General features: G+C 40.8%; 5 protein-coding genes, 2 long non-coding RNA genes and 1 pseudogene across 12 annotated transcripts in view; 6 read left to right on the top strand and 2 right to left on the bottom strand.

Moving 5' to 3' along the window:
* Window positions 1-4,266, top strand: part of LOC122647308 — a 24,179-nt gene extending 19,913 nt beyond the window's left edge. Inside the window, exon 6 of the mRNA XM_043840732.1 lies at window positions 4,220-4,266. The gene's annotated coding sequence lies outside the window, so the exon portion shown is untranslated. The remainder of the gene's footprint in view (window positions 1-4,219) is intronic.
* A 143-nt stretch (window positions 4,267-4,409) lies between these two features.
* On the top strand, window positions 4,410-4,779 carry LOC122647309. Its single transcript, XR_006330847.1, has 2 exons — window positions 4,410-4,605; window positions 4,670-4,779. It is a non-coding gene; the product is annotated as an uncharacterized LOC122647309 (long non-coding RNA).
* Window positions 4,780-9,955: 5,176 nt separating this feature from the next.
* LOC122647307 (autophagy-related protein 13a) lies at window positions 9,956-47,831 on the top strand. Of its 2 annotated transcripts, none has more exons than XM_043840729.1 (3): window positions 9,956-11,989; window positions 12,082-12,263; window positions 47,251-47,831. In XM_043840729.1, exons 1-3 carry the CDS (start codon window positions 10,622-10,624, stop codon window positions 47,585-47,587), a joined length of 1,887 nt encoding a protein of 628 aa, XP_043696664.1. In that variant the 5' UTR covers window positions 9,956-10,621; the 3' UTR covers window positions 47,588-47,831. The 2 variants fall into 2 exon arrangements, with proteins under 2 accessions (XP_043696664.1, XP_043696665.1); XM_043840730.1 differs by having other exon boundaries at window positions 9,958-11,989; window positions 47,260-47,831.
* Window positions 47,832-51,148: 3,317 nt separating this feature from the next.
* On the top strand, window positions 51,149-52,781 carry LOC122647316 (annotated as a pseudogene).
* A 14,499-nt stretch (window positions 52,782-67,280) lies between these two features.
* On the top strand, window positions 67,281-71,659 carry LOC122647312 (trihelix transcription factor GTL1). 2 transcript variants are annotated; one of them, XM_043840738.1, is made up of 3 exons: window positions 67,281-67,895; window positions 69,082-70,933; window positions 71,079-71,659. In XM_043840738.1, the coding sequence occupies exons 1-3, from the start codon at window positions 67,483-67,485 to the stop codon at window positions 71,337-71,339; spliced, it is 2,526 nt and encodes an 841-aa protein (XP_043696673.1). In that variant the 5' UTR covers window positions 67,281-67,482; the 3' UTR covers window positions 71,340-71,659. The 2 variants fall into 2 exon arrangements, with proteins under 2 accessions (XP_043696673.1, XP_043696674.1); XM_043840739.1 differs by having other exon boundaries at window positions 71,083-71,237.
* A 1,633-nt stretch (window positions 71,660-73,292) lies between these two features.
* On the bottom strand, window positions 73,293-73,859 carry LOC122647315. Its single transcript, XM_043840740.1, has one exon. The coding sequence runs from the start codon at window positions 73,857-73,859 to the stop codon at window positions 73,293-73,295; it is 567 nt and encodes a 188-aa protein (XP_043696675.1).
* Window positions 73,860-80,122: 6,263 nt separating this feature from the next.
* LOC122647310 (sphingoid long-chain bases kinase 1-like) lies at window positions 80,123-141,845 on the bottom strand. Of its 4 annotated transcripts, none has more exons than XM_043840736.1 (11): window positions 141,665-141,845; window positions 140,263-140,350; window positions 139,338-139,890; window positions 138,871-139,239; window positions 130,987-131,080; window positions 130,857-130,894; window positions 129,426-129,572; window positions 105,086-105,185; window positions 81,413-82,353; window positions 80,685-81,057; window positions 80,123-80,516 (listed from the first exon to the last, which is right to left on the bottom strand). In XM_043840736.1, the coding sequence occupies exons 3-10, from the start codon at window positions 139,761-139,763 to the stop codon at window positions 80,908-80,910; spliced, it is 2,265 nt and encodes a 754-aa protein (XP_043696671.1). In that variant the 5' UTR covers window positions 139,764-139,890; window positions 140,263-140,350; window positions 141,665-141,845; the 3' UTR covers window positions 80,123-80,516; window positions 80,685-80,907. The 4 variants fall into 4 exon arrangements, with proteins under 4 accessions (XP_043696671.1, XP_043696670.1, XP_043696669.1 ...); XM_043840735.1 differs by having other exon boundaries at window positions 140,263-140,316; XM_043840734.1 differs by lacking the exon at window positions 140,263-140,350.
* LOC122647311 lies at window positions 100,125-119,581 on the top strand. Its single transcript, XR_006330848.1, has 3 exons — window positions 100,125-100,142; window positions 106,974-106,976; window positions 119,445-119,581. It is a non-coding gene; the product is annotated as an uncharacterized LOC122647311 (long non-coding RNA).
* Window positions 141,846-144,179: the final 2,334 nt, after the last annotated feature.

The raw sequence follows: 144,179 nt of genomic DNA, 5'->3' as shown, positions 1-144,179 counted from the left end.
ACTATCCCAAATTGCCTTGGCAGTTTCTTTTCTCATAAATCTTCTCCCAATCTCAGGCTTCATGGAGAAGATTAGCCATGTCATGACTGTAGAATTTTCAGTCTCCCATTTCTCATAGGTAGAAGAGCCAACCTCTGGGGCTTTAATAGCACCTGTAATATACCCAAGCTTCCCTTTACTCTTAAGGGATAGCTTCACTAAATGTGACCAATCCAAGTAATTAGTATTGTCAAGCTTAACAGTGGAAATCTGTGGATGTGAGTTCTCATATACAAGCTGAGAAGCTGTTGGAGTGGGTTGTGAATCAGCTGAACCAAGCCCAGAAGTTGAAGACTCACCCATCTTGTAGGGGAAGAGACACTTGACCATAAACTAGGATACCAATCCAAATGGGGAGTACATACTCAACCCAAATAAGGACTCCAACACAAGCAGAATATTCCAGTAAGGTAGAGGTGAATTAAAAAACTGAACAGAACTTGACTCCAGCATTTTCAGAAATAAAGAACAATTCAAATCAGTGCCAAAACCTCAAATAGAGGTGTCCATAATCACTCCACAACAGTAAAAAAAGCCCATGATGCTCAAAAAGAAAGAGCAAGAAGATTCCAGTAATATCGGGTTTACCTGGGCAGAGAAGAACCTTCACGAAACTGAGTTATACTCATATGCAAGCAACATCCAACAAGGGAGAGCATAGGAGGCACAAAGAGGACCAAAAAACGATGCTAGTGAGCTGCTTCAAGAGCCAAATACATGCCCAGATGTAGACAAACCAGGGACTGCAACAGAGAGCTGGCGAAAACCCTAGCAAAATCGTGGTTGCCTTCAAAACTTCATGGAATCTTCAATGTAGCTCAAAGAGCCCTTTTAATCACTTAAATAGGTTGAATAGAACCTATCTCATACCATTTCAACAAGGTATTCACATAGGGACCTCTTCCTTAGAACCCCTTGAGTTCTAGGATTCCAAAGGAAGGGAAAAAAAATAGAAACAAGAAGGCTAACCCTTAGCTCTGATACCAAGTTAAGTTTTAATGTTAGGGAAGCAAGTAGGAAAGGAAGAAGAGATTGGAGGAGGAAGAAGAAGATGGAGACAGAGAGAAAAAGAGAGGAGTGTATTTCAGTGGGAACTCTTGTGTGTTGAGAGACTTCTCAACACACCTAAATAACTTCATTATTAGATAAAAGATAATTACATTCAACTCCATAGGGAGGTAAAAGATAATAAAGGATAAAAAACAGAAATTACACAAGGAAGAAACTAGACATTAAGCTAGTTCCAAAACTACCCTTCTTCTAACAACTCTAACAGAAATTGGAGGTGAAGACGCAAGAGCGGATCAATGGACGAAGACAAAGGGGAAGGACATCTGAGTAAAAACATCACAAAGGAAGTCCCAACGACGAGAGTCGAAGGCTTTATGGATGTCTGTTTTCATAAAGGCTGCCGAGGAATGGGATTTGCGGTAAAAAACATAGACAATTGCTGAGCAAAGGAGGATATTATCAAATATAATTTTGCCCGAAATGAAGGTCGATTGGTTAGGACTGACTAGGGAGGGGACCACCAATTGGAGCCGATTGGCCAGATTTTGGTAATAAATTTGTAGAGGAGGTTGCAAAGAGAGATGGGTTTGAAGTCAGACATGGAGGAAGCACCATCCTTTTGGGGGATGAGACAAAGAAAAGTATGGTTGACTCTAAGGATTTGACTGTGATTGAAGAAGAAGCTACGGATAGCTTTGATGAGGTCATCTTTAATGATATCCCAGCTAGCAGTGGAGAAACCCATACTTAATCCATCAGGGTCGGAAGCTCGATTGGGTTTATCGGGAGGACCGCTTTAAGAACTTCTAATTGTAGAGAAGCAAGAACGTAGGGGAGACAAATTTGTTAAAGAGATCAAAAGGGAGGGGAGAGGATGTGGAGGGAGGGCAGAAAAGGGAGGAGAAGAAGGAGACGACTTCCGTCTTAATGTCATGGACGGAGAGGAGGGGGTGCCATCTCGAGCAAGAAGCATGGGAATAGAATTGGAGTTGGTACGGGCTTTGAGGGAACGGTGAAAGTAAGCCATATTGGAATATCCAAGCTCAAAGCCATTTGTTGCGAGATTGTTGGCGGAGAAACCCCTATTCTTGGGAGGCTAGAGAAGAGAGTTCCGTGGAGAGCCTTTTCTCTTCCTCAGCCAAAAGGGGGTTGAGCATATCAGATTGGAGGTGAGTTTGGACGAGAGAGAGGCTAGAACGACACAAGGAAACCTTGGAGGTGATGTTTACCAAAAGTGAAAGATTTCTATATTTTGAGAGCTCTTTAACGTTTTGAAGCTTTTTTGCAAAAGCAAGGAGGGGGAGGGAGTGGCAGTGGACAGGTTTATCCCAAGCCTCTCGGATAATGGAGAGGAATTGGGAGTGGGCCACCCACATATCAAAGAATCTAAAAGGCTTTGGCCCAAAGGAGTGTGGCTGAATGAAGAGAAGGCAAGGGTTGTGATCGGAGACACCGAGGAGAAGGAAATTAGCATGAGAGTAAGGGAAAGAAGAGAGTCAGGCTTCATTGAAGAGAGTACAATCGAGTGTGCAGTTAATACAATCGATGCCAACTCTTCTATTATGCCAAGTGGGAGGAGAACCCAACCACCTTAAGTCGTTGATGCCTAGGTCATCAAGGCAATTAAAGGCATTAATCAACATGAGGTCAGGGGGACTACCACTTAATTTCTCATGGCTAAAATGGACTACATTGAAGTCACCACCCACACAACAAGGGCAAGAGTCAATGCTAGATCTAAAGAGGGTGATGTCTGGCCACAAAGGGATCCTATCAGCAACTCGGTTAAGAGCACAAACAACAGTGATGAAGAAGCAAGAGGGGGAATTGGGGAGGGAGAGTTGAAGGTAGAGGAATTGGGAGGAAGAGGAGGAAATAGAGATTTGGATTTTAGAGGTGTCCCAAAGGATCCAAATGCGACCATTAGGGGAATGGTCATAATTGGAAAGGACCAAGAAAGGGCTATCAAGGAGGCAATGCGGGAAGCATTTTCCTAGAACCCAGGTTTCGAGAAGGCTCAGAAGCCACAATGGGAAGATTTGATGAGAGCTCGAATATCGACGTGCTTTGCCAGGGAGTTTAGACACCGGACATTCCATATAGAGCCGGTGGACATGGGAAACACAAAGAATTAGAGCACAAACCAAGGGAGGAGGCTTTTATGCCTACGGTAATAGGCAAAAAGCGAAGGCAAGGGGAGGGGATCCTATCGAGGGGCTACCAAGGGGGGAACACTGGGGTGGCTCGGCCGAGGGATCACCAGGGGAGGACATTGTAGGGGGGCTCGGCCAAGAGACCACAAGGGGAAGGGGATCGCCCAAGGGGAACCACTGGGGAGGTGACACCAAGGGGATCGAACCCAAAGAGGAAGAACTAAGGGCAGGGCCTCAACAGACATGGGAACAAGCGAAAGGGAAGGTGAAGTGAGAGGGTCAGATTGAGTGGGAAGGATCGAGTTAGAGGGGGTTAGACTCTGGGTGCAATTGAAAAGAGAGGTGTTGGGACGGGGGGTTAGGTTGCGGTTTAAAGGGGAACCGATTCCAAGATGGACCGAAAGGGTTAGTATGAGGAGGTTTGGGCTGGGAGTTAGGGTTTCGGGCAGTCGGGGAGACCAGGGTTAACAAGGGATGGGGGAGAGGTTTGACTAAAAGGGGGATTAGGGAGGAGGGGAGGAAGGCGAGAGGACATCGATGGTAGGGGTGTCAATGGGTCGGGTTGGGCCGGGCCTACCCTAAACCCTAACCCAACCCTAGAGGCCTTAACCTAAACCCTGACCCGACCCGACCCGACCCTGCCAGGGCTAAGAAACCCTCAACCCAGTCCCGACCCTGCCAGGGTTTTTCCTGACCCAACTCGGCCTTGATTGACCCTGATAGGGTCGGGCAGGGTCGGGTTGGCCCTGATTGACCCTGACCCTGACCCTGATTTTGTCTGTAATCCCATGTGCCTTTAGGGTTTTTTTTGTCTTTTGTTTTTTAATTTTTTTATTAGGCTATATACCAGCTGCGCTACTGGCTCCTCCATTCCCCTCTCATTTTCAGTCACGTAGTAAGAGAATCCCTATTTGGTTGCCATGCTATAAAGAAATGGGGAGGCAGAGCTAAACCAAAACCCCTTGCCCAAAAAAATAAGAAATTCGTTATGCATCACTATTTATTTGTTCATGCAGGTAGCACAGTTACTCACGTACATACATGAGGATTGCAGCCTACATGCTGTTACCAAAGCTACCAAATTGACAGTGATGGTGATCGCTTAATCTGCCGTATCCCTTGGAAATTGGAAGTTGGGAAAAGCCAAAAGTACCATCAGGATCTCAATATGGGTAACAATTGGCCATGGGTCCGTCATCAAGAATTCTGAAGGCAATTTTGTCGCTGGGAAATCTGTTGTGAGTCGAGTCTTTGCTTTGGTGGTTTGGGCAATAGGCTGAAAAAATGGGCCATTATTAGCGTGTAGCATGGGCTTTAGTTCGATTGTTGTGAATCTGATTCAATGCTTCTAATCTGATCTTTAAATGTTGCAATGCAAGTTGCTGAAGAAATTTAATTTGTGGTAGAGGATGTCCTGGGCATTGCCTCGGGTCTCTCTTTTTTTTGTTTTTTTCTTTGATGGGAAGTCTCTGGTCTCTCTATTGCTGTTTCTAGCGTATACTAAGGAATGCCAGTGAGGCTGCCCACAAGCTGGCCTGGGGTGCTGCATTGTTTTACATTTCTTCTGTTTGAATTTTCACTCTTTGTTCGTGTACTCGTTCTCTGCTCCGTGCCTCGTAATTCTGTTCTTAATTGATAAACAAAGCGGTATCATTTATGGAGGAAAACAATTCAATGTTTTTTAGGAAAAAGAACTCTATCCGACCCAGCACTCCCATGAGTCTATCTCTCTCCTTTCCATATGAAAATATAAAATTTTAAGGAGCAGAGATATAGACATGGGAGTGTGACACTCCTGGACAGAAAATTGCTTTCAAAACTGAGAAGAAAAAAAAAAAAATTTTTTTTTTTGATAAGGAAACTGAGAATGTTCAATTGAAAAAAATGTATTTACATCATGATGAAAAGAGCAATAATTTATTGAGCATCGCACGCCCAGCCGCCTTTGGTGGGAACAGAGATTAACTTATCATCTTTCAATACGTCATACTAGTTGTTTGATTAAGAGAATATCAAAAAGTTGAAATGACCAGCCTCTTTGGTTCCCCTGCATTAACCATGTGCATACCTGAGCAGTATCTATCGAAACATCTATCTGTTGAAGCCCTAGTTTCATGGCGTGGTAGATTCTGCATAATGCATTTGGCTTTGATGCCAATCACACGTTCCCAGAGACAAAATTAACGGGGACCCCTTACCGTTAGAATTGCCTTAGCCTCCTCACTTGTCTTGAGGACCCTTTTCTAGGATGAAGAGCGGCGCAATTCAGATTCTGAAACCATTTCACACCAGAATTTTCAATGGAAATGAGAAGTCAGTTGGAACTTCACCTGTGAGGTGAGGTCAATGGAGAATCTGCGAAAAAGCTTCATCCCATCAGTGTCAGATAATCTGCTCACAAATTCACACTTTCTTTTGCAAGATTCTTCTACATCAACCGACGAGCCTGCTGCATGACCATGCTGTCCTTGTTGAGAGTGTGTATTCAATCATGGTTTGAGGTATCAGTATCCATACTTTATGGTTTGTATCGGGTGATATGTAATGGTTTTGCAAGTCATTGATTTCCATACCATGTCGTGCCGACATGGTATATATAACGAATAAAACAGTTAAAAATTCTGTTTATAAAGAAAATCGAGGACAAATTTATCTATTACGACTGATCCATTCCGATATCATATCAATATCATATCGGTTTTGCAGTTGATTGATACCCGATTTAATACCGTGCACTAAAACTATGTATTCAATGGTGACATGAACATAGGATCATTAGCAAACGAAATTGGAACCTCACAAGGCAACCTAGTCTGATTCTGGTTGGCTGATGGAAAATCATACACTTGTGTGCCAAGAGATTCAAACATATTAGGGTTATGAAACGTTAAGGTTTAAAGACCAGGAAGATAATAATTATACACGAGCATTAATGTGACATACATGCCCACCATAAAAATCCAACCCAAGACCCTAGCTCCGAAACCAAGATAATAAGCCATTTCATTTTGAAATTCCTTATCCAACCTTTGATGGTATCTCTTCTTTTCTTATACATAGAGAGGTTAAGTGTGGGAAGCAATCCCCAACTACTAGTTTCTTTTGGTTTTCTGTTCATTGTTGTGTTATATATCCAATTGAGCACACAACACTTCAGTCATATGATTATCCTATAAAATTTACTTTTAAGTTTTAAAGAAATACATCGATCACAAAACACTCTAGATGCATCTATTCTGTTATCGGAATCGTGGTCGGTAGATTCTATTTGATTTTAAAAACCATGCTTCGTAATTAATTAAAGGGTAAATTACACGTCACCCCTTGATTTTCAAAGGAAACTCAGATCATCCCTTGGTTTTGAAAAAACTCAAATCATCCCTTCTATAGTAACGGTATTAGTCTACTATTAGTTATTGGTGTGAAATGACTATTTTACCCTTGTACTAAAACATTAGAATTAAATTTACAATACACTACTAAAAGATAGTTTAGGAATTTAAATTTATTTAATTGGGTAACATCATCACTTAACGGCATAAAACTAACATTAAAGACTAATTTATCATATTGAGGTCTAAACCAGGGGTAATTTGAGTTTTTTCAAAAATTAGGAGTGATCTAAGTTTCATTTGAAAATTACAAGTGACGTGTAATTTAACCTTAATTAAATTAAAATAAAACTAATTTGTAACTTGAAAGTGATGAGCTTACAAGGCGTTCACGTCTCATTTTCGTACACGGAGATGTCTCATCTCATTGACTGTAGAGTCGCCTAACATTTAACACGTCCGGGGGGAGGGGGGTTGAGTTTGGACATTATAACATATTACACATAATTGGTAGTCGGGGGATCAATAAAGAAATGGGAGAGGGTTATAGGTATCGCCCGGAGCACTACGTCATCAATGGGGGTAGGAACTGGGGAGGAAGAAAAGAGAGAGATAGAGGAGATGAACTGCTGGCCTAACCCACACCGGCAACTCAAGTCCCTTCGGCTCTATTTGTATTGGTACAAAAAAATTTTATTCCAAATTTTACATGGAAAATTTTGACTGTTAGAAATGATAAATTTCTAATTTTAGGTCTTTTTCAAATTGATTCAACCATAAAATAAAATACTATGACGCATGTGTCTAGGGAATGGTCGCCTAAAAGCATGGTTTTAGTGCACAATATCAGAATGGGTATCGGCAACATGAAAAATCGATACAATATTGACACAATATCGGCCTAGATCGGCTGTATCAGACAAAATTACCTCTGAATTTTCTTAAAAAATAAGTTTTCTGACCATTTTACCCATGTTCGTATCGTGCTACCAATATAATATCGGCACAGTATTGGTATCGATGACTAGCAAAACTAATACGTATCGCCTGAAAGTGATTTCTCCCTAGATACGTCTATTCCATTTTATTCTAAATCTATTCCGAACATACAAGATTTGCTAAAGATTCACAAAACTTTCTTCTTTTCTTTCTTTATAAAGCCTCCCATTGGTTGTGAACCAACTGCATGGTACTGGCATTTTGTAGACTAGTTCAATTATTCACTTGGAGTTGCTTGTTTATATAAAGATAAGGGTGGTCTACAATCAACACTTGTTGCCTCTGTTTGTTTGAAGACTTTCTTGCATGATCAATGAAAGATCTTTCCATAACTTGGAGACAACGTGATGGAGCAGATAAGCGGGAAAGAACTTTCATTTCTAATCTTCTATTCTTTATTAGTTAATATTAATATTGTATTGAATTTAGGGACAGAGACAGAAAAAAAAAGGAAAATTTTCTTTTTCTGACAAAGTAAATAGAGAAATATTCAAAATGTATCTTTTGTTTTGCTTCAATCTGTTATTTCTAATGTTTGTTTCAAAGAGATACGCTCGCTAACGTTGTGCCTAGTCTTTTCCTCTATTTTTTAAAAGGGTAAGAGATCATTGCTTGGTCATGTAGCCCCTGTGTGTGAGGGGCAAATGAGAGTGCACATAGAGGCATCAACCCATATGATATTTTTCATTTCAAGAGGGACAATGCGGTAATTTTAGGTGCTCCTATGTTCAGGCGTAGGAGCCACACGATCAAGCAGCATTTTTTTTTTGGTGGGGGGGTAATCTTTTTTTCCTTTTTTAAAAACTATTATACATCATAATCAAGAGCATTCAAGACGAGGTCCCATGGTGTAAGCTTTTTGCTGATGATATTGTTTTGATGGATGAGACAAAAACAGGGATTGGCGCTAAGCAAGAGCTATGAAGATTAACCTTGAAAACCAGAGACTTTAAGATTAGTAGAACAAATGCGAAGTATATGATGTACAATTTTAGTTATACTATTATAGACATTGACATGATGCGAATTGAGGAAAGGGAGATACTGTAGAGTGACTATGTTAGATATCTAGGGTCAATCATAAATAAAGAAGGCGATTTAGAGGACGATATTTCACAGAGAATTAAAGTGGGATGGATAAAGTGGAGAGGTGCATCCAGAGTGCTGTGTGATCGACTTATTACTTTTAAAAAAAAAGACCGACGTATTCCTTTAAAATTTAAAGGAAATTTCTATAAGACTATTGTACGACCATCTGTGATGTATGAGGCCGAATGTTGGATAGTTAAGAAGTATTATATTGAGAAGTTATGTGTGGCATAGATAAGGATGTTAAGATGGTTGTACGAAAAAACTAGGAAGAATAAAGTAAGGAATGAATGTATTAGAGCTAACTTGGGGGTTACTTCAATCAATGACAAGCTCTGAGAGAATCGTTTGAGGTGGCATGGTCATATTCAACGGAGGCCTAGGTATGCCCCAATAAAGAGGAGTGATATGATCCCGATTGAAGGAGCTAAAAGAGCTAGGGACAGACCTAAAATGACCATATGAGAAGTTGTTAGGAAGAACATGCATAGTCTAGGTCTTGTACCAAGTATGACATCGGATAGAGCCCATATTGGGCAAGGATCCATGTAACGAATTTAGCTCGTCTCCAGGGAGGCGTGTGCCTAGGGTGCTGCCAGGGGGCATCCAGCGGTTGAGTTGTGCCGCACACATCTTGACATACACCTAGGGATGTGTGTGCGACACAACCCAATGGCTGGCAGCGCCCTGGGAGTTCCCTACTCATTAGAGACGATCCTGATCCCCATGTAGCAGACCCCATCTAGATGAGATTATCTTGATTTGCTGGGCTGTGCCTCTTTCCTCTTACTTTTATCTTTTATTTTTCATTGTTTCTTTTTATACCATCTTGTTTACCATCCCTCATTTCCCATTTTTTGGCTAACCCTTAGTCTTGGATCTATGTAGCCGATCCCATTAAGTTGGGATAATTAGGATAAGACTGAGTTTGTTGCTGTTGTTTTGTACGCCCCATAATATGAGTTTAATCTCCTTTAATACGGATATTTATTTCGTATCTTTGAAAATTCATTAAAAGCATCTTTTAGATGATATGCGCGTATTTACCAATAATGGTTCAGAGTATTCTCTTTTACTCAAAAAAAACATAGGATAAAAAAAATTAGAGTATTCCTTGGCACGTTTCCGGTGGCTTCTCATCAAATTTCCAGATAGGTGAAGTTCGTTTCGGTGCTTTCTTCTTTTTTTCTCTTATGTTTTTCCTCTCATCTCCTCCTCCTTTTTCGTCTCCTTGTGGTTATATACGTATATATTTTGACTGATCTTGTCGGGTTGTCTCTGTCAGAATCGATTTCATGCTCGTCTTGTAGCCTTCCTACTGTTCTATCACTTCTGTTGTGTATTTTGATGTCTGAAGCATATGAGTCTAATTCTTTATTATCTTTTATTTTCTTCATTCTTTAAGAGTTCGTCGTTCATCGCGCGCGCGCTCTCTCTCTCTCCTTCCATCGGTGTATCCATGGTAAGGTTTTTCACTATAGTTTCGAGGTTCGACTCTGTGATTCTTCGACCAGAAATTGACGTTGAATGAGTTGATTCTATTTTGCTTTACTTCTTCTCAACCCCCCCCTCTAGGATTCTTGAACTCAATAACAGTGTTTGATTCAGTTTATCGGTCTCTCCATAAAATTTTCCCCCTTATTTTCTTTTGCCGATCTGAGACCTTCTCTTCCTTTTACCTGTTATCTGTGTAATCTGCAAGCCACGATTGGATCTGCTGTTCCTGTAAGCTTCTCTATGAAACCGACGGAATTCATGTTGGTGTTCCCGCTGATGCGTCTGAATTCCTTCGACGATGGGTGGTTTAGGTCTTCCAATGGGAGTTTGGGGATCACTGACAGCCGTCAAACGTGATAAAAGCACATTGAAACAAATATGGATCGGACCTTTTTGTATTAATAAAATTTTCTCCTTCTCCACCGTCTATCAGCTTCATTTATTTAATTCTTTTCCTCCCTTTTCTCCTGGGAGGGGGAATCAGTTCAATATAGTTAAGTCATGGCTCTGCAGAATAATCCACAGTCCGAATCTGGACGATCCGAACAGATAATATCACAGTTCCTCTTGAAGAGCTTACACATTGTTTTGGATTCAAGGATTCCTTCTCTACGTCCGCATGATCATAGTGGCGACCTGACGCCTGTGTCTCGTGTGAGGAAAAGCGACAGATGGTTTAACTTAGCCCTTGGAGAGCGCCCCGCAGCTCTGGAGAATTTGAATTTCTGGCATAGGAACGTTATGGACCCTATGATAATCGATGTGATACTGGTCCATGATGAGTCAACGTCTTCCGCTGTGGATGAATTCTACTCTACTTCGGGAATGGATGCTTCAGCAGAGACGGTTATAGAGAGATGGATTGTTCAATACGAGTCCAGGACCACGGTTCCTCAATTGCTCGAGAGTCCTGCTTCCTATAAGAAGATGTATAAGAAATCCATCATACTCCTACGTTCCCTTCATTCGACATTGAGGCTTCTGCCAGCTTATCGGATATTTCGGCAGCTATGTTCGTCAAACCAGACATATAATTTTGATATCATTTATAAGGTTTCATCTTTCAGTGAACCGTTTTCGAGGGCAGAGGAGGATGCCATGAAACATTACAGTTTTGTACCCATAGAGGCTCCTCCTGGTCGCCTTTGTATATCCGTTACATATCGCCCCACACTATCAGATTTCAACCTTGAGCCGTCTGCATTGTTGCCACCACAGATAATTACTGATTATGTTGGAAGCCCTGCAACTGACCCTCTGAAGATTTTCTCTAGTACGGAGAAAGGTGTTCAGCCGACCTCATTTCCATTGCGAGGGACTCGCTCGCCCTCATCTGCTCCATTTCAGCGCCCACATAGCTGGACTAGTGGCATACATAGAGCAGCTCCTTTCAGTCAGAATCATCACCTCGGTGGGTCTCCCACTGCTTACCGTAGCTCTCATTTGCCTTCTGATTATCCTATTTCTCCCCCTGACTTCTATGGCCACAAGATTCAAGGTTATAGGCCTCCAACTCATAAAAAGGGTATTAGTTTTGATGAATATCCGCTTTCTCCTCCATTCTCATCTTCTCCAACACCGTCTCCCCCAACATATTCTTCTGGTGGTAACCTCTTGCAAAATCGTCTACGTTCAGGAAGTGCTCCTGTTAGTATTCCGCTGCCAATGATGGGTAGAAATCATAGGTATCTTACTCCTAACTTCTCTGACCCAAATAGACACTCTCTTCCACCCATGTCCCCCAGAAGCACAAAGCCTGATCTTTCTTCCCAGGAATCTCCATCAGGAAGTAGGTCTTTTAGGAAGGCGGATATTTTAAAAGCAGGAGAGCTCTATTCTGGGCTTACAAATCTTTACTTGGGACAGAAGGTAGTTCTATTCCATCAAATGCTTGTTGTATCTTCCATTTGGATAGCTTTGCAACTTATGCTTAGGACTTGTCTCCTGTTTTTCTTTGGTAGGTCTTCAAAGATAGTAAAGACGATTCAGGGCGATTCACGGGATTGGTTTCTTCAAGTGGTTCTCCGAAGATTGGATTTTCAAGGAGTTCTAGCCGATTGTCTTTCCAGGATGATTTAGATGATTGCGACTTTTCTTGTCCTTTTGCTGTAGATGATGTTGATTCATCAGATACTCAAAACAGGTATCTGTATAGTTTTAGTTAACCTACATTTAGTTTAAGTAGTTCACTATACAACTACAACTCAACTAAGCATTTTCCCAGCTGAATACAGAAAACTGGTTCACTACCTTGAATCCTATTCTCTTGGATTTTGAGGGGCAATTGAACAAGTTTTCATGTCCAGCTAGAGATGTTCCTTATAATCCTTAGGTACTCCGTGCATTTTATCACTTGGATTTCAGGTACATGGTTGTCTTGTTTAGGTTAATTTTCACTTGTTATTTTGCTGATATATTGATGTTATTCTCATATTCTATGATATGGCATCCTTGAAATCACAGTTCATATTGTGATTTAAGTCAATCATTATCTATAGGAAAAAGATTCAAGCCTAGAGGTTTGCATCAGAACCTTAGATAGAGACCTTTAAGGTGTCTTCACTTGTCGACCATTTGGGGAAAAAATCACTCCAATGGCTTTTCTATGGCCTTCATATGCCACTGACTTTGGACTCCAGATTCAGCAACTATTGCATCTAACTGGGAGGTTCCTGGAGCTCTAGGACTACCCAAAGCATCTAAGGATATAGATTTTTTATAGCCATGACATGCCAGACTGATGTTGGACACCAAATGGACCACTTGTGGTATGAGCTTTAGGACTACCCAAAGGATACTCATTTTTTATAAATAATGTATGTGTCTCTAATGTGAGTGTCTTGGTGGGGGTTCTGGTCACAAAAGGTTATTAGAAGGGTCATGTGACAAGAATTTGATCACTGGGGTGGTTATGTAGCATTAGTTTATTTTAAAATAGTCCTTCTTTTTGGGGGGGGGGGGGGATGCGCGGAGTTTAAGTTTCTAGTAGGGTTATTTTGGGTTTATATGATGACTCATTAAAGGGGGCTGTAAAGAACCAATTTTACAAATTTGAAGTAAGTAGTAGCTCTTAGCAGCAATCCTTCGGGTACTGCAGCCAAGATCTAAGGATGTTAAAAACTTTGATTATGCCCTTTTTTTCTTATTATCTTGCTTGGTTGATTCTTTTGCTATTTTTCTTATTGTGTTTCTGTGTGATTTGGTGGAAACAACCCCCCAAATTGATTAACCATTTTATTGCCATCATCTTTGAACTAAATTATGATGCTATGATAATTTTTGCACTGCAAGTGTTTTTGCCATACTCTCCCATATCAACATTTGAAAAGTTGCGAATCAATACGTATTGGTAAGCTGATTTTCAGAGATGTATCATGGATACACATGGATATGCTGGGAAATTTAAGATATACATAGATACCGTGCATACAATGTCAGTGTTTTTAAGCGTAATAGACTAGAAATACAGAATAAATATTCAACTTGACCATTACCATTAAACCAAGTTAACCAACTGAGATGAATTATTATTATTTTTATATTTTGGATATTTTTAAATAACTTAGCAAAAAATACAAAACAAAACCTTCATAGACTATTCAAGAAGCAATATAAGAAGAACCTATTTTGATCATCATTCATCGTTTACATATAAAAAAGCGCCTTTTTAATTTTTTTTTAAAAATCCCAAAAGTAGCAAGAAATTAGAAAAAAGACTCTAGAAGGTCTTAGGTCCTCCCTTTTTCCTTAGCCACATATTAATTTCTGAGACAAGAATCATACATTTCTACCAAGAAAATCAAGATTTCCCAAAAGTTTCTCTATTTTCAATTATGGGGAAGTATTGGGAAATAATGCATTTATCTATTAAGTCTTAGTTCAAAGATGCATGTATCATGGTTTTTTTGACAATAGATGTGATCCTTGGCAAAAGAATTATTAAAAAAAAAAAAACCAAGATTAAAGCAGAAAAAAAGACAAATTTAGTTTTTTGCACATAGCTAAATAATGTAAAGCTAGATACGACTATCCTAACCCCAGAGTCCCAGACAGGATCACAATGCAACTCTAACAAAGCACTGTTAAAGTGGCTTCTGGCCTTGTTGCCCATAATACTAGCTCTTATGATAATGTAGATTTCGATGTCGATAGTTTGGCTTGGAAGAGGTTCTTCACTTCAAGACGTGCTCCTTTGAATCCTAGACCTCCCATTATATGCATAACATTATGTATGCTGTTGCTTTGTGACCAGTTGCTGACTTAGAATCGGACTTTATTGACCAGAGAGTTTCCAGCGACGATAGGGTAAGAGCCGCTTCTTTCTTGATTGATAGGGGGGACTTATGTAATCCTAGATAGGTAGGAGACCTACTAGGAGCCAAGCAAGCAGTACCCACACAAAGGTGCTGGCCGATTGGACAGAATTGGGAATTCTAGGTCAAAATTAGGGTTAGGTTTTGACTAATGAAGTGGGGGTTTATTGGGTGTGGCTAGGCAGGTCACTAGGAGTATAATGAGATAGGATTTGTAGGATTTGAGTGAAGATTTGAATTTTGGGAATCAGGGTTTCGGGTTTCTGAGTTCTCGGGAAGGAAGGGGGTGATGAGATCTAGGGTTTAGGAATGGATTTTGGGGCTGAGGCTGAGGCTTTGGTCGAGTGTTAGGAATGATGGGAAGGGAAATTCAGTTGAAGTTTGAGGTGATTTGGATCGTTAAATAATGCTGGACAAGTTTTAGGGTTTTTAGGGTTTCACAGAGACAATGTCAGTTAGGGTTTAGGGTGCTAGGATGGGGCAGCAGACTAGGTCGAGTGGAAGAGGAGATGAGAGGGGACTGTGGTTGAAATTTGAATGGATTTGAGTGGAGGGATAAGGCTGGACAGAATTTAGAACACTAGGGTTTATGGAGGTCAATGGGTTTTTAATGGAGGAGACAATATGGATCGATTAGGGCAGGTGGGGCTTGGGTTGGAGGATTAAGAAGAAGGGAATACTGAAACAGTAAATAACTTACTGGTTTATGGAGATCTTCAATGGCAGCAACCTAGAAGATAACTTTGAAGATGAACCTCCCGATCTACAAGCTGCAGGGAGTCACTGGAGATCCATCAGCCCTTCAACCTTGATATGACTCACAAGGGGGTTCTTGGTATGACTCACAAGACAGTCTCAAGAGAGAGAAACAGCAGCAGCAGTAGCAGCAGCAAAGAGATCGATTTTTTAAACTTTTAATATCCTGTGGGGGAACCTCCCATGCTTTCTATTAATAATATGGCCTTGGGCCCAAAATCCTATTACAATTTAAATTCCTCCTTCCTAACTTAGTAAGTTCGCGTACAATACACGTATCTGAACGTTTAATTCAAAAAAACATATTTTAACGTATATTTCCGTATATATGGTAAAATACTCGTTTTTTAAGTGCACCCGTATTATATTCGTATTAAACACGAATTAAACACGTTTAATACTTTTTAATTTAAGTTTAGTTTTGTTAAAAAAAAAAAACGCAAAACAAAACCTTCGCATAATACGATTTTGGTCTTCTTCTCTTCGAACCCTAGCTGTTGACTGCCCCCATTCCATGCATCTTCTTCATCTCCGTTCTCATTTCAGTTCAGGTGGCCGGTTAATTGCAGTTGGGTAAATTGGTGATTGCAGAGGCAAATGAACTTCCATTGGTCGTTGATGTGAGCTCATGTTAGAGATGAGTTCTAGAACACATTGTCTTATTTTTTTTTCTTATGTCGGATGTGATACTTTTATTAATATTTTGATTTGTTAAATGATAATCTTATGAGATGTAATAGGGGATACTATATTGTGTTTATTTTAGTTGTGAGGTTTCTTTTTGATAAAATCATTGTCTATATACTATTATTTTGTTTATTAGGTGGTGCATGTCTATTACTTAGTGAATATATGCCCGCATTTTTGCTTATAGAGCGGCCGTAGTAAACACGTATTAAACACGTATCGTATTATTACCGTATGCGTTTTATTACACCGGATTTTTTAATAGTATTATTGCCGTCTAGTCCGTTTAATTGCCGAACGTATCCATTCCCATTCAATTGCCGTTCCCGAACTTACTAAGCTTCCTAAATCGTGGAAGAGAATGACTTTAATTTAAAGCTAATAACTTGAAACAGTAAAAGACCTAATTACCCCTAGTAACTTAAAAATAAAAGACACTTAAAACTCTTAAATTAAGAAGATTCTTCATCAACCAATAGGATATAAGATCCTAATAGCCAATCGGAACGCTTCACTTAAATTAGACCAACTTAAATTGAACCAATTGGATGCAACCAATTTGAACCAGTTCAATTAAAGACATAAAAATAAAACTAAGTATAGAACTGAAATAAACTAAGAATAAACTAGTCTAAGGCTCCCACTAAAACCCTATGATCAGGGGGGCTTCTTCAGCTCATGGAGGCTTGGATTTGCATCAGGGACACATAACAGTATTTAAATGTGACAAAGCAGCAAGTAAATGCAGGATATTTAACCCTTAGGACCCCTTACAATCCTCAACACAAGTGACAAATATTCCGAGCCCAGTAAAGTGCAAAACAACAACCAAAATCAGCCTATCGCACAATACTCATAATAGTTCTAAATTAGGAAAGTAGTCTGAATTCAATAGCAGCAGTTCAAGTGACAAATATTCCCAGCCCAATAGAGTGCAAAACAGCAACCAAAATCAGCCTATCACACAGTACCCATAATAGTTCTAAATTAGGAAAGTAGTCTGAATTCAATAGCAGCCATGGAAAAAGAACTTGGTCGAAACCGACTGAAACCACCTAGATATCTCGGTTTCGCAAGAAACTGAGATGAAACTTAGTGGGAATTTAAAAAGTTCCAGGTTTCAGTTGGCATCGACTGGTTTCGACATGTTTCGACCATATTTCGGTAGTTTCAACGTGAATACCTATATAAGTGTCACTTATCCCCATCGAAACTTGAAGAAACCTGGCTGGAAACTAGGACAAACACTTATACATGCCAGAAACCAGACCAGACACTTATTTATGCCTAATATCATTCAAGTAAATGATTTTACTTAAGATATTATTCATAAATAAGCAAATACCCCATATTTGAATCCAATAAAAATAGTTAAAAAATCAAATTCCAAAAGGATAAAAAGTTAACCCCCCCAGTTCAAGAACAAAAACTGGATTTTCGGCGGTAGGTGAAAATTTCAACTTTCAAATGTTGGGGTTTTCCTCAAATCTAAAAACTTCATAAATTTTAATATGATAAAACGTTGTTAAAAACCAAAAGTGCTGTAAAATATTCATTTGTTTTGATGTCTAAAAAAATATTTTCATTCAGAACGATTTTAAATAGTATTCGCGCACACCTAATTAAGTTTGATCAGAACATAAGACCTTTATTACAACAAAGCTTTCAAACAAATCCAAGATTGCTTAAATCTGATTTATATTGAAGGAGTTATGTTACGGTCAAACCTTATTCGATACCATGTCCAAGAACAATATACAGTATCAAACTTGGATCAAAACCACAAGTATTATTTTTAGTGTTCTCTATGTGATACTAATGCATGGATTGGGTTTAAAATGTCAAAAATAGGCAGTACAACAAGAATCAGGGCAAAAAAACAAAATCTGGGCCTCGAAACCAAGGTTCGAGTTAGCTTGGAGAAAGTCCCAGGTTTCGACCGAGATATGGTCGAAACCGAGATGAACTCGGTTTCTGGCTGGTCGCAACCTAGTTGAAACATAGTCGAAACCTGAGTTTTAGAACCTTGATAGCAGTAGTAGGAGAGGTGAGAATAGGGAGATATTACCATCGAATATAGGTGTATTTGGTTGGAATCAGACCTCAAAGTCTCATGCAAATCTGATGGTCCGATTAGGAGATACACCAGATCTTGGTCTAGGGCGCAAAATTGGATATTTTTATATCTCACAAATCAAGGGTCAGATGGACTCCAAACTCCAGTCGAATGGAGGTCCTGGGGTGCTGTAATGATCCTTCCAAATATCACCCAAAGTGGATGGGTGGTTGTCGAGATCCGAGGATGCAAAATTGCAGCACATTTCAGGGAGAAAACCAGAACTGCAAGTGCTTTTGGGTGTTCTCTGGTCAGCAACTATAGCAGCAGCAACTGGGGGCTTCTAGGGGAACTTGAGTAGATGAAAACAGCAACTCTAATGAAGACAAGATGGTCTCAGATGTACCCAGAAAATAATACACAGAACGGGGAGTAACAGTGGATCAATTGAAGAAGGGATATGGCTATCTCAGCCTTGGTTGTCACACACAAGGCCTCTCACTTTACAGCCTCTCATAGGTTGTTCTTGCACAAAGAAACATTTTAAAAATAAAAAATACAGCAAAGGGAAAAACAAGTAACTTGTTTCCCAAGCAATTACATAGATTAAACTAAGCAACAAAGGACTAACATACAAGACAAAAATGACTGAAATAAAAAGAAAATAAACTAAGCAAAGAATTAACTTGCTGTCCAAGTCATCTAATCCCCACAAATTGGCTTTGAGTGAGCCACAACACCCAGCCTGTGGCTAGTTGGCCCTATGGCTTATGGGCTGGCCCATATTTTTGAATGATGGACCATCCCTAATTTGATCCCTGTGGTTATACTTTAGGCTATGGAATCGAGCTGCATCACTAAATGACTAACCTTGCAGGTTTTGAGTTTGATCTCCTCTTTGATCATAATTGTCAGGGCGTTATCTACACCTCGGCGTCCAGGTGCCTTGTTGTTGTCGCCTTGAGTCGCCTAAACACCGTGACTGTCTCGCCTCCAGACCCGTTAAGGTCGAAAGGGGTGCAAGCGGGACCCCCGAAGGGATGAGGTCGGTTTTGAGTTCGATCTCCTCTTTGATCATAATTGTCAAGGCGTTGTCTACACCTCGGCGTCCAGGCGCCTTGTTGTTGTCGCCTTGAGTCACCTAGACACCGTGACTGTCACGCCTCTCGACCCGTTAAGGTCGAAAGGGGCACGAGCAGGACCCGCGAAGGGGTGAGGTCAGTGTGAGCCTATTCTTCTACTTCATTGCAGTGGAAAATTCATCCCATTCTTTTGTTTAGGGATAATGGGAGTCCTATTTGGAAATTTGCATCATAGAGTTTAAAACTCTACTTGTGGTGGCATCTATATATACAAAAATAATATTTAAGTCTAAAATATTTACATCCAACATTTCCTACCAAAAACATACCAAGTCAAAAGGAAACTAAAGTGTATCTCTAGTCCTTTGGAGAGATGGGGGGTACTCTCGACCGAGGAATTCCTGACCTCTATCACCAAATTTGCACTCGGCGCAGCGACAATTCTCATGCATGGACTTTGAAGAAAAAGGGTATACAAGAGGGGTGAGCATAACTTGCTCAATGAGGCAAATATGGCAACTATACATACACACATGCATATCAACATCATAAAACATGACATTATTATAACATGAGTTGATAGAAACATTGAATCATATAATCATGAACAATTTAGTCCATAGGTTAAGTCATCATGGTGATCTGCCAAAATGCGCATCATAAGAGTGAGGACACACACCGTGACTGCCTCATGTGCCTCATTGCATGGCAAGTGCGGAATACATAATCATAACATCAGTCTGTCTAAATTGGTTGGCAAGCAACCCTGCTCTCTTCTCCTCTAAATCTTTCTGGGACCTCATTCGGCATAAGGGTCCTCTTGCCCCCTGGAGAAAGCTGCTTTGGTTCAAGCATCACATCCCTAGGCACTGCTTCACAGCCTGGAGGATCTTCAACAACTGTCTCCCTACTCAGGCCTTCCTGCAGCATCGCCACATCCCTGTCTCCTCTTCTTGCTGCCTTTGCTGGAACAATGTGGAAGACACTGACCACCTATTCTTCGAGTGCCCAACTGTGGCAGCAATCTGGAAAGGCATCTTACAAAAATGTTGGCCTGCCCCTAGAAGAATTCTTCCTTTCTCTCGGGAATGGATTTGGATTGATATGACTTTTGGGGGCCGGTCGCTGTGTGATATTGCTAGAAAGCTGGCTTTTTGTGCTACCTTGAACCACATTTGGATGGAGCGCAATATCAGGAAATGGACCTCCAACTCTAGATCTTACCAACAGATTTGGGATTCCATCTCCTTTGATATACGAGCGAAGCTTTCGGCTGCTCCTCCCTCTTTTTGTACTTACACCCCAAGGAACAGACTTATTGTTGTCTCCTGGGGTCTCTCCTCTGTTTCCTTTTCTTCCCCTAGCTAGCAAAGTTGATGCTGGGGTTTCTTATTTTTTGTTTGGTTGCTCCCCTTTGAGGGCCCTGTAATTTTCCTTTCTTCTTGGTAATGAATTCTTATTCACCCAAAAAAAAAAAATAATCTGTCCCGGTTACCAAAGCACCGGGCCCTCCAGCCGGCATCGCTGGGCATTCCTGTTGGCAAGCGGGGAAAACAGCCCCAGTCGTGCCGGAACGAATCACCATCGCACGGTGGGGTCATCCCGATCACCAAATCACCAGGGCATCCGGTGGCGAACTGGGCATTCTCGCTGGCCAAGCGAGGAATCTTCAAGTGAGCCTCATCCGGTACCTATCCCCCAACTGGAAAGGGGTGGCAGACACAGGATCTTGTTTACATCTCTTTTATTTCTTACTTTCTGTTCCATTCTTTCCTTTCATTCTTTTCTTTATTTTTCATCTCATTACATGACATTATCATGCATATTAACATCATTGTCTTTTCCCTTGCCACATTTCATAATCTCATATTTAATTTGCATAATTTCATCATAGCATTCTTTCTACATCAAAAACCACAAGACATGCATTATTTTCATCATATTAACTTTCTCATTATGCAATTAAATAAGCATGCTATAACATTATAAAATGGGGGTAACCAAATTTCCACTCACCTCAAAGTCCTTGGGATAAGATATTCGGGAAGAATTTCCCGTTAGTGACTCTCGCTTCCTGTTTCGTCACCTACATTGGCATCTCTTTTATTTCAGGGTTTCATTACAGTTTTGGGATTCAATCTACTAATAAACTTGGTCTAAAATCCACTTTAAATTTTTAATACCCAGAATCATTCATACTTATTTAATTCTACTTTCTCTTTTTTTTTTTTTTTTTTCTTTTCCTAAATTCTCTCTCTCTCGGTTTCCCCTCTTACACACACCATTTCTCTCCTCTCCCTCTCCCTCTCCTATTTTCTCTCCACCTCTTTCCTCTCTCTCAAGGTTTGTTTCCCTCTCCATCCTTTTTCTCTTTTCTATTTTATAATTCTTACCCAAAATCCCAAATCCGAAATGGAGATTTGGGAACCTACCTTTTTGAAGAAACAACTCCTTGAGCTACTCCTTGCACCTTCCTCCTTGATACCTTTTTGATTGCAGCAAATAATCTTCAAAAGCTCCAACTTCCTCTCTGAAATTCCCTCTTGTTCCTCTTTTCTTTCTCCCTATCTTTTTTGTTTTTCAAACTTGGTAGTAGAATTGAGGAAAGCTCATACATATAAGCCTTTACTCCCTTCTTGCCTAAGGTAAGTTTCCCATACTACCCTTCCTAGCCCACACCTCAAGCCATAACTCTAATTCGCAGTGGCCAATAGTGTTCAAGGGAGCCTTACCCATATTTTGGAGTTTCCCATGCAACCCTCCATCTAAGTCACATTTACCATGCAACCAAGAACCCATTTGAACCAAATTAACCCATCTATTTTATATCTGCTATATTTTTTTTTATTCTTCTTCTTCCATCAAAGTTCCAGATCATTGCTCTTCTTGTTGTCCTATGGCTGCAAGCAACAACCTGTCCTAGTTTCTATTTTCTCCACCGTCTTCTTACTTTGTTTCCTTGGTTACTAATTTCATTTCCGACTTTCTATTTTGATTTCACTTGCTATTTCTCACACTAGTTACTGTTTTTGCTGTAGATACTAAATCTGAGTTTCTATTTGTTGAAGTATATCGAGCTATGAGAATCTCGATTAGAATATTCTTATTGTAATCGAGATTCCTATCTTTGATGTCCTTGTAATTAGATTAGACTCCTAAGTCTGAGTCCTAGTTCTAATCCTAGTTACATTATGTTTCTATTTTCTATCTCTTATGATTCCTAATTGTAATGGGAATTATTGGTTGTGAGTTTGACGTATAAATAAAGCTATGGGACAGGGGACTGATCAATTTCGATCATCAGCTTCTAATCTGTCCCTCTTCTCCATTCTCCTTCCCCATCTCTTCTCTTCACTCTCTCAGTTCTGGTGTTCTAGGGCTCTGCCCTGTTACATGGTATCAGAGCACAACCATTAGGTTGTTTCTGATCTGCGATTCTGGTTTGAGAGTCTTCTACAGCTTATTTTTTCTTTAAAGGGTGCCATACCCAATGCTGCATATGGTTGAGGATTAAACCATAGATGAAGCTTTCAATTGAAAACTAGGGTTTTACTACTACTGCTTACCTGAAGTGAAGAATCGATTGGAGGTTTTCAAGTTGAAGCTGCTGTTCAACCTCTATTTCTGATCTAATCAGTGGATCATTGTTATTTTGAAGATAGAAAACTCAATCTACATTGCTCTTCGAAGCAGTTTTCCTTTACTTCCTGCGTTACACCGATACCCTAGAGAGGGATCATTATCAAGCTACTTTCTCCAATCGATCCAATAAATTACTTCGGTTTTTTTTAGCACTGGTTTCTTTCTTCAGGTACAGCACTTGACTCATACTTTCTACTATTTTTTTTTGCGATTTGGGTTTTTCAACCCTAATTCTGCCGATAAGGTTCCTGCCGCTACTTTTGGGTTTTCAGACCCTCCTACTGTAACGCCCCAAATCCGGGATAAGGATAAGGTGCTGGCCCTCACGTACTGCCGTTGAATAGCGGTTGAAATACTGTAACCAACTATGTGCGGAACTATAAACATTCATCAATATTCACATGTATCAGAGATATCAAAAGTCTGCAACGGAAATTGAAATTACTATATATCACATCTACTCAGTATCACCATACTATACTATCTCTACCATATACAACAGTACTGTATCATCAACTCTGTTACAAATACTACAGCTACCATATCAATACATCCAAGATCATCCTGAAATGTTCATCCCATAATGTATTTCCAAAATGATAAAAGTGTATCATATACTTCAAAAGTCTGTCTCTGTCTCTGGTTCTGACTCTCTACTTGGAAGGGGCTACACCCTTTCCCTTTGCTCTCCTGACATAGTCAGTGCGTGGGCACTCGACGCGTGCGTGCTCTACTGTAAAAACAATCGTATTGGTAGAGTGAGCTACACTAGCCCAATGAAAAAGAATACATTCATATCATGCTAATGAATGTAAACAATATTACTATGATATGCCAATCATCAAATGATATGCTGCTATAACATCTATGAATCTATAATGCTATGTCTGATCATACTATAGCTATGATGCATGACTATTCACAATGAAAACATTGTCTATGTCTTATTCTCTGTCTTTACTTTATTCTGTCTGTTATTCTTTGTCTTTACCTTGCTTTGTCTGTGGTTCACTCTATGTTTTGGGTGATCTGCCACTTAGCTTGTATGGAGAGAATACACAGAACTCTACTATGGGGATCTAGGAAGATCCAACTATGGGGATCAGAGAGGATCCAAACTCTGTGTATATGTAGAGTCAGCACCACAGCTGAACTCAAGACATACACCTATGGGAATCACTGAAGATTCGGCTATGTGAATCATTGAAGATTCGGCTATGTGAATCATTTAAGATTCGGTTGTGTCTGTGTATCTCTACCTATACCTAGACCCTTTGGCGCAAGGGTGGGTAGTCACAGGTTCTTTATTATGCTTTTCTGTGTTGAGCTTTTGATACTCCTTTACTTTATCTCCACATCTAGTCTTCACTATCTACCTCAGCTCCAGGATGAGTAGGACAGTAATGGAATCCCCAGAAAGATCGAGGACCCCAGTACCCTTCTCAATCCTATTGTTGAACTAGACACTGACTAAACCTTCAGCTTTTCAACTCTATTCCGTCTTGTACTGTTCTTTATTGTACTATACTATTCTTAGCTGTACTTTGCTTTATTTTACCGTATTAATAGTTCTGGACTTTAATTCTGTCTTCTCATGCCTCGTAATTTCTGTTAAACAATCATAAATAACGTCTCTTTTCTATTTTAAAAACATATAAATCATGGGGGCAATGATACTATGTATTATAATGGGAAAAGATGCCGAATATGATAGGGTTCTCCTCACCTGTCTCTGTAACTGTGTAATACAATCTATATCTGGTTCTCAACAGTGTTTCTAACAACCCTCTGTCGTTCTTTGGATCCAAATAAACCCCTACACGACATGTGATAAGCATTAGACTCCTCTTTTATACTATGGGGATAGTGAAAACAATCTCCCACCATCAAATCTCTATTTTTCTTATCTCTATAGCCTTACATAGGCATCTGGGCAACACTTGACAACTCAAAAGTTGAACCAATGGCCAAAACTTGGAAACCTAACCCTAAAATTAGGGTTTTTACTGCTCTTTTCCACATAACTTTATGGAAACTTATCCTCTTTATACGAAATTCATTCCTACAGCATAACAGCTGTACTATGCTACTTTCTAACGGATCAAAACATCCAAAAACTAAAAATAAACCGAAAAAGAATTTGGGGTTTACCTTTTCTGGGCTTGAAACCCTAACTTTATCTTGAATCTTCGATCTTCTCAACACAAACGATGATCCTATGTTGTTTGCAACTTGATTCAACGCTGAATCGATGCTGAAATCACTTCTCCTTCAGTTTCCTTCTTTTTCTCTTTTCTCTCTGGTTTTCTGGCTCTTGGGAATGAACCACATGAGCCTTAAAACACACTAAATAGGGCTGGTTCAAGTTCTGCCTGCTACTGCCTGTGCAGTTTTTTCGCATTTTCTGGCCGGTATTTGGCCATAACTTTCTTGTCCGATATCCTTAAGACGCGAATCTTATATGGTAAAGTAGATAATTTAATTACTTACGTTTCTCATGTTTTAGGCTTTCCCAAAAAATGACCCTAAGGTCCTCAAAAGTTCCCTTTCTCGTCCGATATCCGTTTGATGCGAATCTTATATGGTAAAGTAGATAATTTAATTACCTACGTTTCTCATGTTTTAGGCTTTCCCAAAAAATGACCCTAATGTCCTCAAAAGTTCCCGCAAAGTCAACTTTTGACTCAAAGTGCTGAAATTTCTATGTTTTGGTCTTTGCTATGGGACACCCGTAGGGTCTGTACTTACTGTAGGGTCTTTCTAACTTTACTAAATAATTGTAAATAATGAAAATAATCACATTTACCTTTGCTTTCAAAATATCTCACTTGGGCTAACTCGCACCGGATTCCGTGAAAACGACCCGCTTGCACCTGATAAACAATGAAGATTCAATATTATATACTTTCCTGGGAACGGGGTATTACACCTACTGCCAATTGTTCTGGTACTGCTATTTTTGGGTTTTCAAACCCTAACTCTGCTGGTTGGTTTACTGCGGGATATTTAGCTTTTTATCTACCCTAATCTGGTTCTATTCAAGAGCCAGTTCCATCATTATTGCTGCTACTGTTGCTGCCGATTGGGTTATTGCTACTGCTACTGTCTCTTTTGGGGTTCTTAACCCTAATCAGGTTCTATTCAAGAGCCAATTACTTTGCTGCTGCTGCTACTACTTGGACTTGCTAAGTTATCCTTATGACTGATCCTAAACCACCAACTGACAATGTCCAAGTTCAGATTACTACCATCAAATTATCTGGAGTTTCAAACTATCTTTTATGGGCCCAGGCTGTGCAAGCATATATTCATGCCAAAGGAAAAATAAAGTACATTACAGATGATCCACCTATTGCTGATCCAAAGGATCCTACTACAGTCACAGCTCATGATGACTGGATGCGTGAGAACTCAGTCATAAAAATATGGTTATGGAACCGTGTTGAACCTGCTCACACCCTTGCCAAGGATGTCTGCAATGGTCTGCGTGAAAGTTTTTCTCAAGGAAAAAATCTCCCGTATGTATGATCTCTATGAGAAACTTTTCACTTTCCAACAGGGAGATAAATCTTTGAATGAATACTTTGCCAGTTATAAGGGAATGATTGAAGAACTCCAGATACTTCAGCTACTCACTAACAATTTGTATTAGTTAAAACAACGGGCAGAATTTCATGTTGCGAAATTTTTGGCTGGATTGCATCCTGACCATCAGTCTGTAAAAAGACAACTACTCACGGGGGAGAAGGTTCCTTCTCTCAATGAAGTTTTCTCTTGCATCAATCATTGGGCTAATCTATCTAAGTCTGATCCTCCCAAGATAATTCAGCCTTTTTTGCTAGTTGTGGACTTGTGGTCTCGGACGTGGTTGTGGCCAAACCAGGGGCCGTGGCTGGGGTACTGGTGGATGAGGCACCAATTATCAGTTATCAATCTTTTGACAAGTCTTCCCGCCAATGTTCTTATTGTGGGAAACCAAATCATACTGTGGATATCTATTGGGCCAAACATGGAAAACCTGAATGGGCAAATGAATTTGCCAATGCCACCATGATTGACACTTCTACTGAGAAACCTACCAGTGATATGACTCAGAGTTCTACATTGGGTACCTCCTCCATTGTGTCACTTGATGATTACAACCAGCTAGTTCAACGCTTCCAACAACTTGAAGCCAATTCTACCTCCACCTCAACCGCCACCGTAGCATATAATGGTAACTTAGTCTTTTACCCTTCTTCTGCCTCCTGGCTTATTGATTCTAGTGCCTCCTGTCATATGACTGGTAAGTCACACCTGTTTTCTTCAATGAATCAAACCTCTTCTAATGTTATTCTTGTTGATGGGTCATCAACTCAGGTAACTAGTCATGGAGATGTTTTTCCTACATCCTCCATGACCCTCTCTCATGTTCTTCATGTTCCTAAATTACCTCTAAGCCTTATGTCTATCAGTCAGCTTACTAAATCCCTTAATTGTTCTGTAACATTCTATCCTTCTTATTGTGTTTTACACATGGAAGAAAAACTCAACCGAAACCTGCCGATACCACCGAGTTAACTCGGTTTCGTAGGTTTCCAAGACGAATTGAAGGGGGATTTTATAAAATCCTTGGATTCTACCGGGTTTCGATGGTTTCGACTAGTTTCGACCATATTTCGGTGGTTTCGACACATATGCCCATCGAAACTAGGGGAAACTTGGCTCGAAACTAGGACAATAGTCAGTAATCAGGACAGAAACCAGGACAAACATTTTTGTATTTGTATTTCATTTACTTAAGATATTATTCTTAAATAGGCAAATACCCCCTATTTGAATCCAATAAAAATAGTTAAAAAATCAAATTCCAAAAGGAAAAAAGTCAACCCTCCAGTTCAAGAACAAAAACTGGATTTTCAACGGTAGGTGCAATTATCAACTTTCTAATGTTGGGGTTTTTCTCAAATCTAAAAATTTCATAAAATCTTAATATGGTAAAACATTGCTAAAAACCAAAAGTGCAGTAAAATATTCATTTGTTTTGATGTTCAGAAAAATATTTTCATTCAGAGCGATTTTGACAGCATTCGCGCACACCAAATTAAGTTTGACCGGTACATAACTCCTTCAATATAAATCAGATTTAAACAATCTTGGACTTGTTGGAAAGCTATCAAAACAAAGCTTTCTAACAAATCCAAGATTGCTTAAATCTCATTTATATTGAAGGAGTTATGTTCCGGTTAAACCTTATTCGATACCATGTCCAAGAACAATATACAATATCAAACCTGGATCAAAACCACAAGTAATATTTTTAGTGTTCTTTATGTGAAATTAATGCATGGATTGAGTTTAAAATATCAAAAGTAGGCAACACAATAAGAATCAGGGCAAAAAAGAAACAACTTTTGGGCCTTGAAACCAAGGTTCGAGTTAGCCTGGAGAAAGTCCCAGGTTTCAACCGAGATATGGTCGAAACCGAGATGAACTTGTTTTCTGGCTGGTAATATAGAACCTTGGTTTTACAGGACCTTCAGATAAGACGATTGGTGGCTGGCTTGAGTGCGATGATCTATATTACCTGGATGGCACAAGACCTTCTACAGCAGCTACATCTACTACCATACCCTCTTCCATGCAATAACATTTACGTCTGGGTCACTATTCTCTACCTAAACTTCAGTTAATGGTTCCTAGTTGCAAGTCTACATCCCATCTTGAATGTAAAGCTTGTGAGCTGGGTAAACATCACCGCGCTTCCTTTTCCTGTCCGTACTACACCTAGAAGTTCTTCTTTGTTTTCTTTAGTGCATTCTGACATTTGGGGTCCGTGTCGTGTTCATAAAAGATTAAGATTTTCTTATTTTGTTAGTATTGTGGATGGTTAATCTCATTCCACTTAGGTTTACCTGTTGAAAGACTAGACTCAATTTATTATTATATTCAAAAAATTTTATCAGGAAATAAAAACTCAGTTGATACTTCCATTAAAATTTTTTCGTTCTAATAATGCTCTTGAATATTGAATACACGTAATTTGACATTTCTGATTTCTATCTTATTCATGGTATTATCCACCAAACTAGTTGCTTGTACACCCCACAACAAAATGGAGTGGCCGAATGCAAAAATAGGCGCCTACTCGAAGTGGCGTGGTCCATTATGGTCCACATGAATGTTCCCAAACGGTTTTGGTGTGATGTTGCCCTCACTGCTTGTTACCTTATTAATCGTATGTCATTGTCTGTTTTAAAGAATAAAATTCCTGTGTCTATTCTTTATCCTGATAGTTCTTTGTTTCCTTCCCCGCCACGTGTGTTTGGTAGTGTGTGTTTTGTTCACATTCTTCACCTTGTGGTTGATAAATTATCTCCTCGCTCTATCAAATGTATTTTCTTGGTTACTCTAGAACCCAGAAAGGATACCCGGTTTCTAATAAACAGTATATTAGTGCTGACATCACATTCTTTGAAAATACTCCTTATTTTTCTCCTCATGCAATCTACTGTGACCATAGTTGTCACATCGTCACGGTGATCCAAGTCGGTGGAGGCGTGTCATATCGATATATCGACATGTCGCCCACCATGGCAACGTGATCATATCAACCATGTTTTATATTTTATTTTCTCTATTTTTAATGTCATTTAGTATGCTATAATATATACCCTATAACATCAAAAATTAACATAAAAGTGTACTACTAATCTACTATGGTTTAATTCATGAAAGTGTAATATCCATTAGTGTATATGAAATCATGGATTATCAAATAATTGATAGCAATAGTCTTGCTAATAATAAAGTTGAAAAATAAGGAGAGTTGAGATATGATTCATATGAAAGTGACTACAAAAGTAACAAAACAAAAACACAATTACAAGAACGTAATTTATATTGAGTGAATAAAGGTAATAAACAACCCATCTAAATAAAAAAAAAATTGCTGATGTGAATATGTGATTGGGTATTAGTCAATAGTGTATTTGTGTTTGATGTTTTTTTTAATTTTTTTTTATGTTAAGGAAAAAGCATTAAAATAAAAAATGGTTTAAAAAAATTATTGTTAAAAAATGAAGTTTTATAATTTGAAACAACCATGTCGCCCGATATGGCCATATGTCGTGGTATGGCGTCCATGGCGACGACATGGAGGCCATATCGGTCGATATTCTTACATCATCCATATCGGTGGTCGATATGCCCACTTCTCTAGCGATATGACGCCATGGCAGCGATATGGCGACGCCATGACAACTATGACTGTGACCTCTGATGACTTTTTAGGTCCATCTTTACCTGTGACCATACCCATCCCATCATCTCCGCTTGCTCATGTCTATCATCGTCGCCACCATAGACCACCTATCTTACCATCCCTTACAATTGCTGAGCCGGTCCCCACTGTACGTGATCCATCACCTTCTGATTCTCGTGTTCCAGAGCTTCCATCCACTACTGCAGACGCCATTCCTTCAGCCCCTCCATTTGATTTCGATGCTAAGGTCTTGATCGACTTTCCAATTGCTGTTCGTAAAGGCACTCGCTCGTGTACTCAGAAATCTCGCTAGTCTTTAATTGTTTATCCTATTGAAAACTATGTCTCAATTTCTCATCTTCTATCCCACTATAATCCTCTTGCTTCTGCTTTATCTACTAACTTTGTTCCTTAGACCCACCGTGAGGCGTTACCTCACCCTGGCTAGAAGGCAGCAATGGACACAGAAATGGATGTGTTGTTATCTCAACAGACTTGGACTCTAGTTTCTTTACCTCTTGGAAAGGATCTTGTCTAGTGTCGATGGGTTTATACTATGAAATATAATTCTGATGGTTCTGTTGAACGGCTTAAGACCCGATTAGTTGCTAAGGGCTATACTCAGACCTATGGTGTTGATTACTTTGAGATTTTCTCGCCTGTTGCCCGTTTGAATTCAGTTCGTATTCTTATTTCTCTGGCTGTTAATTTTGACTGGCCCTTATATCAGATGCATATAAAAAATGCCTCTCTGGTAATGTTCAAGTGGAGGTTTATATGGAGCAACCTCCAGGGTATGTTGCTCAGGGGGAGAATTCTACCAAATTTTGCAAGCTTAGTAAGTCAATTTATGGGTTGAAACAATCCCCACGGCCATGGTTTGATAAGTTCAGGCTCCATTGTCACTAAGGTTGGGTTCTCACAGTGTTATTCTGAGCATTCTGTTTTTGTTCATCATCAAGGCTAAAAAATGATGGTGATGGTGGTCTATGTGGATGATATTATTATATCTGGTAATGATACTTCTAGTATTACTCAAGTTAAGTCATGTCTTCATTAGCATTTTCAGATGAAAGACTTGGATGTTCTCAATTATTTCCTTGGTATTAAAGTGTTGCGAAACAAGAAAGGTATTAGCTTATCTCAAAGGAATATGTTCTTGACCTACTGACTGATACCAGAATGCTTGCTTCCAAACCTTCAGATACTCCCGTGGATCCCCATCAAAGCTTGGGTCCATTGAGAGTGAGGATTTTACAGATGTTCATCGGTATAGAAGACTAGTTAGGAAACTCATTTATCTTACTGTCATCCACACAAATATATCCTTTTCCGTTGGAGTTATTAGTCAGTTTATGCAATATCCAAAGAAAATTCACTAGGATGTTGCTTGTCGTGTGTTGCGATATCTAAAAAGTGCTCTTGGTAAGGGTCTTATTTATCGGCCTAATCGGAATGCTAATTTGGTTGGGTTTTTTTATGCTGATAGCCTGATTGGGCTGGTGCTAATGATGATAGGCGGTCTACTACTGGTTATTGTACCTTTGTGGGTAGTAATTTAGTCACCTGGAAAAGCAAGAAACAAACTACTATTGCCAGATCTAGTGTTTAAGTTGAATATAGGGCGATGGCACATACTACAACTGAGTTAATGTGGATTAAGTCATTGCTCAGGAGTTGGGGTTTCCTATCACTCAACCTATGAAGATGTTTTGCACTTTTGTGATAATTAGGCTGCTATTTACATTGCTAGCAATCCAATATTTCATGAGGGGACTAAGTAGTAAGCACATAGAAGTTGATTGTCATTTTGTTCGTGATGCTGTTATGAAGAAGCTAGTTTCTACCTCGTTCATTTATACTGCTAATCAATTTGGTGATATGTTTACCAAGCTGCTGTTTGGACCTACCTTCCGAAGAAATTGTTCCAAGCTGGGTCTTGGTGATTTGTACGCTCCAGCTTGAGGGAGAGTGTTGAAGTATATCGAGCTATGAGAATCTCGATTAGAATATTCTTATTCTAATCAAGATTCCAATCTTTGGTGTCCTTGTAATTATATTAGATTCTTAAGTCTGAGTCCTAGTTCTAATCCTAGTTACATAATGTTTCATTTTTCTGTCCCTTATGATTCCTAGTTGTGATGGGAATTATTGGTTGTAAGTTTGACATATAAATAAAGCTATGGGACAGGGGACTGATCAATTTCGATCATCAGTTTCTAATCTGCCCCTCTTCTCCATTCTCCTTCTCCATCTCTTCTCTTCACTCTCTTGGTTCTGGTGTTCTAGGGCTCTGCCCTATTACACTATTTTCGGCAACTTACTATTTTGGTAACCCTTTGATTTCTTCAAACCTGGTTCCTACTTGCTATTTCAGTTACTCTCTGATTCTGTCCTCCTTAATAGACTGTTTCTATTTTGGTTTCCTGTTTTTTTTAGCATGGTTCGAGAACTCAGTTTCGGACCCCAATTCAGTCAACCAAAAAACCAAGTTAGGCCGAGATCTCGGAGAGTTAGTGCACTGTTTTTTTTTGTTTTTGAACTTGTTTGATGGTTTCGGTGGGTTTTTGACCTAGTTTGGTCATGAAACTTGGCATACAACCTATTATGGGCCATTTAAACACAATGATGCTATCAGATTTTCCAAAATCAAAGTCCAAATAGGAGTTTGACTTTGGTAGGCTACGACATACTAATAGGCCCTTTTTCACACATAATTTATCAAAGCATACAATTAATGTAAAACAACTTAAATAAGCATTAGAAATGTAAAAATGTAAAATACATCAATCTTAACATAGACCTCTATCAAGTCATAGATCGGCCAAAGTGTAACATATATTAAATTGACACCCAACCACCAAGATTTGAACATATTCTTTGGAAAAAAAGAGATATAGGGAAAAGTGTTACCTTGGAATGTTCAAATCTTCTTCAAAGTTCTTTGGATTTGTTGTAGATCTTGCAAGTTCGATGTTTGTTGAAGTATCTCCGCACAATCCAACGATTTTTTCGTTGAAAAATGGGATCAAAACCAAGTTTTTGGTTTTTTCTGGAGCTTCTGTGCCGAAACCAGCAAGACTACCGAGAGCGGTCTTGGTCGAGTTTAAGTCATTTTTATACATGGGTTTGGTTCAGTCTCGATCGAACGTTCGAGATCTCGATCTCGGCCGAGATAATATAGTTTTTCTATTTTGGCTCTAATCTCGTTTTGGTTTTTGAAAAAAAACGAGATATTACCAAGATTTCAGTGAGTTCTTGTTCTATGTTTTTGAGAGTACCCCATATCTTCCAATCTAGCTGCTAATTTCGGCAACTTGCTATTTTATGAGTTTCTAAATCAAAGGTGCTATTTGGGAAGTTGCTAAATTCTGGTTTCAATTTTGAATCCCTAATCCCTACAATCCTGGATTAAATGAGGTTTTCTGACCCTAATCCCTTAAGTGATTAGAATACCTTATTATTCATGTTGGAGGTTTCTAATATCAAAACCCTGATTTTTTCATATAATTAAATAAACCAAAATTTCAACTTCTAGAAGAGGCTTCCAACCTGCAATAAGAAGTAATAGTTTCAAGCACCACTAGGAATATAAGTGAAACTGTTGCTATGTGAAACCACTTAAAATTGAGTATTCTCAATACATGGGGAGTGTTTACATTTTTTTCCACCTTAGGAGCAAATGGTCGATGGAGGTTTTCTCTTTGTTGGGATTTCTGCAGACTTTAATTGAGGTTTGTATCATTTGAGGTTTGTATAATGAAAAGATCTCTTTCAAAGTATGTACATATTGAACATCGGTCTCAGAACTTCTTTCCTTCTAGCCTTGTTTGGATGACGCGCCTTTTAACGAAATTACGGAAGAATTTGATTTGTCAGGCAAAGAAGGTGCTTGTTAACTTTGGTGGTAACAGGTCTCCACGTCCCAATTGCTTGTAAATGGATTATTTAAAGTATTTTTGAGGGACTATTAAAATACAGTGGATATATGTTGCCCACAAATTTGTGATGAAGGATGCTTGGATTGGGGAAGTAGTACCAATTCTATTAGTCAATTTCTTGTCTGGCGAGGGGGGGGGGAGTGGGGAGCTAAACAACTGATGGATTATCAGTGTATTAATTAATTTTGCAAGTAGTGCTGTATGAATGTGGGAAGGAATGAGGTAACAGACAGTGTTCTAAAACAAAACAAAAACAACAACAAACACAGCCTTATCCCAACTTAATGGGGTCGGCTATATGGATCCAAACAAAACAAAATAGGTAAAACTGAGGTCTAAACAACAAAGAAGGGGGAATGAAGATATGGGAAAAAAGGGGTGGGAAATGAGATGAGAAATGAAAAACGGAAACTGACAACTGAAAGAGATGTAAAATAAAAGAAAAATGAAAGTAAGAGGAAAGAGGCACAGCCCAGCAAGTCAAGAACATCTCAACTAGATATCCTTGCCCTCCAATAGGTTCTATCCAAGGTCATATATGGTACAAGGCCTATACTATGCATGTCCTTCCTCGCAACTTCTCCTCCTATGGTCATTTTAGGCCTGCCCCTAGCTCTTTTAGCTCCTTCAATCGGGATCATATCACTCCTCCTTACTGGGGCGTCCTTAGGCTTCCTTTGAACATGACCATACCACCTCAAACGACTCTCTCGGAGCTCGTTATTGATAGGGGCAACGCCCAAGTCAGCTCTAATATGCTCATTTCTTACTTTATCCTTCCTAGGTTTTTTGCACATCCATCTTAACATCCTCATATCTGCTACACAAAGCTTCTCAATATGCCACTTCTTAACTGCCCAGCATTCTGCCCCATACATCATAACCGGTCGTACAACAGTCCTATAAAACTTTCCTTTAAGCTTTAAAGGAATACGTCGGTCACACAACACTCCGGACACACTTCTCCACTACAACCATCACATTTTAACTCTGTGAAACATCATCCTCTATTTCATCTTCTTTATTTATGATTGATCCCAGATATCTAAAATAGTTGCTTTGCAGCATCTCTCTTTCCTCAATTCGCACCATGTCAATATCCATCATAGAAGGACTCGTTCTACCAATCTTAAAACCTCTTGTTTCCAAGATAGATCTCCAAAGCTCTAACTTAGCTTTGATCCTTGCTTTAGGCTCATCCGTCGAAGAGCATACAACGCTGGACCTCGTCTTGGATGCTCTTGGTTAGGTCGTCCATGATAAGAGCAAATAGGTAAGGGCTTAAGGCTGATCCCTAATGTAGCCCAATCGTAATTGGGAATTCCTTACCCTGGCCTCCCATAGATCTCACACTAGTCACCACTCCATCGTACATATCTTTAATTACATCCACATAAATACTCGACACCCCTCTCTTCACTAGGATATTCCAGATTAATTCTCTAGGAACTCGATCATAAGCTTTTGCTAGGTCAATAAAGACCATATGTAGATCCTTCTTGCTATCTCTATATCTTTCGATGAGCCGCCTCAATAAGTAGTAAGCTTTTGTCGTGGAACTGCTTGGCATAAAGCCAAATTGGTTCACCGAGATACGAGTCTCTCTTCTCAAACGGGCTTCAATAACCTTCTCCCAAAGTTTCATAGTGTGACTCATTAACTTTATGCTTCTATAGTTATTGCAACTTTATTACCTTTGTTTTTCTAGACTGGGACTACAATGCTTCTCCTCCATTCATCTGGCATGACTAATAAACCCCACAATCTCCTAGGGTCTTCCAAAAATACTATTGGCATCTCATTTGGGCCTGGTGTCTTACTTACTTTCATCTTTCTTAAGGCTTCTTTAACTTCCGCCACATTAAATTTTCGTACATATCTATATCTTGTGGTGTCTTATTGAATAATATAGTTGTTCGGCTTGTTTCTATTCGACCTATCTCCATTTAATAGTTCACAAATATACTCATTCCGTCTCTTCACAAATGTCCTCATCCCTGACCAACACTCTTCCCTCATTACTCTTGATACACCTCACCTGATCGAAATCTCTACTCTTCCTTTCTCTCATCTTAGCTATCTAAAACATTGAATAGATTACGATCTTGTTGTAGTAAACATGTATTTTAGGTCGTCTTATTTTAAAGCATGGCAATAGACTAGAGGAAAAAGTAAGGTGTACGACCTATAATATGAGTACTAGTGATATTGAGAAAGGTTTTGTAAACAACTGATGGATTACCACTGTATTAATTACTTTTGCAAGTAGTGCTGTATGGATGTGGGAAGGAATGAGGTAATAGACATAGTTCTAAAACATTGAATAGATTAAGATCTTGTTGTAGTAAACATGTATTTCAGGAGGTCTTATTTTAAAGCATGGCAATAGACTAGAGGAAAAAGTAATGCGTACGACCTATATTATAAGTACCAGAGATAGGTCATACGCCTATCTCCGCTGCCAAGGTAATTCTGCAACAACAGTGAGTTTGACTCATCCCAACCCTAACCATTCTTCTTCTAATCCTCTCACAGCCCAAACTCTAGAATTCCCCCATTGTTTGTTGTTTTTCCCAACACCCTAAAATCACCACAGACCATTCCAGATCCATCCTAAACCCTAGAAATCCATCTTCTCCTCTTTTTAACGTAACCTTCACTGGAAGATTCCCTAACATCAGCTTGACCTAACCCTACCATCACACCCTAACTCTAATTTGACCACAATATCCTTTTTTGACCTACCCTATTTATTGTTCAATCAGATCCTGGTTATTAAGCTCATTGTTTGACTATCAAATCTAGGACTACGTTAAGTGGTATCAGAGCCCTTCCAAACTTCTTTGAGGTTGCTCTCTGGAATGTGAAGAATAACAAGCTTCCCCAAATGAAAATAATTTGGTATAAATTGGAAGGGGAATCCTGTCCAACTAAACCAAAGTAAGTTTCCAAAACAAAAATTCCCCTCTTGAAAAGAATGTTCCCAGTCTGAATCAATGGAAAATGTTGCACTATGTATTCCTAGAAGACATTGAACATCAAGTAATCTTAGCAATCTACCAATGGAAGAGGACAGATATCAATTACAATCTCAAGTTCATCGACCTAATTGAAGGCACAGGGAAAGGAATAGAGAAAGCAGGGAAACAAATAGAAAAGACAGAAAATACAGGGATCGTCAGAGAACTCTAGAGGCTCGACTTAGCTTTGAAGACCATGTGAGATCCTATTTTAATGCCGATACTAGTACTCCTTATTGACGCTTTGATGATACATAAAAGGTCAAGCTCGATCTAAAGGAATATGATGGCAAACACAATCCACATGTATTTTATGATTGGTTATTTGTTTTAGATGATTATTTTGATTGGTATGATGTGCTCTGAGTATATAAAGATGAGACTAGCACGTACTAAGCTAATGGGATTCGCCCGTGAACGGTGGAGAACTACTGAAAGGGATCTTAAGTATGAAGGCAACACCCTATTTATTGGGCAGAGATGAAAGAAGAACTGTGTAAGAAATATTTACCACGGACATTCAAAGCTTGACGGCAAGGTCAGTCAAATTCTCTTCGACAACATTACCACCAAAAGGTCTTCAAAACCAAAGACAACTTAAAGCCTCCTTCAATGAGATTCAGTTTGCAAATTGAGGATTATTGGAAGTCAAGTACCAATAATGTTAGATCACAGACTGAGCTCAACTTTCCACCATCAAAGGAAGCATTTAAAGAAAAGAAGTCTGAAGTTGCAGTTAAAGCTAAAGTGATCATAGTGAACTGTGATGATAAAGAAGAGGCAGTGCTTGAAGCTTCAAAGATAGAAGTTCAACATGTAGAAGATTCTACTGAAGAGGTCTACATTGAAGTGATCATAGTAGACAAAGCTGAAATCATGGAAGATGAAGTGGTGGTCAATAACACTCCACAAGAAATCATCAACATTCAAGATGTTGTTCTTGAAGAGGTAGAGCTTGTGCCTCAAGTCTTAGATGAGAAGGTTACCAACGTTGAAGACTCTATGAATACGACATTCATAGTTGATATTGATTCAGAGGTCGAGCACATAGAGTTCGTTATACCACCATGGCTTTTTGAAGAGAAAGCTCCACGCCTTGAAGACTACATTCCTAAAGTCTACAAGCAACCAGAATTCTGTTTGGGAGCAGTCAAATCTGCAACTCATGTGTTGTTTCCCCCTCATCACTACAAAATTCGTCCTACCTGGGGAGAGTTGATGCAGATTAATCACCGAACTGGGCTTCTTTGGTTAGTGATAAGTCTAGGGTTGGGTTATATACTTGTTGGGCCTTTGATCCCATGGGTTTTCTATGTAATAGGCCACTTTTATGGGCCTAAAATATGGGTAATTAGGTTGCATACGGGATTAGCTGTTTTAGTTCCAATCTTAGTTTATTTTGGTGTTTTTGTTCTTAAATTGAACTGGTTAACTAGTGGTTCAATTTAAGTGACTTTAGTAGGTCTTCTTTTAAGTGTTTAGTTGGGCTGGATTAGGACTCTGTTTTGAGTCTATTTCAGTTTCCTAGTCAGTTTAGGTTACCTAATAGGTTAAGGATTGGGTTAGGCCTTTTCCTTTTTAGTATAGGAGTATTTTTTAGTCTTTTATATAAGGTTGTAATGGAGGCAAGCATTGAACACGATTTTTTTTATTAATGAAAATCTTTTTGCTGCTCTTCTTCTCTATTGAAGATTTTTGTCTTGTGTTTGATCAAGGCTGGTGGATTGGTGTTTGATCCAATCGACGCCTTGCGGTGTGAAGCCCAGGTGGTTCGTTCAAGCTCTTTTTGTTCTCCATTGCTGCTACATTCAAGTTCTAGTTCAAGTTCTGGTTTTTTTATTCAAGTTCTACAATCAAACAAGCTGCTGCCAAGGAAATTCTGCAACAACAGTGAGTTTGACTCATCCCAACCCTAACCATTCTTCTTCTAATCCTCTCATAGTCCAAACCCTAGAATTCCCCCATTGTTTCTTGTTTTTTCCAACACCCTAAAATCACCACAGACCATTCCAACCATTAAAACACCCCCAAATTTGGATCGAATATTCCCCTCCCTCGATAGGAAACTCGATCCAAGCTGCTCCCTAATCTGACCATCCTAAACCCTAGAAATCCCTCTTCTCCTCTTTTAAAAACCCAAACCTTGCTGCCGATTAATTCCAGCATACTTCTATCCATCAAAACTTGACATAGCCTTCACTGGAAGGCTCCCCAACATCAACTTGACCTAACCCTACCATCAAACCCTAGACCCTACTAAACCCTAACCCTAATTTGACCAAAATCACCTATTTTGACCTACCCGATTTACTGTTCAGATCAGATCCTGGTTATTTGGCTCCTAGTTTGACTATTCAAATCTAGGACTACATTATATATACTCTTGTCCCATTATCACTGCGCAAGACTCAAACCTGGGTATTAAACCGAGTCTGAACTATGGAAGGATTGAAAACAAGAAAAGGCTTCGGATTTTGTCCGAAAGAGATTTACCTAGGTTAAACGAGTGCAGTTATGAATAAAGGTAATAAACCAACGATATCCACCCCGAGTAACTGCACGAGAAGGTCCCCACAAGTCAGATGCTACTTTTAGTGTCACTAGGTGGATAAGAAACACGAGTGTGCTTAGCCAGTTCACACACATCACAAGAAAAACTTCCCTGTGGACAGTGTTTTATTATGGAAGGAAACAAACGATGCAAGATAGGAAAAGAAGGGTGCCCCAAACGGCGGTGTCACTAACGTAACTGCTGAAGATGACTTTGTGCCCGAAGAGTGTGTGCAGAGACTGGAGGAGATGCTGCAGGAAGTACTAGATTCAAGTAGTAAAGGCCATCTCGCACCTTACCATATCCAATCGTTGCCCACGTCACCAGATCCTGAAAGACACAATGAGTAGAAAAAAAGTGAACACTGTAGTTTAAGTCACAACAATAAGATGGTTAATGGAAAGTAAATTAGCACATAGGTTAGGGACGTGAAGGACAGACTAAGAGATATGGCAGGAGATCAGGGAACAGTGCCTTTACCAGAAATGGTAGAGAGTGATCCATCAACAACTCGAAACTTGTCTTTACCTGAACAGGGAGTATATGTATTAAACATGTCCAAAGTACTGGTCATGTGGTCCGAAGCTCTAGAATCCAAGAGCCAGGAGGGACTAGGTTGGGACGAAGAGAGGAATATACCTAATTGGGCAAGGTGTGAAGCTGAGGTGCAAGATGCCGTAGAAGGAGCAGCAGTACCCATTTGAGCCATCATTCGTTGGAGAGCTACTAATTGTTTGGATGAGAAGGGTGAAGAAGTAGGAACCACAAAAGAACCGTCACTAGCATCAGCCACATGAGCCTGAGAGCATGTGGTGCCTTGCTTTATGCCATGTCCCCCTCTCTTGGGACGTCCATGAAGCTTCTAACAAGTTTCCTTAGTGTGACGAGGGTGGCCACAGTAATCACTCTTAATCGGATCTTTACCAAAACCAGCCAGTTTAGTCACATCAGCTGAGGAGTAAAGGTGAGAGCTGAATGGGAAGGAGTGATAGCTGGCATCATAAGGGACCGATGGAGTTCCTCATGCTGAACCAGATTGTATGCCTCAAGTAAGATAGGAAACTTGTCCAGGCTAAGAACTTGAACACGGATTTTATCGTACTCCGGGTTTAACCCAGTAAGGGAGTCATAGACACGTTCCATCTCGCTCTCAGTCTAGAATGTGCGGGCATCTGTGGGGTCAACCATGGAACTGTATGGTAGAAGTCTAGCTGCTGCCATAAGTTATTAAGGGCATAGTAATATGCAGGGAGTGACAACTCCTGCGTAGTTTCCCGAACCTGTTGACGTAGCTCATAGATCTGTGCATAGTTGTTCGACTGTGCATAGGTGTTCCTGATAGCATCCCACAATTCCTTTACCAAGTTCAATAGAACAAAACTGGGACTAATTGTGGGTTCCATGGAATTCAATAAAAAAGACATTACAAGGGCATCACGGGCCATCCATGTATTAGCAGCTTCAGTATCTTATGGTTTGGGACTATCACCACTCAAGTATCCCAAGAGGTCATTGCTACGAATAGTGAGCATACAAGCTCGGGACCAAGTGAGGTAGTTAGATCCATTTAACTTTGTTGGTCCAATGGGGAGAGTAAAGTTATGGCCATGGGTGCCCAGATGGCCCACCACACTACCTTCTACTCCCTCTGTAGAGGTTGTTGTACTTTTCATAGTAAAGAAGAGATGGGGCACTCACTGAATGTAAAGGGATGATCTCAGCAGCAAAATGGAAAGCCAATAATTACCAAGGCAGCAAGTGAAGAACTCAGCAACAAGAAAAATATTGCTGAGCAGCACTTAACACAGCATCTAGGCAATCGACAGGGGCGTAGTAGTGACTAGGAGGGCTGGTAGGTTGCCTAGAGAAGGTTGGGAGCACCGAGAGAGGTCCAGCAATGCACCAACAGGGCTGGGAGGGCTGAGAGACTCCAGCAGGAGCAAACGAAGGGCCTGGCAGGGAAGGCAGAGGCCCTAGGAGGTCTGGAAAGGCATGGTGCAGGCAGGCGGGGCCTTGGAAGGCGCTGGAAATTTCGATGCAGGATGGCGGAGCCCCTGTAGGGCCTTGCAGTCACCGGTGAGAAAAGGGGAGACTCCTGGCAGGTCTGGTAAAGGCAAATAGAGCCTTGGGAGGGCTAGCAGGCAGCATTGATAGCAGGGGTGACTGGCAGTACCAGAAAAAGGGGCCCAGGGCAGCAGGTGTTGGCCGACAAGGGCAACGCGAAAAAGGGCCCTAGATGAGGGCGACAGTAAACACCATGACGGAAGTGGCGGCAGGCAGTGGTTGATGGTCAGTGGTCAGCAATGGTTAGCATGGTGCAACATGCGTGATCACATTTTCAGTCAACCATGCTGAACCAAGGGGCCGAAGCCTTGGTGGCGGCGGTGGCAAGTACAATTTTGTAAGAGAAAAAGAAAAAGGAGTATTCACTCTGATACCAAGTTGAGAAGAGAGGATGGGAGAGAATAGATGGGCTTGTCAAGGTAACAAAGGCCACAACTTTATTTATCATATGAAATTATTACAAATATGGAATGATTGATAGAAACCTAATCGAGCACAGTTAACATGTGCAAAATGAACCTGGACAGACACTATAATCTATCTAGTCACACTAGGAGCAAGGTTCAAAAACTGGTCTCGAGGAGGTGTCTCGGCAAGATAGTGCATTTTTTTTTGTTTCGGTTTGATGTTTTGGTGGGCAAATGACCATAGTTGGCTCCGAAACTTTTAGAGAAGCTTGTTTTAGGTTTAATAAACATATTTAACTATTCGAATAGTAAAAAAAAAAGCACCTAATTTTTTGCTTTGGATTTGCACACTTAGTTGGCAGTAAACGTCGAATCCTTATATAATATTTGCCTATAGTCCTATACACATTGTTTGAGTGCTATGAGACATAATGGGCAAATAAAACAAGTAAATTATGCAATAATGGATGAAGACACATAAGATTGAATAATTATTTAAGAAATAGTCAAGGACCTAAAGTGAACAATGCATATTAAATAGACACACAAGTACAGTGAACAATACATATGTCATAGACACCATAGTCTTCCATGTCCCAACAATACAATATTGTGAGTCTGTGACTGTCTATTAATATGAACTTTGACGTGTTGGATCAAGTCCACTCATGGTCTGATGGAATCGACGTGCATTGTCTTCTGTCTGCATGACATATGAATGCCATATCATAGTGTTCGAGAAGAAACAAGAGTAGTTTCTTCTCAAGCAGGTCTAGATATCCATGATTTTCAAGATTTCGACCGAAATTTTTGAAACACTGCAGGTTTTAAGTTTCGTATGTAATCTCGTCTCGAGGAGCTCGAGATTCTCGAGATATTTGAGATCTCGCCAAGATCTCAACAAGATTTAGAACTATGACTAGGAGAACTGAACCGTGGCTGCACTTTAACAATAATTAAAAAGGCAACAGTAAGAAGGGCATCAGACAGTCTTGGGAGAATGGATTTAGCTGATCACCTCTTTTTCGCCTACCCCTTCTCCGCAGTTTGGATGACAATCCTGGGAAAATGTTGGCCAAGAAACAGGAGATCCTCTCCCTTTAGAGATAACGGATTTTGGTAGATATGACTTATGCTGGTTTCACTATCTGTGATGTTGGCAAGCTTGCATTTGGCGCTACTATCAATCATATTTGCATGGAGCATAATCTTCGTAGATGGACCTCCAACTCCCACTCATTCGACAAGATTTGGAAGGCCATTTCCTTCGATGTTAGCTCCAAGGTTTCCCCTCTCCCCCCCCCCCCCCCAAAAAAAAAAATAAATGTAACAGACACCCTAAGGAATAGACTTATTGTTGTCTCCTAGGGCCTCCCTTGTCTTTACTTCAGTCCTCCGTCCGTCCCCTCTAGTTGGATTACTTGGATAGGCTGTTTTGTTTGCTTTTCTCCCCTTCCCTTTGGGGTCCCCCCCCTTCCCTTTGGTAATGAATTATTTATTCATCCAAAAAAAAGGGGGCATCAAACTAATAGGTCTTAGGGACATGCATGCCAAATGGCAGACTCCTAGTGACTTCCAATACATGATGATTTTTCCTCTCAACTACCCCATTCTGTTGGGGTGTGTCAACATAAGCAAGTTGATGGATAATACCATTATCGGTAAAAAAGTGTTGGAGTCTACCATACATGTACTCTCCCCCCCCTTAATTCTAGTATTAAATTGAGTATAGGTCATTTGACAAAAGTTTTGAAAGCATCATAGACCTCATTTTTATGTTTCATCAAAAAGGTCCATATAATTCGGGAACAATCATCAACAAATGATACAAAATAACGGTACTAAATAAAGAGATAGTTGGGGCAGGTCCCTTACCACAAATAGAGGGAAGGGAACCATACAAATAGTTGGTGTTGTCCAACTTCGCAAAGACAACTTCACTGAATGAGCCCAATCCAAATAGTTAGTGTTGTCCAACTTCACAATGGATATCTAGGTGTTGGGGTTCTCAAATGCAATCAGTCTGGGGTTGATACCATTCAAACCACCAGTCGAAGCTTTCATTGGTCCACTGGCCTCCGACATAATACATGAACACACATAAAAAATCGGTTTGATATCCAAACCAAATGGGGAGTACACTCTACCCAAATTCTTCTTCCTAGTACTTAGAAAAAAATTCCAGCAAGGAAGCAAACCATAGAAACTTGAAGAAAATCAAATCACATACACCCTTTACTGTGTATCTTCATCCCATAACAACAAACAAGTCTCGAATGATGTAACTCACCAACCAATAGCAACCAAACATCACAACAATTAGTATTTCAGACAAAACAAAGATTTAACAAAAAAAACCCAAACTGGTTGTACCTAGGAATGTAAACGGATCGAATTCGGTCGGATAGTGGCATTATCATATTCGTATCCGATTATATTCGGACTGATTCGGATAATATCCTATCGGTTTTCGGACGAATTCGGATTATTTTCGGACAGTGATTTTTTGAATACAAGTTCTCCTAAATGGATATGAATACGGATCGAATATGATTTTTCGACTATCCGTTGATATATTTATCGTTTTTATGATGAGGGTTAGGGTTGAGACTTGAGAGTTCAAATTTCTTCTACTCTTCTTAGTCTTTTATTCTCTTACGTTTTTTACTTTTGATTTTTTAATAGATATGTAATTCCATGTATCACATTGCATAAAATAATATATATAAACCAATAGCAAATCTAGAAAAAGAATCACATTATCTTAACTTATAAATTTATAAAAATAAGATAACAAAATCCAATAAGGTAACTTAAAAGGATAGACAAACATAGAGTTATATTTCAGATATTTTATTAATGTCAGACTGCTAAACGAATCGGATAATAATCGGTCGGATAGGGGGATTATCATATTCGTATCCGATTAGTTTTGGATGGATTCGGATACTCCTAAACAAATACGAATGCGGATCGAATACGGATTTACGAATATCCATTTACATCCCTAGTTGTACCTGGCAGATAAGGATTGAGTTGTGCTCCAACAACCCATAACTTCAGAAACCAAGACTATGGAGAGTTGAAAGCTACCCCCTGGGCAATTCTAGCAAGCCCAGCCCCACTCCCAAATGTTGCTTGATGAGTGAGAAACAAGAACTCCAATGAGAAGCTTGCAGTAACAGTGTACAGGCTTCCTTGTTCATCAAATGGCCTTCACACTCAGCAATCTTCTTCCATTAGGTCTTCTAGTTGATAGGAGAACTCCATTAGATCAACTGTGTTTTTCTTACATGGTATAACACCTCTATTGGAACCCTCTACTCTTCTAGGGTTCCAATGAGAGGTACAAAGGATGTGCAAGCTTGGTTGACTCTCAAACCAAGTTTTGATACCAAGTTGGAAATATTGCAAGGATCGATTCAATAGAGAAGATAGAAGTGGAGTAGATTAGAGGGAGAAAGAAGTGTGCAACCGAATATGGGAGAGAATAGATTTCTCTCCCCTATATTGGTTTACTAACATGAGCTATTAGGAATTACATACACCTCCCTAAGGAGGTAAAAGATAAAAGTAAAAGTACAATACAAGACAACAAGATAATAAACCTATGCCCAAAGTACCCTTGTTACATAAACTCTAACAGGGGGTTAGTCCATGTTCAAAATCATGGATAAACCAAACTGAATCAATATGGAAAAAGATTTTATTAAAAGTAGGAAATGGAGTGGTTGAAATTAATGACCAAAAGATACCCAGCAATGAATATTTCTGTATCTCAGTTCATTCATTAAAAAGAAATGGGGAGAGATTGAAGAGGAGCTTCAGCTACACCGGTGCCATTGGGAATCTAATTAACAGAGAAGCTCAAGCTTTCCAGGAAGTTAGGGTGAATAGGTTGAAGGAGTATTGTATTATGGTATTTAACTAGTTAAGTAGGATTTGACTGTTTTCTTAAACACTTCTTAAGTTTTAATAGTGTTGAATGTAGGAGTTAGGGGGGGAGGGGCATTAAGGGCACATATTAGTAATTTTGAAGGAAGAAAAGGTTGAAGGTTTACACCCCCCAAGAAAAAAAGGGACAAGGGTCAGTTCTTGAAGAGGAACCGTAGAATCAGAGTAGGCTTTTGTTAAATATGGTAAAATTAGGAATGGAGCTGTATTGTACTAGAAATCAAGAATGGCCGTTGCTGAATGTCTTTAACAAATATCAATGTTTTATCTTTTGAGTTGGGTAAAAATGGTTGTCAGAGATCCTCAAAAGGTTTCTCGCTGCTGTACGCTTTTAACTGCTACCTTTATTTTCTTGCTGCAGTGTAATGTTGGTTTTTTGCTTGGTGTTCTACATTTCTTTGAATATTTTGCACCATTTTGCATGTTCAGGCTGCTGTTTAGTGTTATATTTTGGAGAGCAGTATTTATTCAGTTCTTGAACTTTTTCTATTATTAGGCTTTGCGGCTGTTAAAATCCGAGAAATAAAGAATGATTGCAAGGTCCCTACTCTTTATACCAAGATTATAAGAGAGAATACCCTAGTCTAGCTGCACGTTTAAGACCTTATGGATCTAGCTCTATAAACCCTTTTTTTGGTTTCCTTAAAATCTTTAGCCTTATGCTTAGGATTTCAAAACCTTATAGAACCAACCCACCTACACCACCACCCAAAACTCACACACATATATATATATATATATATATATATATATATATATATGAAAGATCACATCGTTGGCCTATCTCTTGATTCCTATCAATAGTGTTCCTGATGAATATTGAGAAGTTCAAGTGGCATTTGTCAAATGAACCCTCCCTACCCCTTTTTCATTTTTAGTCACAAAGACCTTGAGCAACATTATATGAACACAAGAACCGGGGTCAGTTTCTAGGTCTATTCCATTTGTAGCATCAATTTTGTTTGTTTTTTGGGGGGGCAATCGCTGTGAGCCAGTGACTACTTCCATTGAGATGTTATTTAGACCCGATTTAGTAATTATCATTGATCAGTAATTGGTATTTTGCTATCTGCCCGCTCCCTCTTTGGCATTCCCATGATTACTTTTATTTGAGATGTTACATTAACATAAGGGGAAAATTTTCATACATGTCTGTGTAACCCGTGCATGTGAGAGGCTCTCTCACAAAGAGTTGGAAAAGTCATAAATCTCTACCCATTAATTAATGCCTTGAAACTCCTACCCTCTCACATATATGGTTTACACGACCGTGTATGAAAACTTTCCCCTTAACATAATTTAGTAGTTTTCTATTGGTCATTGATGGAATTAGGCTGAGTTGAGTAGTTTTCCATCGATGGTATATTGCTATTGGTTTTGATCTGCCATGACATCAGCAATACCTACTTTTTAGGTCTGGCAGGAGCCTTGAAGGGAAAGAAACTACTGAGTCTACTTCACAAGTGTTCTCATCGAGCAGAAAATCTCAAGATGCTGCTGTTGGCGTTCTTGTTCACATGCTAAGGACTGCACCACCTTTACGCCAAGACCATAGTTGTTACTCATCTAATTCTCCAAGTGAACTTGAGGGAGAAGCTAGTGCCGCTTCTGGTTTCTTTGTGCCCCGGAGGACAGCTGATGCACTGGCTGAACTCAGAAGTTACAGAGAAATGAAGGACCTACTCCTCTCTCAGAGTGGAACGTCGCTGGTTAACAAAGAAGAATCAAAACCAGCTGATTTTGTTGGATAATATTAATACTTCGTTAAGTATGTTGTCTTTCAGTGGTTTTACTGCTAATTTGTTTCCGGTATGTCGCTACATGTTTGTTTAACATAGTCAACAAGGAACTCATTCACTGGAAAGAGGGGAGAGAAAAAGAGTGAGGCAATGCATGTACATACATACTATGACTGGAAGCTGAGATGATATACAGAAAAAGAATTCTAATTCTGGGTCTGTTATAGGGTGCCAGTTTGAGTCTCAGAACGAATTAATTAAACGAAGTTTGAAGGGTGTGCGCTCTGCCTTCACTATACAAATTGGTCTCCCTCCTTTATCCTCATTGGCTTGGCATGTAAGCTTGCCAATATATTGAAAAAAAAAAAAAAAAAAAAACTTGCCAATATATCTTCGAATCGAAATCCTCTACTTGTCATTTGCGCCCTACATACAAGGCAGGGGTAAGACGGTAATTTCTGCCTGCCTTGTGTGTGGGGCGCATATATCTTCAGAATTTATATATCCCTCTCCCACTTCTTCTAAAAGAAAAGTAAGGCTGCGTTCGGTTGCACTCTGTGGGAGTGATTCGGGTGATTTTATATTCTGTGAGAGCAACATGAGAATAGAATTCTGTTTGATAAATCCTGTCTGATCTTCTGTTGTGGCGGAACAAACCGGGTAAAAATACCATGAGAACAAAGATTGGCAGATCAAAAAGAAAAGTTGATCTGCCCGTTCCGGAACAACTTAGAGTGATAAAGTTGAAGTTGGAAATTGCACTCATTACCGAAATTTTCTCTTCTCCTCGAACGAGAAGGAAAGTCCTCACGTATTTCTTTTTTCCGCCTCTCTCTGGTTCTTTCCTGTTGTGTTCCCAAGCTCTGTATAAATACCTTTCTCAGTTTCTCTCCTTGGAATAGAATCGGAGAAACCCTAATTCGAAACCCTTGATTCAGAGAGGAAATTCTAGTCAGGCTTGATGAATATCTGAACGGAAGCTTAACCTTCGCCTTTTGCAGCAACAGCAGAGAAGGCTATGTCGTTCATCTCGAAAGGTTGGAGGGAGATGAGAGACTTAAACTAATGCAGATTTGCAGTTGATGAGAAATAGGGCCAACACTTCTCAAGAACATCGGCCACTTACTTCGACATCGCAGGAACTTCATCAATTCGGCTTCTTCCTTCTCTGTTAACGCCATCCGATCTACTCGGACGGCTGAAATCGATTTCGTCAAGAGATTACACTCGAAGCTATCTGAATTCCGCCGAGCTTACTCGTCTCCGGATTTCAGCCGCAAGGTTAGATCTAGGATTCGGATTGGGGTAGGGATGTAAACGGATCGAATTCGGTCGCATGGGACATTATCACATTCGAATCCAATTATATTTCTGACGATTCGAATTCTCCTAAACGAATAAGAACGGGGATCGAATACGGATTTTCAAATTTTCGTTTACATCCCTAGCGACTTGGAGTGCAATTGTTTCTTAAGTTGAGGTAGAGGTGTCAACTGGTCGGTCCGATTGGGCTTAAGCAACTTCAAACCCTGCATCATGACCGTCTGTTTAGCTAATCAGGCCGGGTCTGGATGGGTTCGATCAATCTCGTGCTATAATAATGTTCATTTTGCAATTCACAACACTCGTGGGTTTAGGAATTAGGATTATAAAATTTGGATCAAGGCCAAATGATTTCAACTGACAAGGGTGCAAATCTTCTGCTTTGGTACAAAATGAAGGGCCGAATTTAATTTATTGAGATTTGATCAGATTATTTTTAACCATAGATTTGAAATACCAGTCCCCTACCCTGTTATTTCTGATATTTTAGCATGATTGGCATAGTTGTTCATGTTGATAATTAGGGTTACATGAATAATTCTGCACGGGTATGGCAAACCTATTTATCATTTCAGAATTTACATGGTTAACTTTCCTGGTGATCATATTAACTCTATCTTAAAGGTTCATAATCGGTCGAGCCTTAACCGGGCAGGCTAGGTCGAGTTGTAATCGATCGGTCCGGTCAGGTGCTCGGCGGGCTTGAACCCCATACCATGAACGATCAATTACAAACGTGTCGGGCTTAAGCCTGACACGTTTAATAATCGGGCCGGTCTGCGACAAAGTTTAATCGGGCAGGCTCAGTCGGGCTTGGAATTGGCACCCCTAGTTGAGGAGGATAAGGATGGGATTACTGATTTTTTATGATAGGGACATGGTTCATAATCTCGGATCGGATCGACCGATATTTGCCAGATCGGATCGGTACCGGTTGAGGCTGATCCCGAGATTAGACCGATCGTGCAAGATTTGTTTGGATCGTACCCTGGATCGGTCGATTCGATTCGATACTTGTTTTTGTGGATTTTAAAACCCATATTTTTTCTTCATCCCGAGCCTTTTAAGTTGTGATTCATAGATTTCGTGTGTCAAATCCGCAAGAAAAGGGGGGTTCTTACCCTTTTTTTACCAAAGAATCGATTAAGGAAATTTTTCATTCCATGTAACCATTGATCTACATAAGGTGATTAGGGTTTTCAAACTTAAATTTTCACGTCCTTCTCCCGAGTCTCTCACACCGTTATTTAGAGATTTAGCCTCAAATCCACGAGTGAAAAGGAGGGAATCTTACCGTTTTGGACTAAGAATCTATTATGGGAAGATTCATTCCATGAAAACATTGATTCGACCATATCGATATCGCATCGATTTTACAGGTGATCGATACCCAATCTGATTCAAGTGACCAATACCCGATCCTGCATTAGTAACCACTCCGATAATATAATTTCCTCACCATCCTTTTGCAAGACCAAATCGGTGGTTGTTCATTAGAACCAATGTGAGTTTCAAGATTGTTTCACATAAAGAGAGAGAGAGACAGAGATTTAGATATGAGATAAGATTTTGGAGAGAGAGAGAGAGAGAGAGAGAGAGAGAGAAAGAGAGATTTGAGATTAGATTTTGGATTTAATTACTTATTTCCTGTTCAATCACGTTTTATGGATTTCTTAAAAAGAGGGAGAGAGGAAAAAGAAAAATAGACAAAAAACAAAAAAGAATGAGGAAACAGAGCTAACCCTCCTGCATGGCTATGATTCCTATGAAACGTGGCCTTAGGAGAGCATTATTGGGGAGAAATCCTCTTCAATGAGGCTGGAGAGGATCCGAGCTCAACAATATTCTCACAGATTGGATTCCATCTGAACGATAGCATACGTACGTAAAGGTTCCCCGCTCACTTAAAAGGGGAAGGGTAAAAGTAGCGGGTTTTCCGGTGGAAGACGGACAAGAATAACCAAAAGCTCTTGCTTTGACGGGTGGAAATGGAGTGGCCGTGAGATGGACATGCGACAGTTGCGATCATCATCTCAGCCCCCTCTGAATCGTAAGAAAGAGCGGCAAAGATGAAGGAGAGAGAGAGAGAGAAGATGTCGTCATCTTTATAATCACTCACAAAGGATGAATGAGGGGAGAGTTTAGAGAGAGTGTGGGGAGAGAGAGAGGGATGAGAAGGGTTCTGGTTCTGGTTCTGTTGTCTGTCTTAATTGAGGTTGCAGAAGCTAGAAGGAAGGGGGCGATGTTGCCATGGCTGCGTTGCAGAGCTGTAAGTCTGTGTGTTTAATGTTTCCAACGCAGAAAAGGAATTAAAACAACGATCAACGCTTCCCATAAAATGGGATCTATTTTCGGAAAAGCTGCAGAGCCCAACAACCAGAACACCCAGAGAAAGAGAAAGTAGAGAGAAATGGTGACCACGAAATCAAGGTAAAAGGAAGGGGAAAAAAAAGCCCAGAAATAAAAAATATAAAAGAACGAAACTCAGTGCTGCTACAGTACTCTAATACAATTCAAACCCACATACACAAGCATACCGTACTATATACGGTGGAGGGTAAGTGGTGGAGGAGGAAGAGGAGGTACTAGTAGTAGTAGTAGTAGTAGTAGTAGTAGTATCTCATCTTTGGTGGCCATCTTGATCTCAAGTAATAAAGGAGCAATTACTTAAAAGCCGCGTTTCAGTGGTTCCAATTGAAGTTTACCACAGCTTTAGGGTGGAAGAAATGGCTGGTTGATTTTCACTAGGTGGGGGAGGTGGTCGTGGAAGTGGAACCCACCATCAACATCAGCCACCCAGTGATATTCCTCCGAGGAGCAGCAGCAGCAGCCTATTCCTATTCAGGAACGGAGATCAGATTTCATTCAATAGCAACAAGGGTTCAAGCTATGGCAACATCATCATCATCAACAACGGCTGCAAGAAGACATCTGCTGCTCGGCATCATCGTCCGATGAGTTGAGTTGCAGAGAGAGAGCAGAAGCAGCTTCAACTGTGAGTAGTGTGAAGACGACGATGAGGCAAGGAGCTGGAGGAGGAACGAGCTCCCAAGACTGTGGGAACCAGGATAAGAAAGATTGCATCAATTGCTGGTGTTCACGTCTTGCAATGTTAAGAGCACTTGGGTCCCTGCTTCTACACGTGAACACCAGCAACATTGTTGCTTGCCGCTATTCAGCAACACCAACAACAACAACAGCAGCTCCTCCGACGTGAGAATCCCAAAAGCCAGAGAGAGAATACCAATGTTCCCTCCCTCGCCTCTACTCGTTCCCCCCCCCCCCCCCCCCATCAGGTACAATTGCCCTTCATAATATATATATTATAAGAAAAAAAGAAGGATTTGAGACAGATATCGAGATAGAGAGAAAGCCCATTCGGTGCTATCCACGAACAACTATATCGTTAGGTGACTTGGTTGATAAAGAGATTTCAGTTTTTCAAGAGTCGCATTATATATATTAATAAATCTTAGTGTTCGATCTCTTCTCGGGTTTGATGTTGTGTTTAATGGAAACTTAATTTTCTTAGTATGTTGTTTGGAGTTGGTCAGGGTTGGAAGTGGCGAATTTTCCGGCAGAAGTGAATTCTCCGGTGGTGTTTCGTTGCGTGAGAGTGAGCTCTATCAATGAAGAAGACTAGTATGCATATCAGACTGCTGTGAACATCGGAGGGCATGTCTTCAAGGGTATACTCTATGATCAAAGCCCTGAAGTTTACCATTACGGTCCTGGAGAAAGCTCCTCCGCAGGTGGTGGAGGAGGAGGTTCCCATAATCTCATTACGGCAGCTGTCACTACTACTACAGTTTCTATGACAACAAGTACAAGCGCAGCAGCAGCAACAATGCTTGATCCTTCTTATGAGTTCTTTCTGATTTGACTAACCTTTCATCACTCTTTTTTTTAGATTATTATATTCTACAATCTACATTGTTATTGTTGTTCCGAGTACTTTCAACACCCACACATCCACTGATCACAGATGATCAGAGAGAGAGAGAGAGAGAGAGAGAGAGAGAGAGAGATGATAGAAGTAGCAAAGAGGATGTTTGTTTGTTCAAATTGCAATTCAGATTTTATCGGTTTTGTGATCTGCTCTTCTTCAAGTTCTCCTTTCTTGCCTTTATACCTTCTCTATTGTATAACCATGTTAATTAAGAGTTGATGTTCATGTGTAATGGGTGAAGAAAGACTTAGGTGAGGGCATAATGTCAACTGCGTACTGAATGCGTTCATAGTCTTTTCTTCTCTATTTGATTTGTTTCTTGTAGTCCTTTCTTCCTTTCTTTATTATATAATTTTGTCTTTAAAATGGGTTGGATTTGATCTGGCTTTCTGGTTGGTTTTGAACTTTGAAGCCACTTTTTTCCAGTTTACACCTTTGTTTGCCGGTTTGACATTAGACGATATGGGTTCCCTGTTTGGCTGGGAAAATGCTGTTATCACTACTTCCTTATTTTCCTTTTTCTGTTTTTCCCCAAACCTTAGAGTTTTGATCCCTCCATGGATCTCACCGTCCATTGGGTGTGGTCCATTCATATGGAAATCCTCATATTCTAGACTCAACCTTGCTACGTCAAAAAAAGAAAAAATAGGAGACTTGTTCTTATTGGTTACTACTTATTGGGGCTGTGCCCATCCATGCATGGCAAACTCAAGAATACAAAAAATAATAATGCAAAAGTTGAACTAAAAACTGGATAAATGGTTCACCCTTTCCTTCTTCACAAATTTATTTTTATTTATTTTGTCTATTTAACATGGAAGTGCTTTCTCCAAGTATGTATTAATTAATGTACACAAGCAGTTGATGGTATTGTAGGTCCGATCAATTTTAATTTCTTAAAACAGACATTCTTCCATGGAAACTCTTCTTAGAGTGATATAATGGGAAATGATGTTCTCTAGCTGCCTTGTTTAATGCACCTGCAACTCTACGTGAAAGGGAGAAGGGACTTTAGATGTATATGTGGAGATATTTGCGTTCACCATTAAGCATATATTGAAATAGGGGAAGGCTCTCATTCATTTCAGATTTAGTTCATTTGTAATAAACAGAAAGACAGAGAACTAGGCGGCTGCCGCCTTATTGTAGGGAGCCTTGCATTAGTTTATTGGTATCAAACTAGGTTGTGGCACCTATTGTGTCAAATATCATTTAAGTAAATGAAATAATTCTTAATAATTCTTATTTCATTTACTTACCATTATTCATAAATAAGCAAATACCCCCTATTTGAATCCAATAAATAAAAATAGCTAAAAAAAATCAAATTTCAAAAGGATAAAAAGTCAACCTCCAGTTCAAGAAAAAAAACTGAAATTTTGGCAATAGGTAAAATTTTTAATTTTTTAATGCTGGGGTTTTTCTCAAATCTAAAAATTCCATAAATCTTAATATGGTAAAACATTACTAAAAACCAAAAGTGCGGTAAAATATTAATTTGTTTTGATAACTAAAAAAATATTTTAATTCAGACCATTTTGACAGTATTCGCGTACACCAATAACGCTTGAGCAGAACATAACTTCATTAATATAAATCAGATTTAAGCAATCTTGGATTTTTTGGAAAGCTGGTTTTGTGCTCTACCTAATACAAAAAGTCCCATGTAAAAATAAAATCATTTGATCAATCAAATTTATTAGAGAACAAGATCATTTCTTAAAATCAAGAGCAGGTTAATTACTTATTGATAAGATCATATTTTCTAATAACAGTATAAACGAAATGTGAGACTAGTCATACTTGAAAATGACCAATTCCAAGAACATATAAACCAAATGTATGTTTTGATTGTTTCAAACTTCCAATAGCTTGCTTCTTTAGTTCTGTTGGCTTCTATTTCTATGTTGATTTTTGATGACTTGATGTGGCTTAATATTAATTTTTGATGACTTTATGTGGTTTAATGTTGATTTTTGATGATATAAGGTACATATTGTAGCATACTAAATAATGTTAGAAAAGAGAGGAAATAAAAAATAACACTTGGGCACCTTGTCACCTAAGCACTTAGACACCCCTCCACTGCCTCGCCTTGCTGCCTTGACAACTATGACTTGTAATATTTAAGACATGGTTTTGTTTGGTTCAACTGGTTTTGACTAGTTTGACCGAAACTTGTCAAAAACCAGTCGATCCGAACCGAAATCTGAAACTTTTTGAACTCCTACTCTGTTTCATCTATGCGAAACTGAGATATCTCGATTGTTTCAGTCAGTTTCAACCGAATTCTTTTTCCATGTGTTGTACTTAACTACTTATTGTTGCATTTTTTATTTATAGGGTTCCTTCTGTTGCCCTTGATTTTCAGACACCAGTCAGTCAGCTCCCTGACCCCACTATTGCCTCTCATCTTCCTCCTCATATTTTTGGGTGTGTCTGCTTTGCTCACAACTCTTCCCCTTCTTGGTCCAAACTTGACCCAAGGGCCTTTAAGTGTATCTTTCTTGGGTATTTTTTCTCAGAAAGGTTATCAGTGTTATCATCCTCCTTCCAAAAAAATTGTTTGTTACAATGGACATTGCTTTTCACGAGGATAAACCTTATTACCAGTCTTCTCTTTGGGGGAGACTCTAGAAGAAGAGAATCCTTCATCTTCTTTGTCATTGATATTGTTCGTCTTTAAGAGGAGCAAGCGGATGAGACTGATGTTGCAGCTAAACAAAAGGATCTCATCGCTTATTTTAGGCAAAAGGAAAAGACTATCCCAAACATACCATGTTCATCTACGCCTCCCGCAACTGGTAATGAATCTCCTCCTGATCCTGATGATCGCCCAAACACCTTATTTCTAACTTTATCTCTTATGAGTCATTGCCTGCTTCCTACCGTGCCTTTGTTTCTTTTGTGTCTGTTCCACATGGCTGGAAGGAAGCCATTACAGACCCAAAATGGAAGAATGCCATAGTAGAGGAAATGTAGGCCTTGAAGAAAAGTGACACTTGGGAGCTTGTGCCTTGTCCTAATGGAAAGAAGGCAGTTGGATGCAAGTGAATGTTCACAATAAAGCAGAATGTAGATGGAACTATTGCTCGCTATAAGTCTAGACTGGTTGCCAAAGGATTTGCTCAGACCTGACATTGATTACAAGGAAACATTTGCCCTACTGGTAAAAATGAATTCTGTTCGAGCCTTGTTGTCTTAAGTTGCAAACATGGGATGGGATCTTCAGCAGTTGGATGTGAAGAATGCGTTCCTCAATGTTGATTTATAAGAAGTGTACAAGGACATTCCTCCTGGCTTTGAATCATCTGCTACAACTAATAAAATGGGTAGACTTCCGAAATCACTCTATGGGTTGAAACAGTCTCCTTGTGCTTGGCTTGGCAGATTTCCAAAGGCTATGCTAAGATTTGGCTTCAAACAAAGTAATGTAAATCATACCCTATTTATCAAGCACTTAATTTTCAAAGTCACTACTCTCATTGCTTATGTGGATGACATGGTGATCATTGGAGATGATGAGGAAGAAATCTCCCTTCTAAAAACTCGACTGACAACAAAGTTTGAAAGTAAAGACTAAGGGCACTTCAAGTGCTTCTTGGGAATTGAAGTAGCCAGATCCAACAAAGGAATCTTCATTTCTCAAAGAAAGTATGTTTTAGACCTCCTTGAAGAGATTGGGATGCTCAGTTGCAAGTCTGTTGATTCTCCAATTGAAGTTAATCACCAACTCAGCAGCACCGGTGTTAACTCTGTAGAAAAGGAGAGATATCAACGTCTTGTCAGCAAACTTATACATTTATCTCATACAAGGCCAAACACTGCTTATGTTGTAGGAGTTGTCGGTCGTTTCCTACATGATTCAAAGACTGTACACCTTAAGGCAGTTTACAAAATTCTTTGATAATTAAAATCAGCTCCTGGAAAAGGTATTCTATTTTCAAATGATGGAAACCTATAGTTATAATCCTTTACTGATACTGATTGGGCTGGTTCTATTGATGACTAAAGATCCACTTCAGGATATTACAAATTCCTTGGAGGGAATTTGGTAACTTGGAGGAGCAAGAAACAATCCGTTGTTTCCAAGTCCACTATTAAGGCATAATACAGAGCAATGACAATAGGACTTTGCGAACTCATTTGGTTGAAAAAACTTCTCCAGGATTTGAGAATAGCACCAGAAGGGCCTATGAGACTCTATTGTGATAATAAAGCTACAATCAGTATAGCTCATAACCCTCTTCAATATGACAGGACAAAACATCTTGAGATTGACCGACACTTCATCAAGGAGAAGATTGAAGATGGTCAGATTTGTACTCTATTTGTTACAATTGAGAATTAACTAGCTGATGTGTAATGTGTTCACTAAAGGCTTAATGGTAAAATTCTTCCATCCAATTGTTTCCATGTTGGGCATGCGAGATATCTATGAACCAACTTGAGGGGGAGTGTTGAAGAATGACCCGTGACCCGGACCCAGATACACTAGAGTGTCTAGGTTCATTATGCACATGTTGCATATGTGATTATGCTAGGATTTTACTTCCATATTTGTAATGTTCTCTAATTATAAATAAAGTGGCGGCCTGTCTTCTTGACAAGCCAAATCATTCTTTCTTCTCTCTTTCTCTCAACTTATTTCAATACACTTTCAAGTTAACATAGACCACATAATCTACTTTAACTATGTAGGTAAATTCTAGGCTTGGTCCCAGGGCTTCTTTGATTTAAGACCGGAAGGTTCATGACACCACAATATTAAGTCATAAAAGCACCAAAGATGCTCAAAGAGCAATGCTTCTAGCTCCATAATAATCACATTTTGTGCCCCCTTGTAAGGCTTGTTTCTAAAATAATATCAAAGCCTAGAAGATCAACAATGAAGAGGAGAAGAGAAGAACCACCAAAAGGTAGAGGAGAGAAAAATGAGAGAGAGGGAGAGAGAACTATCAAACCGAGAATGTATGTGCAATTACAATAGAGGACATGACTTAAACACACTAAGTACAACTTTACCCATAACTCACTACATACTAACAAATATACCATTAGAATAGTGGTAACACCTATTAACACTTAACATAACCCTTAATACTCCCTCTCAAGCTGGAGCATAAAGATCTCCCATGCCCAGCTTGGAACAACCACTAAGGAAGTTAAGCCTAAACAATACCTTAGTAAACATATCGTAGAGTTGATTGTTGGAAGTAATAAATGGAGTAGAATCTATTTTTGCATGATAGCATTCCGCACAAAGTGACAATCGACTTCAATATGCTTCGTCCGTTCATGAGCACTGGATTACTAGCAATATAAACAATAGTTTGATTGTCACAATACATCTCCATGGGTTGACTGAAAAACCCAATTCTTGAATAAGAGTTTTCTTGAATACTTAAGCATCCCTAAGTCATTCATCTAAAAGTGCTGATGTAGATATGCCTTGACATCTTCAATGCCAGAAGAATCATTACCATAAATGATAATATCATCAACGTACACAACAAGAATGACGACCTTTGCCTCATGATAGTGAACAAATATAGTGATCAACATACACAACAAGAATGACGACCTTCACCTCATGACTATGAACAAATACAGAGTGATCAGAAAAGCACTGAGTGAACCCATACCCACAATAACTTTACTGAACTTATCAAACTAGGCACGAGGAGATTGTAAGCCCATAAATAGCATTGTGAAGATGACATACTTTGGTCACATTCTCCCCTAAGCAGCATACCTAGGAGGTTGCTCCATATACACCTCCTCCTTAAGATTAACAGTCAAGGAGATAGAAACTGGAATAGAATTAAGACAAACCACTAGAGAGAATGCCTCAAAATAGTTGACGCCATACATCTAAGTATTGTATCCTTTGGTAACCAAGTGAGCTTTCAATTGCTCAACTGAACCATCCAGTAGGTACTTAACAATGAACACCCAACGACACCACACAAGCTCCTTTCTTGGGGGTAAGTCGGTAAGAGACCATGCGTGACGATCCAATAAGACATCCATTTTTACATTCATAACATTTTTCCAACTAGGATGCCACATAGACACAATAGCTAAAGACAAAGCAAAGTTGCAAAGTAAATGTGAAAGACGAGACACAGTAACAAATTTAGAAACAGGATAAACAATATTAGACTTTTGAGTAGCAGTTCGAGTACCTTTACAAAAGGGCAACTAGAAAGTCAGGAGGGGAAGAATCCCCAGGCAAAGGTTCTGATGAAGTAGAGGGCGATAACGAATGATCAGCTAGGGTCGTTGTAATTGACTTGGGACTACGCTTGTCACACCCCAAACCACCCCCTAGGCGGGTCGGGCGGGCGACCCGGATGTCGAACCACATCCGCCGAAACTCCAGGATCCGGAAGCAAACACCACTCAACAGACATACACCACATTTACAATATAAAATTGGAAACAGAGTGCAACGGAAGCTAAAGCGTAGTATTTACATAAAAGAGCTACCAAAATACATTGTCCGATAGTCGCCCATAACCCACAGTACTACCTTAACTACATTGTTTAACAGAGGGTCACCGCATAGGAACTCATAACAATTATATATATGGCCTTTTCATAGCCCAGCATCATAAATCAAAATACATGAAAGCTGCATCTGTAAGCTATACAAAAGAAAAGTTTCATACGGCTATCCATAAAAAGAATGTTCTATGAACATCAAAAAGAAAGGACAGCCGCCATCAGATAAGCTCCTCCAACCTAATCCGGTGCACCCACATCAGAGGGATCACCTCCGTAGGGGTCCACACCAAAATGTTCATGATCACCATCACCATATTGTCCGTAAGGATCCTCCCACTCAAGGTAATGTCCACCTACAAAATCATCTAAAAGAAACAATCCACGAGGGATGAGCTCCACCGAGCCCAGCAAATGAATATAAGATCATGTAAGCAGGTACAACCAACACAATCATCAATCTACATGCTGAATTCAATTTTATTACTCTACTCCACCTAACATCACAACTAAGTCACTAGGTGTATGCTACTTGCAATGACTCGGGAGACAACCTCCGTCGCTTCTCCTCCGTCTTCGGTTGCCACCTCAATCATTGTGGGTGGAACCCACACTGGGTAGTGAGCACCAACTCCTCCCTTGGCGGACCCCTAGTTAACCATAACAAACTGACCCGGCTTCTGCTATCCTCGGCATTCAGGATGCCATGATCACCCAACACCTACACCCCTGTTGGGAAGGGCTGTAGCATAAGGGTATGTTCACCTAGCCCAATGATCTACATGATAAGTATGAGTTAAGTGGTGTCAGCCGTATCCCATTCTACGGGCTACCATAAACCTCATTTCTAGTATGAAATGCACGGTGCTCCCGCAGCTTATACTACGGCTCACCATGCCTTTCATTTCCAAGCCATCTATTACGGCATCTAAACTAACAGTTCACATAGCATGCATTTGATTCATCAATTATTTACTCAACAGCTTCACAACCACATTCCATAGCTACATCAGTAAATTCCAATATTCAAAAGCAATTTAAATAATAATATAGCACAGATAATAGTAATAAAGGTAACTTTGTTATCTTTGATATATTCACAAGGTCACACCTACATGAATGATCCGATATCCACTCACCTTGACTGTAATCTGTCGGATCTGAAGACTGCCAGTCAGCAAGAGCACACGAATAAACGTCGCCGGGCGGACACTCAAAGCCTAAATAAATAAATTAAAGATGATTCATTAATATTCATTTAAGTACCCTAGGAGGCTAGGGAAACCTTGGTCTAGCTCCCAGACCAAGCAAGACTCAAAACTTCCATGACAACAGCAGTGGTCGATTGGCACTGGTCTATCCAATGGACCAGTGGCAATGGACCAATAGGCTGCTGTGGCCAAAACCACAAGGGGTTCGAGGAAACAGTTTCCAAAGGGTTCCTAGGTACTATTTTAGGTAATTGCAGGGGTTAGGGTCATGTTATTCATCAATGGTTTACACCGGTGGATTGGACTGGTCTATCCAATGGACCAGTGGCAATCAACTCGTAGCTCTAAGTGTAGGAATAGGGCTGAAATGGAATGGTCTGCACCAGGGGTATACCCAGATGATCTAAGGAAAGTGTTTCAAGCTTAGGGGTAGGCCAAAGTCAATACTATCCTAGGTTTCCATCAGTGGTTCGGGTGTTGGTCTCATGCCGGATATCAGTTTGGCCGCACAAAACCCATCCCAGGAAGGCAGACTAGCTCCAAACAGGGGTACAGAGCATGGATTTCAGCTGGGATGTCTTGCAAAGCCTCATGTAGGGCATCGCAGACGAAGGGGTAAATCAGGGTAAACACAGGTTCAATTTCTTGCAGTGGTTGATCCAATCGACCACTACAATCAACCAATGCACAAGCAGCTCAAGATTTTCAAAAGCAAATGCTATTTTGGCTTGGATCTTTGGATCAATGGTCTACATGGATGATCAAGAATCATATTCAGGTTCCATGCATGATGACCAACATCTACATGGTGGAAAATCAAGCATGCATGTGATCTTGGGTTATTTTGCTTACATGGTCATCATACATGATTGTTCACACATAAACTATCAAAAACAGAATAGGAAGAAGTTCTAATAGCTACAGATCATCTCTGTGATGCCCACTAGGTTGGGGATTCATCATGCATTTAGAGAAAAATAAAGCATACACTATGGGTTATATCCTAAGCTCATTAAAACATGAGAATCACTCATCTAAAGCTGGAAACAGTAGGTACAACATATGTTCATCATGGCACAGGTAGATAGCAGGCCAAGCATAGCAGATTTGCATTTGCATGAAAGGATCTAAGCAAGGAAGCTAGTAGAATATGTTTAACTAGATAAACACATGAAGACATGGCTGTACAGCCAACAACAGAGAAAGACTCATGGCTGCAGCAGCACAATAGTAGGGTTTAGAGAGATTTACCTTGTTGGATTCCAAGCACAAGGTCCTAAGACTTTCCCCTTCTCTTTCTCTTCCTCCTCTTTCTCCTTCTCTCCTTCTCTTCAACGAAATAGGCAAGGAAGGTTTTCTGAACTAAGGCGGGCTTATATATAAGCCAGCCACTAAGGTCTGTTTGGTAAAAATTGATTTTTTATAAAAATGCATTTTAAGAGTTCATTCCCCAATGCAATTGGCTATAAAGTGGGCCCCACATGACCACATTGATGGGGCAATATCTCCTCAGATCATTCTAGGCACTGGGAGGTGATCCGGGGTGCGAGATGGTGGGCCCCACACATCTGAGATGAATTCTGGGCTGTATAGCAGTACTGGTCGATCCAATAGACCAGTAGGGATGGACCAGTAGGTGGATCCCTGTTGTTCTTGCGCCTGAGCCCCACCAAGGTCTGTGCCATGCCAAGGGCATTGTCCTTGCACCATTTGTGGTCATTAAACCCTATTTAATTATTTGAAATAAATTTATTCTTATTGTGATTAGACAGAGGCTGTACCTTAGGTCGTCCATCAATTTGTGTATGGAACAGCAGCACAAGTCTGGTAGCCGCCTCCAGATGGGTAGGTATGACATCATCTGGTATTCCCCATAAAAAATGATTGTTGGGTCGGTGCACCACTGGTTGCTAGTGGGTATGACCCAGGATCATCGGGTTTTGGACCTACATTCGGAGTTCGGGTCAGGGTCCGGGCACAGATGTAACAACGCTAGTAAACCTGCAATTCCTTAAGTTGAGAACTAGTAGTGAGAGTGTCAATAAGAGGAATAAGTGCAGGAATAGGTGGAGGAATAAAAAGATCGACATCCGCCTAAGGACTCTCAGCAGAAAAATATGGGGTAGTTTCAAAAAAGGCCGGTAACATCAACACTGACAAAGTGCTGACGGATAATAGGATCGTAACACTGATAACCTTTTTGCGTGTGAGCATTACCAAAAAACACACACTTGGTGCCACACAGGGATAATTTGTCAAGACTTAGGGCGAAGGTTGTGAACGAAGCATGTATAACCAAACACCCCAAAGGGATAAACCAAATAGAAAAAAATTGGGAAAACCTATAAAGAAAGAAGATTGATTATCAAGAACAACAAATGGCAAGTGATTTATCAAATAGCAAATAGTAATAACAGCATCACTCCAAAAATAGTTGGGAACATGCATATAAAACATTAAAGAATGAGCGACCTACAACAAGTGCCAGTTTTTCTGCTTAGACACAACATTTTGATGGGGAGTATAAGTGCACTAGTTTGATGTATCATGCCATGATCAGAACAAAATTCAGATATTTCCCATTGGATATAGTCTAAAGCATTATCAGAATGAAAAACTTTAATGAACACACCAAACTGAGTCTTTTTTTTCCGAATAAAACTACTTAAAAATAGATAGGAAAAAAAGTAGATAATAAAAATCAGTAAAAGAGGATAATTAGGTAGCTGTGGACCTCCCTCCGGCGGTGACCTGGCTCCATTCATGACCCCCTCCGGTGGCCTCTGCTACCGGAACCCCACCAGCCTCCTCTGGTCCAAAGCCATGGAATTCCTTGTTCAATCCTGCACGTACTAAACCCCTCCTATGATGGACATCCTCTTCATTTTGTCCCCCCTAAGGTGATTGAAGATGTCAAAGTCAGCTTCTGCCCTTCTTACCTTCTAGTTGATGAGATTACTAAATGGCATTGCTGCCTAGTTGAACACTTCATTGGTAGCTGCCCTTCCTTCCACCTTGTCGAAGACAGTGGAAACCTAAGGGTCTGCTTGACACTTTTGTTCTCTCCAATGGAATTTTCATCTTCCGCTTCTCCGACTCTGACAAGCTATGTGACTTAGAAGGAGGCCCCTGGCTGATCAGTAGAAAGCCCATCTTCCTTAGGCAATGGGATCAATACATCCAACTCTACAAAATCGACCTCCATTCCATTCCCCTTTGGGTCTCCTTGCCGGGTCTTCCACTTTACCTTTGGTGCAGTGAAGGTCTTAGCATCATTGGTTCCCTGCTCGACAACCCTTTGTTCTTTGATGAAAGAACGAAAATGCATGGATCAATTGGCTTTTGCGAGAATCTGCGTGGAGGTGTCGGCAGAATTCACTCCCCATGATTTTGTCACCATCATGGATGAAGACGGTTTCTCCTTCAACCAAAGCATTCACTTTGAGTAGTTGCCGCCACACTGCTTCACTTGCAAAGTTTTTGGCCACTCCACCAAGCAGTGCTCTCTTGTGAACTTTGCAAAACTAATCAAAGTTTCCTAGACTGAAAACCAGGTTTTCTGACTCGACTCGTCTTCTAGAAAAACTTGGTGATTCGGCCTTGTCAAACTCGGTCAAGACGAGTCACGTTTTTTAATTTTATAATGCAATAAATATGTATAAATTAGTAAAAAATCATAAAAAATACAAAAATATATGGAAAAAAATTCAAGTAATCACATATCAATGCATTTTGAGTTTATACCATTGAACAAGAGAAGGGAGTTGAGGAGTTGAGGCTTTCTTATTGTTTTAGGTTATGGATTTACTATTTAGTTAACTCCGTTTCTAAGTGAACTAGTTTTATATATTTTAAAAAACGATTAAACTCGTCGATTTTATCATGACTAGGGTAAAAAATACCGAGTCATATTTGACTCGGACTATTTATGACCCAGTCTCGTCATTTTTCACCTTAACCTAGTCTACACGACTCTTAACCAGGTTTTCAAAATTTTGACTCGACTCGAGCGACTCATCCCAGTCAAAACCTGATTTTCCAACTATGAATGGCAACACTTCTCCCAGTTTGACAACCTTTAAGAGCTTTTTTTTTCTTTTAATTTTTTTAAAAACATAAAATTAATAATTATGTACAAAACCTAAATGAACAATGTGATACAGTATGAAGGATGACCTAAATAAACAAGTGGACAGGTACAAATAAAATAAAAAGTTGCGGTATGTTATTGAGACGATGGGCGAGAGAGAGAGAGAAAAATGGGCCCGTGGGTTGCATTATTACTTGACCAAATCAGGCGGAGCGAGGAGCGACACTGGCCCGCCCTATTTAACTCATTAACCCTTCGCCGTTTTCCCGCGAGACGGCGAGAGAAAGTAAAGCCCATACGAAATGGACACCTCCCAGCAAAGGCAAATCATCAATAAGCCGACTACCTTTCCTCCCCTTCCCTTCCTAGGGGAAAAAAATAGAAAAGAATCCCATACTACCATAGAATCTCTCATCTTGCGTATCATTCCTCACTTTTTTTTATTAGGATTTACGATTACTGGAAGTCTGCAATGGAAAATACAGAGGCATGGTAGGAAGGCGATGTTAGTAACGTGCACAATAGTTTGGTTAAATTTTGATCCATAGACCCTAAAGTTATGTTCAACTTCATCCATGTGATATTTATGATGGTCTTAATAAAATTTTTCATTATTTTTATCAAAAAAATTATCCGCCTCAAGGATCAGAATCTTCTAATGGTGATATCAAGCACCGCATGCCGTTGTTTTGGGTTTCTATGGATATATATTGGTTCTAATAAAAAAAAAGGGAGAATGTTCTTTGTGCCGCAGTACAGCCTGCGCCCAAGCACATGGTAGCCTATGTAGGGGGATAAGGTGGTTATTGCGCCCCCTCCCATGTGTCTGGGCTCAAGCTGCGCTGTGGCACAGAGAATAGTGCCCCTGACATATTTATTGGTATCTCCCCCCAAACCAATAGCACATGAGAGGGAGTGTTTATGCAAGAGATCCACATGATAAGAGAAAAGAGAGTTTGTGGGAGGAGGGGAGAGAGAGAGTGTGTGTGTGAAAGAACGTGTACCGGTACCGATAATGTGTACATGATTTGATGAGAAAAGAGAATGCTTGCCAAAAAAAAAAAATATTTAAAAAAAGAGAGTGAGAATACCAGCTGGAATGAATGATTCCACACATGGTGTGTTAGGAAGGATAATACGCAAAGTGAGTTTTTTGTTTTTTTTTTCTTTTTCCTTTTTTGTGTTTTGGGGAGAAAGGGTGTGGGGACAAGATACCAAAGGTCCGATCGTTCCAGCTGCTGAGTGCGGAGGACAGCAGGAGGCATTTGAGAATTGCTAATAAATATAGATTAAATAAATTTATATATCTGCGATATGAGAGTGGTTCGAGCGTGGAATCGAAAGCCACGTGGCACAGATTCCGTCATGGGTGGGATGCCTGGCAGTTGGGGTATTTGTGGGATCCGCGATAATCGCCCGGCACGTTCCACCCCTCTCATAAGCGGGGCCCACACTACAGCTGTTTCGATGTGTTAATTGTCTGGTGGGACCTTTCTTTTCTTTTCCTGCTCTTCGCCACCACCACGACGGTCCCCCTTCCTTTTTATTTCTTTTACCTTTTTTAATTCATTTCTTCACCCCCTTATATTTTCGCGAGACTATTCACATTTGTGGAAATCAGCAAAATGAAATTGCCTCCGTTCCTTTTCATTTGTTTTTTTTTTTTTTTAATTTCTTTCTTTCTTGGCTTTCCTTTTTTTTCTCCTTAATAAACAAAAAGAAAACATAGTTTGTTCATATTATTTTTCTTCATCTTTTTAAACAGGGGACTTTTTTTATAAGGTCTTTCTCCCTCCTCTGGGTAAACTATCCTTAACAATTCACTCTCTGATCTATATCATAAAACAAATATTGTATTACCATTTTTAATCCTTATTTATTATCAGATTTTAAAATAACAGTAACAATAGAACTCTAGAGGTATTTTTTTGGTTAATTTTATTAACTTTATTTTGTCTATTATTACCACTATGGTTGGGTTAAGAGAACTAGAGTCAAGTTTAAAATCGAGATATTCTGATTCCAAGTGGCGTGATGGCGAGATGAGAGAGGGTTTATGTGTGTACCGCTCCGTTCGGGTTTAACTATTATTAGCTGCAAAGTAAGCCGCTGACAACGCAGCATCTCGTTTGTTTTTATCATTTCCACAATCCACACACAAACACACACTCTCTCTCTTTCTCTCTCATCATCACCATAATCAATATCTCCTTCTCTCATTCATATGTTTGCAGTTAGTGTTGTTCAGATGTTCTTCTAAAGTAATCATCTTTACTGTTATTATTGCATTATTTAAAGAAATAACAATTAGTTTTATCCAGCACTCACTCGTAGGTGTTCTCTTTCCCGTTCCATCTTACCAGTTGTCGCCTCCCATTCTTTTACACCCCCAAATCCCATTTTTGTATTGATTTTCCTCTGATTCTTCTAACCCCCTAACCCTATCAAAATGAAAAATATTATCCCCATTTCTCTTCAACTGTAATCCTAAACTTCTGAATCCTCGAACCACACTAGCTAGCCCCCACCTTATCGGTCCAAACATTGCATACACAGTCCCCATCCCAACCCCCCGGAAAAAAAAAAAAAAAAAAAAAAAAGAAGAAAGAAAACCCACTCCCCCTTTCTCAAGGGTAAGGGGGAAGGGGGAAGATGAAGGAAAGAAAGGAATCATAAGATCAAAGCGGAAGGGTCCTATAATTTCTTACAATAGTCCAACTACCATTACCTCTACTGGCAGTAACTAAAAAGAGAAGAGGGAAAAGAGAAAGGGAGAAAAAAAACTAGAAAGTGCATCATTGAAGAAGGGAAGGGTTTTAATACAAGTATGCAACAGGGAGGGTCCCAATATGGGAAGTCATCGGAGATGACGCCTTTCACTGGAGCTGGCAATCCAACCCACTTGGTCGGAGGTGGAGTTCCCGGAAGCTCCGACCACTTACAGCAGCAGCAAAAGAAATCGGGGGATGCTGTGTTGGTGGTTGAAGCAGCGTCACCCATCAGTAGCCTACCACCTGCAGCTGCCCGTTCATCGGGGAATTTCGAGGAATTGGCCGGTCCAGTGTCTGGTGGGTTTACTGACGACGATGCCCTTGCTGGGGAGGAAATGGAACGAGGAATGACCGGCGGAAACAGGTGGCCACGTCAAGAGACTCTAGCCCTTTTGAAGATTAGATCGGAGATGGATGCTGCCTTCCGTGATGCCACTCTCAAAGGTCCTCTCTGGGAAGATATCTCCAGGTACCTTAAATTCCCTAACACTCATACTATACCGGGGGTATTGGAACACCCACCCCACCTTTTCTCTCTCTCTCTTCACAAGGGGAAAATATGGAAGAAAAAAAAAAAAGACAAATCCCTTAGATCAAATCTCCCTATAACTTCCTCCCACCCTCCCTTCGCCGCTCTCAATTAGTTGTCTTTAGGACAAAGCAATTTTCCGGTTCCAATTAGATTCTTCAAATGTGGGGCATATATAATTCACATAATCTTTTCTTCCTTGCATGAAATTGAGAGATTTTCGTGCTGTACTGTACGGTTGTGCGGGATCAACGGAGTTCGAGAATCGGAATGGACCGCTCCCCACCTTCTCTTCTTTCTCCCCTTTCTCTCTCCTTTACGATTTGAGCTTCGTACCACGGATTCTGTATCTAAAAACACTGGTGATACTGCCCTCTGCTGCTGTTGAGCAGAGAAATAGTAGCAGAAGCCAGTGACTAGTAGTTTCTCAAGGTTTTCGGGTTTTCTCTAATCAGATCTCTCTCCCCCCCCCGGCCCCAGGCCCCAACCCAAACTCACGCCGTGCTTCCTTTTCCAGATCTATCACGACTCACGACTCACGAGTGCAGCATCTTTTCTCTCTGAATTCTGAACATTGGGGGTTCGGATCCATTGCATCAAATCCAACCAATCCCGGTTGCTTACAAATAAAGTAATTAATTAATTAAATAATTATCAATTTGCTAATGAAGTACCTCAAAGGAAGAAATAAAGTTACAAACACTTGGATTTGTTTGGGATACCCGTTCCCCCGTCTTTCGCCCTTTCTCGAAGGATCCATGTCTATCTGTATCCTGTACTAAATTTTTTTAATAAATTGATAGCTCACACAGACGTTATCATCATGCGGCCAGCCAAGAATTGGGTCAATTAGGGAGTGAAAGAAAGAAAGAGGGAGAGGGTTGAGGTGCGCTGGATAGTGTGCGAATTACTTTTTGGGACTACTGTGATGCACATTGACACATCGACCCATATCCACGCTGCATATATATAGCCCATATTCTTCTTCTTGTTGGTGGTGGTGGTAGTAGTGTTGAAGAAAAATTCAGTGGTTTCCTTTTTGTCCTTCCATTACTCTTCTCTGATCCAGCATTTCTTTATTACGCAGTAGTTATTTGTATTTTTGTTTACTTATTCCAATAAACAGGAAACTAGCAGAGTTGAGTTACGTCAGAAGTGCCAAGAAATGCAAGGAGAAGTTCGAGAACGTCCACAAATACTATAAGAGAACCAAGGAAGGTCGTGCTGCCCGTCAAGACGGCAAGAGTTATAGATTTTTCAGTCAGCTCGAGGCTCTCTACGGTGGCAGCAGCAACACGGGTGCCAACCCCATCATTCCTACCCCTAAGTCGACCCGGGCCCCAGCACCCACGGCCACTACCCTTCACCCCATCATCGCCATCACGACCAACCCAGTTGCCGCTCCTTCAATTGGGATTGGAAGCAAACACCCAATGTCCGGCAGTTCTTCTGGAAGAATGCAACCTACTACCGCAACAACTATTGCTACTAGTAATACAACTGGTACAGTATCAACTACAACAGCTGCCGCCACGAACCAGAGCGGAGATCCTCGTTTCGGGCCTGATACTAACGCTCGAATGATCCAAGACCCTGGGACCGGGATAAGTGGTTCTGCCACGGTCACCACTACCATCCCAGCAGGTATCACCTTCTCCTCCAACACCACCTCTTCCTCCTCATCTTCGTCTTCTTCAGATTCCGAGGACTACTACGATGACGACGACTTGGAAGGGGTGCCCTCCAACACAGCTAGCCGCAAACGGAAAAGAAGGTCGTCAGGAGGAGGCAGTGACAGCCGCAAGATGATGTCATTCTTTGAAGGATTGATGCAACAAGTGATGGAGAAGCAGGAGGCCATGCAGCAAAGGTTCCTTGAGACCATTGAAAAGAGGGAACAAGACAGGATGATAAGGGAAGAAGCTTGGAAGCGACAGGAAATGGCAAGGCTGAGCAGGGAGCACGAGATCATGGCTCAAGAGCGCGCCATCTCCGCTACAAGGGATGCTGCCATCATTGCATTCCTTCAAAACATCACTGGTCAGACCATACAATTACCGCCACCCATAAGTATCCCCGCTGCCCCACCGCCACCATCACAACAACAATCGACCGTCATCACGCCACCTCCTCCACCGCCAGCCCCACCACAACAGCCGCAATCGCAGCCGCTACAACAAAAACAACAGCAGCACCAGCATCACCATCATCACAAGCCGCAACTTCATCCATCAGAAAACACCAATGAAGTTATACGGTGTCATCAACCACCGGCTTCTGCGGAAGTGGCCATGGCTGTCCCTGAGCAACAGCACCAGCCGCAGCAGCTGCCGGCACAGGAGATGGTTACTAGTGGAGATGGGGGAAGCTTCGACCCGACATCGTCTAGGTGGCCAAAAGCCGAAGTGCATGCCCTGATCAAGTTGAGAAGCGGGTTGGAGTCAAGGTACCAAGAGGCTGGGCCAAAGGGCCCTCTGTGGGAAGAGATATCTGCAGGGATGCAGAAGATGGGTTACAACAGGAGCTCCAAGAGATGTAAAGAGAAGTGGGAGAACATCAACAAGTACTTCAAAAAGGTGAAGGAGAGCAACAAAAGACGTCCCGAAGATGCCAAGACCTGCCCTTACTTCCACCAGCTAGACATGCTCTATCAGAAGAAGATGCTTGGAGGCAGCGGCGGTGCTAGCGGCTTTGGAATCCAGAGCAGGCCAGAACAGCAACAAGATACCGTGGGCCCAAGCCCAACCACAACGACAAAACTTTCCGGAAGAAGCGATGTCCTTGCAATAATGCCGCCGTCCCCACCACCACCACTAACAGCCCAAACATCCACCGATGCAGAAACCAAGAACCCCAATAACAAAATTGATGCAAATACCAAGGTGCAGACCAGTAACGGAGCGTTTACAGTGCCGAGCTTATTTGAAGAAGGTGGTAATAGTGTTGGAGGGGTGGCACCAGCGGCATTAGTGAAGAAGGTAATCCTTGTTCTATCATTCATAATTGTGCTTTCCTACGGACCAAGTTCTTTGCTCTCTCTCTTTCTCTACCCTACCCCCAATGACTAACGAACAATGAATGATGATTATGATAATGAAATTGATTCTTGTGTTTGCATTGAAGCCAGAAGACACTATGAGGGAGCTGATGGAGCAGCAACGGCACCAACAGTCGGTGATAAATGGCTACGATAAGATGGAGGATGCTGACAGTGACAATCTAGATCAAGAGGACAACGAAGACGAGGATGAAGATGACGATGAAGATGAAGAGGCAGAAGAAGAGAGGAAGCTGGCCTACAAGATGCAGTACCAGCAGCATAACGCCAACTCCTCCAATGGGGGAGGTAATGCGGCAAGTTCTTTCTTGGCCATGGTTCAATAGATATGTTGTTCCATGTTGGTTTGGTGGATTGAGTTTCTGATCCAGCTTCCTCCTCCCTCAAAAGAGAAATGTACCATATGTACTTAATGTGTCTAGGAGCAAACAAAAAGAAGCTAGAAGATAAGAATCCTACGATTGAAGCTAGATGAGGATTCAACCTCCCTCCCTGCTATATCATCTTCTCCATTCTTCTTCACTGAAAGTAGAGGGTTTAAGAAATAATTACGAGATGCGGAACCCTGGATGTTGGAGGCTTCAATCGCTTTTGCTCTTTTATTGATGGATTTGTTGTTGAATAAGGATTCCGTTCCAAACTGAAACGGAACCACTGAAATGAAAAAGAATGAGTGAAGGAGACAAATAACCTTGCCAAGCAGCAGTAGCGGCAACAATACAAGACACAATATAGCTTAATACAGCCGTGAGGGTTTTTCTTTTCTTTAGTTGTTTTTTTTTTTATTTTTTTGGTTGGTTTTTTGGGTGCCTGGGCGGAAGAGAGGTTTTTATTGTAGGGCAAGACAGAGAGGGAACGTGAGGAACACAGTGAAGCACCAGAAGCTTTAGAGAGAAAGCATCATCATCATCATCATCATTGCAATTCATTAGGTTGTCTATAAATTATTCTCTAATTTCATTGTTATTTATTCACTATTTAAAATCTTATGTTATCGAATTTCTGTGTATTCTGTTATTTTTATCTATTTACGATATGTCTAGTCGTGTAAGTGGTCTTGTGCTGCATTGGCGTCTATCTTTCTTGCTCCTTTGTCAAATCTGTGTAAGTAGAAAATGCAAAAACCGAAAACTATTTCTTTTCCCTTTTTAAGCTTCCGATAAGGTCGTGGTTGTGCTTGTGATGTAGTTGTTGATGGTTCACCGTTTCCCTGCAAACTCTCTCTCCCTCTCATTCGTTACATTCATTATCCATTCATTTTAGACGAATCTCTCTTATTGTTGCTGCAACTGTTGCCATACGGCCTGAGCCGCACAGATGGAATCCAAGGGAGATGGGTCCCACAGCCTGATTCCATCTGTGCCGCTCATACCCGAGAATGGTTCTCTATATAAGAACCTGAGCCAGCCTGCCCTCTTTCTCTCTCTCTCACAGTACCACTTTCTTTCTTATTAAAAATGTCATCTGTTTCTTTACCAAAAAAAAAAAAATGTCATCTGTCTTCGAGCACGGATCAAGTTCTCTTACAAGAACCATTATCGTATGCTGCTTCCCCCATAAAAAGAATCCAATTGAGTGAGTGGATTCCTTTGTGTGGAAAGCAACATACGAGAACCTGATCCATCCTTATGTTGGGAAAAGAGAAAATCATCTCATACTCGTATGCTTAGCGAAATTGATCGATTTGGGTTCTTTCACATCCCAGGAATACTAAACCAAAAATAAAACATAACCATTATTTGTACCCCAATTTTGGTCAAAGTAATAGGGCCAACAAAGTCTAGGCTCAAGACGGCACAAAGACAAGTAAGCCAGTTTCGTTTACAACTGGCCAAGACTAACAGGCATAGTAATCTAAGACAGTTACGATCAATCCACTAGGTTTTTAGTTTTAATCGATCAAAAAGGTATAACTACTATTAGCAAGACATGTAGATGATCGGTTTTAGAACTGTCAAGCATAAATCGAACAATTGAAAGGGGGAAAGGACCTTTCGTCTTTTTTTTTGGGTGAAAAGCTTTATTAACGCTGGAAAAACACTCCGGACGAATCAGAAAAGAGGGAAAAAGTAATACAAGGGGGGGAGGAGCCAATACAAAGAGGACTGAGTCAACGCTCCTTGAGATGCTAGACAATCTGCCACAGCGTTGGTCTCTCTTAAGGTGTGAACAAATGACAATTGGATGAAGGAGAAGCCAAGAGCTTGACAATCAGCGATAATGTGAGCGATTCTCCAAGGCACGACTTGAGATGTACCAGCTAGAATATTGATAACTGCCTAGTTATCACTTTCAATGGTTAGGTTAGTGAAACCCCTGCGTATAGCAATTGTCATGGCTGTGCGAACTGCCAATGCCTCTGCCACCAGTGCATAGTTCCACCCTATTCCTTGCGAAAAAGCATAAATGAAGGAAGCAGAGTGCAACCTGCAAACACCCCCTATGCCCGATGCACCAGGATTACCCCTGCTAGCACCATCTACATTAAATTTAATAGTTGGAAATGAAGGCGGTATCCAACGGATGAGCCGCGTGTCCCTGCGAAATTGAGGATTGAACAACTGCATTTGTTCCCTTGAGTGAGCGATAGCTCTGAGAATAATAGCTCTTGGGTTGAAAGGCATTTGCCGAAATGTGAGATCCCAATATGCGTTCCAAATGAACCATACGAGGCTGCAAAACAGAGAAGCCTTCAGGTTTTCATCTCTGCCTTGAGTGTTGGAGATAGATGCTGCAGATAATATGTCTGGCCAAATATCATGATTGGAGAAGAAGTTGATAAGCCCAATATTCTGCCACATAGCTTTAATGACCAAACAGTCCAAGAAGAGGTAAGAGGCCGACATCACTCCTATTTGGCAAAGCGAGCAAATGGGATTGAGACCAAAGCCACGGGAGTTGAGTAAATCCGGTAAGGGGAGATTTCCGTGAACAATTTTCCAAATAAGATGTTGGATCTTAGGGGTGGTGGGAAGATGCCATAATTTTAACCAGGTTGAGTCTGGAGCAGCATCGTTAGCTTCGATGAGTAGATGAGAGGCCGAGGAAACAGAGAAATTTCCAGAGGACGTACCTAACCAAACGATCCGATCTTAACAAGGAAAGATTGGAAGAGGGATGGAGAGGATGGTAAGAGCTGTGTCGGGTGGCCACCAATGGAATATGATGTGTTGTCTCCAGAAACCTGGCTGCTGGTCAATAAAATAATCCACCGATGAGGGGGCTCCGAGAGGGAGAGGGTATGGCGCCGGTAGAGGAGGGGTATTGGGGATCCAGTAATCAAGCCATGGATTGATAGAGCGACTGTTTCCAATCTGGAGGAAGGAACCTTTCCTGAGAAGATCCCTAGCAGAGCTATCCAATTTCTAGCCCCAAGAAGAGGTGGAAGGACATGCAACATGCATAAAGTTGGTGTAGGGGAAGTATTTCTCTTTCATCAGCCTTGCCCAAAGCGAGGTGGAAGAGGACAGCAATTCCCACCCTTTTTTTTGCTAGGAGAGCGATGTTCATTGGAGCAGATAATTTGACATTGAGGCCGCCCCTTCTTTTTGGTAAGCAGATGGTGTTCCACGAGACTATTGGTATAAGTGTTTTGTTTCCGCTTGACCAGAAGAAACTCCGACTAGTACTGTCCAACGCTTTCTGCACAGAAACTGGCATCCGGAAGCACGACATAGTGTAGAGACTCATAACTGAGAGGGTGGATCGAATGAGCACTATCTTTCCAGCTGGGCTTAAGTACTGAGTTTTCCAATGTTGTAACTTCTTTGTGATCCGATCTATCAGATTGCTACAGTGGTGTTTGGAAAGCTTCCCATTAATAAATGGAATGCCCAAGTAAGTATCCAGAGAAGTGGTGGGGATAATCTGGAAAAATTCTCGCAGCTGTCTCTTAGTTGCTGAAGGAACATTGGGGCTGAATTGAGCTCTGGTTTTGTGGAGATTTAAAGTTTGACATGAATATTTACAGTAGGTATCGAGAACTTCACTTAGAGCTCACACCTTGGACATGGAGGCTTCCTCGAAAAAAATAAGATATGAAGAAAGGGGATCTCCTTGTCTGAGACCTCTAGAGGGCTTAAAGAAAGGGAGTGGAGTGCCATTGAGGAGGATACTCAGTTGGATACTTTCGCCACAGAACCTGATTTTTTGGATCCACATCGGGTCGAATCCGAAGTACGACAAAGTACTACGCAAGAAAGCCCATTCAACTCTATCATTCACTTTCTGCATGTCAATCTTCAGGGAGAAGAAACCCTTATTACCTCATCTAGTCTTTTTGATTTTATGGAGCAATTCATGGGAGATTAGAACATTGTCTTGGATGCAACGCCCCTTAATAAATCCATTCTGACTAAAGGAGATAATTTTGTGTAGAATAGGACATAGCTTGTTGACTAATATCCTGGAGATGATCTTATAAATGAAGTTGTAGAGACTGATCAGCCTGTATTCTGAAAAGGAGGAGGGGTGATCTACCTTGGGGATGAGTGATATATATATTTGATTGAGAGACAGACTGAAGGTTCCTTGTGTGAAGAATTTCTTGATGCAGGCTGTAACCTCTTCTCTAACAGTTGTCTAAGCATTTTGAAAGAACATTCCCAAAAAATCGTCCTGTCCCGGGGCTTTATCTAAAGGCATGTGTTTGACTGTGAGATTGATTTCTTCATTGGTAACCAGTCTGGTAAGCCTTTGATTATCTGCCATTGTAACTCTACCCCTGATATGCTTAAAACATGAGTCGTCCTGTGAGGGAGAAGAAGCGTAGACATTCTTGAAATAATTAGTGAATGCAATGCCAAGTTGCTCCTCATCTGTGATAGTGTTGTCCCCTAGATTGATGAACCTGGTCTTATTTCTGGCCCTTCGTCTCATTGTGGTGAGATGAAAGAACTTAGAATTTCTGTCTCCTTGCATGTTCCAATTGGATCTGGATTTTTGTTGCCACAGAACCACCTCTTGATGAGCTGATTTTCTCAAGCAAGGAAGCCAGTATTTTTCGTCCATGAACCATTGATCAATCCTTTGACTAGGATGAATGTTGTACAATAGAGATAACTTCCTCTGAGCGTGCTTCATGTTGTGGAAGATGTTTCCCACTTGGAATCTGTTCCAATTCTTAAGAATATATTGCAGAGATTTGAGCTTGTTGCAAATCTTATATGATGGAGATCCCTGAGGATTGAGAAAGGACTAGGCCAAGGAAATTACATCTGAATAGCCAGGTTCAGTAAGCAAAAAGCTTCAAATCAAAAAGGCCTTGCCGATCTGATTGTGTCTCTTTCTGTGTGGAGTATAATGGCCTTGTGATCCGAAGAAGCTAGAATCTCAAAAGTAACAGTGGCATTAGAGCCAATCCCCCGACAGTTAAGGGCCATTAGCTTCATTTTTCCCCGGGTGATTGTTTACAGCCAGTCACCGTCGCCTCAGTGTCAACAACCGAACTAGGGTCCTTGTCTTGCCTTGCTTTCTTTGAGTGCTCTCCTTGGTTTGGGCTGCAAAGCTGTAAAGCCAAAAAATCCTCCGTTTCAGTTACAATAGCTCTCTTTTTTTTGTGGAAGGGGCATGAATTCGCTTTTAAAGTGGTTCTGGTGCGAAAGGACCTTTCGTCAAATCAACAAACTTGAACTTTTATCTTTCTTGGGAGTAGGAGTAATTTAGATTAGTTTAGTTTCTACAGTGTGAACATTACCTCTGTGGGATCTTGTTAATGTATCTTCATCATTCGAAAGGACGACCAGAATCAATTTTCGTCATCTTCAATCTTTTGCTTCGCGTTCCTTTAAGTTTTACTTGTCATATGAACATTGAAAATCCTCGGAGCAACCAAGGCTGGAGTGTAATCCATTTTCGCTTGGAAGAAGTTAGATCCAAGTCTTTGATCAAGATACTCTACTTAAGTCTTATTGATTCTGGCACGACTGCGCAATCGACAACGGCTTTGAGACCAGAAAAGTGGAAACATATTTTGCCACACCCTATAGGATACTCCAAGTAAGCACCAATGAACACAAGGAGAACCATAATAAGTTTCGATGGAGTTGAAGTATTTGATTCAACATAAATCAGTCCTGAAGGTAATGACCAATAAGGAGCAACATTGCCTGGCAGTGAGTCATTGAACGATGTGGCACACCAGTTGGTTACTGCGTTGCAAAGATGTCTTCATCCCACGCCAGATGATATGCAGCAGTTACCTGCTGTAGTAATGCAATCTAACAATGGGCAGCAAGCTCGTTTTAAGCAATTGATGACTTTGGTCGTAGCTCAAACTCAGCCACCAAGTTGGAGCCAGGTTCACATAGGCCAGGCTCCTTTCGTCTAGGCTTCCAGTGTTGTAGAAGGAAGCAACGGTCTACCCGTTAGTTAGACAGGCCACGTTGGCACTTCCCAGCCAGCCAAGTGGAAGCAACAGACCGACCTGGGGCATGATTCGTATACTGTGTCAGTGTCACAAATGGCAAGTGCTAATGGCACTCAAGGGAAATTTGTTGCCTAGTCCCTTAACACTATTCCCCAAGGTCAAACACAGTCTTAGTTGGAGATTATCCAAATTTAGGCAAAAAAGCTGACAGACGAAGGAATAACAGTTTTTTTATCAAAGACCGAATGTTCCTTGACCGATTCTACCTCAATCAGAATGGCCACACTAGGGCCAAAACCCTCCACCAGTAGGTCAAGCCGATGTGCTTGAAAGAAATCCAATTTTCGGTCAGGCAAATCCAGCTAATCAGGTATTTGTTGATCGATGAGAGTTAACTCGTCTAATCCAAGAGCAAATTAATAATGTATTTAGACCGATAGCAAGACCAGTGTATAGGAAGCCTTACACAAAACACTTGGACTTGATAGAGTTCGGTAGCAATCTGAAAAATTCTTGAATTTGCAAAATTTTTGGGAAAGGACAATATATCCACCATCAAACTCATAGCTAGATTCACGGTCCAATGTGGAAGCTTAGGCTTTTTCCAAATTCTCCGACCGGTTCAGCCTTTACGTGGTACATCAATCTGCCCACGAATTCTGTGCAGAATTGGAGAGAGATGTAAGACCGGTTTCATGTCCAATTCTACCAGACATAACCAATTGTGTTTATAGATGATTTGGCCAGGATGTCCCAGATATCTGGTGACTCAACGGACAAATTTGTAAACAGGTTCAAATTGGCATGATATAGGTGTCCTACTATTCTCTAGGAGAGCGAGTATGCTAAAATGGCCCTAGGCATTTTGCCTTTGAATTTAAAAAGTGCTTCGCCAGCCAAGAATTCATTGACCTCTGTCATCTAGTGGCCCAAGTCACAAGTTATGAAATTCTTCTTAAGGAAGAAGACATTAATGTGACCTCATCTCAGATGCCACATATAAGTAGAGTTCACTGGAGCTTGTTTACATTTAAGATCTACATTTGAAACCACATTCATTTTAGCCTGATTATCTAGAAAATAGAAGCCATTTTGTAAAAACCCAGATACCACAAATGAATTATTTAGACGAATAACTAATTTAGAATTAAAAGAAAATTATATCCATCCAAAATCAATTTTGAAATAGATAAAATATTCCTTTTAAAAGAGAAAATATAAAAACAATCCTTTAAACTCATAATCAAATTAAAAAATAATAATAATAATAATAATATGTTGTAGCCAATTTCCTTGAATTTGTTATAAAAGATGACAAGAAGATTTATGCACAACTTGATAAGTTTCAAGTCATGGCCGGTAACCAAATGGGCTAAAGGAAGTATGATATTAATTGACTTTATGGCTTGTTCTCTAATAGAGAAATTGCCGGTGTTGAGTGATTTCAAATTCAAAATGAAAAACAAAAGAAAAGACAGGACCCTTGATTAGATTACTATCGGAGAGAAGATTGAGGAGAAAAACAGGGAGAAAGACAAGACTTTAAAAAGCCAATGAATGTCTAAGACTAATTTTGTTGAGTAAACGACAATAATTCAACATCATTCATACCAATGACAAAATTTAAGATGAAGAAAGATAATTTTTTTTCACTTGTGGCAAAAACTGATACTTCAAACGTGATTGCCGATAATTGAAAAACTCAGCATCACTCAAATATCCTCTACTATGTGCCCATGTATCCTCATATTTGTCGGCCATCCATGTTTTGGCCTCCAGTCCTAAGTTTTCAGTACATTGTTTGCCACTTGACCAACTACAAATACAATGAAACTTAACATGTGATTCTCTATGCGTCCACAAAATTACAACCCCATCTAATATACCACTTGACAAAATTAGGGCCCACCTATATAACCTCTCCAAACAGGCTCTTGTTCAATTGGTTACTCCAATATTCTTTAATGAGAACAATAGAAAACCGTTGTGGGAAAGCTTAATATTATTGACGGCATAACAGTGTCCGGGCATATTAAACAAATTTACTTATTAATTTCTAAAATATTTCTGTGGTTGGGGAAGGGAAAGGGTGGTAGCCAAGGGACCTAACAACAGTTGTAATAACATTTTTCTCCAAGCCCTCCACAATTGACACACGACATTTAGGTAAGCACCCAGCAGACATGTCCACTCTTCCTTCAAGGCCAGGTAAGCACCCAAATATATTGAACATGCCCATATCATCACCTAGTTAGGGGTGTCAAAAAAACCCAGCTAGCCCCACCAGGGCAGGCTTAGTTTAGTGTTTTCCTAACCCTGGTAGGGCCAAGTTAGGTCTAGGTCGCAGCCTCAGCCCTGTCAGGGCCAACCCGACCCCATATTATTATATAATATTATATTTAAAAAATATATAGAGAACTGGCCTTACTGCTGTGGTCAAGGCTTCTACATTAAGACCAAATGGTCATGGTTTCAAGTTTAGAAAGTCTCTTTGAGAAAGATGACGTTTTTTTAATATAACATGAGCTTTGCTATGTGGGAGGAAAATGCCGATATAACTTCCAAATTTCTTTAGTGCTCAGGAGAAAAAAATGATCCGCAATTGAAACTTTTTGTAGGTAGAATCAGCAATTGAGACAGAGAGAGAAGGGTAGGAGCCTGTCAATAGTAGTCCATGCGGTTGACATAGACGATCAAACTTCACCTGGCTTATCCAGGGGATTCACTGCCTGTCCAACCATCAAAATGCCATATTATCTTGTCCAAGTGGCCAAAAAAATAGGTGCATGGGAAAGGTTCCTACGATGAGCATGCAGGAAATCCTTTTCTAGTTTCTTATATTTTTATGTTTTTATTTAGATAGACTTAGTTGCAGAATTGACTTCCTCTGATCTCATACATGTGCTCATACAATTGAGATCACGATGGTTTGATCTTCCAAGTTTTTGAATTATTCAAAAGTCTTGACATCAGAGAGATCTTGGCTCACGCCTGCAGGTCACAGTACCAAACAAAGGACGTCCTTTATTAAAAACCAAATCGACAAACGGCACCTCTGCTCAGAGCAGTAAAATGTCTTGCTGCTCACTTCTGCCAATAATTATATTTTCTCTTCGATCTTTTATATTCCAGCTTTCTGTCAGGTCAAAATATAAAATATTCAAGAGAATGCAATTTAAAAAGGAAATGAAAAACACCCCATACAAGCAAGGCGAACTGCAAGCAGCAGCTACAATGATAGTTATCTCAAAAAGAAAAAAAAGGAATAAGACGTAAATGGGGCAAGGGAAGGGAGAAAACTCACTTGTAACAGTACTGTGATTGCTTGTAAACTTACTGTGACCTCAAACACCCATAGTAGAGAAGGCTCAACAGGAAATAGAACAAATTGGCTGGAAAAAAGATGTGCTGCGTGCGTATGCTCTGAATATTCCACAACACACTGTATTGTTGCTAGAAGTGAAATCAGAGCTTACAATGGCAAACATACAAAGTTGAGAAATCATCCATAAATCAGTTGTCGGACTTTATATGCGAATTCTTGGGGGATGACCAATAAGTCTGCATTGTTCAGGAAATAAAGAAGAGACAACCTGTCCATTGACTGACAGAAGTTCACCATCAATGCCACAACCATTGTGAGTGTTCTTACCAGGCTTAATCTTCACTGACTTCACCTGCATTCAAACAGATTTGAATCAGATGTCTTGCATGCTTGTCGACATCAACCCAAATAAGGAAATTATCCCTAGAATCCTATCACTGAAAATAACATGCCAATTAGGATAGAGAAGAAACTCCATTGATGGGTGCTAAGTGCAAACTGAGGTTACTCTATTCCCAGATAACCTGAAGACAATAGAACAGTCCTGTGACTTTGAAGTGTCTTATGTGAGTCAAGGGATTTACAGCATGGACTAGGATATTATTAGTTTGCAACTCATAATCAGATTACTTGAGTGACAAGCTACTTCTGAGGCACTGACCCCATCATAGGAAGTGGAAAAGACAAAAATGGTTGTAATTTCATACCTTGACATACTCTATATATGGCAATGAAAGGTGTCGACCTAACTGCAAATGCAAGAAAAATCTCAGTAGCCTCAGACGTCCACTCCCATGAACCAACAGTAAGTCCAAGGTTTTATCATCATGCTCTGCTTTTGGTGCGACCACTTGTACAGTCTGAACAGTCTTGCACGCATGGTTGCATACCAAAACACCAAGGAATTGGCCCTTTTTAAGAACCCACTTATCTTCATATTTTGGGGCGATTTCCTTCTTGATTCCTGGTTCAACATCACCTGATGGCCCAAGAAGCTCAATGGGGTTCTCTACATCCCAGCTGGGCTCAGTATCCCACTTTGGTTCAGTATCCCATATGGGACCAGGATCAGACATTGTTGATGAAATATCCTCCTTGTCATTGGTCGATGGATTCCCCCAGGAACATCGAGTGGGATCATGGGTTGCAGTCAATCCAATCCATCCTTTATCTGCCCTTGACTTTGACCTTGTTCTCGGCCGGTTAGGAGTTGCTGACAGTGGAAGTTGCGGGTGAAGAACCTCCGGTTCTGCTGTTGCATTACTTCTCCCAGACGATAGTCGCTTTGATTTTGGATCAAGGCCACGGACATATTCAGATGGTTCAGTGCTGGCATGTGTGCTGCAAGGTGTGTCCAAGTCTCCAGACATTCGACTAGGGGTCATTAGCGAATCAATACTTGATAGACTGGATGCTCTGGGAATCCCTTCTGCATTTGATCTCCTCATAATGTCTGGGTACAGGTCAGACATATCAACTGTATCCTGACCAGCTGAAACTTTTCCATCTGGGTCAGATGCCTCTTTTGCTGCAGGAAGATATTCCACTTCAAAGCTGTACTTTGGTAAGCATAAGAACTTGAGGAAACCTGCCACAAAATAGCGAAGAGGACCAAATCGCTTCTGATATTTCTCAGAGAGTTCAAGCACTGCAACAAAGGGGGTGAGAAGAAAAAGGCAGTAAATCTTCCAGTACCATGCCAAAACACTCACGCCAAATAATTGGTTTCATGCAATTTTGGTCAGATTGCAGCAACTTCCCAGACTTGATTACAAGTCTTAGTTTGACAAGCCAAAGGATTATAGTATCTCTGGTCAAGAATCAGCTTATGGAAAAAATTTCCAACAATAAGTCATGACAATAATTAAAATATAACAAAGCAGAAAAAAAAGTAAAGTAGTGGAACTGCATGGCTTTGTACATCAACTGTGGAATAGACTATTTATCAACAAAAGAAAACAAAAATTGGAATGGGAACATGCATAAGCCTTTTAGGAATTATAATAGAAGGGAATGGAAAACTAGTAATGAAACAGAATTTTCAAGGGTTCACTAGGCAAGTAAAGAGGAGAAGACATATGGGGAAGTTCTACCTTACCAAAAGGGAAAGAGGATAAGACAAACTAATTATGACTAGACGACAAAATAGAGTTAACAGAGAAAAAGAAGTTATTGAAGGAAAAAATAATAATAAAATAAAGCAATCACAAATCATGGGGGTTGGGTTGTCTTCAGCCTTACGAAAAGGATGAGGAAGTGGTAAACCAGCAAGGTAAGAATGGAGGAAACTCCTTCAATATATCACCGATTGACTTAAAACTTCAGGGGTGAAATCCTAATCCCCAGCCCTCTTGAATGCAAGTGACAAATATGAGAATCAGAAAGATAAAGATGAACAAAAAAAAATCTCTGAAATCAGAAAGGGCAGTAGTTATAGGTTCAGGTCTGATTTCAAGAAAATATCCCACAACTCCCTTTGAGTTTCGACCTGAAATTCAGTATAATGGGTTGCCTACAAGAGAGGTACTAGTATCCCAAGCCGCAGGAAGTTAGAGGATGCAACTAACAAGATCAACTCAGTCTGTTCATCTACAATTACTGCCAGAACAGAGCAGGGAGGAATGATAGAAGAAGAAGAAATAAAGGAGAGGGAGAAGAAGAGAGGATCAGAATAGATGAAGAGAGGGAAGAAACCTGTTGTCGCATCACTCTAGTACCATTAACAACTCAAATGAATTTCATTCATCAAATATGTCTTTTACTGGCCACAAGCTTGTATTTAAAGAAAAAATAAAAGACTCCTAACTAGACTGTAAAACTGAAACAAACTCTAAATCAAACTCGACCACTACCTAGCCTATTAAAAGTAAAACAAAAGATAACAAGATAAATCCAAATAATAAATCAAAAGAAATGAATAAACTATACTACACTACTGGACCAAAACTAAATTTGGACCCGGTTCATCTCCATCTGGGTTCCCCTACGAGTTTGGGCCGGTCCAAGGAAGTGCTCCTGCATCACCCTGCACAATAAAGGTCTGGGAACATACAAGTTGAATTAAACACAATATATTAGCATTTGAAATGGGCCTAAGCTTAACACGTTGAAGAAAGGAAGTCCATTCAGTTGACGCAATGGTTAATGTTATAAAAGGTCAATGTTCTCAGCAAATTATATACTTCTATGTGCACTTGGTTTCACGGCCAATTCTAGGGCCAAGCTAAGTTGAGAAAAGTTTTTCCAGCTTGGCTGGAGCTCATCACCCAAGGACTCAGCCGAGGTTCACGACAAGCCTAGTTTCCAAGAGTGAAGTGTGTTATTGATGCAAGCCTCACCTAGGCTGCTGGACATGGATCGGGAGGCTGCTGGACATGGATCGGGAGTGTAAACACAATTCAACTACAAAGATGCTATACAAGAGAGATTCACTCTGTCAGTAAAACGGAGATAACTTTCACCTCACAACTCGGCTTGGGATGATTTTATTTGGAGCTGCAAGCTAACAGAAAGGTCTACAACTTCGGTTCTTTAGGTTTTCAAAGATTCTGACCATAAACGGGTTTGAAATTGCCCGTGAAGTGAGGGCTTCTACACAGGACCGAATCTAGAATCAAAGGAAGAAAGTTGCAAACATTTGATGTGCAACTACTGGAATGAAATGGGAGTGAACTGAGCTTGGTTATGGGGTTCAAGAAGGCCATGAATGAGGATAAAATGAATTATAATGGTGAAAGGAATGGAGAGGGAGAGAGAGAGAGATAACAGCCCCAATGAATCAACACTTCTAGGTTGTCATAGGAGGTAGATGCATCAATACTTATAGATTGATTGTTGCAACTCTTCAAGGCTGCAAGGAAAACTTCACTTCAGCTTGATTGAAGTGAAACTCGTCTTGGTTTCATGGAAAACTCATCATGGTTCAACCGTTTAAGTGTGTACTCAATGAAGCAACAATGATTTTCATTCATCAAAATTCAACTTCTATTATTATTCTCTTGCTCCTTAGAAATTATTACATATTAAGAAAAAGAAAGCTAAACCCTAAAAGTTCCTATGATATCTTGACCATCCATTTACAATGAGATTCAAGGGTTGAGATTAAACCACTACATAGCTTGCTAAGAAAACAAAATGACTTTTCAAATTCTCAAAATGATCGCAACCATCACCTATAATTCCTAAGGTTGAGAATGTACAAAAAAGAAGAGAAATTAAAATCCTAAAATGGTAGAGACAATCTACTATCTAGCAGGTTGAACCAACATTAAATGCCATCAAATAGATTCTAGTTCCCATGTCTTGGTCCTTGCTTCAATACCTTGATTCTTTCTTCTATGTCTTTATTCATTCTTCAAAACCATGCTTCTTGTTTCAATGCATTGATTCTTGTTTCAAGGGAAAACTTTAGTTCTTCAAGAGAATACATGTGTACATGGCTACCAAATCATCAAGCACTTTGAATTTGAAAGAGTTCACATCATCTTTTCACTAGGGTAGTTGAAAGGACATGCAATAGGGACTCTCCACATCATTACCTACTAAGAGAAGATTTTGAAGAGTAAATAAAAAAAAAAAGCCAAGAATACCAAGGGGTGGCGGCTAAGTCATTGGTGGGGTCCACTTGTGGCCCACTAGGGGGGTTGGATTGGTTGGGCTAGGTCCAAGGGAGGCCAGTTAGGGCTAGAGGAATTAGGCTGGTTGGGCTAGGTGAATAGTTGCACAAGGGGGCCGACTAGGGGTGTGGGCTAAGCAAGGTTCTAAAACTCAGGTTTCGACTAGGTTTCGACCAGCCAGAAATCGAGTTCGTCTCGGCTTCGACCACATCTCGGTCGAAACCTGGAACTTTCTCCAGGCCAACTCGAACTTTGGTTTCGAGGCACAGAAGTTGTTTTTATGCCTTGATTCTTGTTGAGCTGCCTATTTTTGACATTTTAAATCCAATCCATGCATTAGTTTCACATAGACAACACTAAAAATAATACTTGTGGTTTTGATCCAAGTTTGATACTGTATATTGTTTTTGGGCATGGTATCGAATAAGGTTTGACCAGAACATAACACCTCCAATATAAATCAGATTTAAGCAATCTTGGATTTGTTAGAAAGCTTTGTATTAATAGCTTTCCAAGAAGTCCAAGATTACTTAAATCTGGTTTATATTGAAGGAGCTATGTACCGGTCAAACTTAATTTGGTGTGCGCGAATGCTGTCAAAATCGCTCTGAATGAAAATATTTTTTTGGACACCAAAACAAATGAATATTTTACCGCAATTTTGGTTTTTAGCAATGTTTTACCATATTAAGATTTATGGAATTTTTAGATTTGAGCAAAACCCCAACATTAGAAAGTTGAAAATTGCACCTACCGTCGAAAATCCAATTTTTATTCTTAAACTGGGGTGTTGATTTTTTTTCCTTTTGGAATTTGATTTTTTTAACTATTTTTATTGGATTCAAATAGGGGTATTTGCTTATTTATGAATAATATCTTAAGTAATTAATCATTTACTTAAATGATATTAGACATAAATAAGTGTCTGTCCTGGTTTCTGACCTGGTTACTGCCATACTTATGTATCTGTACTGGTTTCGAACTAGATTTCCCCAAGTTTTGATGGGCATAACTATTGAAACTTGCGAAATTACCAACATCTCGGCGAAACCATCGAATTTCAATCGAAACCTTGGATTTTTTAAAATCACCCTTCAACTCGTCTCGGAAATCTGCGAAGCCAAGTTAACTCGGTGGTTTCGACAAGTTTCGATCGAGTTCTTCTTCCATGGGGCTAAGTACATAGGAGCTGGCTAGGCTAGCCGAATAGGGGTTGCTTGGTGGCCTAGGCTAGCCTGCATAATTTATCAAGACGTAGTGATCTACATGCCTCAGGCATGAGGCAATTCAAGGCACATAGTTTGTGCCTCAACTCCCCATCGCTCGGGCGGGCTCCTCAATGCGCCTTTTGTGTCTCAGCTAAGTTTCAAGGTGTGCACTAATGTGCACAACTAATGATGATGCATGTCTTGTTGCAAATGTTGGCAACACTGGAGCTGCCTTGGGATATTCTCTTCGGTCGTTTTCATATTTTGGTTCATTGACTTGATATGCGGTGTGTTGCACTTTAAAGAATAATGTATGGACACGGTTTGCTATTTTTCAACCTATCTGATACTTTTAACTTCCAAAATCTGGACTCATGATCATACTCTAGTATTTGCACCATTAATTAGATTTTAACTTCTAATTCTGCTTCGGGTATATGAGTTGCTACGGACTTTTCCCTTGGTCAATAATTCAATATCCTGCACTCCGTAATTGTTTAATGCGCTTGATTGAATGCAGTTACTTGTTAGTTTCACACTCCTACTTAGTTGTTTACTTGTGGTAGAACTCAAATAGCAATTAGCCTATGTAGGACATGGACACAGAATGTTTCAATAATTCAGTATCCAGCTGCCTTGGGTTTGAATCATGCTAATGCTCTGGCTGCACCATATTGAACAGATCCTGATTTGCCTGCCACTGGCCAATAGCCCACCTCCTTCAAAAAACACACACCACAGGCAGAAAAAGTTAAAACCTTTTACCATTCTACTTTAGGCTGTGTTTGAAAATCATATCTAATGGAATTCATTTCATTCTGATTTTGCATAGAACATTTGAATGCATAATGTTGAAGTGTTGAAGATTGGTTCGGTTCGGTTCTCTTCTGGTTTGGTTCTCTTGGTAAAGTGTGTAATGTAAGTAGGTACATTGGAGTGTCTAGATTCATTATGCACATGTTTAATGTGTTAGTTGTGTGTGTGAATATGCAATCATACCATATTTGTAATATTCTCAAGATTATAAATAAAGTGGTGGCCTTTGTTTCATTGACAAGCCAGATCATTCCCTCTTTTCTCAACTTGGTATCAAAGCAGGGAGGTCATATGTTCGACCCCTGGGAAGGTGCATCGGAAGGTTTTTTTCCCTACATTTCTTCTCCCTAGATGCCATGTGATCTTGGCCACGTGCAAGACCAAGTGATATTGGCATGCACGTGCAAGGGAGTGTTGATGTATACATTTACGCTGCCCTTCCCTAACAGTTCGAGCTTTTAGGTGAAACGATAGCGAACATGGTATCAAAGCGCAATCCCTTTAGCGATTTTTTTAAGAGTCCGCTAACCACCACCATCGAGGCTTCTGCCTCTTGGTTCAGCATACTTGACTGAACATGTGTTAGTGCATATCGCACCATGCTAACCATCACTGACCACTAACCACCACCATGCTACCTACCGCTGGCGCCCTATCGTGTACCGTCGCCACCACCACCACCGTGGCCCTTTTTGCCCTCCTTTAGGGCATCCTTTTTATGACAATCAGGTCGGACACCCACTGCCACCGCCTGCTAGCCCTCCTCGGGCCACCGCTGGCCCCTCTGGCCACCTGCCAGCCCCTCCTCCAGCCACCGCCTGCCACCACCGATGGTTTTTATGGCTTTTTAAGGTCTTGCCTGCTTGCTGCCACGTCTTCCTGAACCTCTCCAGCCCCTGCCGGTGCATCTCCAGCCCCTACCGGTGCCTTTTCCGGCCCTCTATTTGACTCTACAACTACTGTGACTTCTCTTTGATGCTTCTTTGAGGTGTTTTCTGCACTCTTAATGGTTCTCTACCTCTTCCTATCTTGTGAGTAGCACCTTCTTTCCAACCTCTAGTGCATATGTTGGGTTTTTCATGGAGAGCTCTAGTATATCTGGTGCTACTGGGAGCAGTGATCTAAGTCACCCTATTGCTCCTCACCATCATCTTACTCTCCAACCTGGCCCCACTAAGTTGAATGGAACAACTTACTTAGCTTGGTCTCATGCATGCCTCCTTACCATTCATGGTAATCATTTTTTGGGGTATATTAATGGAGTCATCCATAGTTGTTGGCCAGCAACTACGCCCAAATATATGAAATTCGTTGTCAAGCTCAAGAAACTAAACAGAAGGATCTTCCTGTGTCTGCCCATTATTCGGCCTTGACGACATTATGGCAGCAATTGGACTTCTACCATCCTGTCACTATGACTAGCCCAGTTGATGCTACTACATTTGCAAAGGAACGTGAAATGGAACGAGTTTATGCTTTCCTCACTGGCCTTAATCCAGAGTATGATCAGATACGCATTCAAGTTCACAAAAGGAGTACTTTTTCTACTTTACTTGAAGCTTATAATATGATCCAGCATGAGGATCATTACCGTTCTATCATGATGCCTCCTACTACACCTCCTCGGTTTGCTCTTGTTACTATACCACAGACTTCTTTACCTGTGGATAGTGCTGGTTCAGTCAGTATAGCTAGTTCTACTCGTCCTCCAGTACAATGTGACTATTGTGGCCGTCTCGTCATACTAGGGAGACTTGCTAGAAATTACATGGCCATCCTAAGGGGGGTGGAAAGGGAGGGAAAGCTGGTTCTGCTCGTCCTCAGGCTCAGGCTAACTTGAGCGAAACTCCTGAGGTTACTGGTATTTCATCTATGTCTGCAGAACAAGTTGTGACTCAGTTCCAACATATGATGTCTCAAATGGCTACTACATCTTCTACCGTGGCACCTTCCACTGCACCTACCTCCCATCTTGCCCAGTCAGGTATATTTCAGGCCTCCTCCCAATATAGCACTTCATGGCTTCTTGATTCTGGAGCCTCTGACCATATGACCGGCTCCTCAGACTTGTTTTCTTCGTATCTCCCTGGTTCGGGTAAGGACAAGGTCCGAGTAGTTGATGGTTCTCTCTCAGCTATTTCTAGTAAAGGCTCTATTTCTTGCACCCCAACCATTACTTGTCCTCTATTTTGCATGTCCCTAATCTTTGTGCCAACTTACTTTTTATACATCGTCTTACCACTGATCTTAATTGTTCTATTCACTTTTTTTTTACCCATTGTGTTTTTCAGTACCTAGCGATGGGGGCAACGATTGGATATGGTAAAGTGCGAGATGGTCTTTACTAATTGGATCCTGGTCTCACTACAGTTCCCTCACCAATTTCAGCTCATATTACTCAAGAAGCCAGTGCTCTCCGATAGTTGCATCATTAACACCGTCGTCTTGGTCATCCCTCCTTTTATATTTTGCATCGTTTGTTTCCTTCTTTGGTTGAACAATGTAACTTGGATAATTTTAATTGTGATGTTTGTGAACTTGCCAAGCACACACGTTCTTCCTATTTTCCAAGTGATAATAAAAGTTTGATTCCATTTTTTGTTATTCAATCTGACCTATGGGATCCTTCTCGAACAATTGCTCGGGATGGGTATAAATGGTTTATTACTTTTATTGATAATTGTACTAGACTAACCAGGGTCTACCTTCTTCACACCAAGTCTAAGGCTTTTTCTTGCTTCCAGTCCTTCCATAAAATGATCCAGACACAATTCAATGCACAGGTTAAGGTTCTCCAAAGTGATAATGGGACGGAGTACCTTGATGGTCCTTTTTTCCAGTACCTTGATACCCATGGCATCCTCTCTCAAACCTCATGTGTTTGCACACCGGAACAGAATGGTATTCCAGAACGCAAGAAGCGCCATCTCCTAAAGGCCACACACTCTCTAATGTTTACCATGCATGTCCCAAAGTATTATTGGGGTGATGCTATTCTCACTGCTGCCTTTCTTATAAATCGGATTCCTTCAAGTGTTCTCGACTTTAAGACTATTGTGAGTCAGTTTCCTGAACCTAGTATCGCCTCTCACCTTCCTCATGTATTTGGATGTGTCTGCTTTGCTTATAACTCAACTCCCTCCCGGTTAAAACTTGACCCCCAGGCCTACCAATGGATCTTCCTTGGGTATTCTACTTCTCAAAAGGGTTATAAGTGTTATCATCCTCCCTCTCGCAAGCTTTTTATTACCACTGATGTCACTTTCATGAAGATGAACCCTATTACCAATTTTCTCTTCAGGGGGAGACTCTAGAAGAAGAAAATCCTTCATCTCCATTAATTATAGACACTGTTCGACTTTAGGAGGAGCAAAAATATACTATTCAGGGGGAGTAAACTAATGAGATCGATGCTGCCACTAAACACAAGGATCTTATCACCTATCACAGAAAGGAAAGTACTATCCCTAACAAAGCATGTCCATCTACCCTGCACCAAGTAATACATCTTCTTTCTTTGATGATCGTCCTATTGCCCTAAGGAAAGGAGTCAGAACTTATACCAAACACCCTATTTCTAACTGTCTCCTATGAATCTTTATCTCCCTCCTACCGTGCCTTTGTATCTTCATTGTCATCTATGTCTATTCCATTAGGTTGGAAGGAGGCTATTGTTGACTCAAAATGAGAGAATGATATGATAGAAGAAATGCAGGCCTTAAAGAAGAATGATACTTGAGAGCTTATTCCTTCTCCTAATGGGAAGAAACCAGATGGATGCAAATGGGTGTTCACAGTAAAACAAAATGTAGATGGGACCATTGCACGTTATAAGGCCAGATTAGTTGCCAAGGGATTCACACAGACCTATGGAGACCTTCGCTCCAGTTGCAAAAATGAACTTTGTTCGAGCCTTTTTATCCTGTGCTACAAATCTTGGATGGAGTCTCCAACAGCAAGATGTAAAGAATGCCTTCTTGAATGGCGATGTTGAAGAGGAGGTCTACATGGATTTCCCTAATGGTTTTGACTCATCTACAAGCAGAGTAATATTGATCAGATCTTATTTGTCAAACACAAGGACGGGAAAGTCACTGTGCTAATTGAATATGTGGATGATAGTAATTACCGGAGATGACGAAGCAGAAATTTCATCCATGAAAACTCAGTTGCCAGCTGAATTTGAAACTAAGGATCAAGGACATCTAAAGTACTTCTTAGGGACTGAAGTAGCCCAACCCAGCAAAGGGATCTTCATATCCCAACGAAAATATATATTAGACCTTCTTGAAAAAACAGGGATGCTTGGGTGTAAACCTATTGACTCTCCCATTGAAGTCAATCACCAACTAGACAGCCCAGGTGATGACTTTGTTGACAAAGAGAGGTACCAACACCTCTTTGGAAGACTTATCTATCTCTCCCACACCAGACCAAACATTGCCTATGTTGTGGGGGTCGTTAGCAGATTTCTTCATGATCCGAAGACACTCACCTTGAAGCACCATATAGGATTCTTCGGTACATAAAGTCAGCCCCAGGGAAAGGAGTCCTGTTCTCCAACAATGGAAGTCTAAAGTTAGATTCCTTTACTGATGTTGACTGGGCTGGCTCTGTTGATGATTGACGATCTCCTTCAGGTTATTGTACATTCCTTGGGAGGGAATTTGGTGGCATGAATCCAGTGCTGAAGCAGAATATAGGGCAATGGCACAAGGAGTTTGTGAACTCATGTGGTTGAAAAAACTACTCCACGATCTTAAAATAGCTCTTGAAGAGCCTATGAGGCTCTACTATGACAACAAGGCTGCAATCAGTATAGCTCAAAACCCTATTCAGAATGATATAACAAAACATGTTGAAATTGACTGTCACTTCATTAAGGAGAAGATTGAAGATGGTCTGATTTGCACTCCATTTCTTATAATTGAGAACCAACTAACCGATGTGTTTACCAAAGGCGTAACAGTTAAAACCTTCCAGCCTATTGTTTCCAAGTTGGGGATGCATGATATCTATGCACAAACTTGAGGGGGAGTGTTGAAGTGTTGAAGATTGGTTCGTGTTGGAATATGGGTATTTGGGTATTACGTGTGACATGGGTCGATCCATGATATAAGATCGACCCATGGGGTGTTATTTCTATTTTAGTTATTTTCCCTTTCCTAGTTCTATTCTAGCTCTATTTAACTAGTTAGAATTAGAGTTATATTTGTAATAGGTGTCAACCTTTCTACTATTATAAATACATATCGTGGAGGGCTATCATTATTAAGCCATTCACTTATTTCTACATGGTATCAGAGCCTAAACTCGATATCTGAGAAATTAATTCTGCTCTCCTCCATCGTCTCCCTCCACAATTGATCTCTCCTAGATCAACTAACCCATTACCCTAAAACCCTAAATCAACCGAGACCCTCCTTCTCTCTTCCCTTCTCTCGTTTCCATTATTTCATGGGGGCAGTACTTTAAGGTGATCTAAATATGATCTAGTACTTACCCTAGAGTTTACCTCCTTTACTTTATCCTATTTTATGATCTCCATGCACAGTGAGATCCATGTTTGAAGATTGAAGAACTGCAGATTTTATTTTAGAAGACCTGCAGATGTTTTAAGACCTAAAAAAAATTTTCTCGAGACCTGCAGATTTTTTCTCGAGACTTGCAAATCCATATTGTGCGAAGATCTGCAGACTCCTTTCCTCTTTTTTTAAAGACTTGCAGCAGTTTTTTATTGAAGACCTGCAATTTTTTGAAGACATGCAACAGTTTTTTGTTGAAGATCTGCAGATTTTTTTACAGGAGTGCAGTATTTTTTTGAAGACCTGCACATTTTTTTCTGTATACAGATCTGCAGCTTCTCTTTGTTTGACAATACTGTAGTTGTTCATTTATACAACCTACAGAGTTTATTTTGAAGAACTGCTGCCTATTTACCTATTGCAGAATATTCTGCAATTTCCCGCACTTCTCGATTCATCAAGTTCTATCGGTATGCCTGATTCACCGCATCCACTTGCTACCACCAACACCGACCAATCTTCTACACAAGGGACCCATCATGATTATCCCTCTTTTCCAGTCAGCCCGATAAAGCTCGATGGCACTAATTATTTACTTTGGTCTACACAAATGTTTCTTTCCATTGATTCAAGGGGCTATAAGGGATATATATATGATACCACTGTCAAACCAAGTGAAGCTGGTACATTACAAGACAAGTGCAGTTCCAGCAACTCTCTTGTTATGGCTTTTCTTCTCACTCAAACCAAGTGAAGCTGGTACATTACAAGACAAGTGGAGTTCCGAAGAACTCTCTTGTTATGGCTTTTCTTCTCACCGCAGTTGACTCCATCCATTGCCCGTGGCTATATACTACTTGATTCAGCCGCAAAAATTTGGAAAGCTGCTAAAGGTACCTATTCCCAGGTAGGGATTGATGCACAAGTGTATGATATTCAACGAAAAATCCATGTAACCAAACAGGGTGAACTTACTTTATCTGAATACTACTGTGAACTCCGTAGCCTATGGCAACAGCTTGACTATTATGATAACTTTCAGCTTGATTGTCCTTCTGATATTACCAAATTTCAGCTTAGGGAGGATAAATCCAGAGTATACACTTTCTTGACTGGCCTTAATGTGGAATATGATCAGCTTCGGTCTCAAGTTCTGAGTCGTTCACTTTTTCCCACTTTGAAGCAAGCCTACTCTATGATACAATTGGAAGATACTCGTCGTTCCACCATGTTACCAACTACACAGCCAGAGAGATCTGCTTTAATTTCTTCTAGAGGTAGCTCTTCTAGTACTAGTACACGTTCCTCGTCTGAGAAGGAACCTCTTAAATGTACTCATTGTGGAAAGGAACGACATACCGTGGATTTTTGCTGGAAGTTACATGGTCGGCCATCTGACTCTTCTGATGGTCGTAGTGGTCGTGGTCGAGGCCGTGGCGGTGGTCGTGGTGGCACACAGGCCCATCTTTCTGAAGCTACTGAAACAGCCCCTACTACCACACTTTCTGCAGAGGAACTTGCTGCCTTTCGTCGTATGATGACTACCTTCGCCTCTTCATCTGCACCTGCCTCTACCTCGACTGTGGTTCCCTCTTCTAAATCGAACCTTGTTTTCTCCAAACCAGGTATTTCTTTTGCTGGTCATTGTGCTTCGGCATTATCTCATCCTTGGATAATCGATTCCAAAGCCACTGACCACATGACTGGTCAATCCAATTTATTTTTTCGTTATTCTCCCTGTTCAGGCAAAGATAAAATTAAAATAGCCGATGGTTCCCTTTCCTCTGTCTCAGGGAAGGGAGCCATCCATTGTTCTCCTTCTTTATCTTTGTCCTCTGTTTTACATGTTCCTAAGTTAACTTCTAATTTGCCTTCTATCAGTAGTTTGACATCTGATCTCAATTGCAAAGCTATTTTTTATCCTTCACATTGTGTCTTTCAAGACTTGGGGACAGGGAGAATGATTGGAACTAGTAAAATGCGTGGTGGTCTCTACTTGCTTGACGATGATCTTATCTCTAATGCTGTTACTATGTCTGGCCAGGCTCTTATTGCTACTTCCGCTGAACATCATTTATCTGAATTGCACCGATGGCATCGTCGACTGAGCCATCCACCTTTAGGAACCTTAACTAAGATTTTTCCTGTTTTATTTCAGCATTGTAACCCTCACTCTTTATTATGTGAGGCTTGTGTTTTTGCAAAACAAACTCATTCTGTTTATTCCAGTTCAAATAAAAGATGTTCTAAGCCTTTTTCTATGATTCATTCTGATGTCTGGGGTCCCTCACGTACCTCTTCTATTTCTGGCTTTAAGTGGTTTGTCACCTTTATTGATTGCCACACACGCACCACTTGGGTTTACTTAACACGACACAAGAGTGAAGTTTTTTCCTATTTTAAAGTCTTTTATAGCATGGTTCAAACTCAGTTTCAAGCTACCATTCAAACTCTCAGGAGTGACAATGGTCATGAATATTTAGATGGAGCCTTTCAATTATTTCTTGCTACTCAGGGTATTATTCATCAAACCAGTTGCGTTGACACTCCACCCCAAAATGAAGTGGCTGAACGCAAAAATAGACATCTTCTTGATGTAGCTCGCTCTATTATGTTTGAAATGCATGTTCCTTCTCATTTCTGGGGAGAGGCTGTTTTAACAGCTGCTTATCTTATCAATAGGATGCCCTCTCGGGTACTTGACTATAAATCTCCTCTTGATCTTTTCAAGGGGTCTTCTTCTTATATTATTCCTCCCAAAATTTTTGGGTGTATTTGTTTTGTTCGAAACCACTATGCCCATGGCAAACTTGATCCCTGCGGTCTCCGCTGTATTTTCATTGGTTATTCTCCCACCCAAAAGGGGTATAAATGTTATCATCCTACATCTCGTCGTGTTTTTGTTTCCATGGATGTCGTTTTTCATGAGGCCGTGGCTTTCTTTCCATCTTCGGCACTTCTTCAGGGGGAGTCCATTCCTACTCTAGAAGAAGTGCCGATTCCCATTCCCCCTCTACATGAACCTATTGATGACTATCATGTACCTTTAGATAATGATGTTAAAGGGGAGCAGCAGGTACAGCCAGTGAAAGATTTCACACTACTGCATTACCAGACCAAGAGTTGTCCTCTGACCCAAGATCGAATGACACCTCCTCTGGTAATATTTCTAATCCTTTAGATGCTGCTACTTCTCCTATTACTTCTGATCCATCACTTGATCTACCCATTGCTCTTAGAAAGGGAAAAAGGTCTTGTACGCAACATCCAATATCACAGGTTGTTTCGTATGAATCTTTATCCCCATCATTTCATGCTTTTGTTTCCTCTTTATCCTCTGTTTCCATACCACAGACTTGGCAGGAGGCATTTGCAGATACTAGGTGGAAGGAGGCCATGATCGAAGAAATGCTAGCTCTAAAGAAGAGTGGTACATGGGATCTTGTCACACTTCCACCACAAAAGAAGACTGTTGGCTGCAAGTGGATCTTTGTAATTAAACAAAAAGCTGATGGAACTGTTGATCGTTTTAAAGCAAGGCTGGTTGCTCGCGGATTTACTCAGACATATGGGATAGATTATTTGGAGACTTTTGCACCTGTTGCCAAAATGAACACTATCAGGGTAATTCTCTCTTGTGCTGTGAACTTAGGATGGAGTCTACAGCAGCTTGATGTTAAAAATGCCTTCCTCCATGGTGAATTAGAGGAAGAGGTATATATGGATGTCCCTCCTGGGTTCTCATCTACTGCAACTCATGGCAAGGTTTGTAAACTTAAGCGTGTGTTGTATGGTCTGAAACAATCACCACGTGCATGGTTTGGTCGTTTTCAGACAGCGATGTTGACATTTGGTTATAAACAAAGCAATGCAGATCACACTTTATTTATCAAGACATCGAGCAGCATTATTACTCTCCTCATAGTATATGTTGATGATATAATTGTAACTGGAAATAACCCTGCTGAAATTTCCAAGTTGAAGAATTATTTCGCCAAGGAATTTGAGATTAAGGATCTAGGCATACTTCGCTATTTTCTAGGGATTGAAGTGGCCCATTCTTTTCAAGGGTTGTTCTTATCTAAACGCAAGTATAATCTAAATCTTCTTTCTGAAACTGGCATGTTAGCCTGTTCTCCTGTGAATACTCCCATTGAGGCAAATGCTCGTTTCCGAGACACTGATGGTGAACCAGTGGACAAAGGGAGATATCAGAGGCTAGTTGGGCGACTAATTTATTTATCTCACACTAGGCCTCGATATTGCCTATCTTGTGAGTCTTATCATCCAATTTATGCATGATCCCCGGTCTAATCATCTGAAAGCAGTATTCAGGATTTTGAGATACTTGAAGTCGGCTCCTGGTAAAGGAGTATTATTCTCTCGTCATGATCATCTACAGATTAAGGCCTACACTGACTCAGATTGGGCTGGTTCCCATGATCGAAAATCCACCACAGGTTACTGTACATTTGTGGGTGGAAATTGTGTTACATGGCGCAGCAAGAAGCAAACAGTGGTGGCCCGTTCTAGTGCGAAGTCTGAATTTAGAGCTATGGCTCTTGGTATTTGTGAACTATTGTGGCTCAAGACTTTGTTACAAGATTTGAGTATTCCTATTACTCTGCCTATGCGACTCTACTGCGACAATAACTCAGCAATAAGCATTGCCCATAATCCAGTGCAACATGATAGGACGAAACATATTGAAATTGATCGTCATTTTATCAAGGAGAATCTGGCTAATGGGACGGTTTGTGTTCCTTATGTGCAATCTGGGGAACAGTTGGCTGATGTGTTCACCAAAGGCTTAAGTGGAAAAGTTTTTCAACCTCCAGTGTACAAGTTGGGCATGACTGATATCTACGCACCAACTTGAGGGGGAGTATTGGAATATGAGTATTTGGGTATTACGTATGACATGGGTCGATCCATGATATAAGATCGACCCATGGGGTGTTATTTCTATTTTAGTTATTTTCCCTTTCCTAGTTCTATTCTAGCTCTATTTAACTAGTTAGAATTAGAGTTATATTTGTAATAGGTGTCAACCTTTCTTCTATTATAAATACATATCGTGGAGGGCTATCATTATTAAGCCATTCACTTATTTCTGCAGTTCGGTTCAGTTCTCTTCTGGTTTGGTTCTCTTGGTAAAGTGCATAATGTAAGTAGGTACATTGGAGTGTCTAGATTAATTATGCACATGTTTAATGTGTTAGTTTTGTGATTGTGTAATTCTGCAATCATACCATATTTGTAATATTCTCAAGATTATAAATAAAGTGGTGGCCTCTGTCTCATTGACAAGCCAAATTATTCTTTCTTTTCTCAACTCATAATAAGTTCATCTCAAGAGTCATCTAGAATCATAGCTAGAAAAATTTTAAAGAGAAGTTATTCTAAGATTTCATGAAATGAATTCACTTCTATTTTTATTGTAACAAAACAGAATTGAATAAATGGCTCGAATGATTGAAATAGATCAGACAAGCTCTCTATTAATAATGAAGGAAAAAATACAATAGGACAGAATTGCCCCTACTCTATAGAGTCGGGAATACATAATTAAAATAAAAATAGAACATCCAAAGGACCAGAATACCCCCACGGTATTCTAATGTACGTAATCCAACACTCCCCCTCAAGTTAGAGCATATATGTCAAAAATGCCCAACTTGATCAAAATAGGATGACACACTTTCCCTAATAATCCATTTGTGAAAATATCAGCTAGCAGATCCACAAACTTCACAAAAGGAACACAAATCACACCACCTTCCAATTTCTCCTTGATGAAATACCTGTCAACCTCACCATGTTTAGTGCGATCATGCTGTAACAGGATTATGTGCAATGCTACTTGCAGCCTTGTTGTCACAGTACAACCTCATAGGAAGATTAATAAGAACACCAAGATCTTGTAGTAGACCCTTGAGCCATAACAACTCACAAATACCTTATGCCATAGCAGGAAATTCTGCTTCAGCATTAGAACGAGCAACCATATTCTGCTTCTTGCTGCGCCAAGTGACGAGATTACCACCAACAAAAGTGCAGTATCCAGAGCTAGACTTGCGGTCAGAAGAACCTGCCCAATCAGCATCAGTATAGGCTTCTATCCATAGGTGATTATGAGGAGACAACAAAATGCCCTTTCCAGGAGCTGACTTCAAGTAGTGAATGATACGAAGAACATCCTCCATATAAGAAGAGTAGGGATCATGCATGAACTGACTCACAAGACTCACTGCAATGGCAATGTCTGAGCGAGTATGTGAGATAAATCAGCTTCCCTACCAACCTTTGGTACCGGCCCTTATCAATAGGTTCACCCTCCTTTTCCTCAAGTCTGACATTAGCATCTATAGGGGTATCGGAAGGATGACACCCTAACAAACCAGTTTCTGTCAACAAATCTAGGATATACTTTTGTTGGGAGAGAAAGATGCCCTTTGAAGACTTGGCAATCACAATTCCAAGGAAGTACCTCGACTTGCCCAGATCCTTGATTTCGAACTCCTTCCCAAGAAAAGCCTTCAAATGACCAACCCTTTTTATCAACATAGACTATGAGAATGGTGATCTTCTGACCAACCCTTCTTATAAATAGAGTATGATCAACATTACTCTGTCTATAGCCAACAAAAATCATAGCCTTGTGAAACCTCCCAAACCAAGCTCGAGGTAACTGCTTCAACCCATAAAGTGCAAGCTTCAACTGGCACACTTTGCCTTGGGTTTTATCACAAGAGAACCCTGATGGAATATCCATATACACCTCCTCATCCAGTTCTCCATTAAGAAAGGCATTCTTTACATCCAGTTGTTGGAGATCCCATCCCAAGTTCATGGCACATGACAACAATACTCTGACAGTGTTCAGCTCTGTAACAGGTGCAAAGGTCTCCTGGTAATCAATCTCATAAGTCTGAGAATGAACCCCTTGGCCACAAGTCGTGACTTATATCTATCCACAGAGCCATCCAACTTCTGTTTCACCACAAATACCCACTTACATTCAATTGGTCTTTTCCCTGTAGGAAGAACCACGAGCTCCCATGTATCATTTTTTTTTCAAGGCTGTCATTTCTTCCATCATTGTTGTCTTACACTTGCCATATGTAAGAGCTTCCTACCAATTTTGAGGAATATGCATAAAAGAAAGAGAAGAAACAAAGGCACGAAAAGATGGAGAAAGAGAGTTATATGAAACAAAATGAGATATGGGATGCTGAGTACAAGCCCTAGTACATTTGCGAAGGGCAATAGGTAACTTAGAAGAAGGGATCTCACCAGATGAAGGAGTAGGCTCTAGATCCGGGATTGGCAACTGGATGGGCATTGGTGCTATAGTGGATTGAAGCTGCTTATTTTTTGTACGGCTCTTTATATAGACCTTCATAGTAGAATCACCAATCCTCCTCTGGAATGCATTAATGGTTTTCTAAACAAGAGTTTGCTCCCCCAGAATTGAAAAGTTATTATTATTTATCTTTGTGGTCTCCCCCTGTATAGGATCCACAGTGGGAGGAACAAGAGGAGATTCATCATGAATATAGTGAAGGGGAGCTTCTATAGGCAACACATCTTCACTAATGTTCTCCCTCAGAAGATATGGGGAAGGATTATAGGAAAGATGTTCATAGAAGACAACATTCATACTGACCATAGTTATCAAGGTGTCGCCATGGCGTCCAGGCTCCTTGGACGCCTTGGGCGCCATGGCGGTGTTGCCTTGAATTTTGCCCCTCTAAAACGCCATGGTCGCTTTCCCGCTTTGATAACTACGATACTGACCATAATACGCCGGGTAGGGGGATGATAACACTTGTACCCCTTTTGGGTGGGAGAGTAACTCAAAAAAATACAACGAAGTCCACGAGGCTCAAGCTTACCAGGGGATCTAGTATCCCAGGCATAACAAACGCTGCCAAACACTTTAGGGGGGACTATAAAGGAGGAAGAGCCATGTAACAGCTCACAAGGAGGACGAGAGTCAAGGACACACGTAGGCATCCTATTAATAAGGTAAGCAGCAGTAAGGATAGCATCCCCCCAATACTGGGAGGGACATTGCAAGCAAACAGAAGAGCTCACGTCACCTCTAAAAAGTGGTTATTTATTTTTTCATTCACACCATTTTAGGCTGGGGTATCAACAAAACTGGTCTAGTGTATGATCCCATGGGCAACAAGGTATGTTTGGAACTGACCTTCAATATATTCCTTGCCATTATCACTCCTCAAGACTTTGAGAGGCATTAAACTGGGTTTGAACCATTTCATGAAAATTGTGAAAACAAGAAACAAAAAACTTCACTTTTAGAGTGCATCAGGTAAACCCAGGTGTTCCTAGAGTGACAATCGATAAATGAGACAAACCAACGTTGACTAGAGAGAGAAGCTTTACAACTAGGACCCCACACATCAGTATGAACCAAATGAAATAAGGAAGAACTTCTTTTATTCGAAATAATATAAGTTGAACGTGTCACTTTGGCCAAAACACAAGCCTCACAAAAAAATTCCTCCTTGCTACAGTTTTTAACTAATGCTCAAAATAAAGTAGACAAAGTACAGGGTGACCTAATCGAAAATGCCATTGGTGCAATTCAGAGGAGAACGAGGAACTCTGATATAATTGAGAAGGTAAAGTATTTTAAGGGTGACCACCATCATCAAGCAAGTACAATCCACCATGCACTCTACCACATCCAAACTCCTTCCCCGTTACTAGGTCCTGAAAAACACAATGGATAGGAAAAAAGGTTACTTTGCAATTCAGATCTTTAGTAAGACAATTAATGGAAAGAAGATTAGTAGTAAAATTAGGAATATGAAAAACTGAAAATAATGAAATAGAAGGAGAGCAACTAATGGATCCCTTTTCAGAAACAGATGAGAGGGAACCATCAGCCACCCGGACTTTATCCTTGCCAGAAGTGGGAAAATATTTATGAAAAAGATTGGAGGAACCTGTCAATCTGTCATATGATCAGTGGCACCAGAGTCTATAATCCATGACGTGGAGATAACCGATGCCCAATGACCACCAAACGAAATAACTGAGTGGGCAAAGTTGGAACCTGATGGAGTGGAAGAGGTGGTAGGAAATGATGTAGTAGAGGCAGCGAAAGCCTGTAACATACGCCTGAAAGCCTGTAATTCTTTCTGGGAGAGACCATTTGTCAGTAGTAGGAACTGTAGCTACACTTTCAGTGTGATGGGCCTTGTTTTTAGTTTTGCCACGACCATGCTTGGCCTCAAAATCAGGAGGTTTCCCATGTAATTTCCAGCAAGTAGCCTTAGTGTGATAGGGTTTGTTGCAATGTTTAGACTTTACAGGTTCCTTGGAGGAAGCATAGCCATCGGATATAGGAGTAGGACTGGAACCAGCAGCTTGCAAAGCAGATCTATCAACAGTAGGAGTGTGCAACATTGCAGCCTGACAGGTCTCCTCAGTGTGAACCAAAGAAAAAGACTGATCCAATATAGGGAAAGGAGATCGGCTAAGAACTTGCACACGGATAGGGTCATATTCAAAATTCAGACCTGCCAAGAAGTCATAAACACGGATTTTGTCTACGTGTTTGCGATAGGCAGCAATATCAGCTGAATTAGAAGGCTGAAAATCTGAGTAATGATCCAATTGCAGCCATAAACTCTTGAGGGCAAAATAGTATTTAGAAACTGATAACTCCTTCTGTGTGGTGTCATGAACCTTCTTACAAATCTCATACATCTAAGCATCATTCCCTACCTGTCAATAAGTCTCCTTGGAAGCACTCCATATTTGATGGGCTGTATCCAATAATAAGTAGTTGGAGGTCAGATTGCATAGAGCGTAGCAAATTGAACATCACCATAGCATCATGGACACCCATCGATCTTGCAGAGGACCAGTTTCATTTGGCTTTGTGGCACTCCCAATAATATGTCTGGTAAGTCCTTGACCAGCAATGGTCAAATAAGTAGACCTGGACCACATTAAGTAATTTGTTCCATCAAGTTTGATAGGAGCAGCAAAAGGTAAAAACTCAGTCCTTGTCTGTCCGTCAATCCCAGAAGTAGCAGTAGTAATATCTGAGCCTGACGTGCATGCAAACAACCAATCAATGGAACCAGTAAGGAGACTGAAGCAATCAACAGAATCAGCAAGGGATTAATGCAGCCAGCCAAAGAAGAACCAGATAAAGGGGATCGATATTTGGAGAAATCGATCCAAATAGAAGAAGACCTGAATTTTTTAAAAAAACTCAAAAAAAGGCTGATATCAAGGTTGAGTGGTCCTCTGGTATGGATTGAACTCCCCTTCAAAAATCACCAATAGTTGACAGCCCTAACCCAAAAATCGATATTTGTCAGGGTTTTATAAAACCCTGAAAGATGAGATCGATGTAGGGTAGGGGGCTTCAATTGATGTTGAAAAGCTGTGATAGGTGCTGTCCAGGACTGCGAGGATGGATCTCCAACAAGAAAAATCAACCTTCAAAGCTAAGAGAGGCTCGATCTTTAAAAAAAGAACTCCAAAATATCGCAGAGGAGAGAAGCAGCACCTATCGATCTGAACCTGTGTTTATAACATTGATTGAAGAGGTTGGATTGAGGGCAGCATCTAGCCCATACAATCACCTCATTGGTGCTGCCCCAAGGTGGATGATGAGAACCAAGGAAAAAAAAAGGAGAGGAGATCGAAAGGAGGGAGGGAGAAAAAAACGATGGGAACGGGAAGTGTTTTGAAAACCCAGATCAGAGAAATTGGCTCTGATGCCATGTTAACAAAACATAATTGAATGAATGGCTTGAATGATCCAAATACATCAGACAAGCTCTCCATTAATAATGAAGGGAAAAATACAATAGGACAGAATTGCCCCTACTCTAGCAGACTTTCATAAAGAGAGTCGGCAGTACATAATTAAAATAAAAATAAAACACCAAAGGGACCAGAATACCCACGGTATTCTGGTGTTCATAATCCAACATTTATATTAACACCCCTCCAATGAATCAATACTCAATAGCTGGAAAATTCTTAAGAGAAGTTATTCTAAGATTTCATGAAATGAATTCACTTTTATTTTATATTAACACCCCTTCAATGAGTCAATTTTAGATGATAAACTCATGATTTCAAATGCTACGAAAAACCAAATGCATCCTAATGGGGGGAAATTATATGCTCATTTGAAAGGAAACCATTGGTTTACGTGGATGCTCTCCTGTACCACAGTGATGAGGTTGACTCTGGGCCAACCCAAGTCAAGTAGGAATTGGAGGAGAAACATGTACCATTACTAATAGGAGCACAAAACATCAAATGGTGATATCAGGGCTTAGGACCAGCATATGCACCAATCATACTTGTCAAGGTGTCGTTTACACTCCACCTAGGCTTCCAAGCACTTTATTGGGTCCAACGCGACAGCACGCCTTGTTAACACTTCATGAGTTTATGTTGATTTTTTTTGCTTTTAGATGAATATGCTTTTATATTATATCCTATGCTTTCATTATTATTTGTTAGTTTTCTCATATTAGGTCATTACTAGCATAATTATGTCATATTGCATTGATATGACTTCTATGGTGCATATAAGCATAATTATACAAAATACTATTGCTATATTACATACAGTCATATATTGCATGCCTAGGGCGACACCACCTTGTCGCCTAGGCGCCATTCCAAAGCTTTGGGTCACCTAGTCGTCGTGACAATTATGGTAGCAAGGGTAGTTTGCTAAGCATAAAAATGCTTCATTGCGTGGATATTTATAGGAATACCCCTGGCAGGTACGTTGATTAGAAACACCACCTTGACATGTCAAGAACACATTGGGAATGCTTGTGTTCCTTTCCTGTTCAAACCAGTATTGTTCTGGAGTCCATGAGGTTGCTGGTCCACCCATGTTCAGCCATCAAAACAACTAAATAATGCACCTTAAGAATAAGGAGTGTTAATCATAGCAGATTACTGTAAGTATCAGTGGTAAGGCTTGAGGGATTTAGAGATCCATTAAACTGGACTCCACGATAAAAATTTCATTGTTCTTCATCCTATATATATATATCATGCACACTCAAATGCTTAACAGTAGAATCAAGTAGAACCTAATCACCTAGTTGGACAATCAAGCACATCTAATCCATATGCAAAACAAGAACTTAAAGTAGATGGTTAACCTATTAATTACACGAATAGTAATTTACCATCACTCACAAAACCATAGTATGAGACTGTCATCCCAAAGTGAATGGCACCAGTCTGTATCCACTCAACAGCAAATACATCAGTGGCTGTCAGACCACCCTACAACCAACAAAACAATAGTAAGAAAATGCCCAACAAGATTCAATGGTTAAGTGATCACTGAAAATAATATCACAGTAAGAATCAAATGTTATAACTCCAGAATTTGGGGTAGGTATATAGCAGTTGGTCCACCAAAGGGGGTAAATTATTGTAGACAAATGAAAATTTTACTACAAATTTTGTAATCCACTCATTCTGAGAGTGACTATTGCCAGTTTTAAGCACTGACAACTTGAAATCCTGAGCACATAACCCTGTTGTTACTTTTAGAAGCATTCAATTAGGTTGCACGTGCTGGGGGGATGCCAACAAATAAGAACCAGTTTGACCACTTGCTTTTGTGAAAAAATGACCAAGTTCTAGTGACATCCACTTCACAACAGCTAGTTTTAAGAGCCATCTTAGAGAGAGATCAGAGATACGCTTTGATACACATGGAAATGCTTATGATACATGTAAAACAAGTGTTTTAAGCACTATGCACCATATAAGCAATAAATAATGATATCCAACCAATATTAGGTTATCACTATTTTCACAAAATCTATGTGATTCAAATCTTCATTGGCAAGTACAACATCAAACCTACTAGTTGGGCACACACACAGTGTGCAGTATTGTAATTGTTGTCAACACAATGTCATCACACTAAGATGCTCAGAGATGGGCAAGTCCAGTTATGCAGCTTATATGGCAGTATACATGTGTGGTGATGTGGCAGCTTGGCCGGCATGTTGATCAGCTCTGAAACTTGTTAGATGTGTTAACAGAGCTGTGGCAGTGCATTGGTGGTGTTTGGCTTGTGTTTGATTCAGTGAACATAAAAGCTCAAGGTGAAGTGGTCTAGGCAGTGGGCATAGTTCAAGAACTCGCCGAGACCTCGGTAATCTCTCTCTTTTTGAAAAAAGCAAGACGATACTTGAGGCGAAATGAAATATTACCTAGGGGTGTAAATGAAAAGCCGAAATCCGTTTCCGTATCCGTGTCCGTATCTGTTTAGCACTATCCAAATCCGTCCGAAAGCTAAACGGACGCGGATATGGATAGGCTATAGCTATCCGAAAAGCTATATTTACATGTAAACGGATAAAATATCCGATCCGTATCCATGTCCGTATTCATTTAGCACTATCCGAATCCGTCCGAAAGCTAATCGGATGCGGATGCAGATATAGCACTATCCGAGCCGAATCCGATCCGTTTACATCCCTAACATCACCCAAACTCGGTTGAGATCTCGGTTCGAGATTTTGGTTCGACCGAGATTTGGACCAAACTTACCTTTATAATGTACATATCTCGACCGAGGCAGTTTGGATCTCTCCCGAACTCGACTATCTCAGTGAACTCGACAGAGAAGTGTCCATTTGACCTGATTTTTGAGGATTTTTTACGATGGTTTATGATAGACATATGTAATATGTTAAGATTATCTACAACGTTTATTCAAGTTGTTTTATATTAATTGTATGAGTTGATTGCTTTCAATTACTAAATTATGTGCATAATAGGGCCTATTAGTACGTTGTTGCTTACCAACCTAGGGTCCGAAGTGAAACTCCTATTTGGACTTTGTTTTTGCAAAATCTGATAGTGTCATTGTGTTTAAATGGCCTAAAATAGGCTGAGTACTAAGTTTCAGGCCCAAACTAGGTCTAAAACCCATCGAAACCAGCCTTCAAGTTCCAAAACAAAAAAATTACACCAACTCGTCGAGATCCCGGCCCAACTCGGATTTTTGGCTGGGCAAAACCTGTACCGAACCGAGTTCTTGAACCTTGATAGTGGGTAAACCAATTTCAAAACACTGGCTTTTGCACTGACATCAACTTCATGTAATTTTTTTAGTTGCCTTAGACAAGGTTTAAAATCTCGTTTCGTTTCGGTGTTTCGGTATGACTGAAATTTCCGAGATACCGAAATTTCGTCGAAACGTGGTATTTTTTTGTTGGTGTAAAATGCCAAAAATGACCGAGATTTCCGAAATTTTACCAAAATTTTCGAAATATTGCATTTTTTCAATTCGATGTTGCATTTTGTTTTGACTCGACCGAGATACTCGAAATCTCGACCGAGATGAAACGAGTTTTAGTACTATGGTCTTAGATGCAAAATTAGTTGAAACTCAAAACTAAAAGACTCTAACCCATTGAATGGAGATACAAATGCTTTAAGTCTCACCTCAATCGGAGTTCAGACGAAGAAAAAATACTGTTTCGAATGTCCGTGCTAGAACTGTTTCCAGAATTCCAGCTTTGCACAAAACATCACTTTAAGTGCATTTACGGGTGCCTTAATGGCAAATTTTGGAATAGCTCAAAACATGAAAGATGTAGCTCTTCAAGTCCTCTTTCAAATGGTGCAACTCTCAAGTCATTCCGACCTCGGATGAGGGAGATACAGCTGTTTCCCCGACAACCCACAGAAGATGGTTGAACCGGATGGTTACCCTCCCCTCATTCCTCGGCCTCAACGAACTCCCCTTACTCTCACCCTATTTCTCCTCATTGAAACTCTACCTTCAATCCTACTATAAGTCAGGGAAACCATAAGCTAAGCTAGCAGCACCTTTGACTACCAATACCTGAACAACAAAGGAAAAAAAGAGAAAAGAGAGGAGAGAATCATGAAGAAGAAAACAACAGAAAAGGTCCATCAATGCTGCAAATCTTGATTGGGTGATGATGACGGTTGCTTGGGAAGATTGAAGAGCATGTTCTATTATCTTTCAAGTCTTCAAGAGAGTGAGCAACAATGGGGGACAGCAACTACATTTCTCCACATGTGATTACACAGGTTGAGGTAAACCATTATTTTTCAAATCCCTATTTTGCTTTCTTGGTTGTGTTGAATGTTGGAATACTTGAAGCCAGAAAAGATTTGGCTTGATATCTGACATAATATACCTAGAATTTTGATGTAATTGGGGAGGGATTTGTATTTACTACTACAGTTGATTCTTGTAAAAGCCTATCGAGTTGGGACTTGATAGGATTGGGATTATAGCCCTTAGTCTCTGTAGGTGCATAAACAGAAGCAGGAGTAGGAGTTCCTGGACTATTGCAGCAGTCAAAATTAAGTCCAGCATATTGAGCAATATATGAAGCCCCATTAGGGCATCGCTCCGTAGACGCATGGTTCAAAATCTCGCGAAATTTCGGCGATATTTCGCCAAATTTCGTATATCTCGAGCTGTCCGAGATACGATACCAATCCGAAATGGAAAAATACCATATTTCGCGAAATATCGTGGACTCACGATATATCGCGAGATATTGAAAAAGTCACGTGCAATATTTCGAATATTTCGGAAATTTCGGTCATCTCGTTTCGGAAATTTCGGAAATCTCGGTAATCTCGTTTCGAAAATTTTGGAAATCTCGGTCATTTTGGCATTTTACACCCACAGAAAAATACCATATTGACGAAATTTCGGTATCTCGAAAATTTCGGTCAAACCGAAATACCGAAACGAAACGAGATTTAGTACCATGCGTGGACGTAGGAAATTTGCTGAACCACGTAACCCTTATGTCTTGTGGTTTGTATTTTGTAATAGGATATTGGAGTTTGTGTGACTTGCAAAGTGGGTGTGCACTACCTCGTATGCCTGGCCACTTTGTGATTGCAAGGTGGGTGTGCATGCGACGTGTGTGAGATTGATAAAATTAGGATTACCCCAGCCAATTGTTGCTTGTGTTGTGAGTCATCGTTGTCAATGTGTTGAACTCATCACATGCATTTCAAGGTACCGCTCCTCGACGGGTCCAACAACAAGTTTCTGGAGGATCAAGAGGGAAGTCTATCTGAAGGCTTTGGGTTACGATGTCTGGTTGGTAGTCAAGAACGGGTACATTCCATCATAAGAAGATATCACAAATGCAACAGAAAAGAAAAAGTGTGAGAATGATGCAAAGGTAGTAAATGCACTATTGAGCTCTCTGGTGGACAATGAATTTGCAAGAGTTGTCAATTGTTCTACTTCAAAAGAGATTTGGGACAAGTTGCAAAATGTTCATGAATGTGATGACAAATTTAAAAAAACAAAATGTTCATGAAGGTAATGACAAATTTAAAAAAATCCAAGCTACAACATCACAGAGCCCAAGTTGAAAGCTTGAAGACTTTAGAGGGAGAGACAGCTGAAAATTACATGAGCTGAGTCAATAAAAACATCAATGCTATTAGAGCGCTAGGTGAACAAGTCAAGGATGCAATTGTGGTGAAGAAAATCCTTAGGTCCTTGCCAGAGCTTGACAACCCAAAGATATCTGAATGCCATGATTTTAGATGAGTTGCACGGCACATTAACAACATATGAGATGAGAACGGTGAACGTAAAACACACAGAGTAGGAAGCAACTTTCAGGGATATTTTAGAAATTGAAAATTAAGCAAGAAAGTGAGTCCGAAAAATTTGATGATGAGCTGATAACTTACCTGGCCAAAAAGTTCAAGAAGGGAAGAGGAAAGTACAAGGGAAAACTTCCCTTAAAATGTTTCAATTGTGGAGGCATTGAACAATTTGCATCAAAGTGTCCAGAGAAAGACAAGTAGATGATTCAGATGACGACACTAATGAGAGCAAAGTCAAGAAAGGTAAAAAAAAGTTTGTTCCTAAAAAAAAGAACTAAAAGAAAAGAGGGTTAATATAAAAAAGGAACAGCACCTCTTCAGAAATAACAGAAGATGAGGAATCAGATGACGAAGCGTCTGAAACACTTTTTATGGCATTTGAAGTAACAGTAAACTGAAGACTGATGAAGAAGATGAATCTGAGGGAAAATATGACATTAAGGCAGAATCGCTATCTGCTTTAAAAGATGTCAAGGTGGGGAGAAAGAAAAACAGAAAAATGAAAATCAGCTTGATGAGGCTGGAGAGCTGATCAGTCAATTAAAGCTTCCCATTCAAGAGACAAAGAACATGACTGATGACATTAGTAGATACCTATCTATAAAGACAGACGAGTGCATTGAATTGGAAGCGGAGATAGTAATTTTGCAGACAGAACTTGAATAGTTAAGAAGATTGACGATCTAATGGTTGCAACCCCATCCCCATGAGTCACAATATTCAAGCTTAATGGTACAGAAGTGAGCCCTCAAGTGACTGAGGTGAACAATAAATCATCAGATAAAGGAAAAGACAAAGTATTAGATGAAATTCTTAATTTCCTCAAATTAAATTTGGTCTTGGTTTCAAGAAAGGAGGATCACCAAGAAGTGTGAAGACTAAAGGAAAAGGTGCTGCAGACAACCCAATGAGGTTTGTCGAGGAAAAACAGAGAAGCACTCAAGTCAAAGATCCTACAGTCAAGAAATCAATTACGACATTTGACAGAGATGGCTTCACCACAGTCAATTATCAGAGGTCCAAAGGCTAAGCAAGGAGCTCTTGCCAGAGACAACTTCTTCAATGGTTACTGCTATGGGTGTAACAGTTCTGGGCATAGGTTGGCAGAATGCAAGAGAAACGTCAAGCCTGTGGTTATTACTAGCAGAAATAGATTTGCTCTATAATAGAGGAAAGTGTGGAATTTTGTAGGTTGGGTCACATTGGGCCTGCATGATAACACTTCTGTTTCTCTATTTCTCTGTTTTTTTCATTCTTGGTAACAAAAAAAGAGTAGAAATCTGTTTGTTAATACTGGGTTTTTTTTTTTTTTTGGGTTCCTGGGAATGAACTGGGACAAAAAAGTAGCTGAGAAATAGAAAAAAAGAAGCTCCAATTTGGAACTTCTCTATTCCAGAAATAAAACGGAGAAATAAGGGGGTGGGGGTTTGACCTATCTCCACAACTCTTATCTCCGCAAGTCTCCACTGCTATCACCACCACTACGACCACCACCTTTACCGCCGTCGCCGCCGCCGACGCCGCCACCGCCACCACCACCACCACTGCCACCACCACCGCCTCCACCACTGCCACCGCACCACCATCACCACCATCTCCACCAAATTTTTGGGTATCCACTGGCATTTTGAAAATTTATCAAAGTTCCAAAAACAAAAATGATTGTGCATAACAAACACATTTCTGTTTCTTTTCTGGTCCAGAAATAGAAATTACTATGCGTTACCAAACGTGTTTTTTTTTTTGTCAAGAAATTTGGCCCAGTAATAGAAAAAAAAAATTTGTTTCGGGATTAGAAACATGGCCCAGAAACAGAAGTGTTATCATGCAGGCCCATCACAGTTGCTGCGTAGAAGAAAACTGAGAAAGAGTTCCCCAAGGCAGCAAGAAAAAAAAGAAGATGGGTGTTGAAAAGCCTGAAAGAATAACTATCACAGTTGCAGAAAAAACTCTTTGGGTTGAGAAAAAGAAGAAAGCTGATGTAGATCAAAGCATGACGAAAATGGCAGAAAATACTGTTCAGTTGAACAGTACCATGAGGTACATCCTGCTCACGTGAACAGTGATTTGGGGGCTGATAAGGACAAGCTGGTGGAGATTGAATGCAAATTCCAACTTAAAGACTTTATTTAGTTTTTATTTTTATTAGGCCTAGTTTCTAATTCAGTCATTATTGTGTTTCTAATTTTAGAATCTTAGTAGAGTCAAAATTTCTATTTTAGACACTTTCTAATTTTATGAATCCCGGTTTCTATTTCTTAGTTTCTAATTTTAGAACACTGTCAATTTAAGTTTCTAATTTTTGTCACTCGACGAGTAAGTTATTGTTGCCTATTTATATGTAAGGCTTTTAGAAGCCAAAGAGACGATTTTAATGAAGTTGATTTGATGTTGCTTTGGCAAAGTTTCTTATCCTAGTGTGAGGATGAAGGGCTGAGAGAGCCAAAACCCTATCCCCCCTTCTACATCCCTTTCTTCTTCTTTTTATCCTTTTTATGTTCTTATTCATATGTAACAGAAAAGTAGCAATATAAAAAAGTTGCACTTTTTAATTTGTTCTTTTTATTGTATCAATCCTGCTACAATCGATCTCCCGCTGTTTTCCCTGGTTCAAGGTCGACTTTTGCATTAAAAGCAAAACAGCAACAGTTCTCTGATTGTTCGAATAGCTTTCAAGGCACACAGTAGGCCATTGCCATGGATCTGATTGAAGGTGGCTCAGTTAGATTTGGAAATAACGATGGAGCCAAGATTTTAGGCAAAGTTAGAGTCAACATGGACAAAGGGAGAATCAAATCTAATTATGTCTTGTAAAATCTATATGTTCATTCAGAAGGTCTTGAGGACAGATGTATGATTAGTTAGGAAGATGAGAATTGGCTTTGGCATAGAAGATTGGGTCACATTAACTTCAAGAACTTAGTCAAGTTGAGCTCAACGAAGGTGGTCAGAGATCTTCCTAGAATCAAATATCCAACAAACCACGTGCCTGCACCATGTCAGAAGGGAATAAAAACAAGGGCCACCTACAAGTCTAAGAGACACTACTCAAGCAAACCCTTAGACTTGATACATAATGATTTGAGTGGACCTATGAGGACTCAGGCTATTGGAGGTGAGAGAGACTTCATGTTATTTATAGATGAGTAATAAAGGATGACATGGATGATGTTCCCCAAGGATAAAACAGAAACCTTGGACTGTTTCAAAGTGTTCAAGAAGAGGGTTGAGAATAAGACAAGAAGAACAATTAAATGTGTCAGGTCAGACCAAGGGAAGGAGTACACATGAGACTTGTTCTCTACTTTTTGCAATGAGCATGGCATATGAATTCAGCATAATGCAGCCAAAACCCCACAACAAAATGGATACTTGAAAGAAAGAAACGCACGATTCAAGAGATGACAAGAGCAAATACTTACAGAAAACAACGTTGCAAAGAGGTTTTGGAGAGAAGCTATTTTCACTGCTGTCCACATTCAAAACAGATGTGTGTTGAGGCCACATGAATCCAAGACTCAATATGAATTATGGTTTGGAAGAAGAGCAACAGTGAAATATTTTAAAGAGTTGGGTGGTGTTGTTTCAACAAGAAGAAAGAAGAAATCTTGGAAAATTTGGTGACACAGCAGATGAGGGAATTTTCTTAAGTTACTCTTCAAAAGTAAAGCTTTACCAATGCTATAACAAGAGACCGGGTTGAAACTTTTGATGTCAAGATAGATTAACAGATAACATCCTCTAAACCAGTTCAGTCAGAGCATCCAACTTCTGAAGAGGTTATTAATGATGAGGCAATGGAGACCGTGAAACAGTAAGACATAGACTTAGATGATTAGGAGATAGACACAGAGACGAGTAGAGATGGCAAACCAAAAGATGGAAAGTTGCAAAAAGATCATCCTCACTAACAGAATATTGTAGACCCAAAAACAAGTGTGCAGACTAGAAGAATGATAGCTTCTACCTATCCTTTGTTATCACAAGTAGAACTCAAGTCGGTTGTGGAAGCATGCAAAGATGAACATTGGGTGAAAGCAATGAATAAAGAGCTACATATCCTCATGCCATCCCCTTCCTCCCCTTCTACTTACTCCCCCCCCCCCTCCCTGCTACCACCTGCCATCATCTCTCTCCTCAGGTAAATTGCCGCTTTCCCCTGCCATCGGTATCCTCACGCCATCCCCTTCCTCCCCTTCTACCTACTCCCTCCCTTTCGGCCTCTCACGATATCCCTTAACCCAATACCCCCCTTTAACCTTGGTCACTCTTCTAACCTTGTGTCCCCTTAACCCTCTCCCTCCCCCCTTCTTTTAAACCTAAGCCCCACTACCACGTGCCAAAATATCTCCTTAACACATACCCCTTCTATCCCGGCCCAGCTACCTTTAAACCATAACCTTACCCTAGCCCAACCCTTAAACCAAACCACCCCTAACCCAAACCTTAATCCTAACTTGTCCCAACCCAACACCTGGCCCCTACCTCGTCTCACCCCAACCCCCCTCTCTCTCACCTAGCCCTCTCTATTCCCAACCCTCAACCTTGGTCCGGTGACCCCTAATCCGCCAGGAATTCTCTACCCCCAACTTCTCACCCCCCATCCTGGAAGAGACCCTCCCTTCCATCCCCCCATCCCCCAAACTATTTCCCCCCCTCATAGTTCCCCACCAATGGTTCCCCTTGTAGACTTAACCGAGTCCCCTTTGCCCTCCCTTTTGACCCCTCTTCAGCTCAACGCCCCATGATCGCTTACTTCCACAGGCAATACAAAATTGCCCCCTAGGAATTTGGTGCCCATTTTCCTTTAGTTCTCTGTCTTCCGGGTTTATTTGGAATGTCTGGGGTCTCAATTCCCTAGCCAAACACGCAAACATCAGAGCCCTTATCAAATCCACCCACTCTTCCTTTTGTACCCTCCTCGAAACCCCGTGTCCTGCAGGAGAATGCCTCTCGCACTGCCTCCTCTATTGCTCCATCCTGGTCTTTTCTTTCCAACTATGATCATTCCACCAATGGTTGGATTTGGATTCTATGGGAGGTTGGGACCCTTCATTAATTATTCTCTCTATTTCCCTCTCTACCCCCCAACTCCTCCATATTTACCTTTCCCTTACCAACTCCTCCTCATCTTTCTTTCACACGGTTGTGTACACCTTTAATCAGGTTGTTGACCGTCTTTCCTTGTGGTCCGATCTTTCTCTCCTTAAATCTATGATTGGCTCTCTTCCCTAGGGAGTGGGTGGTGATTTCAATATTGTTAGATTTAATCATGAGAAAATTGGTTGTCGGCCTCCCGATCTCCCCTCTGTCAATGCTTCCAATGATTGCATTAATGACCTTGGTATCAATGATCTCAGATGGTCAGGTTCCCCCTTACTTGGCATAATAGGAGAGTTGGCAACGATCGGATTGGCTGCAAAATTGACCGCATTCTAATCAATGAAGCCTGGCTCTCTCTTTTCCCCTACTCCCATGCCAATTTCCTCCTTCCTAAAATTTCTGACCATAGTCCTTGTCATCTTCTCATCCATCCCTACTCCTCCTTTGGTCCAAAACCCTTCAAATTCTTTGATATGTGGACCTTCCACTCTCTTTTCCTTCCCACTATCCGTGAAGCTTGGAACATTTATGTCTACTATCCCTCCCTGTCCCTCATAGCTTTACAAAGAAGGTTCGCCAAACCAAAGCGGTCTCAAAAGCTAAAAATAATCTTCCTTCGGTAATATCTCCTCCCATGTTTGCTCTATCCGTTCCAATCTCTCCCTTGTCAGATCCCATCTTCAGACTGATATGCTCAACCCTATGCTGGCTGAGGAGGAGAAGAGGATATCCGCTGAGCTCTCTTTCCTCTCCCACCTAGAAGAAAGCTTTCTCCGACGAAACTCCTGTATCAAATGGTTGGAGCTTGGAGACTCTAATTCGGCTTACTTCCATCGCTCTCTGAAAGCCCGCTCGAACTCCAACTCCATCAATTGCTTCTTGCTAGGGATGGCTCCCCGCTTACCTCTATTCCTAACATTAAGTCGGAGGCCATATCCTACTTCTCCTCCCTCTTCAACCCCCCTCCCCCACCTCTCCCCTTCCCCACGACCTCATCAACAAATTTGTTTCCCCTTCCCTGGTTGATTCCCTCCAAGCTATCCACTCAAATGATGAAATCACCAAAGCTGTTCTCTCTCACAAATCCAACCGGGCCCCGGCCCTGATGGATTCAGTATGGAATTCTTCTTCGCTATTTGGGACCTCATTAAAGAAGACCTCATCAATGCTATCTGTAGTTGCTTCTTTAACCCCAATCGGATCAACCAAACTTTTCTTTGCCTCATCCTTAGAAAAGATGGAGCTTCTTCCCTATCTGACTTCAAGCCAATCTCACTTTGCAGTCTTCTCTACAGGTTCATAGAAAAGATTTTGGCTAACAGACTTTAACTTGTCATCCCCTCCTTAGTCAGCCCGAACAAATCGGCCTTCATATCCGGTAGAAATATTGCTGACAATATCCTCCTCTTCTCAGAAATTGTTCGAGGTTTTGACCACAAATCTCGTTCCCCTGCTACTCTTATGTAAATTGACATTCATAAAGCTTTTGACTCCCTGAGATGGGACTTCATCTTGGATATTTTGACCTAGATGTCCTTCCACCCTAATTTTGTTCGTTGGATTCACTCTTGTATCTCCTCCCCCCTCCTCCTCAGTTATTGTCAATGGCTCCCCTGTTGGGTTCTTCCCTTCTGAAGTAGGAATCCGTAAAGAATGTCCCCTCTCCCTTCCTCTTCTCCCTGGCTCTTGAGGTCCTCTCCAGGAGTATTCAAGAAAAAATGAACCAACAGCTCATCTCCCCCATCCCCATATGCAAACTTCTAAACCTTACTCATCTTGCTTCCGCTAATGATCTTCTCTAAGGGTTCCTCCTCTTCCATATCAGCCATTATGTCCTCTTTGCAGCTCTTTGAGAGACTCTTTGGTCTTCGCATCAATCTACTAAAATCCAAAATCTTCCTCTCAAGGATCTCTGACCCAGATAAAGACTACCTTCTTCGTCTGACAGGCTTTTCCCTTGGCTTTCTCCCATTGAAATACTAAGGTCTTCCTCTCACCCCCGCTAGGCCAACCAGTCATCACTGCACTCCTATGTTGGACCTTATCCGTAAAAGGCTCCAGTTGTGGAAAGGCAAACTCCTCTCCTATGCAGGTAGGATTGAGTGTATCAGATCAGTTCTTCAATCCTCCTACATCTATAGTCTTCCTAAGTCTACCATTAAAGCAATGGAATCTCTCTTCTGTGCTTTCCTCTGGAGAGGGAAAGAAGCATCTAAATTCCTCCACCCAATCAGCTAGAACTCCGTTTGCCTCCCCAAATCTGAAGGAGGTCTTGGCCTTCGCAAAATCCGTTTTAATATTGCAAGTATCCTAAAGCTCATATAGAAAATCTCCACCAAGCATGATTCTATCTGGGTCAATTGGGTTTACTCCTACCACCTCAAAAATGACTCCATTTGGATTGTTCCCCTTCCCACCGACTCCTCTTGGGTCCAGCGTAAAATCCTTCTCCTTCGCCCCCTCGCCCTCACTGCAACTACCTCTGCGATTGCCGACGGGTCCTCCATCTCTCTCTGGCTTGATCCTTGGCACCACCTAGGAGTCCTTTACAACTTTCTTAGGGTTTGATCGGTCTACTCCACTGGAATCCCCTAATATGTTCCTCTTTCCTCTATCATCTCTATTGGTTCTTGGTCCCCCCCTCCCCCCCAGTCTCTCCCAGGTCTGGTCCTCTAACCCCCCCCCCCTTCCCCCTCCTCTCCCATCTCGTGCGGATAAGGTTATTTGGCTCCCCCCCCCTCCTCAAATGGCATTTTTAGCTTCATATCTGCTTAGAACTTTGTCAGAACCATGGTTTAAAGTATCGCTTCGTATCGTATCATATCATATCGGCCAATAAGTATCAGTATCGGTTAGTACCAATACGATACATACCGATACGTCTCTTTTTTTTTTAAAAATGAACTATCTCGGATTGTATCAAAATGTATCAACAGATACGGGCCGATAAGATACGATATGACCGATACATATCGATACCATCGAAACGTCTGGTAAAGGGTTATGTGGGTGGTTTAATACGTAACGATATGTATCGATATGTATTGGCCAAAACATCTTGATACATACCGATACCATCAATACATTCCATAAAAAAGCCCTTTTCACTCACAGACTCAATACAACTCCTATTCTAAAGGAAAAATAAAGGAAAACTCTAAACCAAAAGTCTAAAATCATGCATTTAATCTTGCTTTTACACACTTTTGCACTTAAACGAATCAAGCAATGCTATAACATCATCCTTTGCATCATCCACTACTCTTCATGGCTATGACGATTACAACATGTAAGAAACCTCATCTTTTATAACAATTTCAATTTAAAGCACTTGTCTAGTTATACATTATTCTCCATTTTAGTGTTTATGCATGATATATGTTATATATTGCTTGTTTATATTGTTTTTTGTGTCCAAAAATGTATTTCCATGTGTATTTTGATCATTTTCATGCGTTTCTACACCGTTTGATACATATCTCCAATACGATACGATACAATGTCTCTTAAAATCTCCCGACCGATACGATACTCGATACCGATACTTTAAACCTTGGTCAGAACCCCAGCCCCCAAAGTCCCTAGGCACAAACTAGTTTGGTTCAAAGGCCACATCCCCCGCCATAGTTTGACTATCTGGAGAACCCTCAACTTTTGCCTCCCTACCCAAGCTTTCCTCTTCCATCGCAACATCCCTGTTCCCCCCTCCTGCATTTTTTAGTTGGAATGGCATTGAGGATATCGATCACCTTTTCTTCTCCTTCCCTTTTACCTTCACTATCTAGAAAAAAGCCCGTGGTTCCCTATGGCCCCGTTGTAAGAGACCCCTACCCTTCGCTTGGGAATTGCTATGGTTGGATATGACTTTTTCTGGTAGATCTATCTATGATACCATTGGTAAGCTTATGTTCGGGGCTACCATTTCTCACATTTGGATGGAGCGGAATCTCAAAAGATCGACCTCCAACTCTCGTTCATTAGACTTGATTTGGAAAGCCAACTTTTTTTATGTTAGCTCTAAACTTCATATGCTCCCTCATAGTATCCTTTTTTATTCCCCAAGGAACAGGCACATTGTTGTATCCTGGGGATTAGATTTTTCTCTTTTTCAGTCTCCAAGCCCTTCCTAGGGCTTGCGATTTGTACGGCTCTACCCCCTCTATTTCCCCTATATTTTCCCCCTCCCCCCTTCTCCCTTCTCTCCCCTTTGGGGTTTTGGTAATGAATTTTTTATTCACCAAAACAAAAGAGGTAGATCATATTGAAAAGAATAAAACTTGGGAGTTAATCCCAAGGACAACTGATAAAAATGCGATTTGCACCAAGTGGGTCTACAAAAATAAGCTGAATGAAGATGGACAAGTTGTTAGAAATAAAGCCAGACTAGTGAACAAAAGTTATGCTCAAGTAGAAGATAAAGATTTTGATGAGACGTTTGCATCAGTAGCAAAATTGGAATCCATACAGATTTTTGGCTCTGGCAATATACAAGGGCTTTATGGTATATTAGATGAACGTAATGTCTACATTCTTGAACGGCAACCTTGAGGAAGAAGTCTACATTGAACAAACTGATGGGTTTCAGCTTAATAATGAACTAATGGTCCTGACATGGTCTCTAAGTTGAAAAAGGCTCTCTATAGTTTAAAGTAAGCGCCAAGAGCTTGGTACTCTAGATTAGACATATACTTGCATCAATTAGGACTTCAGAAATGAATGGTAGATAGTAATCTATATGTTATGACAAAAGATGGTAGACAGTAAACTATATGTTAGGACTTATGAAAGGAATGGTAGACGGTAATCTATATGTTATGACAGAAGATAGTAGTCAGGTGGTTGTGGTCTATGTGGATGACATCATCTTTGGAGGGCATTGTGATGAGTTGGGTAAACAGTTTGCAGAAAGAATTAAAAGAAAATTTGAAATGTCAATGTTAAGCAAGCTATCATGCGTTCTCATGGTTTGGAGGTGAGTCTAAGGCAAAATGGCACCTTCATATCACAACTGAAGTGTGTCAAGGAGATGTTGAAAATGTTTATGACAGAGGACAATCAGATTTAAGCAATCTTGGATTTTTTTTGGAAAGCTTTCAAACAAATCCAATGATACTCTGTCCCCTGAAGTCTCCAAGTGGCAATCGTGCCTAGTAGGTCATTTTCTTGGCTCTCGGCCCTCTTTCAATACTGTCAGGGCTTCCCTCGCTAAACAATGGAAAGCGCAAGGGTTCCCTCGACATTTACCTCCTCGACAACGGCGTGTTCATATTCAGGTTCTTCTCAGACAACACTTTGGCTCGCGCTCTGAGTGGTGCCCCCTGGCTTGTGGGCACCAAACCTATTTTTCTCAGACAATGGAACCCCTACATCCTTCTCCACAAGGCCGACCACAGCTCCATTCCCTTGTGGATCTCCCTTCCTAGCCTCCTTTTCACTTCTGGAGCCAGGAAAGCCTTAGCAGAATCGGCTCTGTTGTTGGCCACCCTCTCTACACTGATGTGCGCACCCTCAAGATGGACAGGCTGTTTTTTGCTCTTCTGCATCGATGTTTCTGCTGATCGCCCCCGCTTCTCCATCTCCAATGTCGATGAAGATGGCTTTAGCTTCAAGCAGCCCATCAAATACGACTAGCTTCACCCTCACTGCATTCATTGCCACATCTTTGGTCACCATTCCCGGGGTTGCTCTGGTAAGGCACCCCTCCTTTCACTTGGCCTTGCTGCTCAAGATGAGCCCTCTGATCCTCTTGCAGCCCTGCTCTCGTCTTCGACTTTAATGGCCACATGTCCTTTCTCGCCGCCTCCTGCAACGGCGGACATTCCGACAACACAGGCTGCTCCAAACCTTCTCTTGACCCCATCGCTGGCTACTGGCCCCTCCAGATCTCCTAGCAGGGGTCGACTGAAATCTCGCCGCTGCCCCAACAGAAATCGCCGTCGTGCCCAGTAGAGCTCCTCTTCGCCTGAGCGCAAGGAAGGCACCTCTTTTCCTGCTCCCGAGACGACTCTGTCCACCTGTATCGGCACTGCCACTCTGCATCCGTCAGCTGGTCAATCTTCCTCCTCGATCCTTGGCCCTCCTCGGATGGATCCTCCAACCTCTTCAAATCGCTTTTCCCCTCTGAGTCTGACGAAGCCCCTGATGTCTGAATCGCCGTCTCGTAAAGCTGATAGCACCCTTTTGGCCTCTGAAGCTCCTGCCAAAACCCCTTCAACCTCTGCAGTTTCAAGGTTTTGGGCTCTGCCTCCTCTAGCTCCCCCTGACGCAGCTACAGTCTTCGCCTCCTATGGAACGAGATCTGAAACCAGAAGCCTCTCTCTCCCTTTTTCAAACCCCCAGCTTTTTCACCCTTACGACTCTTTGTCGCTTCCCAACTACCCCCAACCTCCCCCTATCCTTTTTTGACAAGTGTCCCCACCTTTTCCCCTAATCCCTCTTCCCTCTCTCCCTCCTTTGCCCCACCAACTTTCAAACCTCTACCATCCTTTTTCACCTACAATTTACCCATTTTACACCCCCCCACACCTCCTTAATACTCACAACCCGCAACTTGCCCTGACCGTTGTCCCCCCCACGACCCATCACCCATCCTTAACCCAATAACCCACCTGCCCCTTCTACCCGACCCGATATCCCTACTGCTACCCGCCCAGCTGACCCATCTACCAACCCACTTCCCATCCAGTTGCCCCAACCTTCAACCCTTGCTGCCGTTTGCCCTCTCCCCTCTCTCCTTGGTCCATGGCAGCCCCCCTCCTCCCCCTTCTCGAGTCTGGCCAGATCCCTCCTCCCACCCCCTTGTTCCCACCTCTAGAACCCCTTGCCGTCTTACAGCTCCGATCATTGCCCGCCACCGCCCCACCATCTCTTACTTTCGCCGGCGGTACAGAAGTACCCCCCCCCCAAGGAACTCGCTGGCCCCCTATAGTTCTCCATGTCTTCAGGCTTCATCTGGAATGTCTGGGGCCTTAATTCCCTGGCAAAGCACCATTAAATTAAGAACCTCATCAAATCCTCCAACTCCTCCTTTTGTGCCCTCCTTGAAACCCGGTTTCTCATTGATAATGCCCCCTGCATTGCGGCAGCCATTGCCCCCTCTTGGTCTTTCCTCTCCAATTACGACCATTCGCCCAACGGCCGCATCTGGTTTCTCTGGGACCCATCCAAACTCCACATCTCCATCTCTCACTCCTCCCCCCAACTCCTTCACCTCTCCATCTCTCTTCCTAATTCCCCTCCCTCTTTCTTCCTCTCTGTTATCTATGCCTTTAATAAGGCTACCGACCGCACCCCACTTTGGGACGACCTTCTTCTCCTCAAATCCAGGGTCGGTTCTCAATATGAAAAAATCGGCGGCCGTCCTCTTGACTCTCTCGCCGTCTCTACCTTTAATGACTGCATCAAGGAAGAGCGTATTGACGGCCTTCGCTGGTCCAGATCCACCCTCACTTGACACAATCGTCGCGCAAATCCTGATCGGATCGCCTGCAAGCTAAACTGGCTCCTCATCAATGAAGCCTGGCTTTCCCCTTTCCCACATTCCCACGCTTCTTTTCTCCTCCAAGGTCTTTCCGACCACAGCCCCTACCTCCTCCACATCCAGCATTACTCCTCTTTTGGCCCCAAACCTTTCAAATTCTTTGACATGTGGACCTCCCACCCCCTCTACCTCCCCACCTCCCCACCATCTGCAAAGCTTGGAGCTCGCCTGTTTTCTATCCCTCCCTCCCTCTCATCTCCTTTGCCAAAAAGCTCCGTCTGACCAAATCAGCCCTCAAAGCCTGGAACTCCTCCATCTTTGGCAACATCCCTTCCTGTGTCTTTGATTGCCGCAATGACCTCTCCTGTATCCAACCCCGCCTCCAAGCTGACCCTCTCAATCCCTTTTTGGCGGAGGAAGAGAAAAAGCTCTCTAAATCCCTTACCTCCCTTTCCTCTCAAGAAGAAAGCTTCCTTCACCAGAAATCCCGCATTCGGTGGTCGGAGCTGGGAGACTCCAACTCAGCTTATTTCCACCGCTCTCTCAGAGCCAGGCTGAGCTCCAACTCCATCACCATGCTCATTGCTAATGATGGCTCCCATCTTTCTTCTGTCTCCGACATCAAGGCCAAGGCAGTCTCCTTCTTCTCCTCCCTCTTCAACCCTCCCCTCCTCCCTCCTTCCCCCATCCCCCCTGATCTGATAAATAAATTTGTCCCCACCTCCCTGGCTAGCTCCCTCCTCACCATTCCCTCGAATGAGGAGATCTCCAAAGCCATCCTCTCCCATAAATCCAACAAGGCTCCTGGCCCTAATGGCTTCAGCATGGGGTTCTTTTTGAGCTGCTGGGACCACATCAAAGCTGAGCTCATCACTGCTGTCCGCGCTTTCTTCTTCAACCCTAACCAGATGGCCCAGATCAACCAGACTTTCCTCTACCTCATCCCTAAAAAAGATGGTGCTTCCTCTCTTTCTGATTTCAGGCCTATCTCCCTTTACAATCTCCTTTACAAGTTCATTGCAAAGATCTTTGCCAATAGGATCCAGCTTGTTATCCCCTCCTTTGTGAGTCCGAACCAGTCTGCCTTCATCTCCGGTAGAAGCATTGCGGAAAACATCATCCTCTGCTCTGAAATCGTTCGAGGGTTCGATAGGAAATCCCACTCACCTGCTGCCCTGATGAAGATTGACCTTTACAAAGCTTTTAATTCCCTTCACTGGGACTTTATTATTGATGTGATGTCCCAAATGGGCTTTCCCCCGCCCTTCGTTAGGTGGATTCTAGCTTGCATCTCCTCCCCCTCCTTCTCTGTTATTATTAACGGCTCACCTGCGGGGGTTTTCCACGCAAAAGCCGGAATCCGTCAAGGCTGCCCCCTCTCCCCTTTCCTCTTCCCCCTGGCCCTTGACGTCCTCTCTAGGAGTCTTCAGGCCAGCACTGACCTTTACCTTATCTCGCCTCTTCCGAAATGTAAGCACATCAATCTCACACACCTTGCCTTTGCTGATGACTTGATGATCTTCTCCAAAGCTTCCCCTTCCTCCATCTCTGCCATCATGTCCTCCCTTCATCTCTTTGAACGCCTTTCGGGGCTTCGTATCAACCTCCTCAAATCCAAACTCTTCCTTTCTGGGATCCCTGATGCTGCAAAAGATTCTCTGCTCAACCTGACTGGCTTTTCCCTTGGCTCTCTTCCAGTCAAATACCTAGGCCTCCCCCTTATCCCTGCCAGACTCTCCAACCATCACTGCACTCCCATACTTGACAATATCCGCAAGCACCTCCAACTCTGGAAAGGCAAGCTTCTCTCCTATGCGGGCAGACTCGAGTGCATCAGATCGGTCCTCCAATCTTCCTACATCTACTGGTGTGGAGTTTTTACCATTCTTAAAGCCACCTCCAAAGCTATGGAAAGCCTTTTCTGTGCGTTTCTCTGGAAAGGAAAGGAAACCTCCAAATTCCTCCGCCCTATCAGCTGGAAATCTATCTGCCTCTCCAAAGCTGAGGGAGGTCTCGATATTCGCCGCATTCAGGACTCCAATACTGCGGGCATTCTTAAGCTAATCTATAAAATCTCTTCCAAGCAGGATTCTATCTGGGTCCAATGGGTATACTCCCACCTTCTCAAAAATGACTCCATTTGGACCCTCCCTATCCACCGCGATTCCTCCTACATCTGGCGCAAGATTCTCCTCCTGTGCCACACTGCTCTGTGAGCCATCTCCTTCTCTATTGCTGATGGCTCCTCCACATCCATTTGGCTTGACCCCTGGCACCCTCTTGGAGTTCTCTACAATCACCTTGGCCCCAGGGCAATCTACACCTCCTGTATTCCAAAGGACGCTCCCCTTTCTTCCATCATCTCCCACGGCTCTTGGTCCCCCCTCCCCCATATCCCCATCCTCTCCATGATCTGGCCTTCCCTCCCTCCCTTCCCTTGTTGACAAGATTACCTGGCACCCCGCCTCTAATGGCCTCTTTAGCTTCAGCTCTACCTAGAATTTTGTCTGCCCTCAAGCCCCCATGTCCCCTGGCACAAGCTAGTTTGGTTCAAAGGTCACATCCCCCACCATAGCTTCCTTGTCTGGAGAACCCTCAACCATTGCCTCCCCACCCAAGCCTTCCTCATCCACCGAAGAATCCCAGCTTCCCCCACCTGTACCCTCTGTTAGTCCGGCTCCGAAGACATCGACCATCTTTTCTTTGCATGCCCTTTTTCCCAAACAATCTGGAAAAAAGCCCTTTCGTTTATTTGGCCCCGTAGCAGGAGACCCCTCCCCTTCGAAAGAGAGTGGCTCTGGTTGACCAGGACTTTCCCTGGAGGCTCTATCTGCAATGCTATTGGGAAGTTTGTCTTTGGTGTTGCGCTCTATCACATCTGGTTGGAGAGAAACCTTCGGAGATGGACTACCAACTCTAGATCTTTCGACTTGATTTGGAAGGCCATCTCTTTTTATGTTTCTACGAAGCTGGGTTTTCTTCCCCACAAGTCTTTGTTGGATTCTCCCAGGAATAGGCATATTGATAGCGCCTGGGACCTTGATAGTTCCATTTTACAGCCCACCTCCTAGCGGGCTTGTGGCTTGTTTCTCCCCCCCTCTCTCCCTTGTCTTTCTTTTCTTGCCCACCTCGGGCTTTCTTTGGTAATACAATTTTTTATTCACCAAAAAAAAATAAATCCAAGATTGCTTAAATCTGATTTATATTGAAGGAGTTATGTTCCGGTTAAACCTTATTCGATACCGTGTCCAAGAACAATACACACTATCAAACTTGAGTCAAAACCATAAGTATTATTTTGAGTGCTCTCTATGTGAAACTCATGCATGGATTGGGTTCAAAATGTCAAAAATAGGCAGCACAAGAAGAATCAAGGTAAAAAAACAACTTTTAGGCCTCGAAACCAAGATTCTAGTTAGCTTGGAGAAAGTACTAGGTTTCGACCGAGATATGGTCGAAATCGAGAAAATCTCGGTTTCTGGCTGATTGAAACTAGTATCGGCAGCGAGTTCTCAATCCTTGGCACATAGTCCATCATTTCCACTGTTGCATACACGTGTAGCAAGGTAGGCTTCTCAGAATCGACCATACACCTTACCACTGACTCTAGTAACATAATGGTCGGCCCTCTTATCTCTTCCTTCTCCGAGCTTAGGTTATGGAAGAAGGAATAGAGAAGAAGGCATCAGCAACAACAGGTTTTATTACGGGACAGCTCATGATGTTCATATCGATCCATTATGCGCCTTTGCATCTAGCATTGAGTAGACCTCATACAATAACTGTCCTAGTTCTACCGTATCTTTTGTTTCATTTCTTCTGGAACAATCACAAACAATTATTGATTATGGATCTTCTACCAGAAATTTATTGTGTAATCTCAGCATTCAATATGTATTCCTGAATAATCTCATTTTACAATTTCAACCATTTAATTTTACCAAGTTCAACGTTAGCCAAATTAGTCAACATTTATATGTTTCGATGCAACAATAAGATCTTATTTGTAACAAGTAGTTTTGTTGGTTGGTTAATTGGTTGAGAATATGATAATCTCTTTTACGAATTATTAGAACCCAGCTTGTCAAACTCACACTTTATCAGATCTTCAGTTTCTAGTCCGAAGCCAGTAATACAATAAAATCCTATACTATACGAAACGAATTTTAGGAATTTTCTATTGAATATTGAATGGGACATGGTTCCGCATCGACAAGCAATAAGAAAGCAAGAAAAGAATTATGTATTGTCTGATACCCGCCTAGATTGAGGCGACCTTCGAAGAAAGACGAGATCCAATTGAGAGCTGAGAATCCCACCAACATCCGTATTACCAATCCTCTGAGGGGACATTTTAGGAATCGCACTTGAATCGAAAAGACTTTCGTCATCTTATTGTAACCTCTTATCCCATTGAACCTAGAGCTCCAACCCCGGCAAACTCAGAATCTTGACTGAGCAGAATCTTGACCCTTTCTTGGAACTTGATCAGACTTCCTTGAAAGATGGGGCACCATACCCATTTTCATCCTATTGGTGTTAATTAATAATAATTAAATATATTTAAATAAAAATTCAGTATTTCTATTTATTAGAATTTTTTATTAGGATTTTTATTTAAAATAAAATAAAAATATAAGTACAAAGATCCCCAGAGGGAATGATTTGTCTAACAGAAAAAGGGTTATACTCCCTTTCTTCAACTTTCATTTAATTCATTATTAAGATATACCTATCTTTATCTCACGCTAAGCCAGGAAATTCATAAATGATAGAAAGTTTCTTTTTTTCTGATTGATTCAAAAAAAAAAAAAAAAAGAATAATATATAATATTATGTAGAACTTGTAAATCTGGGATTGAATCAACAAGTAAAGTAATCCAATTTTTTTCTATTTTCTGTAAGATATGAATTTGTTGGTTCGGGGTGCGAATCGAATCTCTTCATCACACGATTCAATGAAATTTTTTGAATTTATGTCGTATTGGTATAGTACATACATCAATCAAATGAATCTCGTTCCGATGGGAGGCAATTCAAAAAAAAATAATTAGATTAAGGTCGCAATCCATTGCATTGATATTTCTCAAATATCAATAAAAATTTTATTAACCATTTTATTTTACCTTACCCTAAACTTCCCAAGTCACTCTTTTTCTTCCTGAATGAGTCACTATGCACATATATATGTACATATATAATATAGATATAGATAGGTAGATGAAGATACTAAGGTAGCTAGGCTATACGAGAGCCACTTGGATAAACTTGGTGTCACGAGTTCTTATCAAAAGCCCTAAATTTAATTTCGGGCACCGGTTGTCTCAAGTTCGTGAAAGGGTTCATGGTGAGGGCAGTTACGAAGGACATTAGTCCTGTCTCTATCCGAACCTTCTTGTCCTATTCTCACCCTTTTGGGCTGTTTAAGCCCCAATTCAACAATCAATAATAGTTTCCAACCTAAGTTACCGGTGGAAAGGGTACTTCAAAGCCCTAACTCACTAATTGAGTTAGAAACCGCAGGAGCAGCTTTCCCATCCCTAGTAGTATAGTATTCGCTGTCCCTATACCATTTCGAAGAAAGAGTGGATCCCCTACCCCCCCCCCCCCAAAGTAGCACCTGCTATTGGATAATCAACCTCTCTTGCTTCTTCAAGTTATGCTAGGACTGGTCACTAGATATGGTCACCTGCACTGCCCTACTGTGTGGTGAACTCAACTCTCTCCAGCCAAACCACTCCTCCGAAGCAAACATTAACTTGAGTCCAATCTTCTTTGCCTCAAAGCTCCTTTGGACAACGTATTCCATGGTGAAGCAAGAAATGTTGGGCTTCACCTAATCCCCACCATACTTGGTCTTCAGCAATTATAGTACATGTACATGGTTGTATAAAAATGTGGTCACTTATCTTGCCCTCTCGACCACGCTTTGTACGTGCAAACCGAGCCTTTGAGCACTTCTTTTTGCTACAATTTCACGTATATTATCAGGGCGAAGCAGCGAAGAAAACTAAAGCCGTGATTGGCGCGATCCCTGCATCCCTTGACAATGGACGTATTTCTTTTGCTGTTTTTCCAAACTTCCCCGGTGTCTCTGACCAACCCACATCTAAATGAAGTCTTAAGGGTTCAACTGTTGACCGAAGGTTTCAAAATTATCGGACCAGTTAATGACGCTCAATCTCAGTAATCTAATTCCTGTACAAGGTTGTAACCCTTATAAATTTATATAGAGGAATTAAAAACCTATTCAAACACTAAAAAGGAAATGCCTAACCCAATCCTTAACCACTAAGGTAACATAAAATTACTAGGAAACTAAAATAATTAAAGAAATTAACTTTAAACAGGACTCTAACTACACTAATGAAGAAAATCCCGTTTTCCTACTTTATACTCATATTTTAGGCCCATTAAAGTGACCTACAAAGAAAACCCATGGGATCAAAGGCCCAACACCTACATAATCCAACCCGAGGATTATTTCCAACAAAATAAGCCCTTTAGGTGACTTATCTGCATCAATGCAAGCTAGGTGGATTATTAAAAAGAAGAACTGGTTCTTGGGTAAGTCCCACGAATGGTACTGTTGCTCTTCACTATGATGGTTCACTTCATCAGGATAGGGCATCTTATGGGGGTATTGCTAGGTATTGTGATGGTTCTCTCCCATCTGAATGGTACATCGGGAGGGGGAGGACAGACCTATTTTGTCTACGGAGATTTTAGCAATTTATAAAGGACTGATGTTAAGCATGGAAAAGGGGTTCCAGAGGGTCTCAGTCCGTTCTGACTCTAAGGTGGCAATGGACTTCTTTTTTTTTGGGGGGGGGGGGGGAGTGCTATTTCACATTTTGGTGCCCGGTTTGAATCTGTGGAGTTTCGACATGCTTGGAGACAAGTGAACCAGCCAGTGCACTATATTGCTTCCCTTTCTTCTGCAGAGGAGAAATTGTTTATTAGTCCTAGTTACTTCTCAATTTGGTTAGTCTAGTCCAAAATTATGCCAATCATTGTATTTATCAAAGATTGTAAATTTCTAATCATTGATGAAATTCCTATATTACCTATCAAAAGACAAGGCTGTAAATTCTGTCTATATAGTAGAGAAGTAAAGAATCATTGCATAACAAATTAAGAATGAAAATCTTAATGATTAGATTAAACAGACCATGTTCTGTCGAAGGTTAAATAGATTCAATCCTTCTTAAAATCTAAGAAGAGAGGGAAATCGTATCATCAGATTTGAATAGACATAATACAACTTAATAGATTCCATAATAGATTAAGTTTGTTACCTTCACAATTGCTATCGCAGAAGAAACAGGATCTCGAACACCCAAAACAGTCCAAACTAGTGAATTATCAGAACCAGCCGGAATGATTCCAATCGGAATTGAAATTGCTTCTTTCTGGTTGCTTCTACTAAGCAGACCGTTAAGAACCTACATAATCAGAAAGTTTTTATACCATGCATGAGACTAATGAGCAAAAAAGGTCAGTAAGACAATTCAATAACAATGACGAGGGGTAAACCTTGACAAATAAGGAAAACAATAGAAAGGTAGTTGCAAATTGCAATAACAACAATAAGTCTCATGTACTAGGAAGACCAGTACACTTGATTCTTGTGGAGATCAACTATGAGCAAGTTGTGATTGATTGGTTCACCACCTCAGAGAAGATTGAAGGACATGATATATTGGGTTATTTTCTAAAGGGACTCGAGGTAAGATTTCCATCGTATAATCCTTTGTTCCCCTATTTTATTTCATCTTTTCATGAGATCTATGGATTAACATGAATCTAGTAAGTTGTGTGTGAAGAATACTAAAGTTGTTGGTTTTTTATTTTTTACTTGAATTCTCTTGTTTCTCTATTCCATACCAAGTTTCTTCTCTGCTTTGTTAGACATATGATTTTGTAAAATAATTTGAAATTCTTCTCTGCTCCATTAGATATATGATTTTGTAAAATGATTTGAATTTTTTTCTTTGATTTACCTTTTTGTATATTTCCTTCACAAGAGTTGCACTTCATCTATTCTGCCTAGCCTAGATCAATTAAGAATTTTTTTCAATTTTGAAATCTCTCTGCATAGTTCTAACTTCTAACTGAGCATTTACCTCGACCTCCTATCTTGTAAATCAAAATTGTGACATCAGAAAAAACCATATACCATCGTGCCTCCACTAAATGCCAAGTCAACTTATCCACAAGACTTCAACTGCTTTCTTTTATAACTTGCTTGTCTGCTTATCTATCCCCTTAGTTCTAACATTATTTACAGCTTCATTATAAATGCACTCTGCATCAATTTGCAAAATTAATAGTACAGAGCATGCATACAAATCCTGGTTGACAGACTTTCAAGCATCCCAGAGATAGCACCAACAGGTCTGGATTCAACTACCACCTAGACGCATAAATCATCAATCTTGTTGAGGCATCAGGAGCACATTTGGATCACAAAAACCAGCCAGAAGATTATCACTGTCTAATTCTGGAATCTCACTACAGCTTATGACATTTACTCTAAAGGGCACAGCTTCCAACTTGAGATAAAAAATTAAGGATAAGAAGTCACAACTTAAATGAAGGCGATAGGAAGTGAAAAAATAGGAGGAAGAAACCCTAACGAACAAATCAGAAAAAAAAAAATTTATTCACCAGTATAATTCACAACACTAAAAAGAAAAGAATAAGCACCAAAATACTAAATTGCTGACCTCATTCACAATTCCATCACCACCAACACATATGATTCCTGAGAAAACTCACAAAACCAAAACCAAATGTGTTAGCAGAAAGAGAAGAAAGTATAACATGAATTTAGTTAGAAGCATGGATAAGTATTACCATCAGGGCATGTTCTGAAGTCAATGGTCAAGGCAAGATGTCTGGCATGACCAGCATATGTTGTTTTGACTATCTCCATTTTGAATCCTGCAAGCTGTCACCAGTTTGAAGTTTGAACCTCTAAAATAAATTATATTTTATGAGTTACTCAGGGGATTCATTGTGCAACTCAATTTTGTTCCAAAAAAATATAAACGGCAATCCCATGATGCAGATAGTGATTCATGATCATGGTGTCATTGGTTTGCAAGAACTGGTCATACCTTGTTGAAACCTAGGGGTATTTTACTCTAACAGTTTGGGTTTTTGGGTTTTCCTGGTATTTTTCATTCTTTCTGTCCTTAGTTTATAAGGTTGTAATAAGTAAGGGGTTAGGGATAATTTCGTATACTCCTAACCAAAGAACAATTAATATATCAGGAGTGTAACACCCCGCATGCATGTCATGATTATTTTATTGATATTTAGATGGAATTCAATATTTTATTAATGTTTGTATTATGGTGGGAAGGCTCTAATGTTCTTTGATAATATTTATATGGTGTTATATTATTTTAATGAGTCTTAGTGCTACTGGAGCAGTGAATTGAAAGGAAATTAAGAAGAAACAAAGAAGTTGAGTAAAAGGTGAGGGATCCATGACTATGGACTATAATACAATGTATGCATGGTGTATGAGGGAAGCATGGGTATGAATTGTATAATGTGATGTGTTTATTGAATGATGCTTGATTTATATATTGTCATATGAAAGAATGCCATGAGAATGATTAAAGTGTTTACTTGATAATATTTGAATGTTGTATGAAGTATGCCATGAGATGTTTATATGAAAAGATAATATTCATATGGTTTATGAATGTGATATGGAATCTGATATATGTCATGCAATGAAATATGCATGAGAACGATTTCACATGATATGTCAAGAGAAAGTAATGAATGATTATGAAATGAAAAGGGTAATGAAGAGAAAGGAAGAAAATGAAAATAATGAAGGTAAATGAATATAAGAATTATGCTATAGTAGTTAAGACAGGATATGCATATGGTAGGGCTCGATCCTAGTATGACCACAGATAGAGTTATTTGGAGGACCAGGACCCGTGTAGCCGACCCCTTGTAGGGGAATGTTCCTGGGATGCGGTTTTGACCTTTTTCCACTACTTATTCTCTATTCTTCTTTCTTTTACTTCTTGTACTTCTTTTAACTTCTCTTATTTCTTTTACTGTCATAGCCTCTTCGGATCCATGTAGCCGATCCCATTTAGTTGGGATAAGGTTATGGTTGTTGCTGTTTGTTGTTGCTGCTATAGTAGTTAAGAAAAGGAAATTATGAAATGGTTAATGGTAATGAAGTTAGAAACCTTGTGGCTACCGCCCCTCTCCAGTAGGGGGTTATGTACTGGATGAGGGCTTAAAACAGAAAGAGAGTAGGACCGTGTCCATCCCAGTGCTCCTGGTATCTAGATACATGGAATAGGCAAGACTAGGAACATGTTTTGAGCTAGAGGTTGTCCTCCCAGTGCTCCTGGTGTCTGGATACATGGAGTAGACAAGTCTAGTGTAATGTTAATGTCAGATGTTGATCCTCCCCAGTGCTCCTGGTGTCTGGATACGTGGAGTAGCGCATCTGTAATGCTTACCGTATCATCCTCCCCAGGGCTGCAGCACCTGGGACTCGAGTTGAATAATGAAACAAGGTTGACCACCACCCTCAACAATTTGTGCACTTCGATAGTTCACTAAATGGCCAAGACCTGACCTAACTAATTAAGTAATGAATTTCTTTGGTTTGTCATTTATGTCTTTGTAACCATTATTGTATCTTTGAATGCTTGCATGTATAGAATCATGTGTACCTCACCGGACGTAAGCTTAACCCATTTATGTTGATATTTTCAGATGAAGAGGCTTATACAACCATAGTTATCAAGGCGGGAAGGCGACCATGGCGTTTTAGAGGGTAAAAAAACAAGGCGACACCGCCATGGCGGCAAGGTGCCCGCCATGGTGCCCAAAGCGTCCAAGGAGTCTGGACGCCTTGATAAATGATAACTATGTGTACAACTCTAGTGTATGTGAGTTGAGAACCCAAGGTTAGGGCCAAAAGACATTTCGATGTTTTGAATTGTAAATAACACTTTGGTATATTTAATTCAGACCTTTGTATATGTATAAATGTAGCTATTTGCCACCAGTGCATAAATTAACTCTTAACTTAACCTTTATGCTTCCGTTGTGTTGTATGGGGTACTGGGACTTTTGCCACTACTTTTACTTGTTTATTTGTGACCTTCTGGATCAGCGCTTGCAAGAGCAGTGCCTTGAACCCTGTCTGGGTTCAGAACGTTACAGGAAGGCTGCCTGCGATGGAGAATCCTAATTTTCTATCGCAGGCTGCTCTCCTCTTTTGCGGCAACACTTTCTCCCTCTCTCTTCTTCTTCCTTCTCCTTTTCTCTCTCAACTCTTGATGTGATTAGTAAGGTTCTAGTTTGCAACATGGTATCAGAGCCATACTAATCGAATCAAGGGTTTTCTTCAATCCCTCCCTGCTGGTCTTCCCTTTCCGTTTCCAGTTTGCAGCCACCGATTGCTGTTCTTGTTTCCTATGGATTAAAGCCTCCTTGTTAATGAATGGAGTGCTAGTTTTAATATCTATCAATGGAGTTTGGTTGCTGATATGAAGATACACCTTAAGAATCGATCAGAATTTTTTTATAGACTTCAACATTAATCTCATAGATGTCATTGTTATCATCAAGGGTGTCTTCACACTCTTCTCCTTCAAGGGAAGCATTAACAGCCATTCACCTCCAAGCTGCGGTTCACACACCATCATCTCTGGAATGGATTCAATGGCTGTGATCACTGAGTTTGTCTTCCCTCTTTGCAGGCAGAATTTTGCACAGTGACCATCACCTAACTGTGGAGTGAATCTGTTTGCATTACCCTGCTGAGACATTGTATTTATTTGTTGCTACATCGCTTTCATCTCTTCAGATCAAACTTTGACTATATCAGACATTTGTTAACGAGAAATTTGGTCACTTGTACTTAGTGTACCCATAGCTCTGATACCGAATAATGTAAGACTAGAACTAGAATAGGTCTAATCCCAGGCAGGATCAAACAGAAAACCCTCCAATAAACAAGAAATCATGAGGGAACCAAGAGACTAATGGGAACTAAAATCATATGAGGGAACCAAGAGAACAATGGGAACTAAAATCAAGGAAACCAAGAGAACAATGGGAACTCAAACGAGTGAACAATTTCCTTGGTTGAAGTAACAAATAAAAAAAAACCACAAATTTGTAAGCTGTTGAAGCAGCAATGATCTTGATGTAATAATCAGCAAGAAATCGATGTGACAATCAGTTGAAAGAAATCCCAGCAGCTTGTAGCACTCTTGAACTCAATTTGGCTGAAAGTAGGGTTTGGAATCAAGAACCGATGGAAGGGGATGGGGAAAGGTGGGGTTGGCTATCTCAGCTTGGACATCTCACTCATCCTATCTCAGGATTTTCACAAAGGCTAAAGCCAATATCTCATTAATCAAATTCGTGTACAATGCTGGTCTCCCTTACAAAGTTAATAAAAACCTCACACCGTATAGACGCCACTCCGGAGGATGCAACAGTGTCCCTAGCTCTCCCAGTGCATCGAATTACCCCTCTCAAAGGGTACCATGAGCCAATTTTGAGACCTCATTGCCCGCCGGAATTAGACAAGTGTTGCGGCACTCTTATATCCAGCAATTGCATTTCTGGTCAAAGACAAGGAGTCATTACTACTATGGCTTCCAAATCCTGTGATGCAGATTCATCACCAAATAGGGCTTATTTCTTTAGAAATACGCCTACGGTTGGGTTATATACATGTTGGGCCTTTGTTCCCAAGGGTTTTTTATGTATTAGGCCACTTTAATGAGCCTAAACTAGGGGTATATAGGTTGCATACGGGATTAGCCCAATACTTAGTTTATTTTCCTGTTTTTAAATTAAACCGATTTAGAATTGGTTGCACCCAATTGGTTCAATTGATCTAATTTAAGTGAAGTGTTCCTATGTACTTGTGGAGATTTCTAGGGCCATAGCTGCACACATGAGGGGAGGGAATCAGAGGAAGGCAGAAAAGGACAAGGCGAGGATAGAATTTGAGGAGGCAGTTCATTCGACCCAGCCAGGACAGGGGAATGATGATAGCAATGATGACTATGTGTATGTGCCTGATGATGTGTAGACAAAGGCAAAGGCTAGAGATTTTCAGCGGGTACAGGTGAGAAGTAGAGCCACTTTTCATGAGGAGCAGGATAGACACAGAGCCTTTATGGGAGGAGCTAGTCCGTCTAGAGCAGGTGGCAATGATAGTGGATCTGCACAGCCACAGGGTAGGAAGCAGACTAAGTCACCCTTCAGGAGATCATGCAGCTCCACCTAAAATACCACCACAAGAGGACCCCGTACTACAGTAAGATCCCGTCATTTATCGGCAAAAAGGCCACAAGCAACATAAATTGAAGCACTTGGAGTGATTTGATGGAGAAAGTTGGGGAGGATGTGTCTAAGTGGTTGTTATTCCACAACATTCCAACAAACGCCACTATGGGGCCTTATTATCAAATGACGCTAGATACGATGGTTGAGGCTGGCCCAGGGGTCAAGGGGGCCACCGCATATGAGATGATGAATGTGTATTTGCCCCAGTAGAAAAATGAGCTTTAGGAGTACATAGATGACCAGAAGGGGATGTGGGAGAGCTACGGGGTGACTATCATGTGTGATGGTTGAACTAAGCTTACAAGAAAGTCCATTGTCAACTTTATGGTTTATTATGACGGGAGGAAAATATTCCTAAAATTTATGGATGCATCCAAGAAGAAAAATGAGACACAATACATTTCTAAGTTTTTGGAGGTGGTTTAGGAGGTTGGAGTGGAGAACGTTGTCCAGGTTATGACGGACAACAAAAGCAACTTCAAGAAAGCGGTCAGAAGTTGATGAATAATAGTAAGTATTGTCTATTTTGGACCCCTTGTGCAGCCCATTGCATTGACCTCATGTTGAAGGACATAGGGAAGATAAAATTGGTGCAGTGTATGGTTGAGAGAGTGAGACAGGTGAGAGCATCTTTGTCTACAACCATGGGTTTGAACTGAATCTTCAAAGGGAGAAGTGTAAAGGGGACTTGGTTCGTCCCGACATCACTAGATTCACCACAAACTACATTCACTGAAGAACTTTGAGGCAAAGAAGGCCAAATTCAGATCTGTGTTTGCATCTAAGGAGTGGTTTGGGTGGAGGGAGTCAAGTTCCTCTGGTGGTAGGGTAGCACAGCCAACCATTTCATCTGTGAGGAGTTTTGGCACTAACCGAGTAAGGTGGTGAAAGTTTTGGCCCTAGTAGTCTAAGTCCTAAGGATGGTGTTTCAAGCTCACCATGCCACACATGTTAATGTAATCCTAGGTAGGAGTAGTCCCACTAGGAGCCAGGGTAATGGGGTCACACACAAGGGCTGGCCGATTGGGTTAGGGTTTACTAATTTAGGTCAAAACTAGGGTTAGGGTTGGACAATGGCAATGGGGTTTATGGGGCTTTAATGTGCAGGTCTAGGGTGCTTTTATGGCATATAAATAATAGGATTTGGGAAGGTTTTCAAATTCTGTAATTTGGATAGAATTGAGTTGCAGGTTTTGGGTTTAATGGAGTGGAGGAATGGAGGGGATAGAGTGGGAATTATGAGCTGGGTTTAGGATCGAGTGTAGGGAGAAGTGTGGGGGTTGTGTGCTGGAAGTGTGGTTCGAAATTGATGGTCAGATCTGTAGTTATGAAGGAATCCTAGTTAAAGTAGGAGTTACAGGTTTAATGGAGATTAGGGTTTAATGGATGGAAGGGGGGTGTGGATTAGGTCTAATGAAGGGGAATGGCTGGATAGATTAGAAGAAGAAGGTTTGAAATCAAATTTCAGATTCAAACTTACTGGATTGCAGAGAACAATGGCAGCAGCTTGATAACTTGAAGAAACCTCCCGATCTTCAAGATGCAAGGAGTCGCAGGAGTCCATCCACCCTATCCACCTTGAGATCCACAAGGATATACACTCACAAAGAGCAGCAGCAATGGTAGGAAGCATAAAGCTAATTTTTATTAATCAAATTCGTATTCAATGCTGGCCTCCCTTACAAACTTATATAGAATACTCAAAAATAGACTTAGACACTAAAAAGGAATGGCCTAACCCTATCCCTAGCCTATTAAGTAACTTCAACTGACTAGGAAACTAGAATACTAAAGGAAATAGACTCAAAACATGGATGGACTTATAGAGTCCTAATCCAGCCCAACTTACATCACATGACCACTTAAGTTGTCACATGACCACTTACCTAAGTCACATGATCACTTAAATTGAACCAATTGGATGCAACCAATTTGACCCGGTTCAATTAAAAAACATAAAAATAAACTAAGTATTGGGCTAATCCCGTATGCAACCTATATACCCCTAGTTTAGGCTCATTAAAGTGGCCTAATACATAGAAAACCCTTGGGAACAAAGGCCCAACATGTATATAACCCAACCCTAGGCCTATTTCTAAAGAAATAATCCAATTTCTATGATGAACCTGCATCACATGTATGCTGTTGTGGACATGATGAAGGACCACGTCTACAATGCGATGCCACGTGGCAACAGGACCTTCCTCAAGATTATTATCGACCGCTATGAACTTCAACTTATGCATCCGCTGCAGAAGGCTGGTGAGTAATTTTTTTTATGTGACCAATTCACATTGAATTTTATAATTTATTAGAATATATTACCATGCATTGAAAATATCTACATGTAAAGTTTCAGTATACTATTTAAATCCCAAATATCAATATAGCCATAAACTTAGGATGAATCCGGAACTTCTAGAAGCAGTGAAGCAAGTGGTTGCAAAGTTGGAACCAAGTAGTGTAGTACAGTTTATTTCCAACAATGAGATGAGTTTTGTAGTTCATTAGGAATATAATAAGCAATTACACCAAATGGGTTCCTAATGTTTCATCTCCTTATTTTCTCCTCCTATTTCTCTTTTTTCCCACTTAGTCAATAGCCTCTCCCTATTCAGTTTCAGATCCTATTTTGAAATAATTCTCTTTTCCCTATCATCAGTCCATCCATCGACCACTTCCTCTTTCTCTCTAGACACTCTAATTCCTTATCTTCCTTTCCTATTTTTTCTCCCATGTTCTCTTACTAGATCCTATTTTTCAGGATACAATCTGCATTCTCCTGACACCCAACCAACCACTTATTTTCTCTCCCTTAATATTCCCATTGATACCCAAATTTTCTGTTTATTCTATCCATAAAATAAATCTGATATTTTAGCATATACTATTATGGTCACTATTCTTATTAAAATCTGACCATTAGATGACTGTTTGTAAGGCATTGTCCAAAACAATGCTAGACTTAAAAGAACAGCCTTTTAAGTAGAACACCAAAGAATTAAACATTCCAAAATGATGACCAACAGGCAGACAAGAATTGAAGATAGGGAGATTTCGACCTTTGACAAACATGAAATATTTTTTGCTTAATTTTGCCACAATTCTCCAATTTTAACCCATGGCAGAACCAAAATATTCCACAATTTTCTGAATATTTTGAACATTTGTCTTAAAAGGCACAATATCACAAGAGAAAGTTAGGGATAAAGAAAAATCAGTTCAAACCAACACCATACACTTCAACGCAGTAGATAGATAAGAATACAAATCAGATATATGCAGAGCCTTTGCTTGTGATTCTGGAAAGAGTAGTCAAGAATATATCCTAGCATGAAAAATGGTAGATGCATAAAACAAGTCACTGTAAATACTACGAACCTTAAATACTGGTTCCACTTTGCCATGGAAAACTTTACTAGAACAACCACGTCCAGAACGTGGATTTAGAATCACAAGCACTTTTGGAGGACTTTTACATTTGATATTTGTTTCAGGAGGAAAATCACTTGCAACCATGTTAGAAGCCTGCTTCTTGGAAGAAACTAAGGGATGTGGTAAACAATTCACAAAGCACTGCTGGTCCGCCAACCCACTAACCCATTGAAGAGCTTCCTCTGAACTAGAAGCTAGGAAGCGGAAGTCCTTTCGACTTCTCTGAGGCTTCATAAAACAAGAAAGTCCATACGATCTCTTTCTTATTGGGAATGCATGTACAGTAAAATGTCTGACACCTGTATTATATGTTACCTGCAAAGGTCACAGTCAATATCAAGGCTTAGCTAAATTATTACAAGAACATTACGTCTTCAGGGAGAAAATACAAAAAAACTTCTGTAAAGACTTACAGAAATTACATCCTCCACACATAGCATATTAGATCCCCAAACTAATGCTTTGCTTGTAAGTTTGGCATCAAAAACATCCTTTTCTGTAATTTCAGTCGATGTTTGCACATCAGAACTTGAGTTGATCATCCTTTTATCCAAAACTAGCTTCCCAGAAAACACAACATATCCCAATAAATCAGACTTCTCATCTCCGATGTCAATCCTGTGCTCTTGTGTCTTCACTTTTTCTGGATCGCCATTTGCAACAATGGCCTCACTTTGCCTCAAAGCTTTAAGCTTACTACGCCTTTCTGGAAAGACAGCTGGGGATGACTGCTGCCCTGTTGCTACTTGAGAACACCTACTTCCCAGACGGCGAAGAAACTGCTGTGGGCTCACACTCAAAGTACTAATGTTCTGATTAAGATTCCCACTCTTTGGCATCTCTGTCTCCAAACAGAAACCTCAACAGGAATGATGAACCATAAAGGATGGAAAAATGGACCTCATGCAAGCCGCAGAGAGGATATCTCCACAGAACACCAAACAAAACCCAGCAAAATAGTGCAGCCTGCATAGTTATTAGTTACAGTCATTATGTACCATAAAATTCAGGGCAGAGTGAAGATTTCTCACACAAATTGAAGAAAATGGAGAACAAGAAAGTTATCTTTCAAAGAAATCTCAAATCTGCAACATTAATGTTCTGGAGTCCCGATCACATAATGATATAAGAATGTCCATAAAGATATTTGAAAAAATAGTTTCATTGCAAGCATAATTACCATACAGATAGATAGTTTTATTACCTTAAATATAATTACCACTCAAATAGACTAAAGACTCATGCCAATTTGACAACACGAACAGATGAGATCATGAAAATGCTATTTCGCATTCTTGATGATTTTCCTCAGCTCATGGTAGTTTAAATGTATGATACCTGGACTCCTTGAAATAGTAGCTGGACCTGTGCCCCACTTCCCTTTAAAGTACACTGTACCAGGGCAACACACCTAGTGATTCATTTGCTACAACAACAATAACAACGATAATAATAATGAAGAAAATCGATATTCAGAGAATCTGAAGAGCTAAGCCCTCGAAAGAAATAAGCCCTTCATAGAAACAACTTAATCGGTATCATTTTACAGCTCTTAAACTCGTGAATCGTGAAATGCAATAGGAATATAACAGCTGTTGCTTGATTACAATGATTGCATAATAATTTAGCAACATTAGTAAGAGAAAATGACAATACATTTATTCTTCCACAAGTTCACTTGCAGTACTACTGTGACAAGTTCAATGCCTGACTAAACTGCAGAATGGTAGTCCTATTAATAATACTGGTCCTGACCATAGAGGAAAATAAACTCATATATGCTTGCAACAAAAACTTAACCACCTACAAGATCCCCTAAATGACTGAAAAGTATATGGGGGGAAATTCACTAATAGTAGAAAATTCTAAACTCAACTCTAATATACTTTCACTATAAGAAAACAACTTTCATGAAAAACTTGTTTCAGTTGTTACATATAAATTTTTTAGTAGTCTTCACAATAAAACCACATTATCATTTTGGATGTGTTTTTACAATCTACAGGGTCTAATATGTTTATAGATGCTTAATGAAGGTTTTCCTAAAGTTTCGAACCAAAATATGGTCATTTGACCACCAAAATGGGTAGCCGAAACATGTAAAGTTTCGGTCAATTTTTTGTCGAAACCTGAAATAATTTGGTTTCATCCACGGAGGGTACACTCGCACCCTCTCTCTCTCTATGTTTCACTCTCCTCCTCATACGGAATGACCTCTCTGCCCCAATGCATGGTGCCACTTGCTCAAAGAACCCTCCCCCCATAATATAATGTTCAATGGTAAGAATAAATAGAGTATCAATAATATAAAAATGAAGTAACGATAAAAACAATAATAATAAAAACACGTAGTTGAAAGGAAATTCCGGACGCAAGCAAATTCCAGCAAACAACTAGGGATCTAATCAAAGCATTGATTTTTTTAGTTTTTAACGGATAAGCAAATAAAAGCATTGAGTTGGTTTCAATTCAAATTGGAAAACAATTTATTCATAATTGGTAAGGCTCATCTCAGCAGGATACGAACCGGATCACTGGCAAATAAGAGCTCACAGCAGCAACGCATCGAGGGAAAAAGAGTGGAGAGATCGAAGATCAAACGTACATATACATAAGGAATTCATAAAGTATCCGGAATTACACCCAAGAAGAAAGTAAAAAAGGTCAATACAAAAGAAATGCCAAGCAAGGAAAGCTAGAATCAGTCACTAGTAAACATGACGACAAGAAAAAAACAAACCTGAAAGGAAGGAGGAAAGCCGATGACGCGCCTAAACCAAACTCCGCCAAATCGAAATCCAACACGAAATCCCGATGACTTGATACAGAGGAATGATCACCGGAGCTGCCCAAGCACAACCAAAAGAACCAGATCGCCCCAAAAACCCTAGGTGAGTTGGCCAGGTGGCGGGGGTGGGTCCTGTGTCGGTTACACATTGTCGGAAGAGTGAGGAAGAAGGATAGATAATACAACGGATCCAGGGCAATTACTATATACTCCTCTATGCTCATCCTATATTTACTCAAAATCTCTTTCCATAAAAGCAACCTTCCACCACTCTTTCTCCGCTGATATTCTAAAATCTCAAAATTACCCTACTCCTGCGACCCTTCTCGAACCGGTAGCCGTTTCCCCACCCTGTTGAGCTCAGCCCACTCAGCCCACCCTTGCCTCTTGACTCTTGAGCATGGAAGAAGAACTCGATCGAAACCTGTCGGAACCACCGAATTAACTCCGTTTCACAAGTTTTCTAGATTAGTCGAAGGGTGATTTTAAAAAATTCAAGGTTTCGATCGAGATGTTGGTAATTTCACAAGTTTCGACATTTATGCCCATCGAAACTTGGAAAAATCTGGCTCGAAACCAATAGAGACCAAGACAAACACTTATTTATGCCTAGTATCATTTAAGTACATTTCATTTACTTAAAATATTATTCATAAATAAACAAATTCCCCCCCTATTTCAATCCAATAAAATAGTTAAAAAATCAAATAAAAAAAGGGGGGGGGGGGGGGGGGGGGGGGGGGGGTGGGGGGGGGGGGGGGGGGGGGGGGGGGGGGGGGGGGGGGGGGGGGGGGGGGGGGGGGGGGGGGGGGGGGGGGGGGGGGGGGGGGGGGGGGGGGGGGGGGGGGGGGGGGGGGGGGGGGTTTAAAATGTCAAAAATAGGCAACGCAACAAGAATCAGGGCAAAAAAACAACTTCTGGGCCTCGAAACTAAGGTTCGATTTAGTCTAGAGAAAGTCCTAGGTTTCGACCGAGATATGATCGAAACCAAGACGAACTCAGTTTCTGACTGGTCGAAACCTAGTCGCAACCCGAGTTTTAGAACCTTGCTCTTGAGTCCTGGGATCCAGCTTCTCTACTTCCAAAGTTTGTACTTCCATCCTACTTCCATGACCTCTCACTATGCCACTTGGCCTGACAGTCATCCAATGGTTGAGATTAAAAAAATTCAAAATTTATTGAAAACCTCATGACATCCTGTTTGAACCACCTTAGACCCAAAAACAAACCGATTTTTTTCCTATGCGGTTCCCTGACCGGTGCTGTTCCCTAGTTCCTCTCACAAGAGGGGGGTGGACCCCACCAGGGCAGAGTGTTCGGTCAGGTGCCTCGAGTGGGTCCCACCCCCCTCTTATGAGAGGAACTAGGGAACCGCACTGGTGAGGGAACTGTAAAGGATAACGATTCAAAACAAACCCACCCCGGTCCAAAAAACCCATCAACACTCAGAGTAAACTAGGTTTCAAATCGTTTAGGAAACTAAAAATCCCCAAATCTGAGAATCCAGCCTCTCCATCGAACAAATCTTCTAGCAGATTCCCTCAATATGGATTCCTCTGCAACTTTCCCTGCAATTGATGATAGCTTTTGGTCCGATATATTATCATCCGCTAAAACTTTCAGTGTGCCATAGGATTTTTCGACAATGGAGGTGGACCCAGAACTTCAATTTATGTTCTCTCCAGTCTCGGTTACATCAGAATCCCCCCTTAACATGGATTCTTCTACAACTTTCTCTGCAATTGATGATAGCTTTTGGTCCGATATATTATCATCCGCTGAAACTTCCGGTGTGCCAGAGGATTTTTCGGCAATGGAGGTGGACCCAGAACTTCAATTTATGTTCTCTCTGGTCTCGACTACATCAGAATCCAGTTGTGCTTTTGGATTGCATACAAATAAAGACAAAGACATGAATTTTTGGTATAATCTCTTCATAAAAGGCAGGGAATCTCAAGATTTGCTACAATTCTGAAATTGGGCTTTTTTTTTTTGGGTTGGGAGACGACAAAAGCGTCCAATTCAGACTCTAGGGAGTCTGGTTTTTTTAGCATTGGAACTTGGGAGAGAGGACAAGAATGCCGATTTGATTTCTGACTTATGGGTTTTAGGCTCTAGCTTAGATTGGGAGAAGAGAAGGTCTATTCGATGGAGAGGTTGGGGTCTCAGATTTGGGGATTTTTAGTTTCAACATTTGAAACCTAGTTTGGTTTGAGTGTTGATGGGTTTGGTTTGAGTAAGTTTGGGGGTGGGTTTGTTTTTGGGTCTAAGGTGGTTCAAACAGGATGTCATGAGGTTTTAAAAAAAAAATGGATTTTTTTAATCTCAGCCGCTAGATGGCTGTCAGGTCAGGAGGCGCAATGAAAGGTCATGTAGGTATTAGGGCCTTAGGGGTGCAAGTTTGGCCCTGTAGGCCCGAACCTGCCCTGGCCCGCGTTGAACCCGAACAAGGCCTGGGCTGAGATAT

Source organism: Telopea speciosissima, unplaced genomic scaffold (genome assembly GCF_018873765.1).
Source record: "Telopea speciosissima isolate NSW1024214 ecotype Mountain lineage unplaced genomic scaffold, Tspe_v1 Tspe_v1.0021, whole genome shotgun sequence".
NCBI lineage: Eukaryota > Viridiplantae > Streptophyta > Magnoliopsida > Proteales > Proteaceae > Telopea > Telopea speciosissima.
This window is presented reverse-complemented; position numbering and strand designations above follow the sequence as displayed.

Bases quoted from the DNA above. Each gene is read 5' to 3' on its own strand.
- LOC122647307 (XM_043840729.1), top strand. From the start codon at position 10,622: ATGGCTCTGCAGAATAATCCACAGTCCGAATCTGGACGATCCGAACAG. The intron at 11,990-12,081 runs GTAGTTCTATTC...TTTCTTTGGTAG, and splicing joins ATCTTTACTTGGGACAGAAG to GTCTTCAAAGATAGTAAAGA. The intron at 12,264-47,250 runs GTATCTGTATAG...CCTACTTTTTAG, and splicing joins TCATCAGATACTCAAAACAG to GTCTGGCAGGAGCCTTGAAG.
- LOC122647312 (XM_043840738.1), top strand. From the start codon at position 67,483: ATGCAACAGGGAGGGTCCCAATATGGGAAGTCATCGGAGATGACGCCT. The intron at 67,896-69,081 runs GTACCTTAAATT...TCCAATAAACAG, and splicing joins CTCTGGGAAGATATCTCCAG to GAAACTAGCAGAGTTGAGTT. The intron at 70,934-71,078 runs GTAATCCTTGTT...TTTGCATTGAAG, and splicing joins CAGCGGCATTAGTGAAGAAG to CCAGAAGACACTATGAGGGA.
- LOC122647315 (XM_043840740.1), bottom strand. From the start codon at position 73,859: ATGTCGGCCTCTTACCTCTTCTTGGACTGTTTGGTCATTAAAGCTATG.
- LOC122647310 (XM_043840736.1), bottom strand. From the start codon at position 139,763: ATGCCAAAGAGTGGGAATCTTAATCAGAACATTAGTACTTTGAGTGTG. The intron at 131,081-138,870 runs GTTCGTAGTATT...AACTGGTGACAG, and splicing joins AAGTGGAACCAGTATTTAAG to CTTGCAGGATTCAAAATGGA. The intron at 130,895-130,986 runs GTAATACTTATC...GAGTTTTCTCAG, and splicing joins CTTCAGAACATGCCCTGATG to GAATCATATGTGTTGGTGGT.